Source organism: Idiotropiscis lumnitzeri, chromosome 4 (genome assembly GCF_059441095.1).
Source record: "Idiotropiscis lumnitzeri isolate Australia: NSW breed Sydney's pygmy pipehorse chromosome 4, RoL_Ilum_1.0, whole genome shotgun sequence".
Taxonomy (NCBI): domain Eukaryota; kingdom Metazoa; phylum Chordata; class Actinopteri; order Syngnathiformes; family Syngnathidae; genus Idiotropiscis; species Idiotropiscis lumnitzeri.
The window spans coordinates 9,193,949-9,315,844 of NC_142394.1; the positions used below are offsets into that span (position 1 = coordinate 9,193,949).

The 121,896-nt window shown below is 39.8% G+C and overlaps 8 protein-coding genes across 9 annotated transcripts; 2 read left to right on the top strand and 6 right to left on the bottom strand.

Moving 5' to 3' along the window:
• The first annotated feature begins 18,663 nt into the window (after positions 1–18,663).
• elovl6 (ELOVL fatty acid elongase 6) lies at positions 18,664–31,071 on the top strand. The gene is made up of 4 exons (XM_088295049.1): positions 18,664–19,014; positions 28,565–28,696; positions 29,250–29,401; positions 30,367–31,071. Exons 1-4 carry the CDS (start codon positions 18,932–18,934, stop codon positions 30,801–30,803), a joined length of 804 nt encoding a protein of 267 aa, XP_088151175.1. The 5' UTR covers positions 18,664–18,931; the 3' UTR covers positions 30,804–31,071.
• Positions 31,072–34,656: 3,585 nt separating this feature from the next.
• Positions 34,657–48,578, bottom strand: egf (epidermal growth factor). Its single transcript, XM_088294159.1, has 21 exons — positions 48,301–48,578; positions 45,125–45,324; positions 44,744–44,925; positions 43,870–44,097; positions 43,584–43,786; positions 43,386–43,499; positions 43,058–43,180; positions 42,270–42,392; positions 40,861–40,986; positions 40,627–40,763; positions 40,265–40,413; positions 39,621–39,725; positions 39,292–39,509; positions 39,026–39,193; positions 38,789–38,929; positions 38,587–38,706; positions 38,003–38,135; positions 37,435–37,599; positions 35,596–35,698; positions 35,272–35,368; positions 34,657–35,196 (listed from the first exon to the last, which is right to left on the bottom strand). Exons 1-21 carry the CDS (start codon positions 48,425–48,427, stop codon positions 35,006–35,008), a joined length of 3,153 nt encoding a protein of 1,050 aa, XP_088150285.1. The 5' UTR covers positions 48,428–48,578; the 3' UTR covers positions 34,657–35,005.
• A 2,372-nt stretch (positions 48,579–50,950) lies between these two features.
• On the bottom strand, positions 50,951–57,107 carry lrit3a (info leucine-rich repeat, immunoglobulin-like and transmembrane domains 3a). The gene is made up of 4 exons (XM_088295143.1): positions 56,817–57,107; positions 55,523–55,989; positions 54,077–54,382; positions 50,951–53,010 (listed from the first exon to the last, which is right to left on the bottom strand). The coding sequence occupies exons 1-4, from the start codon at positions 56,930–56,932 to the stop codon at positions 51,986–51,988; spliced, it is 1,914 nt and encodes a 637-aa protein (XP_088151269.1). The 5' UTR covers positions 56,933–57,107; the 3' UTR covers positions 50,951–51,985.
• A 2,780-nt stretch (positions 57,108–59,887) lies between these two features.
• Positions 59,888–81,447, bottom strand: gpm6aa (glycoprotein M6Aa). Its single transcript, XM_088293651.1, has 7 exons — positions 81,032–81,447; positions 69,359–69,551; positions 67,928–68,084; positions 65,133–65,286; positions 64,767–64,843; positions 64,439–64,504; positions 59,888–62,590 (listed from the first exon to the last, which is right to left on the bottom strand). The coding sequence occupies exons 1-7, from the start codon at positions 81,066–81,068 to the stop codon at positions 62,438–62,440; spliced, it is 837 nt and encodes a 278-aa protein (XP_088149777.1). The 5' UTR covers positions 81,069–81,447; the 3' UTR covers positions 59,888–62,437.
• A 4,381-nt stretch (positions 81,448–85,828) lies between these two features.
• Positions 85,829–91,273, bottom strand: spata4 (spermatogenesis associated 4). The gene is made up of 6 exons (XM_088294294.1): positions 90,996–91,273; positions 89,857–89,986; positions 89,530–89,648; positions 87,441–87,664; positions 87,293–87,370; positions 85,829–86,490 (listed from the first exon to the last, which is right to left on the bottom strand). Exons 1-6 carry the CDS (start codon positions 91,070–91,072, stop codon positions 86,396–86,398), a joined length of 723 nt encoding a protein of 240 aa, XP_088150420.1. The 5' UTR covers positions 91,073–91,273; the 3' UTR covers positions 85,829–86,395.
• Positions 91,274–92,828: 1,555 nt separating this feature from the next.
• asb5a (ankyrin repeat and SOCS box containing 5a) lies at positions 92,829–98,799 on the bottom strand. 2 transcript variants are annotated; one of them, XM_088294338.1, is made up of 7 exons: positions 98,518–98,799; positions 96,946–97,025; positions 95,853–95,960; positions 95,627–95,777; positions 94,651–94,785; positions 93,237–93,428; positions 92,829–93,146 (listed from the first exon to the last, which is right to left on the bottom strand). In XM_088294338.1, the coding sequence occupies exons 1-7, from the start codon at positions 98,741–98,743 to the stop codon at positions 93,019–93,021; spliced, it is 1,020 nt and encodes a 339-aa protein (XP_088150464.1). In that variant the 5' UTR covers positions 98,744–98,799; the 3' UTR covers positions 92,829–93,018. The 2 variants fall into 2 exon arrangements, with proteins under 2 accessions (XP_088150464.1, XP_088150463.1); XM_088294337.1 differs by having other exon boundaries at positions 95,627–95,960.
• A 1,950-nt stretch (positions 98,800–100,749) lies between these two features.
• Positions 100,750–111,597, top strand: ctso (cathepsin O). Its single transcript, XM_088292547.1, has 8 exons — positions 100,750–100,959; positions 101,949–102,054; positions 102,248–102,372; positions 103,718–103,885; positions 106,675–106,796; positions 107,916–108,079; positions 111,291–111,383; positions 111,529–111,597. Exons 1-8 carry the CDS (start codon positions 100,759–100,761, stop codon positions 111,561–111,563), a joined length of 1,014 nt encoding a protein of 337 aa, XP_088148673.1. The 5' UTR covers positions 100,750–100,758; the 3' UTR covers positions 111,564–111,597.
• Positions 111,595–120,229, bottom strand: tdo2a (tryptophan 2,3-dioxygenase a). The gene is made up of 12 exons (XM_088292546.1): positions 120,146–120,229; positions 119,963–120,068; positions 119,786–119,876; positions 118,457–118,527; positions 117,624–117,751; positions 117,346–117,532; positions 115,790–115,897; positions 115,598–115,709; positions 115,436–115,493; positions 114,557–114,636; positions 114,245–114,335; positions 111,595–112,458 (listed from the first exon to the last, which is right to left on the bottom strand). Exons 1-12 carry the CDS (start codon positions 120,178–120,180, stop codon positions 112,305–112,307), a joined length of 1,221 nt encoding a protein of 406 aa, XP_088148672.1. The 5' UTR covers positions 120,181–120,229; the 3' UTR covers positions 111,595–112,304.
• Positions 120,230–121,896: the final 1,667 nt, after the last annotated feature.

Sequence of the window (121,896 nt, forward strand, 5' to 3'; positions counted from 1 at the left end):
GGAGGACACACCTTCTCTCGTGTACAAGCTGCTGCAAGCTGCGGTGAGGGAGCACCGCTCGGAAGAAAAGCTACTGAAGGATACTGACTATTGTCGCCCTCCCCCACTTAACTGTCGACTTCATTGTCTATTTTGTTCTAATAAAAAAATAATTATTATAATTTTGCTTTTTAAAAAAAGCACAAATGTTCGGCTAGGAAAGGGGAAAGTTAAGAATCAAATGAGTGATCACGTCTATACTGCATTATAAGACACAAATTGAACTAAAACGCATTTGCATTGTTGCATAAACAAGAAAAAAAACAAAAAAAAAACAACAAACGGAGTACCTATCAGACAAGCCAAAGAAAAGACGCATTCGCTCGTCTACAAGCGACCGCATGCACGGCTAAAAAAGATGAGTGACCTTATTCTTTACCTCTCTCTGTCTACTTTTAAGATTCAACAGTCCTTGTTTCACTACATTTTAACTAAAATAACCACAAATATTCATCATAGCAGGAGAGAAATGTTGAGTTGGCACCGAGTATTGACGCATATTGATAACGTAAAAATATACACATTTGCAAAATCGCAGAACTTAAAAAAATGATAATTCACAAATAAGTCGACATTTGATGGTTTAGGTGCAATTCACCGCAGTTGAGCAAGCCGGGGACGAGACGCCGTCTCACGCGGCTTCAGGCGACCGCAAGTCCCGGTTAAGGCGGCACCACGCGGACGGTGAATTATTGATACATGTCTAAATATGATAAAGGCACCCAATACGGTATTTTGATTAAAATAAGCACAGATTCTGCATAGAAATGAGATAAGGTTGCATATCCGGTGAGTAATCATGCACATATTTATGTAAAGGTATTTTAAGGGATGGAAGAAGTGGAACTTTGCTTGCAAAACGCAAACATTAATGATTCACCAAAGCTTCCAGACGTTTCTTTGCGGTGCACAGGGTTGAGTAAATCGGGGAGGAGATGCATGCACCCGGTTGGAGTCTGCTGGACGACTCCGAGAGGAAGCTCGGCGCGGAGGATGAGCCGCTGACCTTATGTTTACTCTATTGTTTAACTACAATATATCATGTGGTATTTAATTAAAATAAGCACACATGCATGCACATTCTGCACGAAAAGGAAGGGGCCAAAGTAGAGCTGGTGTCATGTTGGAAGAAGCCTCGGAGGTCGCCTCTCAAGAGAGGGATTTCATGGAGTGTGTGCGTGTGTGTGTGTGTTGGGGGGGCAGAGGGGGGGGGCTTGGGAGGTAAATCACAGTTAGGCCAGATGCTGTTTAATTAAAAGGCACGTCTAAAAATAATAAGGAGCAGTCCAACAATGCGCCGAAAGCTGCTTTAAGTTGTGTATTGCGCTGATGGGGGAATTAATCAGCCGAGGGGAGGATAAGCCTCGTCTGCTGTCGCAATACACATCTGCACAATCAACATGTGCACCGGAGACGAGGAGGAGGAGGAAAAGGATGAGGAGGGGGAAGGTGCATGCAGTCTTGCTATAGGACTTTTAATTCCCCCTCATTATATTTTTAAGGTAGTAAAGTCGTTGCTTGTGGCACCTGATTGATTGCAATCACGTTTAATGGTGGAATTGGAAATTCTCCACACCCGTCCCCCCCCTAAAAAACGACGTATGAGCTCCACGTAGACCACAACTGGAATATGTAAAACGTTTCTGTACATGTAATGAGAAATTTGTTCTGCCATGGATGCTTAACTGAAAATGTGCATATGAAATTTCTATAATTATCACACACATGGATAAATATAGAGAATAGAAGTTAAAGTATCTGATGACAAAGTACAACTACTGAGGGGAAAATAGCCTCAAATACATTGAACATTTATTTGATGAATCTTATTTGTGGGACAAAGAGAAACTAAATCATACCATAAGTCGAATGAAAAGCTTAATTGTTGGAGGAGCAAATTGAATAAACTGTACTTAAGAAAAACTTGTAGTAATTAGCCGAGTGGTGCAGTGGACAAAGTGATTGCATATATCAAATATATGGGATCGACTAAAATGTTCAAGTTAAATGAACAAGAACAAATTCTATGGGAAAAAAGAAAAAAAATCAAGAGAGAAAACAAGTTTAAATGTATGAAAAATTCAGTGAAAAAACAATTTTTGGAGAAATAATATCCTACAAATATAACATACTGAAAATTCAAAGAAAAGTATCATTTTTACGGGTGAATAGACCAAAACCTACGACAAAGTTGATGGAGAAGTATACCGTGGCTTTTTACACTCTTACATGTTTCTTGGAATTATATCAAAACCAAACGCATACCAGATGAAAGACCATAATATAGGGATTATATGCAACGTTCCCTCACCACTTCATGGGTCTTCAATGCTTTGCGGGTTTTTCAAAAATATTCATGAAAATAAATCAATAAATAAATAAATTAAATACAGTCATATTAACAACTAAAATGCAAAAAGCCCGTTGTTCCCATTAACCGTGATAAATGAGGGATTACTGGATTTTGTATTCACATCATTTTTATATGTTGAATCAACTAGTGTAAACGTGACATGTTGTCTCCTTATGGGTGAGCTGTGACTGGATTTTGCAATTAATAAAATAAATACAATTATTCTTGTTCTTTTTTTATTTACGAGTGAAAATGTTGAACATAGCCAATGAGCAAATGTTAACATTCAATATGAAGAAACATGTTCTGGGTTGAAGTCCTTGAAAATTGCGACCAAGGCCATGGCTCTCAGCCCCTAAACCAGGTTTTAGCTTTTGTTTACAGAAAAATTCAAGAATAAATTGAATTACAAAAAATAGGATCAGTTCATCAAACTTAAACCGATCAACAACTATTGACGGTATAAACACTCAAACAAAACCAGCCGAACAAATTTGCTCACTATTCAGACTCATTATTTGAATGGCAATTCGGGCATACGTAAACCGATTTTTGCATTTTTCATTGACCCAATGAGTTATTTTGGCCAAAAACACTGTGTTTGTAAATGCTAACTCTAGTTTAAAGTTATCTTGAAACACAACAATGACTCAGGCATGACAAGATTTCTCAATCTCTACGCTATATATTTTTTTTTAATCAAGAATGCACCTGTTTTAAAATATATGAAGTTAAAAAAACTTTACATTGTGTTGTGCAAAACGGCTAATTAGCACTCACCACAGCTCACAAAGTGCGGTTCTCTTCTCAGACAGGACCCAACACTTGTTGCTAGCTTGCTATGGAGTGAAAGTGGTGATTGTGGGTAACATTAGAAATAAGATTATAATGTTCGTCACTGAAGGCAGATCAATTGATCATACTCTTTAAGGGGCATATTCTCCTGGGTGCTTGAGTCAGAAAAGGCACGCTGCCACGGACTTTTGGAGCTTAGCAGATTCTCCCATCGACTGCATCAGTTTTCTTCAACTGTACGCGCTCTGGGTGGACATCAAGGCGTGACGCTGACAAATCTGTTAGTGTGTGGAGGTAAGAGACTTTTGGGCTCCACACTCCGGAGTCTGTAGATCTTGCGCCTCTCAAAGACAAAAAATCATATTGCACGTGTTGAGTCATTTTCCAACCATTGGCTGTCACCTAACCTTGCCTGAATTCTTCGACATGAGTATACGAGTAAACCCCCAAAATATATCTTGTCCCAAGCTTATTTGCTCTGAGCTGCACAATCAAAAAGCAACAGTATGGGATATGTGGCCGTCACTCAACGCCACGATGCCATCTGAGCCAGTCATGGAGATAGGGTGCATGCCGCTGACGTCATTTTCATCCATCGCCGTGATTGGTCAAAACTAAAGTTGGCAAGGCGTGCACAAGTTGCCTAATCAGCGCAAGGTATTGCACTAAATGTCCCGCCTTTCCCGAGCACATCACATTGGAGCAGTCCCAGATTGATGCTGTGGAGAAGGCCTTTGAGTGATTAACGTATCAACCTGGCTCTTGCCAGGTTGACTGTCACCGGCCGTGCGGACGGGGTGGGGGCGCACATCTGGCCCACATATGCTCACCAACTGCTCAATGATCGACATTATATAATATTGTGGTGAAAAAAAGGATCATCACCAGTGCACTTTATTGTGCACCTGTGAGGAACATTTCCACATGGTGATGCACAACCCGTTTAATTCTTTACATTCTGTTAAAAATACGTACTGTATGTTTTTATCATTTAAAAAAAATGTGGGGTGATATGTGCCTTCCCAAAAACACATTGCGAACATTTTTGTTGGTGTTTTACGGGAGGTTAGAACGGATTCATTCGCATTTCTATTCATTTCAATGGGGAAAGTTGATTTCAGATACAAACATTTTGAGTTATGAGTGCAGTGATGGAACAAATAAAATTTGTAAATCAAGGCAATTCTGTAGACGGAAAATGAAAAGAAAATGTAACATTTCTTCGGGAAACAGACCTGAAATTGCACCCAATAGCAGAAATTGGGGCATAGTTTTTAGTGTTTACTATTCACAACAGCTGCTATTTCACACTTCATTTCCACCACAATTTGTTATGCTAAGATACTGGTAAATTCAATAAAAGTAGATGTGGCCCCTGAAATGGACTATTTCTAGTTGAATTTTTCTGATGGGGAAATCAATACAAAACCAATCAGAGTTCACCAAATGCCGGCGCTGTACAAATCCCTACAAGGGTGCTTAGAGGGGGGTTCAGTTGGGGTGCATTCGAAGAGCGTGTGAAACAGACAAGAAGCGGGTGGGATTTTGTGACGCACACATTTCCTGCACTGTGAAGTTTCTATTAAAAGGAGGGGATGAAAACAAAAACACCATTTGAGATGTTTTCTCTGCAAATCAATTTGGACACATTTGGCACCGATTCTCACGGACCCTTGAAATCCGTGCATCCAGGTGAGACGCTCGCATTACATGGGACGAATGGAGGGTCGAGGGGTAACATACTGCTAATCTTGAAGGCATCTCTTTGTAAAACGCTTGTTTTAATAAATGAGTGAGTGCATCATAAACATCATCTTGCTATTTGAATTTTGGGATATGTGTCACAGAAAAATGCTAAATTGAGGTTCAAAAGTCAACAAAGAATCCAAAACCTAAAAGAAAAGCTCAAGAACCTCAACATTCCTCCCAAATTTCACAATATTTTTAGGCACTTTTTTTTGTCTGTCCTTCTATTAAGGTACCAAGAAAAAAATGGTAATGATTTTGTTCAATAAAATTATTAAAGGAACGGTGTCACATATTGCCCATTTGTAGGGACATTACAATAGGTCCTATCTAGTAAGGGAATAGACTATTATTTTAGTTACGTTACCTTCTGTTGGCGAATGTAGAAGTGCAGTTGAAGTACACACAATATTTCATGTTCCGTGTGTATAATGTTAAATGATGCATAACTAATCCCAAACTTTCAATATTTTTTTTCCTTTTACGAACTTTTTTCTCCTGGAAATTGACGCACTGTATGGAAAAAGAATAGCTGTACAGCAGAAATAACATTGAGAGAAAATATTTTTGCTCCAAAAAAAAATCTGAGGTTACATTTGACACTAATTTTCACTGACCCCTGAAAGTCATGTTTCCAGGAGAGACGCATGCATCACATAGAAGGGAAAACTTACTGTATATTTAGACAAGCATGTCGGGGCAGCTATTTCTTTGTCAAGGCTTTAAAAACTTAAAAGGCGTCTTCCAAGCAAAAAGCTTCTCTGAAAACAAATTTAAAAACACATTCAGCATTGAGTCAGGGCAACAAAAACGGAATCTCGCTTTCCCGTACGCTCAAATTCCTCTGGATTGAAATGTCACTCAAGCAGCATGAGTTAGCATTAACGCTAATCATTGCTGAACCTGTGCAGCTGGATGAGACCACATCAAAGCAGGCCACATCCACTGCTGAATGTACTCTCTCTCTCTCTCTCTCTCTCTCTCTCTCTCTCTCTCTCTCTCTCTCTCTCTCTCTCTCTCTCTCTCTCTCTCTCTCTCTCTCTCTCTCTCTCTCTCTCTATATATATATATATATATATATATATATATATATATATATATATATATATATATAAAGACTGTGTGCCTGCAGGCTCGGCAGCTACCTAAAATCTCACGTGCCTTCTCATGTCTAAAGCCGCGAACATGTTTCATGTTTAGACATCATCACCACACACAAAGATGGCGTCCTGTCATCTGACACTGACGTCTAAATTGGCGTTTACCTCGACAGTTTCCCAGGCTGCAAATCCGCATTGAAAAAAAAAGGACACAAGAGTCCGTAAATTTTAATGTGACACTTTGCCTGCTTCACCCTTGTTGTTGCTGTCGCCATGGCAACCTAAACCACTTTATATGTTGTCCAAATTCTAATTACGAGTTTGCACAGTGGGTCAGAAACACCCATCATGAATCACAGGTCAAAATATTAGGAAGCGTACCCACACAGGTTGCAAACGTTTTTTTAAAAATTGATTTATATGTAAGGGCGGCACGGAGGACAACTAGTTAGCACAATGGCCTCACAGTTCAGAGGTGCAGGGTTCAATTCCGGGTCCAGCCTTCCTTGTGTGGAGTTTGAATGTTCTCCCCATGCTCGTGTGGGTTTCCTCAGATTACTCCAGTTCCTCCCATGCACATTCCAAAAACATGCATGGTAGGTTGATAGGATACCATACCTTGAATTGAAAAAGTGTTTGTGAGCGCCAGTGGTTGTTTGTCTTTGTGTGTCCTGCTGGCAACCAGTCCAAGGTGTACCACACCTACCAGCAAGCCCGCGACGGCCCTCGTGTGTGTATATATATATATATATATATGAAGAAAATATGGAGTTCATTCCACTCTTCTAGGAATACTTCACACAACTCTACTTCATCCCAAATGTGGTCCTTCATGCACATCAAAACTTATCCAAGCCTGCTTTCTGTACTGAGGCAAAGTAAATAACCTTATTCCTTAATTCTGTTGCCACAATTGGAAGCAAAATATTAAGTATTTAGACTGTGGGAAAAGATGCAACAAACTAACAATAAAAAAAAGAGAATAAGTTTTATCTTTCATCTTTTTTGTAATGATACTTGTGTTAAAAGAGTGAGAGCAGAAGGCGTGCAGCGAACAGCAGAGTAAATTCTCAGCAATGTATACGCTCCACCTATATGTCACAGATGGCGGGATTTCTGCTCGGTTGATATAGGAAAGCCACCGAGGCGCCGTATTGATTCGGCCGAGTGCTGCTCTTCGCGGCTGAGCTCCGCGGGATTGCCAAAGGTCCACATGCAGAGACGTGGAGGGGGAAGTGCCATTATGGCATTCTAGCTTTTCAACCCCACCATTTAAAGAGTTCTCAGGTGCTTTAGGAACATGTTTGTGGCATGTATTCACCAAAATACCTTAAGGAGACACAATCAAATCCAATTTAAAAGCTAAAGTGGTTAATTTGAGGGGGCAGGTCTGTGTGTCTTTTGCCAGATGACCAGGAGTGGCGCTAGGAATAGAAAAAAAAGCGAGTGCCCACAAAGATAATAAAAGCAAGAATTGTATTCTCACTTGCCGAAGCAGCATGCTATCACTGAGCCGCTGAATTACACCTGTAAACAATCAGAGTTGTATCATAATACATTTTTTGGGTTACTTTTCATTGAAGAACACTTTTCAGGAGTTTTTACAGTACACACACACGCACACACACACACAATACTATATCAATTCAATTTACTGTATTTGGTTGCCCAATTTCATACTTGATTAGCAGGTAGGCAGGCACTCCACAGACCTATTTGCACACAATACATTTAAAAAAGTTACTTTACATATTGTGTAGGAATAGGTGGGTGACTGAAGACTGGGAAAAAAAAACAAAGACTCATTATGCAATCAGTGCACGTCTTTGTGTTTCTCTTACAAGTCAACATAAAACCTTCCTGTCAACCTTGGCGACGCTTCATTACTGCGCACTGTGGGGGGGGGGGGGGGGGGGGCAGTGTGGTAATCTCTGCTGGGGGGCATCACCCTACACTCTTGAATCGGAAGTCATGTATACAAGCGTGTGCGCGCACACACACACACACGCGCGCACACACGCACACGCACGCACACGCACGCACACACACTTAACCATGTTCAAGATGAGCTACTAGGTAAAAACCACAATCCTTTGTGCGTACTCACTTGCATTGGGCACGTTCATGGAGAAGAAGAAAGAAGAAGGAGACTAATAAGTAGAAGGAGATGAATAAGACCATAATAAGGTAAGCGGATTTGAATAGTAAATTAGCCAGCTAATGATGTTTAAATAAACCTCTGCCGTTAGTATCTTTCCCGCGTTGGCGTCATGCACGGACGCTTTTTTTTTGGGGGGGTGGGGATGTGTACATGTAAATGCGGCGAAGACTTTCCGTAACTTCCCATGCTAAACCGAGCTCCTCACTGACATACAAAGCTTGTCTCTCAAGGGAAGATGCATCACTTCACCATATAGTGGCCTTGAGTGAGATACAAATTTAAATGTGACCAGGTTCAGGGTTCTTTATTGGCACCCAGTGGTAGATTTGTTTTCCACCAAGGGCTATAAATGTAACACATAATTAGAAAACAACCGCATTAGAATAAAAACCTAACAAGTATCAAATGGCAAAAGAAAACAACAAAAACAACAAATGTTGTCGTGCATTTTTCAGGAAAATATTGCACTCTCTCATATTACACAGTACTTTAAAATATAAAATATAAAGCATTCATATTTCTTCACAGAGGATAATTAATATAGTAGTGGTACACTCGCCTGACTTGCGTGTGGCAGCATTGGATCAGCCGATGTTGACGATGACATGAAATGACAACAACGCTACATGGATGCGAATTGTTAGCCCATGTGCCGATGGAGCTTCACATTGTATATTAGGATTCAGGTCGCGGATGCTATGTGGTTGATGTAAAAATACAAATATAGTGCCATGAATATTTATTTTCCTCCTCCGCAAATTCTTATTTATTTATTTTATTTTTGCAAAGTGTCCTGACTTTAACGTTTAAGATTTTCAAACAAATTCAAACAGTCGAATATAACCCAAGTAATCATAAAATGCTGTTTTAATGGGGATTTTATGTCTTAAGGAATAAAGGCTCATGTAACAATCCAGTGTAGCTAAATTAAAGCAATTCTGCAAGTAGTGTGGGCCAAAATTTCTCCACCGAGGTGTGAAAGACTGTCTATATAAAAAAACGCATGATTACAGTTGTTGCTGCTGAGGTTGGCCCAACCTGCTATTAAGTTTAGGAGGCAACTGCTTTTTCACACAAGCCAGGTTGCTTTGAATAATTTTTTTTCCTCTAAATAAATGTCACCATTTATAAACGGCATGTTATGTTTACTTTGGGGATATTTACATTTATCTAAACATGTTTTTAATTGTAAAGTGTATTGGGACCATGAACCACGTTGATTGTGCACTTTAAATAAACTGATTGAACATCTTCAAAGTGGGGAAACTATGCACAAGAAAAAGAAGAATTTGATAAAGGAGGCAAATATATTTTCACAGCCGAGGACAGCGTGTACTTGTCCATGTTTTGCTTGATAGTAACCTTCGGCTGAGAGTGGCAAGAAATAGCTTGATGGCTTTTTTAAAATGTATTCATTTATTTATTTATTTAAAGAATATTTGCTAATTATAGCGGCCAAACTGAAACTGTTTGTAGTGAAGTGAGTTGAGTCACCTACGTCTTGGGCCGAATGATTTTAGGTAAAGATTGTATAGCGATTTTTCTGAAAGATAAGCGAGCATAAAAAAAACAACATTTTTTTTTAAACCCCAAAATGTGGCCTCAAGCAAGCTTCATTTGCACTCTGGACTCATCGAGTGAACAGAGTCTCCAAAAACACTTTTGGCTTAGTGGGTCTGAATAATTGGTGAACATGGCAACTAAATAACTAAGATTGTAACACTAATTATAGCCTTAAAAAGATCAACATGTGTCGGAAGGATCGGCCTACTATAGTATTGTTTATTTAGACATTAACCAGCAGATGGTGCCAAATATAATTACATTTGAGTTTGGGCTTGTGTAGAAATGTCCCTAGATCCAAATACATCAAAATCATTGTGATCTTTATTAAAATGGATGTACATTAAAAAAATATACTCACACTGTGTTCCAAAGATATGTTATGAAGTTTTTGTGCTCTTCCATAAAATTTGGGTCAAATGCTAGAAAAAAAATCTTTTGGCAGCATTCAACATTAATAAGTAACAAAGTACAATTACTTTCATGTATTTGTACTTTACGTTTGCTGATTTTTCTGAAAACATTTTACTTTTACTCCCCATATTTGAAAACAGATATAAGTGCTTTCTACTATTTCCTTTCTCTAAAATCGGCATGAAATTTGTTTTTGTTCAGCTTTCATGATTAGCGTTTTTTTTCCCTGTTAGTCAGCAAAGCTATCACAACGCATGTTGATGGCATATAAATCCAAACGCAATCTTTTTTATTTTTTCATTAGTACAAGTGCTGTACAAGTTTACAAGGGGGCTGCAGGGGCTGATCTATGTGTGCAGATTCACACATTAGCAAACAAATATGCACCATAGCACTAGTTTAGTCCTTCCGTACCTGTAGGCATTTGCACACAATAATAGATGTTAGGGGGAAAAGCCAATTGCAACACCAAAGTAGACTACAGGAAGACATCCAGCCATCCTTATCCGAGCCCCACGTCGTCACTTAATTAAACCAAACCACACCATGATAGCACAAGATGGCGCCAAAGTAAAACCGCAAATTGTTCTGTCCTGAACTCAAAACAGCAAACAGCTGAGATTTCCGGCAAATAACAAAACAAAAACAAAATAGCAAATTTGCAAATCTACAAATGCTGAACTGCGAATTTGGGTGGGGAGTGTGTGTGTGTGTGTTTGGGGGCTCTTCATGATGCAGGGCAATTGTACACCACTGCTAGCTACAAAGTACAACCACAATAATGAACACTGTTAAAATGGCACTGGTGTCTACGGCGTGTACCTAATATTATGACCAGTGAGTGTCGTAGGCCTGCAGTAGAACTGTCGTGTGTGACTCTCATATCCGAGCAATAAAAGAATAGAAGGGGTGGGGGGGTCGGAAAGGGATGGAGGAGGAAAGGCTGTCCAACGCTGTAACGGGCAAGGCGGGAGCATTCTCCTCACTTTTATGAGGCGACGCGAAAGGTAATGAAGCGGAAAAGGTCACGGCCATGTGGTGTTTTTCATCATCTCTAAAGCAATAGGTCAGATTGGCACTTTCCACGCCAACACTCTGTGACAGCAGCTGCTGCCCTTTTGCTTAAAACAATATCGTCACCTGGGCCTTATTGGCACATATAACACACAAGCTCAGACATGGCACATATGCTATAAGCTGTGTTGTAATGTAAACCATACATTATGAATCCAATTTGTTTGGGGGTTGGGGAGTCAAAGGGTATTCTGGAGCTATGTCAATGGGGCTGCAGAACGTATTATGGACACTAGATGGCAGCATGTTGGTACTCAATATAAAACACTTAAGGAGCTGGAACAAGGCACACGTGTTTTCATTTGGGCACAACACTAAACAAAAAATGACCAAAAAGGAAGTAGCCTAGTTAAACAATGATGATTATGTTATTTCACTTTACTCACAAATTGACCTACTCGATGGGATTTTTTTGTATTAAGCTATTATTTTGTTGTATGAATGGGAACAAGTGGATGCACAACTTAATTGTACCTTGTGCTAGCAAGTGGAAAAGCATTTAGTTATTCTGCCTGTTACTATACAATGACACATCGACTTGCCAAGTGACAAGATTTACCCAAACGTACAGTCTGCCAAAATGCTTCACTTCAACCTGAATACAACATACAAAAGGGGAAAAAAAGGGCCTTTTTTGCAGAATGTTTTTATGCGAGATTGCCTCTGGCAGGGGTGCCCAATTATGGTCCGATCCAACTTGTTTTTCTGTCTCTCTCCCCCAACACACCAGATCCAAATGATAAGGGTTGTTATTGTGCCTCTGCAAAGCTTGCTGGTGAGCTGATCATTTGTCTCAGGTGTGTTGGAAGAGGGAGATATCTAAACAGGCTGGATTGGGCTCCTTAGGGCTTAGGTACCCCTGGCCTATGGAAAATCGGATTTAAAAAAACAACAACTTCAAAGTAGGGTTGGAGGATTACGTAAAAATCACAATTATTTTGATTGAGATTGAGATTACAATTATGATTATAAAAATGATTATTTCAAAACTTACTATTAATTCAACGACTAAAACGCAACTACTCAAAACTAATGTCGTAGCTTCATGTCAATTCATCCCTGCACGTAGAACACTTTATGAGTGAACATTCTACTCTTTTTATCAAGTAAAAAATGACTTTGTAAATGTCATTTGAAATTCTAGCCTCTTTCATTTTCATTCTGCTACATCCAATGTCTTGCATCATTAGACACATTGAAGTCTTTGAATCAGAATTACTCGTATCGCTTTAGTCATATTAATTTTACCTTATGTTATTCTCGCGAGACTTGAGGCTTACTGGGCTAACCTGAGAACTTGGGGATTGTATTTCATGCCATGTCATGTGAATATGTGTTGGCTGGTACCACAAAATAAAGTCCTTGAAACTTTGTATCCTTGATTTTTGAGGAAAGTAAAAATCCTTCAAGCCATGAACACGCAAAATATAACTTGAAAGGAGGAAAAAAGATTTGGAAACTGAAGGGTGGATGTGTCAAATCCAGGTTCATAAGTAAAAACCGTGCCACAGTTTGGCTTTAGCAACCAGTGCTTCTTCTCAACCAGCAGGTATTGTGACGGACTGAGTACTGGTACTGGTACTGACTCAGTTAGTGACGATTCTGGTCTGGTTGAAATACGTTACAATGTTTCCCATCATTCCCTAGTAAACTGGGCATCCGTCAGTGACGAACTGACAGACCTTTTGTCAGTAATGAGGGAATGCTCACATCTGTGAATAAGAGGCACTAAAGGTGCAATAAAAACAAACTTTTGTTAAATATTTACACGATTAACATTTTGGTGTAAATATGACTATCTCCCTAACAGGGTGGAAATCTCAGAATTCATGACTCGAAAATGTATACATAATTAAAATTACTTGAATGCTTGAGCTCAAGGGGAAAGAAAACTCAACATACCTGTACTGGCGACATTACTTGTACTTCTGCTGTTGCCAATTCGCTTTTGTACCCGCAAAACATGCTGCTTGTCAGTTAATCTGACATCCTCCATCGCAAGATGGAAACCAGGATCAATTGGAATGGGCACCGCATATTCCACGTGATCATACATTTGGCGAGCTGCAGCGTGTGCTTGCATAAAACCAAATTTACTTCCGTAAACATTGCCGCGTGCGCGATGTTGTCTTCAATGAGTCACTTGACGTGCTTCGTGCGCATGTGTTGCAATTCAGGGACGCGTTCCGATCATATTAGAAGTTGCATTTGTTTTTGTCACGTGAATATAAAAAGATCAGACTGAACAAAAATTCTTCCATTTTAATAAAGGTTTTACTCCCATCCCTTTACTGGATCATTAAACGACATGAGAATGCACACGGATTCCAGACTCTCATCCTCATACGATACGGCTTGCTGCAGCCAGCTGGCCCTGAGAACTAGATTAGATAGCTAGATGGAGATCTGTGAGATAGACGGATGGACAAAGAGACTGGTTTGTGTGTAACTTTCTTATTGGTACGGCTACTTAAGATGGAAACGAGTTTAACGTTTTAACGTGATAAGTTAAAGTTTTACTTCCACATTCTGCAAACCTTTAGAAAGAGGTCTCATGTCATGATTTATTTTACATTTAGATTTGTTTCTTGCTATAGCGTGGTTTCTTGAGTCCTGTCCCACCTGTGCTTGTCAACCCGGTCCCTTGTGTTTTCCAATCAGCTCCCTCAGCCGCTTGTGGTTTGCTTGCCCAGGTGTTCCTCATTGTCCGTATTTAGTGTCCTGGTTTCTTTCAGTCTTTGTTGGACCATTGTTGTTGACTTATTACTGTTGTTTTTTTTCTGGTCTTCTGTCATTACTTTGCGTTTTGGTCTTTTCAGAACTTTCTCGATTATTATTATTTTTTTTAACTTCCGAAGTACCCTTCCATGTGTTTTATGTTACTATATAATTTTGTTTAGTACACCTTCCATTCCTGCCTTGCTTCTCCTACATGTGGGTCCTCTGATTGCAACCACGTGAACATGTGCCTGATACGGCTCCGTATTACCAGGTTGTCGCAACGCTGAGGTGCCAATCTGCATTTATATTAAGGAAAAAAAATCAATCATGTTTTTTCAAAGACCTTATTTGTGACCAACTAAATTTTCTTGTTGGTTGCTGTTCCTCTAAAGTTTCCACTTGATTTATCATTATTCAAAACCATTTCAAAGTAACTCTAATTTAAATTATTTTACTTTGTGATGGTTAAATGTCACATTTGTTTGACTGAATTGTTCGACATGAATAAAAGTGTTTTCCTCAATGTTGGCGGGGCCTTATTTGCAGATCGAAACGTTGGATAATAGACAATAAAGTTTGTCGTGTTTATTGTATAGAAACAAGTCCAGACATTTTACACTTTTCTCATCGTCAAGATATTATAAATGAATACATGATGTTTTTTTTTTTCTTTTATTTGGCCATTTCATTAGTGAACATCAAAATTCCAGGAAACATGTGTTTGACCTGGTAGTTCTGAATTTCATTATGAACCATCATTTATTTAGCCAAAATGCATTGCAGGTTAAGTGAACACTCTGAATGGTCCCTAGGTGTGATTGTGAATGTGAATGGTTATTTGTCAATGTGTATCCAGGACGAATTCAGTAATTATTACTCTTTCTTTAAATGTGTCCTTTGCTCCCTCAAAGGGTTTAGGTAGCACATTTTGGGAGAAATGTAAGCGGCTTGGATGGATGGTGCCCCGCTTGGTAGTATGTAATAGGGCTCAAGCACAGTAATCGTATGCTTAAGGCCCTCATTCTCATTTGTGTAGCTTTAGGAAGAGGGTGTGTTACAGTATGTGTGACTTTTTGTCCGGTGACATTCCCATGCCAAGACAACACAGAATTCCTCACAGAAGTTGGGCGGGCCACGAGGGTTCAAACACAGTTAGTGACAGAAACAAGTCCTTTTTGTTTTGCTTTAGTCTCAGAAAAGGACACACGCCAACTCTATGTTTGTGTAGTTTTGGTTTCAAGGAAACACAATACAGATCCATCTATTTTCTATTATGCTATACAGATATACCCACAGCATATAGTGTGGTTCATACACTTTAACCTAAAGTCGAACTGCAAGATAGTGGTGTACTTCTAGAGTTTGGATGAGAAGTGTGGTAGGTTTCCGTAAAACCGCGGAAGACAAAATCTGGACTGTGGCATGCATCCGTGCAATACTGTCACCCAGCCTGGCATAAAGTCATTAAATAAATCAATTTTACTTAACAGACAAAAGACACCATAAAATAGCATAAAATTGACAAACAAAGAATAGGCCATTCAAATACAACCCATACAATTGTTCTCTCCAGTGCCTCCAGAGCCCAGAAGTATACCTTACACTTCTCCGCTCACATTTTTTTTTCATAAAGCTCTTTTATTTTGTGAGACTATAAGTCTCATGAAAATGTATATACACAAAGTTTCTTATGAGAGCATTCAATGAGCTCCTCCCTCAACAGGAGCCTCTGCGCATCATTGTATGCTCTTTGCAACTTCTTGAATTTAGATTTTATGTAGCGACACCACAGGAGGGCAGTATAGAGTAGCATGCAGGAGGTTTTGAACAGCGCTGTTTTCACTTTCTTTGTACATGTTCCAAATGTTCAAATTAGCATATTAGCTTGTGCATACAGTTTGCGGCACTGCCTTTGAATGTAAACATCAACAGAGAGCTCACTCCTGATGATGTGACCATGTGATGATGTACTTCACTTTTTCCACCACCGAAAAGTTCCCTTCCAGATAGGTTGTTACTGTTGTCTTACGGTGTTCACTTGGCCTCGCAACCGTCACTGCACACTTTTTAGAAATAAATTTGATATCATAATGCTCTACATATTCAGGAGAAACTTTGAGCCTTTTCTGAAGTACTCGATAGGGCGACATGATGACCAGATCATATGCAAAAAGTATGTGGTTGATCTTTGTATGTGGTTTAAGGAACATCGTGGTCTTCTGCCCTCTGTACTTACTCATTGCCTCCAGAACATAAAATACAAGATATCAGTTTCTGTTTCCTTTTGAAGTCAAAGTGCTTATCAGTAGTGACAACATAATGCTGAAATATCTCGTGCATGATTATCTCCAAAACCATTGCCAACTCCTTCAATAGGTCAATACTGGAGGGTAAAAGAAGATTCACCTTCATAACCTCAACTTCTTTCCGAAAGTTTTGCTTATCACATTTCAGCAGTTTTTGGGCTAATGAGCTCTCAGATGGTTTTCATTACTTCATATGTATCACGCTGCACATTTCCTTTCGGTCCTATACAGGGCCAGATGTTGGCTTTCCCGCTGCAATCGAGCTTCTCAAGGCCTCTCGTGCCTGTTGAAGATGCACATCACATGCATATTCCTTTCAGGATGCAAATATGACTGCTTAACCCTTTGTTCAAAGAATCCAAGTCTTTTAGCCCAGTCACATCTAGATCATACATACAGTTTTCATAGAGCTTTGTTAAGACTTTGATAGTACTGTAGATCACACTCTGTGAGCTTAGACGATCTACTTTTGCAACATCAGCATGATTGCTATGTGTTAAAGTAGGTTGATTCTCTACATTTCATGTAACAGAGACGGACATTCGATCTGTTGTTGCCATTCCATTGAAGATGTCAACATCTTCTATACTTTAATGAGCATCTGCAGAGCATGAACAGTGATCTAACCATGACGTTGTACTCCAGAAATATCTTCATACCAGAGAATATCTGAATTAAAATCACCCATGACATAAATACTGCTACATTCACATTCATCAATAAAATAGCCAATAAAAGCAAGATTTTGTAAAAATGCAGCTCCATTGTCATGACATTTAAATTGTGTGTATTGGTGTTGACATTCAAATGGCGTAAATATTCAAATAATGAGGGAGAGGTCACCACAGATGTGCTAACCAGTCGCCCACCGTGCCGACATAACATTACTATTAAAATATATATATACAGTAATACCCCGGTTATCGCGGTTAATGGGGACCGAGACCACCCGCGAAAACTGAAAATCCGCGAAGTAACGGCGCACCTTCAAAAAAAAAAAAAAATACTTATATATACTTCGCACCTATATATATATATATATATATATATATATAGGAAATGTCGCCCCGCTAGTGCCCGGGCGGAAGTTGTTCCTCTTCGGCTTAACTGCCACGCACGTCGGCCGGTCTCCTCCGGAGCTCTCGCACGGAGCGAAATGTCGCCCCGCTAGTGCCCGGGCGGAAGTTGTTCCTCTTCGGCTTCGCACCTATATATATATATATATATATATATATATATATATATATATATATATATATATATATATATATATATATATATATCGGTGCGAAGTAGTGGCGCACCTTCAAAAATGCTTAAAAAAAAAAAAAATATATATATATATATATATATATATATATACGGGTAGAGAGAGAGAGAGTGAAATTCATGTTATAACAAAAAAAAAAATTATTATTAAAACTTATTATTTTTTTATTCCCCAGCCATTATTTTTGTATTTATTCAATTACCTCTTTTTGTACTTATTTATTTACTTCGACTTTTACCTGCTGGTACGCCGTCCGGTGTGCCCTGTGAAATGAAAGATGGCATTTTTCATTTATTTATTTATTCATTCATAACTGACAGCCTCGCGCTCCCCTCATGCCCGGGCGGAAGGTGTTCCTCTTCGGCTTAACTGCCACGCACGCCGGCCGGTCTCCTCCGGAGCTCTCGCACGAAACGAAATGTCGCCCCGCTAGTGCCCGGGCGGAAGTTGTTCCTCTTCGGCTTAACTGCCACGCACGCCGGCCTCCTCCGGAGCTCTGGTACGGTCCGAACCGCGCGAAACGTCGCCCCAAATCGTGTCCGGGGGAACCTGCTCTTCTTCGTCCACTCTCTTCTTCGTCCACTCTCCTCTTCGGCGCACGCCGGCCGTCTAACCGCTCCAGCGCCCCCTCGTGCCGCTCGGCGAAACTACAATGCCCCCGAATATTTTTTAGACCTGCGAAGCACTGAAGCCGCGAAAGGTGAACCGCGAAGTAGCGGGGTATTACTGTATATATATATATATATTTTTTAAATGCCCTACTGGTTTATAAAAAAGTATATTGAGTGAATCATTTGATTTCTTGCCAATTCTATTTGTTAAAATTAAAGAAATGCATGAATAAGCGTGCTGATCTGTTTATCAAGGTGAAAATATGCTGACGCATATCAGTTAGGGTTGGGTCAATCCCGGGGCCTGTGAGTAGGTAAAGGCGGCCCTGGCTACGCGCATCTCAAGACGCCACTGTACTGAAATAAATGCATAACTAACTACAATGACAATCTAATAGTACATTACTTTAAATCCACTAAGACACTGCTTATGTTTATCATGCTATGGGGGAAAATGCATCCGTTGAAATGTTGTGGAATCGGCTTTAGGACCCGCAGGATTCCATCATAGTCAACGAGCGGTGGGCGTGGCTATGATGAGGAAGGCCGGCCGGCGAGCTTGCGAGGAAGACAAGCTGAGTTCCTTTCCAGCCAGCGCATCACGATTCTCAACTTCTGCTCTCGCTCAACCGCGACGTCCCGACGGCGGCGAGGGCGATGTGAGTGGCGGGCTGCAACTAAACCAGACCTCCCCCATCTACTACTTTACTTCCACCACTACCAGCTCTCTCCACCGCCAAGCTTAACCTGAGCCTGAGCTCGCCTCCCCGCCGCCAGCATGTCGGTGTTAGCCCTCCAAGAGTACGAGTTCGAAAGGCAGTTCAACGAGGAGGAGGCCATTCGATGGATGCAGGAGAACTGGTAAGTCCACGTTATAGCGTTACACCCTTCGAATCCAGCACCGCAACGCCCCACACAGATCAAATATAACGCGATGGCGCTCACGTCCGAAACCGCCTTGTGGTGCACTTGATTCTGATTCTTGATTTACACACACGCACACATCTTCCGCTCTTCTCCACCTCCAGGCATCAGGCACCATGATGATGCTGTTAAGGTCATCGTGTCCCCGGCTACACCAAGCTTAGCTTAATATGGAGCGAATGAATGAGTCCCAACTGGTCCGAATGTGAACGTTTTGCGGCCTGGTAGTGCTGTGAAGCCCAATCGAAATACCTCTGCCTGATTTTAATCATAGCATCTATTCAATATGTGTCCTAATGTTTTATTTTTATGCCTCAAATGTCAATCTTTATGTATCATTTGTGTATTCCTTCTCCCAAAATGCGTTGTAAAGGCTCCCGGCCATTTGCCGTGACTGTTGTTGACTTACTCAAGGTTCACTGCGTGAACTTTCCATCAACATGCATCACATATCACCATTTTCATTTCAAGTGTATGTATGAGGCCGCATGGGCCAGCGGCATAGGAGCCTGCCATCCCCTGGCACTAAGGATGCACCAATCAGGTGCCTCTACTGATGTCTGCTGACAGAACAGCGGCCAATCAGAGCACATATCTGATATGCAAACTCAGTCTCGTCGTAGAAGTCACACACATGGTTGTTCAAGGCCAAATGTGAGGATGGGACTCAAATTTGAAGGAAAAGGAGGCAGGGTAGTAATGTAACATATTCATCAGCGTGAACAACAAAAGCCCTGAAACCTTATCGCCACAGCCAAACCGGCACAACCAGTCACAAATGCTTATCAAAGAGGATTGTGGAAGTGCTTTGGTTTAAAAAAGGAGAGGACATTACAAGATAGCGGAAACATATCAAGAAAACTTAATTTAGCAAACCAGAGACGCTATTTCAGTTCGTTGTCCGCATATATATGACCTCATCTTGATAAGAAAAGTCCACGCATGTACTTTACATAGCCTATAGATTAAAGGGCGGTCTCACAGACGTCATTTGCTGTGCCTTATCTTAGATGTTAGTTTACATAAGTGCCAATAAGTTTGTCAAGGGCATCAAAGGACAGGAATCAAGTAATCATTCAGAGCAATTTGTTTTACTTAAAATTGTCCAAATCCTCTGATTTTAGCCTCTCGGCAGTAATTGTACTCTGATTTCAGTAGTTCTTCATGAAAGAAGACAGATTATTTTTTTGTGTTTAATCATATATATTTGCAAATATCTGTTTTTATGTTGGAAAATGAACCCGTTTCCTAATAGTTGGCGAATATCACATTAATCCCTCTTGTGTGATATATATTTTTTTTAAATAACCAAGTGATACTAAATATAAACAATATTTGGTTAACAAACAGAATATGGGGAAAATGTTTTTTTAATACCCATAAATGTAAAATAAAATTTGATTAAAAAAAAGTTCAATTAATCAATGGAATAATAGGATTAAAAAATATTCTCAGAATCAGAAATCCCTTTATTGTCATTGTACTCAAGTGTGCAACGAGATTAGAGAGCTCCACTCTCCAGTGCAATACAACAATAATTCAGATAAATATATAAATTAGATAAGAGAATAGTTATTGCAATGGAAAATAATTCTGAATAGGATATATAAAAACACATCACGTTGCTGTTCTGCAGCTCGAGTTACAGTCCTAAAAAAACTGTCTCAAAGTGGACCCTTTTGACATTTTTGACAATTGCGCTCTTACCTTTTCAATTTATAGCCAGAGGTTTAAAAAAAAAAAAAAATCCTTTCACTTTTGATCTCTCAGTTGAATTGCTTGTTCTGTGTCATTGTGAGATTACATTAGATAATAAATACATTAGATTAAATATTTTATTGTAATTTTATATATATATATATATATATATATATAATATATATATATATATATTATTTATATATATATATATATATTATTTATTTATTTATTTATTTATTTCAGCACCGCGAACAAACATACGAGACAAGTGGGCAGCAAAACGGCCGTGATGTCAGTTATGAGCTGAGAAGTCCAACGGTACTTTACCCGGTTTGTGACAATTACACTGACGGATGAAAACGGAAAAAATATTATATTTGAGAGCATATTATACTTGATGATTATGGAGAAAAAATATTTTTTTCATATGAAGCTGACTTTTGTATAGTCATGTTGTAGGCTAACACTAGCAATGAATGCAAAGACTGAAAGTTGTCAACCAAATTTTAATCTAACATTGACAATGGGGGACAAGAAAACCTTCTGCTAATGTAATTCCAGGGGGTTCTAACCGTTAAAGGACGTGTGCTGCTGCTGGAGCCATTAAAATGACGTTGATCTCTCTCGACGGCTTCAGCCTCGATGACCGGAGGCTGGGCTGCCAGCCGTCTTGGTCAGCGGGTTAGAAGTGGGGCAGCTCTTTAGGAATGATGCCTGGAGTGCTGATCCCGTTTTGTCTTTCACATCGCATCAATCCTTCAGGGGGTAGAGCAGGGGCAGCCAATTATTTGACTGTGTGGTAGACTTTTTGGGCTTTGTTTAGGGCAGTCGGAAACAAATCTTTTTAGAATCGATTATCCTATCAATTTTTACCGCGAATTACTCGAGTAATAACCCCTGCAAGAACTTTTTAAAAGTTTGCCAAAGCTTATGGATATTAAAACTATACTTGCTTAAAAGTAAGCAGGGTCAGTAAACCAGGGTCTGTTATCATGCTCTCTTGCCGAGTGAAGTGCTCTCGCAGTCGGTTAGGCTGCCCTAATGGCCTGCTTGCTGGCCGTGGACGTGCTAACTTTTTTTTTTTTCTGTACACATTTCGCACAATAAGCGCTGTGCTAAGTTAGCTTTAACTTGCGCAGAGACAAGTATAACCGGCCACAACGATTTAGTGGAAGACACTTTGCAACCTTAAAATAGTGATGGCAAGTACCTTGACAAGCTCGTTCACTCCTAGTGCTATTAGTGTTACTACTACTACTATTAGTGTTACTTGAAAAACAGCGAAGCTGAGATGCACTTTTCAAAGGAAATGGGCACTCACTCAAGCATCATTTGAAAATGATGACATTGCAGTGAGTTGTCTTCAAACACCATGGAATGCGTTCTAACCCGGCCAGTCATCGTCACATGGACGCGTTACTCTGTTCCTGGCTCCACTTTGAGTTGAACTTTATAGTTGCCCTTTTCCTCGTCAGATATTTGGTGATGACGGACCGTTCATCGTAAACAAATGTCCATGTGGTGAACGCTGATGTCGCAGATATGGTTTTAAGAGTATTAATTATGATTTTAAGGCAGAAATTATTGCTGACAATTTTTGTGGCTCATTTAACCAAGTTAGATGGGTTTTTTTTTCGTTTTGTTTTTTTTTGTTTCTTCCTCCCTACACTAGCTTCATGAGCTATTTTTTTTACCCGTTATTTGTAATGATTCACTCAAGCATGTGGCAAATTATGGAAATTTCCAATGGCGATGTCTTTGCTGCATGCCCCACTTGCACAGATCCAATGCATTAATGTGACTTTGGTGCCTTGGTGAAGTTCTGCCACCAAAAGTCAAATAATGACGAATGAGGCGTTGACTTCACTTAAACTCTTTATGTAGCTAAGTAGCCTGCAACTTCAGTATATATGAAAAGTCTACACACCCCTAAATATGAGCCAGCTAGCACGTAGCTGCCAGGCTGCCACCATTTAGTGCCTCTGATTGGACTGGAATGGCAATCAAATCCCACAAATATGAAATACAATTCTCACAAGGAGCTACTGTGAATTGGACTGCTTTAGTGACAATTCAATGCATTCCAATGGAGACCGGAGTAAATTCAATTCCAAGCTTGGTCACCGGATGAATTACAATTCCAAGTCAAGGTACTAATGCAATGCTAAAAATAATTGATTGTCAAGAATTCAGTGTAATGTGTGAAATTGTTTGACCTTCACTATGGCATCTACTTTGTCCTTCTGAATATGACATCGGCATATAAGCAAGAATTCAGAACATTCAGAGTGGGAGTTAATTGACTGTAATTCTCCTGTCATTGATGGAAAAAAAATATCCTAAAATGCACATCTCTGCTACTGACGCAATTGGAGAGGGACGCCGTTGCGACACATTATGACTTGGTGTCAAACTATTTGTTCACTTGAATTGTTGCTCGGCTATGATAATTGACAGATAATTTTTCTGTCAGCTGTTTGCCCACTTTCAGCCTGACCCTGGACTTGATACAGTATGTGACATCGTCAATGGACTCATGGAGAGATTTCACAAAGCTGACCATGGTGGTATCTGCCTCTTTTTCAAGGACGACCTTGTAGGAAATACACTATAATGCACTACGTAACAAAAGTGCATTGCAGAAGAACACATTCCCCTCTTGGAGTATTGTAAAATCCTTTATTTTTTGTGCTAACTGAGTACTTGTGAGGACTGCAGTCCTCCCCCGCTATTAGACAGAGCTTTGGCCGGCCCGTAAATAGTGAAAATCCGCGTAGAAATGACAGCCATTGTAACGCAGTGGATTGAGGTCCAACGGAAGAAAATTAATAAAACAAGAATATATATATTTTATAAAATATTGTGGAAAAAATGCAAATCTGTGAGTGCCGAACTGTGTTATGCGTGAGTCGATTGGACAACTATCCTACTTGGGTGTAGCCAATGAGAAGAAATTCAACCCATTGTGGAAAAAAATAGACCTTTGAAGAAACAAAACACTCGTGCTCTATCATGTTGAACAGAAAAATCAGAGCTGTAAAGAAATAACCAGTGACATCTGCAACAACTGCTAAAGAAGATGCCACCAACCTTTATATTGTTGAGAGCTAATCCTTTGGCAGTGATTCAGACAAAAGGCTACCAGTTTATCAACTTCTCAAATTACTAATTTTCTCAGATTGCATTTTGGGTAAAATAATCTAATCAGCCTTGTTAGATCATTTACGTAACTCCACAAATGTTATCTTTTGGGCTTTCACACAATAATGACTAGTTTTTGAAATATTGTTTTTATTTCCTTTTTAACATCACCAGTTCCAGTTGGACACTGAAAGTGTGATTTCAATAAAGATGAGCAGCCCCCAAAATAAAAAGTTAGATGCAGTTCATTGGTAAATGGCACCATTAATATGATTATTTTTTTATTTTTAAAGATTAGCAATACAAAAACATTTGAAGTATCTCACTGGTGAGCTATTTGTAGAACAATCCTGCAGGCGAAGCATGTGGTCGGACCTGTTGCCCACGGGGTGACCGCTTCTCTAAAGAAATTGTTCTTTTGACAGCTCAGAAATACTTGGCTTGACAAGTATCGCCACAGTGAACATTGTATTTAGTGTTCATATCATCAAAGTGTTCACCAAAAATAAGGCAAAGATTTTAGTAATGAAGACTATTCAGCATAGTTAGTATATTAACACTGTGCTTAAATGTCAGCAAATACAACACCACTTTATTTGGGTAACGCATTACACAACAGCTGCAGCTGGAACAAAGCCCTTTACAGAGAGTATAACATAAAATAGCAGTAATTCAATAGTTAGTGGATAGTTTTAACATTTAATTCAGTGATTCTTTTGTGTACCACTAGAGTAGGGGTCCCCTGACATTTTCATTTACCTGTTCAAGTAGACAAAAATAGGAGGCAAGGGCCACTTTGAAATTTTTTGTCTTAAATTTATTAAACACAGTGAACGCAATCAAACAAGCAATTATCTATTGTTTACATTTTCTCTGTTTATTTAACTGCTACAGAAAAAAATTCTGTTTGAGGTGAAAAGACGAATGTAGGAATTTCAAGAATTTGGGGTGGTCTCTGCCTTGTATCCCACTCGACAAGATCCACCCCTGCACGGAACAGCGACCAAATCCATCTCCACATTCAGAACCAAAACAAGAGCAAAGCATAATAAGATGATACTTTTTAAAACATTGTCGCGCAAAGCTAGTGAGATTTAACAGGGATAATGTCTGCAAGTATAGAAATATTTTTGATATTTCTATTAATATTTTTATGAAAAGCAGATATGGTGTGCAACAGCAACTTCCAATGTGTGCAAATTGACAATTTTGCGGGGCTGGAAGGACAGCAGAGCTGCGTGTAATGACAAAAATATGTCCCCCTGAAGTGTTTGCTCTCTGACATGTTCAAGTCGTTTGATATCATCGGCTCAAATGATATTGCTCACCTACTACCTTCTTCCTTTTTCTAATGGCTGAGGTTATTTTGCTCTTTTAATTGTGTGATGTAATGAAGGCCATTGGTGCTTTGCTAATTGGATTACACGCACATGCTTCCTGCTCTCATGCCTGCCACCTCTTGGTCTCTTCATCATCCCACTGCATCACTGTCACTGTGCTTCCTCTGCTGAATACCGCTTGACAAATTGTCTCGTTTGTGTCTACATTAACGTGTATATCGTAAACACCCAGTGTCCGGCGAAAACACTGTAGACTCATTGCCAGACAGCAAATTCTGCATTGTATCACCACTGTAATCTCCTGCTCCGGCTAATACGGATCCATGTTTCACAGAAGGTTAGCCAGCGACTCCGTGCAACACTGAGGGAGGGGGTTGAGAGTTCCACCTCAGGGGTTCCTGAGTTTGGCCCAATACCCCCCTTTTGTACATCACCATGTACTTGCTCAAAGTGGACGATTCGTTATCCCTCTTGTTGATGATGCTGCTCATTACATTGCAAACGCTGCAAGTCTATATATATGATGACTAGAATTAACAAGGATGTGTCAAACATTGCACAAATAACTTGACCCATTGTGAGAGGGGGGGAGGGGGCGCTGTTATTTAGCAAGGCATTAGAGTGCATGGTGTTCCTGTGTGAAGTAATCCACAACACCTCCCACTAGTCGTGTCCATTTCCTTAGTCTGCAGTTGACCTCCTCAATAAGAGGAAATGCTTTATTAGTTAAACAAAGCTAATGACTGTACTTATGACGTCTTCACAAACTGCTTTAAAGGTCTGACTAGGCTAAAAGGCAAAAAAAAAAATCTGCACACTAAAAGGCCTTCTGCATGGAAGAATAACATCACTCAAATGTATTCAGCCTACGTTCACTCGTTTTTCCCCCGTGAGGCGTTCTTGTTAAAACTTTTGATCTTGAGGTGATAAGAGAGAATCCCTTTAATGACAATAAAGGGATTTCTAATTTCTAATTCTAATTCTAATTCTAATAAAATGTCACAGAACTCCTGTAGCATGAGGAAGAGGCGGTATAACCGGAGTCCTCAAACGGTTGAAGTGTCGATTGATTGGTAGAGATAGAGTTCGGATGTGTTCCTCTCAAGATATTTTAACACTTTAGATAGATTGATAATGTTTAAAAAAAATAACAGTCCATTTGGCGAGTGACCAATACTGTCAATTTTTGACGAAATGTGAAATTTACCTGAAGTTGGACTTAGATTCTGCACTTAAACACTGTCAGCCGATTTGCACAGACTCGTCCCCTGAAATATGTAATAGATTTTTGCAGTTTTCTATGGACAAGGCTGCTACAGCTAGGGCTCTTGTTTCGGATGCTACATTTGACCCCTCTGTCCACGTTCCTTGTTCCGCAGAGTTGGATTCCTTTGAGGCAATCGCCTTGTCGTCTTTGGAGGATGTGGTTTGCCATATTCTCTGCCCTTTACATCTTCTCCATATCTGCCTTGTGTTCCTTTCATACCATTCGGTTCTTCCTTTGAACATTCCTTCCAGCCTCTTATCTTTTTTCGTTTCCCTCCTTGCTTCCTTCCTATTTTCTATATTTCCTTCCTTCCTCCCTTGCTTCCAGCCCATCCCACTGTGTACATTAAACAGTTCATTTCACAGACTTGTACTTGTTGGAATGCATGACAGAATAAAAAAAATGACTCAAGGGATACTATGTCAACAATATGAGCATAATCTTGGCGCCCGATGCAGTCTAACATGCTGGGGTGACTGTGTGTCAACTTTGAAAGGAGAGTACAATGTCGCTGAAGCCCCACCCGGCTCGACTCTTCTGAGGAGCATTGAGAAGTGATGATGTAATCCTGCAGTCCGGCATTGGTCTTGCTGCCGTGTGACTGCTGCTATGTTCTTGCATTATCTGATTGACACTAATTGACAGTTCACATCTCTACCACGCCTACATGTACAAGAATTTGTTCAGTTTTTTTTTTTTTGTTTGCTCTTTAGTCCTCGTTTTCAGCAGGTTACCGTTCATCAGCGTTTAGTGACGCGGTCCCACAACCTGCTTATCTTGAACACAGAAGGCTAAAGCTGCGAGGCGTTTGAGCCAAAATGGCACCATTGATAAGGATCTGGAGACAGTTGCAACGATGTGCTTAAAACACCTTAGCTGCAAGTGTGTTCATCATCATCACGCCAGCTTTGTTTGATAAACAATGCGGTGATGATGCAATCATTTTCATTTGGTCATTGCCTTTTTGTCGTTTGTTTAAACCATAAATAACAAAACGTGAACCCAAAACATTTTAATACCCTTTCAAATGCTAAAAAACAACTTTAAACCTTAAAAATACAGTAAATGACTTAGAGCTACACATGTAGAATGCAGATAAACAATGTACACTACCTGTACATAAATTCAGATGACAATGATAAAGAATTACGATAGCGCTGCGGTCTAGTGTGACACAATAAACAATGCCTGCACAGCAAAGCGCAGGAGTTAAAATGATGGCACAGACGCTCCTGGGGTGTCCTGTAAAGGTATGGAATTCCGCTCCTTCGTTGGTTCCGAGGGATGTAGCAGTTAAGGTGCTATTCCATTTCAGTTTCAAGCACTCCCTGGCCCCGCTTTGGCCAGGCATGGCTTGGCTGGCGTGTCTTGGCCTTTCGTTGCCTTTCTGTTGCAACAGGCACCAATCAATTGGGGTGTTTCTTTTAAGACCATAAAGATACAATATACAGGCGGTCCTCGGTTTACATGCGAGTTCCGTTCCAATGCTGTGAACCTAAAATGGCGGACGAAACTCTGTAGTCATAAAATCGAAACGGTCAAGTACCGCGTAACCCGAGGGCTGCCTGTATAAAGTACATATAAATTGTTTTGCAGTAATTCTTAAACATATTTAATATTGCATATGCATCTTGAGATGGAAAAGCGAAATTTGTGTTAAAAATGTACGCAAGCGGTGTGCAGCCCGTCGAGTCTCTTGAGGTGAACGAGAGTGAGTCCCATCTTTCAGTACATCCCCATTTTTGTCTGACTTTTACCATATTTTCTGGCTGCCTGCGTGTTCCTTTACTGACCCTCATCTTTTTATGCATTTGTTCAGTGTACAGCGGCCGTGAATAGGAAAGTGTGGCCTTCTGAAAAGGGATTTCCTATGCGTTGTTTGAATCTGTATATGACTTTCAGGTTTTGAATTGAACTACTCAACTAAATGAACCTTTGTATGATATTCTTGTTTGAGATTAAGTATTGTGCCTTATTTTGTATATGTACTGTATGTTGTTGACTATTGCTGTAATAGGCATTTGTTTTTCTCGTGCAGGAAGAAGTCCTTCCTTTTCTCCGCCCTCTATGCCGCCTGCATTCTCGGCGGCCGACATGTCATGAAGCAAAGGGAGAAGTTTGAGCTGAGGAAGCCTCTGGTGCTCTGGTCCCTCACACTTGCCGTTTTCAGGTGGGGTAAAAAACAAAAAGAGTGACATTTGTGTAAACTATTTTGAAATGGTTCAGGTCTCCAGGAATTTACAAGATGCTCTTGCCACCGCATGTTTCTCATTTATCACAATTACAGCGGGCTATGATTTAATTTTGATTCGTGAAAAGCTTTTCAGCGTTTTCTAAATCGTTATGATTAAATTAGTGCGACAAATACCTCTTTTATATTTTATTCAAACAAAATGGAAGAGATAAATATGAAAATGCAATATACATTCCTTAGCATTGCAAAAAAACTGGACCAGAACACGAAAGAAATCTGGAGAGTACTAAGTAGCAGAAATGGATGTTCCGTCCCAGGGACCGAGCAGTCCATCTGTCCGTAATGCAAGTTTTTTTTTTTTTTTTTTTAACTTGGCCTACTCATCAAAACAGCAAACCGTTCCAGTGTTATGTATTATGTAATGCCATGCAGCACTGAATGTCTTTAAGCAAACACAAACGCTTTGTATTATTGGGCATGGTTCAATGAATGCTCAGTTTTTTGTTTTTTTGTTTTGTTATCCTCACAGTATATTTGGTGCCGTCCGCACTGGAAGTTACATGACATACATCCTCATGACCAAAGGGCTCAAACAGTCGGTTTGCGACCAGAGCTTTTACAATGGGCCCGTCAGCAAATTTTGGGCGTATGCATTTGTGCTCAGTAAAGCACCTGAACTTGGTGAGTGAAGTCTTTTCTCCTATTTCTATACAATGGAACTCCAAGTTACGTACTTAATTGGTTCTCTTTTATTACCTAATAACATCAATGAATTGAGGTCATGTTTCCCATTGAAATTGGGGATCCGTGCTTTTTTTTTTTTTAAGGCACATACCACATTTTGAAAGTGTAGATTGTATTATGCATACTTGAGAAGCAAAACAAAACGTTTTGTATAGGGTAAATAAAAGCAAAATTAAAAAAACAAGGGTATATTTCTAATTCTGTTTCGCACAGTACCATCCATCCATCCTCACTAGGGTCGCGAGATATGCTGGAGCCTATCTCAGCTATCTTTGGGCAGTAGGCGGGGTACACCCTGAACTGGTTGCCAGCCAATCGCAGGGCACACATAGACACGCTCACACTCCTACCTAGGGGTTGTTTTTGGAATGTGGGAGGAAACCGGAGTACCCGGAGAAAACCCACGCAGGCACGGGCAGAACATGCAAACTCCACACAGGATGCCCGGAGCCGGGATCGCTCCCATGACCTTTGTACTGTGAGGCCATCGTGCTGCCTTAGCACATTTCCCTAAATTTATTCATACGATTTCAGTCCCGTCCACATTAAAAAAATGGATTGGTGACCAAGTAAAGTGAAATATATTTTCAAGTATTTCTTTCAGTATTTATTAGTAGTTCCATAGAATTAGTGTAACTCAGCATATAATTTTTACGCATGTGTGCTAAACATCAATGGAAATTGCGTTTGTTGATTGCCGCAGCACCACACAAGCGCACGGAAACAATCATGGCGGCAATTAAAAAAAAAAATAGAAATACGCATGTGCGCGTGTGTATATATGAATGACAAAGAAAAAGGTTAAGGTGCTCAGTGGACTGTATTAAAGCACGTACGTGGTTCGCGGGCCCTTCTTTGGACCGGATGCCAGTAACAAACTTAACGTCTTTGTCTGTATGCAGGTGACACACTGTTCATTGTGCTGAGGAAGCAGAAGCTGATCTTCTTGCACTGGTACCACCACATCACCGTGCTGCTGTATTCCTGGTATTCATACAAGGACATGGTAGCCGGCGGGGGCTGGTTCATGACAATGAACTACCTGGTGCACGCCGTCATGTACTCTTACTACGCATTGCGGGCAGCCGGCTTCAAGGTGTCGCGCAACTTCGCCATGTTCATCACGCTGACGCAGATCACCCAGATGCTTATGGGCTGCGTGGTCAACTACCTGGTGTACTCGTGGTTGCAGCAGGGCCACGAGTGCCCGTCGCACATGCATAACATCGTGTGGTCGTCGCTCATGTACCTCAGCTACTTTGTGCTCTTTGTTCAGTTCTTTTGGGGGGCCTACATGGGCAAGACCAAAACACCCGCTGCTGTGAAAAAGACTGACTAGAAAAGGCGACTAAGAAAATGAGAACTGATGGCGGGATGATAGGTGGACCACCGTGATGAAGCCATTGCAAGCTGATGTAAAAAAAAAAAAAACAAACAACAAAAGTTCCTCTTTTGGTAGTCTTAAATCACATGAACAAAAAAATGCCACAAACATGTGTTTACTTGACTTTTTAAACAGTACTACATATGAAGAATTGTTTTTGTCTCGTCTCTGTGTGTGTTGTTTTGTTCTTATCTGTTAATACAAATAAAGTTGTTCATTTTCACCTTTTTTGCAAGCATTTTTTCCCATTTTGTCAACTCTTAGTTTAATAATCATTTGCTCATTGGAAAAATGGAGACATCAGGACTCAAAAATAGCTATCCCAGTATTTCCAAAATATCTATTTGTGTCGAAGTGGAAAAAAACAAAACAACAAAATTTCTGGGGCAACATGTTGCTTCTGTCTAACAATTCTGAGGGTCGGGGTTTCTATTATCCGACTGGTTTGTTGGGAAAGTATTTTTATTTAACAAAACTATTCATCAAGAGTGTTGCGTGTCCATTTAGAATTATTGACGGATTAAATTCATAATGACTACGGCTCCTCTAGTTCCAACGGTAAAATGCACTTTTAAGGGGAAGTGGACAAAAAAAAAAATTGCATTAAAATTTTCAATGGGCCGTCACTTGTTTAAAAGCCGCATTCTGATTAATATTTTCTTTGTGGAATATCAGTTAAGCAGCAAAAGCCACCGGTTGTTAGCCATTTTGTCACTGGTGTACAAATCACTTGAAGTGATCCAATCACTCAGCCTCATTGAGAAGATTCATTCTTTTTTATGCCGAAATGAGCAGGAATGCTCACCGATGGGTGTATGGGATACATCACTTTGGGAGTGTTTGTGGTGAGGAATTAGCATTTTACCATGGCTAAAAGCTATCAAAAGTAGATTCCGCATGGTCCAGACCCTTGGAAGATAGTGCAGTTGCACTGTCGCCATCCACTGCACAGTAGAAGCTTCTACAGCCAACGAATCATTTCTGCTCCCTTAATGGACATTGAAGAAAGATCCACTGGTGTAGATCAAGATAATGCTTTCAAACTCCTTAGCACCCCCCCAGGAGACAAAGGTTCCAGGACAGCTTCCAGGTTTGGATTCTGGCTCGTGTGTTTATGCATTAGGACCCCGCACTCCCACTTCTTCCACTATTGTGATTTTTAAATCAGCCTAAATCCTTGTAAAAAAGCAGTGTAACTTTGTCCCCGCAGCAGAGCCGCGGTGTGACCCGGAGGATCAGTGCTAAAGCCTTTGAGTGGCTCGCTAATTCCCCGCCAAAGACCTCATCAGCTGTCATCCCGGCTGGAATGGAGTCGGGAGCGAGGCGGGCAAAGCTCGTCCCATCTGGCAGGAAAAGAAAGTACCGAAACCTCCGCTGCAAATTTGCCCATTAAATTCGTGCAAAAAATGTTGCTCCCTCCTGGGGTTGCACTACCGTCATTCATAAAACAAACAAATGTTTTTTTTATTAGAAAAGAGATTCTATTTTTAGTAACGTGTGAAATCAAAAGTTTATAATAAAAAGTTTCTCTTCTTTGGGAAATGAACAGTAACAGTAGCAGCAGTAACTCTGGGTTCAGACTGGATTGAGAACGGGAACACCCATTTGTGGCTGCCAGCTGGACCATATTGGATTTTAGAGGCACAATACATAAGTTCTTAAATGGTTTCTTATTCGGAAAGTTCAAAATCAATGGGAAGGTTAAAGCACGAAATTTTGGGTTGTACACAAAGTCGACTTGCGAAGAAAATATTGAATCCACTCATTTTCACAGTAATACTGATAAATTGACTGAAGTGTGGAGTTGAAGTTTGTTGGCAACTACAAATAGCCTATTCAAGAATAGTAATTAAAAAAAAAACAGCAACGGTCGCACAGGCACGAATAAATGAAAAGTATTTGGACTGTCTCAAATTTGATATGGAGGACTGAAAGTACAAAAATTAGATAAATACAGCATGAAATGCTTCGTTAAAATTGTCCTTCATTAATTGTTTCATTCATTCATTAAATGTGTAATAAATAAATTAGATAGATAAATAAATGCTGTCATGAACCGTTTGTTGATTTTGGTTTAGTATTTCGTTTCAGGTTTTTCCCTTGTGTTCCTTTGACTTGTCAGCTGATTGTGTCGACCTGTGTCTGTGGACCCATTCCCTGGTGTTAACCAATCAGTTCCCACCAACCCTTTGCGTCCTGTCCAGGTGTTCCTCATTGTCTCGTTAATTTGTTTGTATTTAGTTCCCTCTTTGCTTTCAGTTCTTGTCGGTTCATATTTAGTTCCCTCTTTGCTTTCAGTTCTTGTCGGTTCATTGTCCACGTTAGATGTCCATGTCAAGCTCTTCTGGCTTTTATATGGTGATTGTAATTTTTGCTGCTTCTTTTGTTTGTTACTTTTTCCTTGTTGTTTTGTACTTTTGATATTTTATTTTTTCCAAGTACCCTTTTGAGTTACTCCTGTCTGGCTTCCCTGCATTTGGGTCCTCCGCCACATAAAACCGTGACAAATGCACCGTTAAATAATGAAAGGAAGTGTCTTTAGTGCTGTAAATCTTTTTTAACTAATTAATCGCAAGAATGTACACAATTGATTGCGATTAATCGTGTCTTTCAATTTTTTTTTTTTTACAAAACTTCAACTGATATTTTTACTTGAGAAAAACCTTGGATTTAATGTGGAAAAAATACAAAAGTATATTTAAACTCAGGCTGTTTTAATAGCGTTCTTTTCCTGTGAAATACAGGAAAAACAGTTGAACAATACCCCAAACACATACAGCTAATATGCTATTTGAATTTGGCTTCGCAAAGTATGCAAATTATTTTGGATTTCTTCAATGAGCCGTTGAGCAAATTTTTAGTAAGTATAACTCTAAAAGTCCGTTTTTGCGACAGTAACTCTCCTCTAAGTTTGACAGTGAGCGAGGTCAGCTGCTACAGGAAGTCAATACAATTGCGCCAATTATTTTGTGTGCAATAGAATTTAAATTAATCTCCATAGTTAATGCTTGAACTTTGACAGCCCTAATGTGTGTGTGTGTGTGTGTGTGTGTCTGTATATATATATATATAGATAGATAGATTCCATATAATCATTGATAATTTAATTAATTATTGACATTGATTTATTCAATTCCATATGTAATTAATAAATTAAACATTTAATTAATGACACTTTTATTTAATGGTGTATTTATTTATTTATCAGATTTATTTAATTCCATATTTTATGAATGAATTAAACGATTAACTAATTACATTTCTATGGTAATCTATGAAAACAATACTGCGTAAAGAGGACAATTGTTGATTAGCACTAGAAGTGGTATAAAATATATATATATTTCTTTTAATTTTTGCAATATATGGTCTAAACAAAAATTTGGGAAAATTCTATGCCGCGTTCCAACTCTGTGGCTACACTTTATGTCTTCTGTAGTTGGGAACTATGGGATGCCCCATTACTTAAGATCACTCAAGTGCCCCTTGACCGCCTTCTAACTCCCCGTGTCAGTGACTCCATTGCCCTCCCGTTGCCCAAACTGACGTGTAATTCAAGATAAATTGACTCTTGCTCTTTGGACTGAAGCCCTAGCCCTCTATCTGTTAGCACTAAAAGAGGCCAATATATAGAGATAAGTGTGCACTTTCCAGGAAAATCAATATCCATGTGAGCCTTGAGGTTTTTTTTCCTTTGAATATCCCCTAAGCCCCGCCACTCCCAAAAAACACATTATCAGTTCAAAAATATATTTCACAATAAAAAATATTCAAATAAAGAGATCAGATAAAATCTTGATTCAATAGTTCGAGTGTGTGAATACAGTTGTATTAATGGAAGTATAAACAAGTTTCATGTCACAGGTTTGTGTTACTGCTTATAGCTGCTAAATGTTTATTGCGTACATTGTTTCCTACTGTCTAATAGGGTGATAATAAATTATGGGTTTTACCCATTAGTCAAACAGGAGATATCAAAACTGGCCAGGCATTCCAAAAATATCATCATCGCTATCCATCAATTTTCTACAACACTCACTATTTACTGAAATGTTGGTTGTGTTATCATAATTATGGAAGTTACTCGCTTCTTAGAACACCACTGTAAACTCTAGTACGTTGTTGATCACTCGTGTAAAAAGCAGGTAATGCAAGATTTAAACTTCGCAGGAGGCAGCTGACTTTACACTAGGTGGCTGCGTCTGCGGGATGGAGTCGGGCGACTGACTCGTGCTGTGGATGGATTTCCGGTTGGTTTCCATGGCAACAGCAGACACCATGGAACACTCGTAAGCATGATTACGTTTGGCCCACGTCTCTGTTTCTTCTGACTGGTTCCGGTTTTCTCCTGACGGAAAGGCAACACAAATATATTCTGGGAGCCACCTCCGTCGGACACACACACAGTATTGCTTCTTAGTACCTGCCTCTGATGAGCAGGATGGACATACTTCCCTCCTGGGACAACCTGTTGCCGGGAGGGTTCTTCCTTTTGGGTCATTGTTCACTGCGGTGTAGACCTGCAGAGTCAGACAGTGATCAACTAAGAGAGCGCTGCACAAAAAACATGGACGCTTGCCATAGGTGACCTGGGTGCTACAATGATGACTAGAATGCCCATGTGGTACGCGATCTTGTCTCCAGAGTGGGGAGGCCTACAAAGACTGTCTTTGAAAATAATAGCACTCCATTTTGGAAGGACGCTGTATTAGCCCCCAGTGCTTCCATGGCCTGCTAATATGCTCACCTGATGCACGGCGTCCTTGCTGATCTCCAACACGTCCTCGTCTGACACGCTGGTCTCGCTTACGTTATCTGCCGAGGTCTGCTTGCGGAAGAGTCCTCGAGTTCTTCACATAAGAAGATGAAGGGCTGTTTTAAAAATTTGGGTACCCTCTTAAATCACATTAAGTAATAAATGAATGAGTACGGTCATGGAGCCAAGTGGCGACTGCACAGATCTCAACTGGCAGAGATTGCGTTTACAGTCAGGTTATACCTGAGGTGTGGGACTCGAGTCACATGACTTGACTTAAGACAGACTCACATTGTCACTTTTATGACATGCTTGCTTAAAAAAAAAAAACTCAAGTAGATGTCTTGGTATTCGCATACTTGACTTGAACTGCTTACATATTTACATTTCAAATCAAGTACACTTCCAGAGTGCAAAATGGCTCGTGTACGAGTATAAAGTATGTCGTAACTCAGCATGAATCTATGACTTGACATATGACATACTTCGCTCTAGTAAGACTGGAGACTCATGATTTGCACGTACAATATCTGATTTACTGCCATCTCTGGATTATACACTTTGTCATGAAAATCAACAACCTTGTGAATGTAATTCTATGTAAGAGCTGGATCGAAAAGTGTTCCTTTACAGATGAATAGAGAAACCGAATTTGTCTTAGCACAGTTTTTAATACCAAACATGTACTGGTGTAGCTTTACATAGATTTCGATAGTAAATCCATTGCTTGTGTATTCTCTCTGAATTTGACGGTGCGTTTAGGTAAGTCAGTTTTAAAACCACGGTGTTTCTTCAGTGGCTCATATGCAGCAAGGGGATTCTTTCGCACCCCCTCCATAGCAAAGACACTGAAGCACCAAACTCAAAAAGAGTACACTTGCAGTCAAGTGCAGAATGCAATTTGAGGCCGAGCTACTGGCGGCCACGCAGGGTCATACCTCAGCAGCTCCATTTTGTCGCAGCGAAATGGTCTATTTTGATGCGTAATTGCTGTCGAACAAGCTAAACCAAGCATGTAATTGAAAGCGTGCCACTTCCACAGACGGGTACTGGGGGCATTGTGACCAAGGCAAAGGCAAGGACGGAAGTGTGAGGTGGGGGCGAGTCGAGAGTGTATGGCGAGCGCAGACAGCCTCGTTGGTAAGCCGGCAAAACAACAGCAAAGCAAATCAGCTACTTAGTAACAGCTCGGGCGGAAATAAAAGGGAGTGGATGTTCCAGCTGTGTCGTCACTCAGCTATGCGATGCTGCTACATGCTGCCACATGATGCCTCCTTGCTCCCATCACGGGGCTCATTTCAGCCCAATTTTTATAGATAGATTTCATGCGTTTTCTTTCATCATTGGAGAAGTCTCACATGAATGATAACAAAGCACTGCTTATACAGTAATGGTAAATACTATGTTTCCTCAATATATTTAGTTTTGTTAAATGAAACCTCTAAAGTTGAACGCTGCTGAAATCGGTTAGTTATAAAGTTGCTCCAATTCCATCCAATTGCATTGTCCACAATCATACCATTTTTTGGTAAGTTGTGTAAATTGTGAAAGAAATAAAGATCTATTAACTCCAATAACCATCATCAAAATGAATCATGTACAAGTTTACCTTGCCATGCAGCTGGGCGCATGAATCCACAGGTTCTTCATTTTAATCATTTTGAAAAGGTTCCAACTAAAGTATTGACTGTAGTTCTAATTTTTGCCCTCCTTAATTTATTTTTTGGGTTCCTTTTTTTTCCCTCCTTAGAGAATGGTAAAGATTGTTAAACAAAGGCAAAACAGCTAATAATGATAATTTTAAATAAAATCTAGACGCAACACACACACCTGCAGCAGTAGGTGACACAGGCGGCGATGGAAAGCAGGCAAAGCAGGAGTACCATGCAGGAAGCGACTGCTATGTTCCTGCGCTTCTCCTCCTCGGCCTGCTGAAGCTCCCACCATTCCAAGTCACTGAACTGACAGCGCTCGCCCATGTAGCCCGCCATACAGCTGCAACAAGTGAACATTGAACAGCCAATTACCATAAACACCATCTTTTGCTGAGATAATTATTCCTGGCAGACTAATACCGTCAAAAAGTATGGATGAATAAAGGTTTTATTATTGTGCTTGCACTTTGCACAGGTATAGGATACTTGTGCATTATCTTTTTAAAATCAAATGACTATGCTTGTGTCTGTATATATTTAAGTGTAACGATACACAGTCTAACCATATTTTCCGACATGATTTTCAATGGCTTTATAATTTAGCTGTATGTTTCATGGAACAATACTGACCTCTAGTGGTTAAGATTATCCATTACAAAAAGGAGCCTTTCTTTAAGGGAGGTTTTGGATCAGTTCCAGTAGATGTCAAGATAAGATAAAAAAAAAAAAAAAAGGTGAATTACTTGCAAGCATAGGACTCCACCTCAGGGAAGTAGAAGCAAATGCCCTGGTACAAGCAGTATGATTCATGGGTGGAGGGGCAACTCTCCACAGAGGGGTGGCTAGTCGACATCAATGGCGGCGTTTTGCGTATATCTGTAATCAAAAAAAAAAAAAAAAGAAAAACATGATGACATGGAATGATACCTTCATTGGCTGCAAACACACCTTCACATGTCAGTCTGTTGCCGTGGTAACCAGCCAAGCACTAGCAGAATAAAGTTTGTATTTAAGCAGTCAGCATTTCTATCACAGTTGTAGCCATCCAGTTTATTTTCAATATCTAGAATTGAGCATCAATATCAAAGTAAAATGTAGTATAATGTACTATTACACGCGATGGACAAAAGTATTGGGACATTACAATTTCAGCATTTGTGAAATCTGTGTTGGCACACCCTTTCATTTCATGGCAAAATGGTTAAAAAAAAATAGGGGGCAGGGGCGTTTCGGTTGGTGATTGTTCAACTCCCACATTTTTCCTGGTGAAGAGGTACAACTCCAAACTGTTGCGCTTGCTGATGCAATATTGGTGTAAAATACCCACCCACACATAAATGTCCATCACCGGCGAAACCTTCTAGACAAGAGCAGGCCGGGTTGCCAGCATTCATATGACACTTGGCGTTGGGCCCGCATGGTCCTGCCGAATAACACTGGTGCTTATCTGTGGGACACATAATTACATAAATCGGTGTCACAATTGAAAGGAACAGCTTTCAATATTTTTTCATCTATGCTGTTTTTACCGGACACCATCTTGTCTGTGAATGTCCTCGCGTCAACTTCAAATGTGGTTCTGTTAGAGGGTGTGTAGGGTGTTCTTTCATCTTTCAGTGTTTTGTCTGGGAGGGATGTCACACCCGTGGGCTTGTGGTCTAACCCTAACCCTGTAAAAACTGAGAGTGAAACATTCACACTTACAGTACAGACCTTGTCCCAAACTCAATACATTCTTAAAATAAATATTTGTTTACATGCTGTACCTGGTTTAGCAAGTGGATGCACCACCACGACGGACGCAGGTTGGATCAGGTCACCAAGGTGACGTTGCATTTCTCTCCCTGTCCGCTTGTGCACACTCATCAGCTGCCGCTGCTCCCTGTCCACTAACCATAACCGGTCCTCAAACACGGCCAGGTCAAACGGCCGGCCTGGCCCAGTTGAAAGAGCAAATACGGAAAGTCAGTGATACGGGTGAGCGTCAGTCATTGGGCACAGCTTAAAAAAAAAAAAAAAAAAAAGACCTCACCTACTTGGTTCTCTAACAGGATTTGTCGTTTAGAACCATCTAGCGCGCAGGTCTCTACCCTGCTCCCGTCGCACCAAAACAGACGATCCTCTGTAAAGTCGAGTGTCAGACCACCAGGTGACACCAGGTTTGTGTTTGCGATCACGGTGCGCTCCATCCCGTATAAAGAGCAGCTTTCCACTGCAGGTTGCTGTCCGATATCCGCCCAGAACAACTTCCTCAAAAAAAAAAAAGAAAGAAACCAAGTGTAGAATAGATGACATTTCAAATCAGTACATATAAATATTTTTTTTCAAGAATTTAGCAATAGGGTTTGTTGTCAAACTCACTTTTCCAGAGGATGAACTGTGATGGATGTTGGCTTGTCGAGTCCATTGCTCACTACAGCTGTCACGTTGAGGCCATCCAACGTACTGCTGACCACTCTTGACTGTCTGGCAGTGTGACATTCAAATCCTTGACTTTAAGAGTTCCTCATCCTTTACAAGTGCAAAAACTGGGGACCACTCAAAAATGACATACAAATGTGTAGAATTGCATACATTAATACAGGAGTTGAAAATATACTACAAACTGTGATCCCAAAACAGTTCCATATCCTTTCCAACTCACCTTCTATTTCCCTTATAAATAAATTGTTTACAGATTATTTGATTTGAAGAATATTACCAGAAGTGTGCATAGACATGCACACTGGCGAAATGCTCCAACTTCCACTTCCACTAAAAATAGAGGCTTTTTATTTTTAGCCAATCAAGATTTTAGATTCAACACTCTATTTGTGAAGGCAAAGAGTGACGTCAGCAGTTTTACAATTGATTCATCTGAGCTGCTCAAAATGCAATCCATAAATACACGTAGTTGGCAGTGCAAGAGACGACAGATGTCGGACATTATTTAAAGTTAGAAATGAGAAATGAAAATGTCTTTTTTAACTTGCTTAATGTAATTTTAAAATTGTCCATCTATGTACCTCGTAACAGTCCAGTAAATTATGCGATGGATCCAATCGACAGCCAGCCCGTTATTCGAGTCTGGACCGTTGGCGATGATTCGTCGTCTGGTCCCGCCGTTCATATCGACCCGTTCGATGTTTTTCTGGGATGTGCTGACAAAGTACACCTTAATGACGTGATGAAAGAGCAAATTGAGTACACATTTACTGCGACCAAAATATCAAACACATTAAAAAAAACTGCTTGTACGCAGTTACAAGATCTATCCACGAGATGTCACTGTATGCCCACGATGAAACTGGACCCTTGTGAGTTGTGCCATTCAATTACAATATCTGTACAGTTTTCCTTAACTGTTATTTTAAGTGTTTTTTCTTACATGGTTTGACACTGGGTCATAATCCAAAGAGACAATGGCTCCTCTGGGTTCATTCACAAGTATTTGGCCTTCAGTCCCATCACTGTTTATTCTCTGCACGGCCACCAGACTGCCAACAAGCAGATATGGTGGTGGTCCTAAAACAAAAAACAAATGACCATATGTGCAAGCTTAAATGAGCACACGTAGATAAGAAGTGTTAATCATCTGCTTCACAATAATAGTGTGACTCACCAGAGGCAATGCATCTCTGGCCGTCTTGCTGGAGCTGGTAACCGGGCAGACAATCACATCTCCACCTAGTGGGGGAGATCGCGACGCACAGCTGACTGCAGCCCCCTTTGTCTGCAGAGGAGCATCCTGCAACAATAAAAATAGCAATACTGTAGTCCTGCCTGTCATTATTACCGTTACAGGTAAGTTGTAGCCTTTGAATGCTTATTTTCCTCAAGTGACATTGATTCATCTAAACATCCGTCCATCCAATCTCGACTGCTCATCCGGGGTTGGGTCATGGGGGCAGCAGCTTTAACATGGAAGCTCAGACTTCCCTCCCCTAGCCACTAATTTCACCTCTTTCCGCGGGATCTCAAAGCGTTCCCAGGCCAGCTGGGAGACATAGTCTCTCCAGCAGCGTGACTTAGATTGTGCTCGCGGCCTCCTGCCGGTGGGACATGCCCGGAACTACCTCACCAGGGAGGCGTCCGGGAGGCATCCAAACCAGATGCCCAAGTCACCTCATCTGGCTCCTCTCGACGTGGAGGAGCAGCAGATCAACTCTGAGTCCCTCCCGGATGACCGTACTTCTTACCCTATCACTAAGGGAGAGGACGGACACCCTGCGGAGGAAACCCATTTCGGCCACTTCTATCTGGTAATCCATATATACAACTATAGTAAAACAGGGCAGCCGTGGCCAAGTGGTTAAGGTATTGCTATCTATGTAAAGCGCTTTGTCACAGCTGCAGCTGTTGTGAAATGCGCTATACAAATAAAGTTGTATTATATTGTGGTGTCCTTGCGCATGACACAGATATCCTGAACTGCTCTCCGCACTTAAGTAGCTCTAGTGTGTGCCACTGACGGTGTGTCTTTGCTGTGTCCACTATTGTGATGGGAAAAACTCAGAGGTCAAGTTTTATTTATGTGTGTATACATGACAAATAAAGGTTATTCTTCTCTTCTACTTATTTTTCTTCAAAGAAATCACAAATTGTGTTTTGGAAAAAAAAAAAAACCAAGAGACTGAAACATTCACACTGATGACTGAACCAAACCCTAACGCATAGGTGTCAAACTCAAGACCTGGAGGCCCGCTTTCCTGCATGCTTTCAACCTCTCCTGGCTGCAACACACCTGATTCAAATGATCAGCTCATCAGCAAGCTCTGAAGAAGTATCCTGCTCATTCGGATCAGGTGTGTTGCATCCGGGAGAGATGGAAAACATGCAGAAAAGCGGCCCTCGACGACAGGAGTTTGTCACCTGTGCACTAATGGAACCCAAGGCCTAATCTTAACCACCTTAACACAAACCCAACCACTCATCATCAACCTACCCAAGACCTAACAAGTGTACTGTTATATTTAACCATTCCTTTTATTTCATTTACTTTGTACTGATTCATTACCCAGACATTGGTACCTGTACAAGCCTGTCCGTCTTGGTTTAATATGGAACCCTTTGGACAAACACATGCAGGCCCCTCGTCCGTTGCTAGGCAACCATGACCACACTCTGTGGCGTTGCCTTCGCAGGTTATTATCTCTGATGAGAGGAAATGAACACGTTAAAAAATACAGAAACGTTACATTCGATAAAGGGTGCTAAAGGATGCAGCATGCATGGGATTTGATATGTTTGGGGGGTTTTTTCACAGCCAGGTATTGCTAAGTTGTGGAGTCTAACGAGCAACAAGCTCCTTATGTAAAAATCTCTTTATGAAGTCATCTTGTAATCCAATAGAAATAGGTGAAAGTGTGGTGGCAAGCAGCCTACGATGTAATCTTACCTCACACAGGACGTGGAAATCAAGTACACAATAGTAATTCAATCATTGGTTTTACATTCTATATCCACAGGGGTCTTTTGGCTCGTTAACATGGCGAAGGTCATCTGCTAAACAGTTTAGACCACTGGTCAAATACGGTCCCTATCACGGGTGTCGCTTAAAATTTCTAATCCCTTTCATCATTTAAGATTAGGGGGAAAGGAACAGCTCTTTATGCTACGTAGTAAATGACTCCCAAGTTCCAAATGAGCTCAGTATCACATTTTATTTTTATGTGCGTAAATCAATGTTTTGTCTCGAACGAGCAATGGGTTGCTCCCATACAATGTCAAATCAATCGTGACACAGCGTTTTTATTGATGCTGAGGTGTTAAAGTTGTCTGCACTGTACATCAAACAAACAAGTGTCCCAACACTATACCTCTGCATGTTTTTTTATCGGGTAGAAGGGCATATCCGTTGGGGCAGGTACAGAAATAAGAGCCTGGGATGTTCTCACAGCCAAGAGAACAGCCATGGTTCCACTGGGCACATTCGTTGATATCTAAGGAAAACAGTATTTAAATGTTGAGTGTAAGAAAGAATTCCACTGGGCTCACTCACAAACACATTTTGGGAAATAGGCAGCTCACAGAAAATGTACTTGGTAAGGTAGGTAGGCCCTCCAGAGACCCAACTATTTGTAAGCAACGTTATAACAAGCCCATTTTGAATAACCTTTAGTGTGGCGTCTTAAATAAAAATCTTACCTTCGCAGTAGACGCCTTGCTTACTGAGAGCAAAGCCTTGGCTGCACTTACAAACTCCCTGCTCAGCTGTACTTGAGCACACATTGACGCAGTTGCCGCTCTGTTCATCGCATCCTGATTGATACGAGTTAGCGTTAATATTGTATCAAGGTTTACAGCATTACAAGAAATAATACAGCTTGATTATATGTTGAAAACCTGGAAGCGGCGATGGTGAGTCCGCCATTGGCTGCTTGTCTGGATGAACCACTTTGATATCAATCGGGACCTTTGCCATTTGTTTTAGGTTGACATCCAAAACCTCGCCGCCTGTGTACTTGTTTACTCGTTTTATTGCTCGGGATGTGGCATCGGTGTAATATAAGCGTTTGTGGAAAAGTGCTATTCCCAATGAATCAGACCTGAGCAAATAAGAGAGAAGACGTGAGAAGCACACAAGTGAAAAAAAGTGAAGTTATTGAATAGAACTGAAAAGTGTGTTTACTGAAGGGACTGATCTATGATGTGTAGGGCTTTGCCGTTATAGTCTGAGGAGGCAATGGCGCTTTCTCCTTCCTGACCAAACTGTACCCAGAACAGTCTTCTGTCTTTGTGGTCGACGGACAGTGCCTTCAACTGCTGTGAGCTTTTGATCAGCGTCATTTTCGCTTGTCCTGTAAGGTCACACCGATGGATGCTTGGGGTCATTGCACCCGACAGCCAAAACAAAAACCTGTAAAGCAGTATTTGTTTGCTGATTTGTTCGTTTAGGAAAGTTACGCATGTAGAAACAACTTTGCAATTGTCATATATTTCTAAAACACTGTCTTCAGCGATTATCCAAAGGTGTGCTCTGTGTGTTTTGATCATTTATTTATCTATTTATCCCCAATATGCGAGGTAAATGGCCAAAGCCGACAACTGTAAATTTTTAGCCTGTTGAATATTTATGATGGCAAATCTTTACGCACCACAGACTGCAAGATTTTGTCAGAAAACGGAACCATCACCAATAAGTGACCTGAACAAATCTTGAGTGCACATATCAATAATCGGGACAAATTTTAAAATGTACCCTCCCTTTTAATCAAACTGTGTAGACAACATTATTATGTCTGTGCTTTGGTGTGAATTTCCCCTCCTTGATCTGCTCAGAAAACTGCGTTAAACCGGTTCAATATTTTCAATGGCAAATCCTTACATCTTGTGGGGAGGCACAGACTCTGTGATTATGACGTGAAACAAAATGATAGCCAATAAGGAGGCTTGCAATAGCAAGCGCTGTTGCCAGACAAAAAAAAGAGGAGCAACTGGCTGTGTTTAGTCTTTATAACGTCTCTCACAAGTCAGTTTGTGTCATAAAAGTTGACTGGTGTTACCGTTTAATGGGTTCAATCACAATCGAGTTTGGCTGAGTCAAGTGCCTCACGAGAGTCCTTTCATTTTTCCCGTTCGTATCCATCCTTTTGATTCTGCCCTTTTCCCTGCTCGTCCAGTACACCGCATTCAAAATCCAGTCCACAGCGAGGCCTGAGACGTGTTTGTCAGATGAGTACAGTTTCTGAAGAAGAAAACGAACGAGCAGTTTGTGTCATTCCAAGGACAAACCAAACGAGCTTCTTACCACGGTGTTGCTCATCATTGAACAAAACAAATGGGGGGGAAAAAAATCAGCCCCATTGTTCGTATGAGTGTACCTCATTTAATTGGAATGACTGGATTGTTACAAGACACTCCCCCAATCATAGCTCCAATGTCACCTGTCTGTGCAAGCCTCTCATGGATGACTTGTAGATAATTCCAGCGTGCTTGTCCGCCCAGTAGATTTGTTCCTCGCTGAAATGGAAGTCAAGCAGAATGGAAGATGCCACCCCAGCAATCAGCCGTCTCTGATTCTTCCCATCCAGGTCCATTCGGTGTATGGCTTTACCATGGCCGAAGATCAGGAAGGGCTGCAAAGCTTAACACAAGACATTGTTTTCAACTGTCTGTCTAATAGCAGCTTCAAATTCAAGACTGCAATGTGTCCACGTACTAGCTGGTTTGTGAATGAAGCCTTGGTCTTTACAAACAAATGATAGTCGACTGCATTCATTTAGTATGTCGGGAGAACTGTGGCAACAAAAATTTCATATATATTCCAGCAGTGTTGGAAAAAGAATTATTGAGGTCGCCTCACTAGTGGCAGACCTTGACATATGCTGTGTTTGCTCTGTTGTTCTATCATGGTAATATCACTCCGTGCAACCATGGATACTGCCTAGACTCTGTGGAATGAAAAATAAACGATGAGCAAACAACATAATTAAATTGAGGTTCATGAGACGGTCAACATTATTCTTGAATTTGTAGGTTGCATACATCCACAACTATGAGAGGGCATGTAAAATTTTTGGGGGGCGAATGTTGGCAGTCTACTTGCCTAAAAACCAAAGACCAACTTGTCTGTGTTGTGCAGGCATCTTCAGTGAGGTGATTGATTTCCCGTCCTACAATAGCGACCTAAGTCAAATTTGTATGAAAAAGTGGAATGCTCTTCTAGGTCATGAATACAGCATTTACTCAATCAATTAAAAAACTGAAAATATGTCATGAAATATTCCCAACGGCGAAACGTTGTATGTCAGTATCGTCGTGAATTAGAGGATCCCCGTATTGCCTTGGCGATGTCTACTTGTATATCTTGTGACTGATTACGTTCCATATTCACTGAAACACTACAACAATAGCAAAACAGTTACCGCAGCATTTCAGTAGTGAAGCACCTTTGCGGAAAACAGCTGCATGCTTTGAATGGGGGGAAAAAAGAAAACACAATCTGGTGGTCAAACTTGAAAGTAATTACAAGGAATCCTGAGCCTATGCTATAAATATGAAACAATCAAATGGAAAACAGTATGGCGGTTATTAAACATTCTAATATTGTCGGAAATCAAGGACCCCTGTATTGGCAGTTAAGGTTGAGCAATATATTAACAATGCCGGTGTAATTGTACATGTATTTGTACTTGCTTTGTTGTTATGGTTCATAGGGAAACATATTAGTTCACACTTTGGTCACTCATCTACTGAGTAAACAAACACAGCGGAGCTCAGGCCAGTGGACATTAAGGTTAACAGTGTACAGTATAATACAGTGCCGTGTGGAACTTTAGATATTCAGCAAATGTATAGATATATTTTTTTAGGGGAGAAAATAACTTGTAATATTTAAAAGAACAGAGTAATATTTTTCCAAGTTATAGTTGTTATGTTATGATATATATTCAGGTTGGGGGAGGAACGGAATACATGTACTTGGATTATGTCATCAGGATACAAAAAAAATGTATTCCGTTGCGGGAAAAAACCCCAATTAGATCACGAGTACATTATTAAAAATAGGGATTATTTTTTTTTAGGATTATATTTTTTATTTGCACCATGTCCTGCTTTCAAACTTGCAGTTCAAGTGACTTTTTCCGGGATTGACCAGCGTAACAAGTAGAATAAGTGGTCCCAGTATAGCTCAGGACCATTGCTCAAAGGTTTTCCCCAGAGCCGGCCAAATTTGTTATGTCATCATAATTAATTGCAATTCGAACTCTCTCCAAAATATGCCATAATTTGTAGACACACATTTTCTGAGATATTGCCATTTCAATTTAGATTTTCTTCAAAATATACTGTGATATTGACAAACATGGCAGAAAATGCCATTATACCATTAAAAACAATAAAAGCAAGGATAGGAAAGATGTTATGTGAGGGAGGCAGGCTATTTTCAAGTCGTTTAAATGGTTCAAGTAAGTCAAGACCGACTGAACGACTTGCCATCAAGTGTCATTTTGTATTTGTGTAATTATGTATGTGAAAATGCATTTTCTGAACCCCAAACGGTTTTATATTCTTTCCTAATGTACATTTTCTTTGTACATTTTGTATCAATAAAAAGCATACTATTTAGCAAATCTAAATTGATTAAAAATATAATTTTGAGCCCTATTATTGTGCAGATCTCAAAACTTAATAATTAGTGGTACAAAATTGAGCAAATAACATTGGTGCGAATATAAATATTTAATACATGTTTGAGATTAAGCTCTTCATCATGATGACGTCAGCTGTTCCGTCATCTTATTTTATGCATGGATACGTATTGATTGCAATTCAACATTTCTGTTCATAGCTGTTGGCAATCCAGCCAACGCGGTTCTAAGCAAACTTTTTTCAAAAATCAAGTGACCATCAAAGCACTTATTTCTCGAGAGAAAGAGAGAGTGAGAGAGAGAGAGAGAGAGAGAGAGAATCGTATATTTGGTATTGAATTTAAGTGAGTGAAAAGTATTTTGGTGCTTGGATTATTTTAGTGGGTACATTTTAAAACAAGTAACTACCTGGTAAATGTATCAGAATACATTTTTGAAGTAACCCTGGCAACCGTGATACATAACATTAAACAAGTGAATAATGTCGTATCTTCAAAAGTGAATTTCCAAAGTACATCTTTATTCTTCTTCATTCTTTGTACTAGTACACATTTTATTCTTAAAAATATGCCTGTATTCTCAATTAAATAGGACATAATTTTCAAAAATATATCTATTTTCCCCTTCATTCATATATGTGCGATATAACACAATCATATAAAATCTCTTAATTGGTCAGAAGCTAAGGTAGTGTAGAGTGAGTGGTTTATTACGTTTGTTTAACTGGCACAACGTGGGTAATTTTTTTTTTTTTAAATATTACAACATAATTTATTGCAAATTATTTTTGTGGTCCCCAAGCTTGTGGGGTCCCTGGACCTCAGTTTGAGAGCCATTGCATTTGATAATACGGTGCTCATGAAATGTCCAAAGAGTGGACATTTAACCCAAAACGAACACTTACCATAGCATGCCAAGAAGATGCAATACAATTATTAGTTTTTAATTTAATTGTGAAACTAACTCACCCCAACAGCTGCCGTTTCTGCCCGCCCGTGTCAACCTCTCGTCCCAGCATGCCGTGCTCAGGGCCAAGGTGCCGCTATTTTGCACCGTGAGACAGATCAACGCCGCCGTGAGTGTCGCAGAAAACATAATCCTGTTCACTTTGCCTCAGGCATTCCCGCAAATAACACCAGCGTCAAAGAATTTCCCTGAGCGAAGCGACATTTGCGCCCGGGCCGTTTGCATGTCACCCGGTGATGAGCGATAGGTGGGGGAGACAGCACGGCCTCACAAATGAGGAGGTGTCTCAAAGTGAAGATGCTACAAAATAGTGTTAGTATCCTGCGTCGGCCTCCATGCTGCCAGTCTGTTTTGGAAGCAAAGATTGAAATTCCTGACACCCGCTTGGTAAATTTTGCACATACAACCCCAGCGCTTGAGCGAAACCTCCTTTAAGTCAGTGTTCCGGGCAGAATGTGGAAAATGCCAGCAATGAGGTTGGGCCCTGGAGAAAGGTCCCACACAATAACAATTTGGCCTCACACCTCCCCCCTGGGAGACATGCCCCTTCTCCGTGTAGATTCCTGATTGTCTGGGAGAGTTAAATGACGAGTCAGTTTGGTTTTTAGGGTCAAATTCCATCCATGCATCCATCTTCGAAAGGCTTTGTCCTCAGAAATGCCACAAAAGGTACTGTATAGGTACGGAAATAATGAAGATCATATCATAACCTCACAGAACATATTTGTTCTGTATATCACGGTATGTTGCTGGCATAGATGAACACGGATACATATGCAGTTGATAGATAAATGATTTCCAACCAATTGAGTTTAATTGGATAATAGGTTGGGAATCAGTGGTGTACTGCATTTCCTGTTCAGGGCCATTTGTGACCTTGAGCCTATCCCAGTGTACTTGGAGCTTGAGGGGGAACACACACTGGACTGGTTGCCAGCCAATTGCAGGGCACATATTAATTAACCAATTAACCATTCACATCCACTTTTGACAGTAATGTTGATGTTTAGTGAACACGATGTATCTCCATTCTAGCATCCGTTTTCTAATAGTGTTTGCTCTCAGTAGGGTCACGGGTTAGCTGGAGCCTAACCTAGCTCATTCTTTTGCAGAGAGAAGCGATATACACAATGGACTGATCGTGAATCAATAACCTCTCCACCGAGACACCATCCAGCCATGTTCCACTCACAAATTTAGTTCATTTGAAATCTGGACAGGTTTGTTGCAATTTTTGCCATTTATTGGAAGGGCATTTAAAATGTTCTGCCTGTCACTATAAATAGATGAACGCAGATACATGTTCATAATATAATGATTTGGGCTTGTTAAGTGAAATTGGATAATTGGTTGGGAGGTGAAAAACTCAGTCATACAGAGGGGCTCGGACAAGAGCTGGAGATGAGGTGGCTTGCTCATCTGTTTAGGATACCTCCCTTGTGTTCTAGCCACAAACAAGTGGGAGGCGGCCCTGGAAAACATCCTGGTCATATCGGAGAGACTGTCTTCCGGCTGCCTTGGGAACAACTCGGAGAACACCTGGAAGTGCTGCAAGAAGTGGCTGAAGAGAGGGAAGTCTGGGCTTCTCTGCTTTGGTGACCCTGCGACCCAGCCCCACATAAGTGGATAAGAATGGATGGATCACGATTCTAGGTTCCAGGATAAGATGGACGGAGTCAATCCTAGCTGACTCTTTGGTGAGAGAAGGTTACACCTTGGCCTGATCACCAGACGATAACCATCCGTTTTATCCTCAATAGGGGGTTACAGGTGTGCTGGAATCTATTCCAGCTGACTTTGGGCGTGAACAGTGCCCCAGAACCCGGGGGTGGTCAACAGCCAATAGCATACAGATGAATAACCATTCACGCTCACATTCACACCTATGGACAATTTTGAGTCCTCAATGAGAATAGCTTGTTTGCGGAATGTGGGAGCAAGCCGGAGTACCCACAGAAAAGCCATGCAAGCATGGGATGAGCATGCAAATTCCACACAGCAGGCTCGGAGCTTGAGATCTAAACCCTGGACGTCAGAACTGTGAGATAGACGTGTGAACCACCAGGGTCAAATTCAACTTTGGTCAACTCCGATTCCTAAATGACATGCACTTACTAATACCACAAACAATAGACTGGTTTTGTGACACCAGAGTGTCAAATAGTCCCCGAGGTTCCCGGAATGAGTAATTTCTAGAGAACGGCATGGGCTCAGCGCATTATCCTTAATTGTTTAGAGAACAAGCAGCAAATGTCAGGGAGCAAACCCTCTATTCATAGCTGTTGTGACTGCGAGTCATTGTCAGCTCCCGAGTCACCAGTAACTTCGTAGAGCAGCACTGGAAGATTTACGCAGCTCAATTAGTCTCTTAGTTCAGCAGTGGCCCAAGCGATGACCTTTTCTCACAATTCTTTGTCCTCCTCCCACGATAAATGATGAACAATGAATGCGGTAATATGTTGGCTCTGTCTCACTTTTAGGCTGTTTGAGGCATCACTGCAGTCACATTTCTTCTTCATCATTCAGGAAAAGGCTCAATCCAAACTCTTTAGGTCGAATAACACTTTTTATTGTTCTAGAATCCCAAACTTTATGCTCCCTAGCATGGCATTTTTTTTAAAACTTTTGGGTCCAGGGAGATCATCATGGAAATTTTCAAGGAAAAAGTTTTTATTTTATTAAAACAAATGTACAACATAGTCTTGAAAACAATAATGTGTATATATGTGTACATAAAGACAAAAAGTGGCAAATTTGCAGTTGTGTCATATTCTATAAACATTTGTCAGGTAAGGCATACTTGGATGGTGTGGGTGGTTACGAATAAATGACTTGACTAGTCTAGCATATGATATTCATAGCTAAATTTTACATTTTGGCATTGAATATCACAAGAAAAAAAAACACTGCTTGGTAATATGCACAAGTCCAACAAAAATGTTGGCTTGTTGTGACACTGAAAAGATTTCCACAAATGTAAGGCTACAAGATGGATAAGGGCATGCATAACAATCACAAAACAGTTGTTTCTAAATTGTAATAGTGGATTGTTTTCTCTGCATTTCGCAGTGTTACTCTTGGTTGCACTGCTTCCGGTATTACATTTTTTTTGTCTATTTTCTGCCTCTATGTGTTGTCATGTGAGTTTAATCTTCAGAAGAAAGAACTTCAGAGTCATGTTGGTCCATGTAAAAAACTAATATTAGTAATGAGACTGTTTCTTTAACCAATCAGATTTCAAATTCACCTTAAAGGGGAAGTTTGCTTTCCCACAATAAAGTTAGCATTTTGCCATCACCTGCCTATTTATCTGAGCAAGGCTGACTAGCAAGACCTGACTGTAGCAATCTGCCCACATAAATGTGTTCAATCTCTGGTGAGTGATGTATTTGATTGTCATGTTATTAAATATATTTTATTTCTTCATTGTTTCAGATTATGTCTGTGGCACAGGTGCATTTTTATGCGGTATTGATGGTTTCTATAATTATGATGTTATAGGGCTGCTATTGTAGGGTGGATGAAGTTGGATAGAACCCCACTAATGGCCCAGGTACCAAATGAATGGCTCACCACATTTTAATCCTTTTGAAATATGTTTTAACCTCTCGATCTGATTTTTTTTTTTTGCTGGTTTATAAAAGGCAATTAAGTACTTAAAATCTTTCTGTGCATTGCGTTCTGGTATCAGCAGAGATACTCGGACCGGGAACTATCACTCTTGTAGGTCATCTGGGAGTCGATACTCGAGCGAGAGCATAGGAGAAGCCTTTCCGACTCGTGTGTGGGCCTCCTTGCCCAAAGCTCAGTAGGGTGAGGGTTCATGGTCCTTTGCTTCATGGTGATGGTCTCGAACTTGACATAGCTCTCCTTCTCCAGCTCCTCTTCGTCTGGTGGCGCCTCGCTCGCCTTGCAGTAGAGGGCGAGGATCTTGTAGAGGAGCAGGCCAATGAGCGGTAACGCCAAAGCACAGGCAATGCCGCTGATGATGATGAAAAATTGGTTCTGGCCTCCCTCCTCCATGTTGTCCAGCGTGTAGAAGTCAATGCAAGGGTCCTTTACGGCAGCACTGCCCTTGGCCACGAGGCAAACCGAGTATCTAATACCAGGTGAGAGTTCCTCCAGCAGAATTTTGCCACTGCCTGCAGTAGTCTCCACTGTTCTTTTGTAGTCATCCTCGCCATCTTCGCCGTAAGGTGAATAAACAACGGTGAGGGGAGAGTTCTTGGGCAGCCCTTCTGCCGTCCAGACCAAAACCGCACTCTCAGATGTTTCCTCCACAATCTCTAAGTCTTTGACCAACTTTGACGCATCGCTTTTCCTACTTTTTTCATCCGACACAAACCTTCGCCCACCACCGCCTTGCTGGATCTTTGCAGGCTTAAGCAAACCCTTTTGGACACCAGAAGTCGTTTTTGGCTTGGCCGAGAGCACAACTGCAGTTGTCTGGACCATGGGCACGGTTGAGGAGGAGATGGTCACATCTCTTCCCGGATTGTACGTCCAATCTGGGGCTGTCGGTCCTGTCCCGGCATTGGGCATCGATTGAGAGATGGTGGTGCTCATGACGCCGGCCACTGAAAGGGAAATGGTGGCTTTTGCTGCACCGGCGTCATTCTTGGCTTTGCAGCTGTAGTCCCCAGCGTCCTTGTGTAGGATCCCATGTACGCTCATGATGGACCATCGAATGCCGTCCCCTGGTGACTCCTGTACTGTAGAGCAAAGAAAGAACGTCAACATGAAGACTCGGAAGCCATCTGTTGATTTGTTTTCAAAATGTAAAAGGATTAAACCACTACAACATCCGTACAGCCATCCATTTCCTATACCGCTTGTCCTGTTCAGCTGAAAGCTGAAGCCTATAGCCCCTTTCCCATTGTACCGGTTCGACCCTAAATCAGCTATCCACTAACTTTAACTACCCGTTAAACTGAATGGGCGTGGTGTCGACCATGACCATTTTTACGACAAACTTCAGCATCTCATCCACATGTAAATATGAAATTGTAAATATGGTTATGTGTTGTTGTGAAACACAATATATGTATATTGAATACTCGCTTAAACCTGCAAATTGATTTTTTGAACGTGTTAAAGCCTCAGTGCATTTGATGGGGTATAATTTGCGTGGTCGCCACTTTGTGCATCTGCGATACATATTTTGAATTGCCACAAAACGAGTGGCTGAGTCTCGGGTAATCGTGAAATCTTGTGGCAGACCTCCACACAGTTCCACACAGCAAACAGTGGCGACTCGCACAGTTCAGTTGATCCCGCTCCAATTGATTGTTGCCTGTTGTAATGAGGAAGCAACGGAGGCCAGGCCAAGCAAGGTCAGGCCAGGCCATTACGGAAGCTGTTATCGAAAAGTGCCTTACCCCAGGCGACTTTGGTCCAAAAGAAGACTACACCCTAGACTGGTCACAATTCAAACAGTCACCATTCAATACACTAGTCCCAAAAAGTTATGGATATTCGCTTTAGCATGAAATTTTTCAGCATGAATCTATAGAGTACAATGCACTATAATTGAACTTAATGTGACTTTCTCTAAACTTTGGAAAGCGCATGTCCAACTGTTCAATATTTCAGAACTTTTTGCACGACTTGCTGTTCTTGAACAAGGAGCAAAAATGGATAACAGGTGATTGAGACACCTAAAATATGCTGGATATGAGTTGGACACCCCTGGCCTTTCTCAAAGTCAGATGAGTATACCACTACAGAAATAGTGACGCACTACTTGAACCGCTACAAAGACTAAATGTAGCTTCATACCTGTGTTATTGACTCGTGATCCATCAGACCGAGCCCAATAGAGGCTTGGTGTCGGGTAGCCCGTTGCGTCACATCGCAGGAGAACATTACTACCCAACGGAGATGTGATCTTGGTCGCAGACGTCATGACTGAGGGCTTGACACAATTGTCGAGCTCGGCGCGCTGAAAAAGGACGCCAGATAGGTTCTCGGGTGCGCTGCAGGTCAGGAACAGGTCCATTAAAACCACGGGTGTGACTGCCATTTTGGATATCTCGATCATCTTGGAGATCTTGCAATCACAAAACCAGGGGTTGTCTTGGAGGCCTGGAAGTATGAATCAGGAGAGTTCAGATAGAAACGCCAGGTTAATTGTCATGACAAATGATTGGGAAGGTTGAATGTTTGTCTTTTTTTGACATTTCTTATGGGTTATTTCCCAATTTAAAAATCTCAAGGAACACAACCAAACAAATATTTCTTCGCTAGAGGAAGAAAGGTGATTTTAAGTAAATAACCAATTATCTGAGCAGAAAACGTCAAATTGACTCATAGCCCGTGCCACATCGTATGATCTGTGGTTTACTATCACCGTTCTAGCCTCATAAAATTTGAGCTAGTATTGTATTGTGTATTCGTAGCAAGCTACTGTGCAAGCACCTGTTGCACACAATAAGAAAACATGTACCTGGTGTTTATCAAATCCCTTTAACCAGATTAGCTTTCCTAACAGTGTCAACCAGGGCATCTAATCTAGCTTTGGCCTTTATTCAGTGTGCGGCCACTCACCAGCCACGTCAATAGATTACAGCATTTCCCTGTTAAAATGAAGTGAAAAGTGGTTGTATGATGTATCAGCATTAATAATGCTGCTGTTAGAGAACATTTCCCGAAGTAACAATAAAGGAGACACTTGTACCTGTTACAAAGATGATCTTTTGTGCATATGCTATGAAACAAATACATTGTATTTGAATGGAGTGTATTACAGCAAACAGTATGTTACAAGGTGCCATTTCATGCTTTGGAATCAATCACCATGGGGAGGCATAAAATGATGGCTTCAGTTACTTAGTTTGGCATCTCCTGAACAAAATGCATAAGTAGAGAATCAAGGCTTGGGAAAACTATGGTTCATTTAGTTCATGCTTTCTTGAAACCCAGATTCATAAATATCCTTTGAGGTTTTTCATTCAAAAGGATGAATCTGAGGTGGATTACCAAGAAATGACGCATACCATGTTGGAAATATTCTCCACTTAATTAGGGTGAAAAATTACTCGCGGCCAATGAGCTTGAACTGAGCAGCCACTTAATTAGAATTTGCTAAATTGATCGTGCCTTGGCGCTTGTAGGTTTGGTTAATTAGTACCAATTTGGCTGTCTTAGGAGCAGGCTGATGGAACCAACTGGCGGATGTAATTAAGGCTGACCTGTCCTAGTCGTGACACGATCCTTGGTACTCACCCAGCACCACCTTTTGGGAGGCGTTTGATGTGACCGGCTCGCCATTAAACGGTGGCCAGATATCCATGAGGTCAGAGGGCAGGGTGGCTAATTTGTTGCTGGATAGATCCAAGTATGTAATCTTCACCAAGTATGGAATGGCCTCAGCGGGAATGCTGGTCAGTCTGTTGTTGTGCAGGTCCAAGGTCCTCAACAAGGGCATCTCCTTGAGGGACTCCCACGGAAACACAGAAATCACATTGCCGTCCAGCCTCAGCTCATGCAGCACTTTGAGATTGTAGAAACTCCCGGTGTCCACCGAGGTGATCGAGTTGTACGTGATCCACAGGTAACGGAGCTCCGTCAGGTAGTAAAACGCTTCTGTCGGCACTCTGCGGACAGCGGTCTTCTCCACCCGGAGCTTGACGGTGTCCACCGGGACGTTGACAGGGATGTCGGACATGTCGGGGTCGTTGCAGAGCACAGACCTGTGAATAGAAAAGTAAATGCGTAATGTCGTACAGAGGTTGGTCTAAAGATGACAAAAAAAGTATAAGTTCTTAATTAACTCCCGTTTTTAAAGGAAATGTAAAATAAAGTTCAGACTCTGAAATGCGCTCATGTAAAAATTAATTTTGCTGTCCATGTACTATAGCACAGGTTTTGATAACTCGGACCAATGAAGAAAAAAAATTAATATGAGCCAATGATATCAAGCAAAAAAAAAGACTAAATTTTATCCCATTTTTCACTTTACATGCAGAACACCAGAAGTTGTGGCTTTCAAGATGACACTCGACATAATGGTGCTCTTTCCACTTTAGAAGACCCTGAGATCTCAATCAATTTATATCTTACCATGGGTTGACTTTATTATTATAGTCCTGTTTACATAATGTCGCGAGCCGCAGAGTTTAAAAAAAGTAGAGAATACAGAATTTCGTTTTTTCATCAGAAATATCAATACTCCATTTTAAGTCTTGCTGCCTGAACTTATTTTTACTTCTGTGCACTAGCATAGTGTTTGTAATTGGTTACTTCCTAACAGCGTTGAAATACCATATCTAGATCAACGATGACACGCAAGTGTCGTTTTACAATCTGGAGGACATTTGCCCGTGGAAATGTGATCATCATGAATAGCAAGAAAGTTGCCCTCCAGTCACCTATGTTTCATATAACATGCATGGATTGGGAATTTGTGAAAATCCAAGACTTCAGGTAAAGAATTCAACCAGATCAGACCATGTTTTTTAGGATATTCCTTCTTTTGTTAACAAATCCGTAAAAACAGGATCATTTGAAGAGAAGTTACCTGGTTCCCGTTCCATCGCTACGTCCATGGAAAACACAAGTGCATTGGGCTGGACAAAAAGGACGAGCCGTGTTAAAGCAGAATATCAACACCAACGTCCGGAGGATTTGATGCATGATTACACCAAGAGGACCTCAAACAGTCACTTTTAGGAGGGATCGGGAAAAAAGACATCAGGATTCATTATGAGTTCCAATAATTCCTTCCAAAAAAATAAACGGACAATCAAGAAAAGCGCTTTCAAAGTCCATAAGCGTCGGCAGGCTGGCGATGGACTTACTGTGAGATGCTAATCGCACTCCCCTCAGCCTTGCCAAGATTAACAGAGGATTTCTTTGAGTTGTAAGGGTCACGCAAGCTCGGCAACAGGCCCTGTAATCGGTAATCAGCCACTTCCAGAAAGGGTTCCCCTTATATGATTCCCACCAGGCCTCTGCAGATCCCTACTCTAGCCCTTGCGTGATCTTAACATTCTTTTTAGTTCCCTTGTCGTACGGGTCCAAAAAGACCCACCCTATAAAAGACCCCAAATTAAGCAGCTTCATTGAATTTTAAATCTCAAATCTATTTTGCAGTATAAAACAACCTGTTATATACCAATTCAACTCAATTGACTATTTATTTACTTCTGAAATTATTATATTCAGTGGGCAAAAAACTGTCAATAATTAACAATCAAACTAAGGTTAGTCTTTTATATTTTTTTAGGAAGTGAATGATAACAATACTTCTCCCATAATACAAGAAATGAACAAAATGTGTCTTGCTTAAACTATTTAGCTAGTTATGTGAGAATGGGCTTTGCCGATGTATTTGTCAGCGCACACCTTTTATCTTGCACTCGTACTTCCATGGTCAAAACTGGCAGCTTTTGCTTTTGAATGCCCCAGCTGAGGCCTCAGGTCAAACAGTGAAAGATTCAGCTCCCTGAACAGTTTCCACACTGACTGCATAGGATTTTGATTTTTTTCCGATGTGTGGCGCGAGGAAGTGGAGAAACCTAGCTGAAATTTCCTGGACAAGGGCAACTGAACATCTGGTTGGCACTGAAGTCATCCTTGTGAGATTTGATTGGGTTGTCCTTCCATAGTTGCTGTCTGAAATTGATGAAGACAATGCAAGCCTGCACTTGTTTGATGAAAATGTCTCCGTCACCTTGCGGGATTTCCTCCTGTGTCATCCTTTTGGTTACATTTCTTCTCATCTTCCTCTTCAGAACCATCTTCATCCTCTTGCTCCACCTGAGCCCCTGAAAATATCTCTTCCAGGACCTTTTGGACAGTGAATTGTCTCCTCATGGCTTCAGCAAGGAGCCGACTAGGGGTCCTCTGATTCAGGGCAAATATATATCCTGCACAAACTGAGTTGTTGTGTGTGTGTGTGTGTGTCTGTCTATGTGTGGCAGGGTTCAACCGCTGTACTTGTACTTAATCATAGAGGGTGAATTTGCCACCCCCAGATTCATTTGATAAAAATACAAGTTTAAAACAGGCATGGGCAAGTTTAGGTTCAAGAAGTAATGCTCTACCTCAAAATGTTGCTCTGGCATGGGCACTGATTAAAATAATAATAATAATATCCATCCATCCATTATCTGTCCCGCTTCTCCTCACTAGGTTGTCTTCGGGCAGTAGGTGGGGGAGACCCTGAACTGGTTGCCAGCCAATTGCAGGGCATAGACGAACAACCATCCACGCTCACTCTCATACCTAGGGGCAATTTAGAGTGTTCACTCGACCTGCCATGCATGTTTTTGAAATGTGAGAGGAAACCGGAGTACCCGGAGGAAACCCACACACGAACGAGGAGAACATGCGAACTCTACACAGGAAGGCCCGAGCCGGGATCGAACCCACGACCACTGTTGTCTCTCAATGTGAGGCCATTGAGCTAACCAGTCGTGCCACTCCATAATAATCTTAATACATTTAAAAAAATAATAATAATAATAATAAAAAGTGAGGTTAGTTTAGGGAAGTCAGGGTAAGGAGTAGTGTCGTAGTTTAGAGTTAGGGGTTTTGGGCTGAGGTTAGGGCAGGTCTTAGGGAAAGGCTCAGGTCAGGGTTGCCTAAACCTGGTTCTTGATGGCCCCCATCCAGTTCGTTTTAGATGTCTCTCTTCTCCAACACACCAGATTCCAATGATCAGGATCATTGTCAGGCTTTTCAGAGCTTGCTGATGAGCAGATCATTTGTGTGCATGGTGCTATAAGGACTGGGTTATGTTATTTTATTTTATTTTTTTTGTGTTATGGGTTTTGGGTTTGGCTTGGCGTTTATTTAATAGGTGATAAAACGCCGGGTTAGTCAAAATCCATCATTCTAAGAATTTGAAAAGAAAAAGGCTTCTCGTTTTCTACAAATACACCTGCTAAAATCGGACACTACTCGATAAACAACCAAATTGTAAATGTAATATCTCGTCCATGTGCCACGTGCGTGCAAACTTTCTGTCTGGCAACAGAGTGCAAAGTGTAATTTTGGATGTGATTTATGACCTGACTGGCCTCATCCCTCACAAGAAGCCAAAGTCGAGCTGCGTCTTGATAAATAATCATTGGAATGGACACTTGTTTGACATCATACTTATCAATTCATACATTAATATCAGGTTTCGAGCGCCAAGCAGTGAAAATGTATTTTAGGTCTCACGAACATGACCTCTGCAAAACTCACACTGTATCGTCCAATGGAAAGATCTCAACGGTGTCACCGTTCGGCACAAAATTGGGTAGATGTCTATTGAAACTGGATGCATAAAAAAAATTGTCAAGGACTGAAAACTGTTGAAAAAAGTTGGACATTTTACTTTTCCAGGGCTTGTACTTTGACAAACTCTGTTTAGGGAATTTGCCCAAATGGAAGCAGGTGTCCAAGACAGATGGACGACCCAAATTGGAGACTTTCTTTCACAAAGTAAAAAAAAAAAAAATGCAATTCTTCAAGATTAATTTTTGATGGTGTTCACCTCAATTCTTGTGCATTTGCAATGTAACATGGGCAACGGTGACATTTAATGCTTCACAATGTAATTACTCATTTCAAAATGGGCCATCTACCAACACCATCATCTCAAGTACACAAGTGAATTTTATTTACGCGAGCAAATTTGATCATACAGGTCAAATAAGCCACTTCAAGCTGATGGCACATGATTGTATACAAAACAAATCCAACTTCCCCTCACCCTTCTTTTTTTTATTTAAAGCCTGCTACGAAGCATCAGTAGTGAAAGTACAAAAAGACAAATACAAGGAGAAAGCCGATAAGAGAAAGAGAGAGGGAGAGAGCGGGGATCATTACAGAGTAAGCAATGTCAGTACACGTATTAAGCTTTAGGATGTTTTCTCATCACAAACTAAATCACAACTCAAACGACTATGTGTCTATTATCAGTAGCATGAAGCATCATTACTGTATATGGAAGGTTTTAGTACTGCACATTGAAACAAAAGGGCTGGTCCAGCAAGACAGGCAAAAAGTGTCAAAATTAATCAGAAAAAGAACAGATTTTGGAGTCAATCCGACTACTGTATATGAATGCATGTCCATGCCACAAATAACATCTAAAGTCACAGTCCTTACTAACAGTACAGAGTTCCAACTCGGAGCACAGAAAATAGTCAAATAAGGAAATGAAACGCTGACAATAGTTTTTTTTTTTTTTTATCAACAACCAATCAGCTGTCAGACCTCACTGTTTACTGCCAAGAACACTTAAAAAAGAAATATTGTGGATAACTGACTTTTCAATTCTGTGTGTCATTTTGTTTGGTTTGCAGAGTGCTCGCTCACCTATCAAGTGTAACATTTATCTATCGTTAAATTTTGTTTGCAGTGAAAATTTGTCTGCAAGTGAGCCCTTCGGATTTTTGCCCGACTCTGACGTAACAGCAAGGCTAATTTACATAATTTTGCCCCCACAAAGAGTTGCACTGCCATTGAGTTGACAACAAGGGTGGCTGCCATATTTAAGCAACAGCCAGAATGCCCCCGCTGGGCCATAGGTATAAGGTAAGCAGAGCTGCAGTCTTAGCATAGATACGCAGTACCTAATTGGATTCTGCGAACCTGCATGCTTCCAAATACGCAACTCAGAGTCAGCGTCTAAATTTGGCTAATTTACATAATTCCGCCCTCACAATTTTTTTTCTCGCGAGATGCAAATGTAAATTTTGCAGTAATGCTGTGAGGATTTCAACCCAAGAATGTCAGAAAGCTTTCAAAGACACCTGGGAACTGTTTTGAATTGTGACAAAACTACACAATATGTCTCCTTTAAGTGGACAAACATTCTTATTTTCCCATAATTCAATTTGAAGTGTTTTACCACACATTGGAATGCTTTGTTTTATCACTATATACAGTGCAGAGTATGCAGAAAAAAACCCTACATTTATTCAAACAACAACATTATCAGTTATAATCATAACAGTGGCTTATGAGAGCATGTGCTTTAGTGACAATGGAATCATTCACAGTTCAGAGATAAGTCTATGATCCCTTTCTCGCAAATTTAATCCCATTAATATATATCAGTCCAAAAATAATTTCCCTGTTCAACAGGCTTGGCACACCTAGCAAGTCAGTGATAGATTTTGGTATTCATTGTTGTGTCGCTATTTTTTTTCTTAAAATATAAAGTAGCTACTGTATTGTGATTAGTGGTTTTAATCCCTGGCAAACATTTTACTGTATGTTTTTTTTTTCTTCATAATACATACTCGCTCACATACAGTACATCGATATCACACATGAGATGAGGAATGTGCTTGAGAACCTTTTTTGAAGCCCCTGTTGACCTCCTCGTGAAGCAAAAGTAGTGTCACGCTAAAACTCAACCAGAAATATCTTAAACCTCCTGTTATATTGCAGGTCAAATTGACTCATTTTCAACATTTCAAAATATGTGAAAATATCGATGTAAACAAAAAAATGTATTCTGATTTTTAGTTAATATTCAAACAAGCAATGGGTCACATTGACATCAACATGCATATAGTTTCAAAAATTTAAAAAAATAAAAAAAATAAATCCCCCCTTTTTAAAAATATTTTTCAATTTAATACTTTTGATTGCGGGTTTAATATGCATGCGGGTCACATGGACCTGTTTAAAGTAAAAATAAATAATCTAGAAAATATTTTGAAAATGTAGATAAAACGATTAAAGCTTCCTTTAGGTGTAACAAGCTTTTCTATTTTATTAAACTCCTATTTAACATTTTTAATGCTTCAATATGTAGCGGGTCTCATTGACCTGTGAACAAACAACAGGAGGGTTAAGAAGGGGGAAAAACAGGTTCAGCAAAATAATTCTTTCATAAGCAAATTCCTAAAACATTAAAAAAAAAATCTACGACTAGTGATACTCGTGATTCTACAAACTACACTACAGCTACTACTCGACACTAAACGACTGTTCTCATATGTGAACAACTGCCAGAATGATAACAAACATCCACGAGAGAGGTAAAGGGGCTTCTTTTTGTTAGCTGAAATGCTGTTTGCGGCTAAGGCGGACCCTCGCCCAAACCACATTGTCATATGACGCACCACTGACATTGGCGGTGGTGAGGAAGCCCCGCCCCCCGCCCAACCTGGGACTGGCCAAATTAGCTTTCTATGTATAAGCGTTGAGCCGTTCCTTGGAGCGAGTGGAGTGGATGTCATGAAGCTCCTGCTCCTCCTTGGACTTGATGTCCTCGTACTTTTGCATCCGGCACGCGTCCTTCACGTAGGCCCAGTTGGCCGACAGCACCATCAAGTAGTGGATCTGAGGGAAATGGCGGAAAGAAAACAGCCATGATTTCAGGAAGGGAAAACAACCCAATGTCTTTTTTTCTTCCATTTTAGTGGTAGTCAAACATAGGTACACAATCAATTATCGGCTGTCCTTAAAAGATTATCCTGAGAGATGGTATTGGTGTGTTTACAGTCATTTTTCTTCCCCATTCAGAATAACGGATGAGGCTCAAAATCGTAAAGGCGTGTATAGGCATACAGTTAAGGCAAAATAACGAAAAAAAAATAAAATTGACAAAAAAAAGAAAAAAATCATTACAGAAATTAAAATTTTAGAAAATAAAAACTGATACAACATTTTTGTTGATATAACTAACGACTAAAATTATAGCAAAAATGGCCTACATTTTCAATGTTGTCAATTTATTTTATACATGAGCTTCCGGGGTTTATTTTAAATGCATTTATTTCAGGATTACTGAAGCAAGATCAAACAGACATTTGAAAATTTTAGTTTATTTCATTATGCCATACAAAGTGGCTAAAACTAAATTGAGGTATTTAAAAATAATAATAAAAAAGAATAAAAATTATCAAGCCCACTCTAAAAACGAATGAAAACTAACTGAATTCAAAATACAAAAGTCAAAATGAAATAAAAACTAAGTGCCTAAAAACTAAGTGGTCTAGAAAGTCTAACTGTTCGCGTGGGTGGAATTTTCTTCCTTTCCTTTTGATTTCCTTGACCAGCCTTGACATTCACAAAGCAGAAATTGACTCACTGGGGTCAGTTTTTCTACTACCCGCAATTTCCCCCTCAGTAATCAGATAAAAATTATTTTGAATTATTAGATAATGATGCTAACACATAATAAAAACCATAAAAATGTGAAAACAAAATGTTGTTGACTCATTTTATAAGCTCAACAAAGCGAAACCTACTCAAGAATGAACTTAAAATGCACTGATTATGCTTGTTGAAACTTTGATAGCGAGCTTCCACGACAATCCAGTAGGTGGCAGCACGATTGTGTGGCTGTATCCTTTGGACTCGTTTCCATAACAACGTAGCACAGAGTGAATTATTGAACTGCAGTGACTTTCATTTAACAGCCAGTCGATTTACATAAACACGTTTTATATATTTGGGGAATTGCTTTTGTTTGGTAACTGAGCCACTGCACTCAAAATTAGTTTAAGTAAATGGGTTTGACTTCAGATATCTCGATCATACATTATTACATGGATGATGTTTTTCAGCAGGTTTAATCCCTAATTAAGTAATTTCCTCCCTGGGAAATTAGATTCCTAAAATTTTAATCATCAAAATTTTCTGCTTCCGATGAAATAGCTCCGTGGAAATGATTGTGTATAGGAGGCGCGTTTGAGACCATCACGTCTCCTTTCTTCTCACTGTTTCCATGACGACGCCGTGACATGCCAGGCCCCCGCCGAAAGAAGGGAAGGGAGGAGACAAACGGCGCCGTTTCACTGCGCAAAAATGCCTTCTCGTCTGCTGTCTGAGCATCATAGCGCTAACATAATGCCCACGTCTGCCTTGCAGTCAAGAGATTCTTGGTTTGAATCTCCTACGGGGAGTTGGCGCGTTATCGCACTGTTTGTGTGGGTTTTCTTCGGCTGCTCTGGCTTCCTCCCACATTGCAAAAACGCGCATGTTAGATTTACTGGAGATTCTAAAGTTTAGACTTGTTATTTGTCAATATGTACACTGCTTGTCTCGACAGAAATCAGCAGTGACCGTGCAATTTGCCAGCTGGAATAGGCTCCAGGTCAACCTCGCTCTGAATGTGGGCGAGCGCTATACAGTTTATGATGGAAGCTCGAATGGTTGGATGATTGTGCTTAAGTGGCGTCTCACCATGGCGATGACGGCGGCTCCTGCTCCGGCAAGGGCGCAGATGAACAGGTGGAATGTCATGTCCAGCTGGAGCAAAAAAACAATAAAAAAAAATACACACATCACAGGTGTCATTGATTCTTTTTGTCAACACACTTTGCTCTACTTTGTGATCTTTTTGTTAAAAATGTGAAAATGAAATCATGTTCGTCTATGTTCATGTTTGAATGAGAAAATCTTCCTTTGAAACGACATGACATAATCACCACGCCGTTTCTCTTCTTGGATGTGTTAGTGGCAAAAGACAGAACTAAAGCCTTCTAATTATGTGACAACCTTCCAAGCTCACCTCATTGGATTCGCACATCTTGTAAAACTTCTCAGATCCGGCACACACCGTCTTTGCTTCGCTGATAGCCACGATACCTGCAATGCAATCGATCTACATTATTGTACTACAAACGAGGCTGCAATTAGATAACGGCAAGTTAACCACGTTGCTGCTGATGGGATGCGAGAATGCTGCCAGGATGGCCGAGTGGTCTAAGGCGCCGCGTTCAGGACCCAGTCTCCCCAGGAGGCCTGGGTTCGAATCTCGAATTTCCCCATTGTGGGACTAATAAAGGCATTATTATTATTAGAATCATGCTACTCATGCCCGAGGACTTTAGCCAAATGAGCCATTTAACGTTTTGACGGGATTGGCCATCCCTACCGTATTGGCGAGGGTCCAGGCAGAGCGTGGTGCCCTCCAGCACGGTGGCATTTTGGCAAATGCTCCAGATGTTGAAGTAGATGAAGACGGGCAGGGAGGTAAACGCCGTCACGCCCAGCCAGGCCAGCATGAAGATGTACGTCAGCATGATGAACTGAAAATACACAACAGCTTTTATGCCAACCATCTCAACATTCTATTTATTTGCATTAAAAAACTTTCACTTTAGCCAATAACACCTCCTAATACGGTAAATGCTCAGAACAATCAAGATCTATCACTAGAACACAATTTGTACTTCCTTGATACCAATTACTATTTAGCTATTAGACCAAGGGTCGATTCAGAAATGCCCCACTCCCCAAAAATAAAGTGCTTTTCCATAGCAACTGAGGATATGTTCCAAAGGGCAACATAATAAATCACCGCATACAAACGATACCCCAAATTAGCGCCCTCGTGGCCGAAGGAAGAATGCTACACTGTGACATCATCACCAAACTGTTGCTTTTCTTTGACGTTGAGGAAAAAGTCTGATATTTTGGAACGGCCAAGAACTTAGCGACTGAGTTGAAAGAATTCTGTTTACAATACATTTTAATGAAGAACTTCCTGCCTGGGATAATGAAGTATTTACTGGAGCTATCTAAATAGCATTTGCTCAATAGCATTTCTAAGCATTAGTGCAACAAGATAAAGTTGACGTAAACTCTAACTTAGACACATTAAAAGAAACAAGAAAAAAAAACATCTGATTGGCCAATGAGCACAAGTCCCGATGACTTCCTCCGCCTCCATGCAGAATCTAATTTCACAGTTAACATAATCTTGTTACATGCCGGCTCCTCAATACGACATTTTTCATTATTGTCACATCCTGGTAATTGAATGATTTGGGCCGCAATGTAATTATTGAGCCTGAACGCATTTAATACCCACGTGGCGTAACTTTATTCATTTTTGCTAATTTTCTTGTGGATCCGACATAAGATGCAAACTTTATCCAATTAGAACGTTATGAGAGCAGATTTCTACATTTTATATTAAAAGCAACATTCTGTCGAATAAGTGGCCACATGAGGTTGAGCAAAGTATGACCCGTTGAGAATTGTGGGACGGTGCCAGCACCACGTCCCGCCATAAGATCCTGCAGGACATGGTGAGAGTAGGTGAAAAGATCATCAGTGTCTCTCTTCCCTCCCTAGATGGACATTTATTGCACGCGCCTCACCCGCAAAGCCACCAGCATCGCAGGTGGACCCACTCACCAGTCCCATTACTTCTTCAGATTGCTGCCATCAGGGAGGAGATTTATATATAATTGGTTGATTAAATTGTATTTATTTGTGTTTTATTTCTATTTATATCATTAAGTCATTGGTTCATTGACTTATTGTACATAACATTTTATTCATTAATTAATCTCATCAAACAGATGTTTAATTGTATTTTTTATTTATTTCAATCATCAATTTATTTCTTTAAAAACAGACTAAATGATTGATTGTAAAATGCATACAGTATAGCGAATCAAATTTTTTTTCATTTTATTTAATGTAAATACGTTTATTAAATGAATTCATCTAATGTGGTTATTATTTTTCCAATGGTTATTTATAATAAATAATTAAAAATATATTTAAGTTGATCTACATTGTTTTCTGCGTAACGTAGGTCAAAATGTGACATGGTTTAAGTTTGACATCTAAAAAAATATGACATGATTTGACAAGGGGAAGCCAAGTCAAATTTTTTCTTCACAATCATATGATCTTTGCAGGCCCACGAGTCTAAACACGGCATACTGATGAATATTGCATTTGTGGAATATGAATTATGCAGAAAATTCCGCCCATTTTTATCCATTCGAGCGAGTGGCCATTTTGCCACTCGCTGTCCACTGAAAATGACATCACAGTTGCTCAGGCTTCAACTCACGTGCAATCACAGCTTCGTCGTTTTCTGAGTTTGTTCACATAACGCTGTTTTCCAAATGAAATGTTGTGAGCCAATTAGAGCAAAAGCATATTTACATATCAAATATTCATAAGAACCTCAACTGTCTTTTATTCTTTAGCTTTCGACTCAACATGAGATTGTCTCTGTTCTCCTCTTATTCCGGTATCTATTGTAAATGTGTTTATGTGTTTTAATTACCTGCTAATTTACATGACGGCATATGGAAAGCACTTTGTTACAGCTCCAGCTATTGTGAAATGCGCTATATAAATAAAATTGTATTGTACTGCATTGTATTGTAATTGATTTAATGTACGTAATTAATGTTTATTTGGATTTATTAATCTCATAAAATGATTGTTTTGTTATTAATTCATTTTTATTATATTCATTCCTCATTAAATAACTGGATGATGTATTTGTTGTAAAACAAAAAGACATTAGAAAACATTTACATTTTACATTAAATTTATTTTATTAATTCATTTGGTCATTAATTATAATTAAATTTAATGAAATATATATTTTTAAATGATTATCAAAGTGAATTCATCGTTGTTAATTGATTTGTTAGAAATAATTGGTGAATCTCATTGGTGAATTGATGTTGAAAAATTAAAATAAACTGTAAAATTAACAATTTGACATATACATCATAAAAACTATGAATTAGTTTTTTAATAAATGTATTATTATACAATGTGTTTTTCAATGTTTTTAAATCATTTGTTAATTAGCCATAATTAAATGAATTATAATAGAAATTTAGAGAGATTTTTTTATTTCATTTATTCATTTTTTATGATTAAAATAACCAATATTAGATTGTAACCCACCCAAGCGCTGACGCAGCGGCCGCAGGTTGTGATCTTGAAATCTCCATAGAGGTCTTTGATGGCCCCGCTGGTGAAGAAACCCTCCACCATTAACAGGATTCCATAGACGAAGAAGGCTGAGGCCACTCCGTAGATCACATACTTGATGATGTCAATCCTGAAAAGAAATACAAAAAAAAAACATGTACAAAAACTTTAAAAAACACATCAGGCACAACCAAGTCAGACAGACGTATACTTACTTATCAGGAATCATACACTATCCCTTATGATTTGTTAATGTTCTAAATTGCACATATACTTGGAAAGAATTACACTATGTAAAAAAAATATGAAAAGAAAGATGCTTGGAACTTAAAGTTGCCCCAGACAACCGTTTCACCGACTGCCAAAGCCATTAGGATGTTTTGAGTGAGTAAAGAGCAGATGGGACGGTTTCAAATTTGGAATTGGATCAAGGACTTCCACCTCTTAAATTGTCTCCTATTTAAAAAAAAGTGTAATGCCAATAATTTGTCCTTTATTTACAAAAGTGCAAAAACAAGTCTTTTGGGAAAACTGACAGATCAATAGTTTGTCTTCTCTTGAGGAAAGTGCAACTTTAATCATTTGTCCTCTTTTTAGGAACGTTTACCTTGTTTTTAAGCAAGTGTAACATTAACCGTTGGTCTTCCTTTTAGTGAATCAAGAATAGTTTGTCTTCTTTGTAGGGAAAGTTTGAGGTCAATAGTTCTCTTGTGTTTAGGAAAATTGTAACAAGACTGTCACTGTCAAATACTTTTCGGGTCAAATATTGTATCGATTATTCAAATAATCAACACCAATGCGTTTTGCGTTAAAGTTAAACATTAAACTTTTTTTTTCCCAGATTGCTGTTTATAACCCAAATATTTGCTATTATTTCATAAGAAAAAACTAAACAACAATTTTGCAATATTACATAAGTGTGAGTGAGATGTCTTCCTTGCATTAAACACTAAAGCTAATCTTTCTGCTTTCAATAAGGACCCCAAAAATCTGAGAATATTTAATGTTTCGAGGTAGAATCAGAAGAACAAAATTTTAAGTTACACAGTGGCTCAAAACGATTACTCAATTATTAAAAAGTGCTGATTATTAAATTAATTTTGACACCTGTAGTGAAACGTCAATAGAGTGTCTATTTTTTGGGGGGGGGGGGAAAGGATGCAGACAAATTCAAACTAACGGTGCAATTTATTATGCTACAGTCCCTTCTGAAGAACTCGGGGGGCCGTTTTAAATGCCACTAGTTGTGTGATGTCATTTCAAACCAGTCAGTAAGGTTGATGTGCCTCTGAAAGTATATGACGTCCGTGAGCCAGAGGCAGAGCTGCACTGTGTTTATAATTAACGAGTCCCCCCCCGGTCCTTTACCTACAATGTTTTGAATGTGATGCTTTTTGCACTCACATGGTGAAGACGTCCAGCGCGTCCACGGGGCTGCGCACCACCTCAAAGTAATTCTGCAGGATGGTGACGGTTCCGGAAAGAGCCTCGTGGCCACATCCGCAAAACAGAGCCACGCCGGCGTACAGCAAGATGGTGGCGATGAGCGACGGGTAGGGGATCCCGCCCAGGCATTTGATGCAGCACTCCAGGCACCCTAAACCGAAAAAAAAAAAGAAGAAGAGGGTCAGTCCACAGCGACTAAAAGAACAGTTGATGCTGCAGCTTCCCTCTGACAGTAAAACACCATTTGTCCATTTACAATCTCCTAAATTTAAAGCCCTGTCGGCAGGCGCCCATGCACAACCGAAAAAAATCCATCAAGTGGATGGGGAAAGTAGGCCACAGTTCATTTTGAGGCTGATATATGAGTGCTGACAAGTGTATTCTCCTACTATCAAGAACATTTAAAGCCACACACCATTCACCAGCCAGCCTCACTTATTCTCCCGTATACTGGCTTTGTGCCTTCAATTTGTTTTGCTTTTCTTTCGCCCTCGCAGACCGGCCTGACATTTTAGACCAATGCTTGAGATTTACATTGCGACCCCAGACCTTTAACCCCACGTTTCTTCTCTGCCAAGAATTTCGTGGAGCATGAGGGGGGGTTGTGGTTGTAAGCGTGGCGAAGCACTGCTTTGCCCCAAATTCAATCTGCTTTCTGATAGCACCTGGGGGAAGGTTGCTAATATTTGTTAGTCTGGAGCGGGGGTCCTCAATCCTGTTCCTCAAGGGTTGCTGTCAGACATGTTTTCCATCTCTCCCTGCTGCCACACACCTGACAGGGAGAGATGGAAAACAGGCCGGACACCGACCTTTGAGGAACAGGATTGAAAACCCCTGGTCTTGAGGGTACGGTTACGCGGATATTTGAATTCTTACAGCCCAAGCCCCCAAAATTAACTCAGTAGTAGCCCCTGAAAGGTTTGAAAATTAAACTCGCTTCCGACATAAAAAAAAAACCCAAAAAAAACACGTCTATTGGAACATGATGCACAAAACAAAACACAATCTCACGTCTCTAGGATCCATGCCCAAAATTGAAAAGGAAATTGGCCACTACTTTTTTCAAGTAACATTTTATAGCATCATAATATTTTAAATGTTGCCCACTCGGCATCAATTGCAGTCTGATCATCCTGGAAGTGGGATCCCTTATCTGTGGTCCCTTCTCAAGGTTTTTCATTTTCCCCTGATGGTTTTATTTAGTTCTTCTTGCCCTTCTGCTGGTTAAGTCCAGGAGACTCATTAATTTATGTCAATTGTGGGCATGTGAAGCCCTTAGAGCACAGGTGTCAATTCCAGTCCTGGAGGACCACTTTCCTGCATGTTGTGGATCCCTCCCCGCTGCATCACACCTGATTCAAATGAGGAGGACACTTATCAAGCACCAAAAACCTAAAACCTCCAACTCAGAAAAAACATTGCTCCAAACTGAGACTCGGAACATATTGAAATACCCCGGCGTCATCTAATGTTACGAGTTAGAAGATAAAACTATACACATAATCAATATACATTTATTGGAGAGTCTCAATTTAACATTTCCTCACAACATATTGCTATATGCCGTTATTGTTTCTGTCGTAAATATCTTCTTCAATGGTCTGCTAATGATAAAAATAGCTTTAAGGTCGTCAGTCATGTTTTTTAGTTATTTGGAGGTCTTTGATGTGTCACATTATCAACTTCCAAGCAGTCTGGAGACCGTCTTTTGATTAACATGTTACGTAATTCCTTTGGTAGAGAAACATTGCACTGGGAAACAATTTGAAAAAAAAAATCTGTTGAATTTGATTTTTATGCTGTTTAACGTGTGAAAACTGGCATTGTGATTCCAAAATTGCAGTTAGTTTTTTTTCTCCGCAGTTTACCCTCCAGTTAAGCAAAATTCCACTCGAGTAAGACTGCAGTGAGAAGTACTGTTTGCGATTGGACTTCACAGCTCATTTGTGCGCTCACAATTAAGGCGGTGTGCGCAGCTGCAAATAGGTCAGTGCAATCAATACGTCCAAACAGAAAGCGTGCGTAGTAGGAATTAAGATGAATTAGTGCTGGGATGCTTGAGGCAATCGTGTCGGTCAGATATAGGCCGACTTGGGTAACGCATCTCGAAGATCAATTCAAACCAGGGCCTGGTAACTTTCCCATTCACTCGACCCAAAGAAGAAGAGACCAACGGAAAAGAAGACAGTCACAAAAGTGGCTTAACTTTGTTCAACTAAATGAAGAATCGGCACGGAGCAAACCTTCCAATATGAGATGTGCTAAAGTTAATTGAAAAAAAAAATAGTTCTCTGAAGTTAACATAGGTTTAAATTGATTTATTATTGACCATCAAATTTTCAACAAAGGCCGATGCCGATAATTGACCCGGGTGATAAGCAGTCTATCTCTATTTGTAACTTTTCATCTTTGTGTTTTATTTACACACGGTACTTACACACTCATTTATTTTTTTGGAAAATGGGGATCTGTCGCTCAAAAAACTGTGACGTGAAAAAAAAAAAAAAAAAGATTCCACACCCAAAAGTCTGTTAGGAACAGCTGTTAGACCGAACTCCACAATAATTGTGCCCCTCAGTGTTATAAATGCAACACTGCAACAGCCCTGTGGCCGCCATTGCTGTTTTCAATCTGTCAAATACACAGTCTACCTTTGGTTTATTTATTTAGTTTTTTTCCGTATATGTTTCCAATGCTGGGAAGAAAATAAGCAAGTGATTACATTTTGGCAGTAAGAAGGAAGTATTGACAGACAGACGTCGCTGTTTGCCAGTCTAATGCATTGGTGGGGTTAATTTCCTGTGCAAGACGTTATCAGCTCTCGGGGTCTATTATCAGTGCGCTGCAATGAATGAACAAACGCGTCTCAATGACTTCGGACGCTTCCCTCGCGGGATCAATACGCAGAATACAAATGTTGTCCCTGATTCTCGCTGTTTGGAAGATTCCTGCATTGACAGTCAAGCATTCGTGCTCTCAGAGTCTCTTTTTAGAAAGTCGTCTTTGTCCTTATCCCCACTCCTCTTCTTTTCTCTCAACCCGCCGCTCCTAATTCTGACGTGAGTATGAGCAGAATATCAAGTAGCCGCTGTTGGCGCAGCTCCAGGTTGGACCGGATAATCTCCATGCATGCCTACTGTACTGGTAGCGCCTCTGTTGTTAGGCCACACTGTGTGTTGGATGCGCCTTTTTTTGCTTACATTATTTTTAGACTTTTCTCCAGGAAAAATGTTCTGCTTTGTATAACTTGAAAAAAAAAACAGCTTCTATTATAATTTACAGACAGAGAGCATTACCATATCTGTCAGACAAGCATGTGTTCTAAACATCGAGTCAGTTTAATGTAATACTGATCAATAATACTTACTCTCATTAATGACAGGAAATGACCAGAGTTGATGTTGACTTGTGTCACATTGTGGCCTGAATCATCAATGCTCATCACAGAATAAAAACAAATGCCTTCTGCATATGATGGCAATGATCATGTGCTGGGGGGGAAAAAATCACGTATCAAAATGAAACAGCAATAGTCAACCCTATAGAAAGCTAATTAACCTATCTGTTGTAGTCCTTTAGTCTGTTGCTTAGGTAGGTAGTTAGTCAATTACTATATTTAATTCATTTAATAGTTGGTTAGTTGGTTGGTTAGTGAGTTGGTTAGCTTGTCGATTAGTTTGATTAGTTAGTAAATGAGTTTGTAAGTTAGGAAGTTATTCATTTATTCATTTAGTCAATTAGTCAGTTAGTTAGTCGATAAGTGTGTTAGATGTTCAGTTAGTCTTCAGTTTAATCAGTTTGGAGATTAGCAAAACAATTAGTCAATTATTAGCAGTTGGATAGGCAGTTAGTCAGTCAAGTTTAGCATATGGGCGGCACGGCGGATGACTGGTTAGCACGATGGTCTCACAGTGCAGAGGTCGTGAGATTGATTCCGGCTCCGGCCTTCATTTTGTGGTGTTTGCATTCCCCCGTGCCTGTGAGGGTTTCATCTGGATACTCCGGTTTCCTCCCACATTCCAAAAACATGCATGGCAGGATGATTGGACACTCTAAATTGGTATGAGTGTGAGCGCGGATGATTATTTGTCTTCGTGTGCCCTGTGATTGGCTGGCAACCACTTCAGGGTGTACCCTGTCGATTTCCCAAAGATAGTTGGGAAAGGCTCCAACACCCCCTGCGACCCTTGTGAGGAAAAGCAGAACAGATAATGGATGGAAGGATAGCATATAAATTTTGATTTTAATTTAATTAAATATAAATTACCAGTAATTTATAAAAAAAATATATAAAAAAACCCCAACAATTATTTAACTAAGTACATGAATAGAAAATGCATTTAAAAATGACTAAATACATTTCATTTAAAAAAAGACTATGACTGTTTTAGTGCAACAAATATTACAGGTCCTGTGCTCGTTTAAATGCACGGCAACCAAATAAAATAATGGAACGACTGTGTGATACTAAGACCACCCATAAAATGAAGTATGATTGCAGTAAAACCTTGTCACGAGAAGACATAAGGTATAACACCGGGCCATTGAAGCTTTCAGGCGCAGCAATACTGTCACCATTGCGATTTACCACCAGGTCGATGACTGACCTTTTAGCATGGGCCAGAACAAGCCCAATAAGACTTTATGTCGGACTGTCATGAGTTTATGACCTCACCGAGAGTTTAAAGCTTCTCGTTGCACGACGGCATTGTCAAAAATCGATGGCTCACGTCGTCAACGATCTACTGATGTTCTACAGCTGTGGCAATGCAGCTGCATAAAATGGCGAGCAGATGGGCCGCCGCTGGATGCGGAATCTATCATTTTAGACAGCGCTGCCGAGCACACAAACACCCCGCATTTATCTATTGATGCGGAGAATGACGTTACCTGAAGGAGCGGAGTAGAAGCTCAGCTGCTTAAGGAGGAGTCTGAGAAGGAGAAATTTCATTCAGGGGGGAGGGTTAGCACAATTTATGACAGACTGACTTCTGTCTAAAGGCTATAAGGAGTGAAAAAGCCCCCTGAATTGTTTGTGTGAATTTCGTCACCATTCAGACCACATTCAACCTCCACAATGGGGGACGCACGGAAGAAAAAGATGGTGGAAAAAAAGCATCTTGGAGTGGAAGTAAAGAAAAAAGGGCGGAAGCAAAGGAGGGAGGATGAGAAAATGAAGGAAGGAAGGTACAGAGGAAGGAAAAAACAGGTGTGAGGTAGAAGGGAAGAGGCAAGGGAGGAAGGCAGACAAGCCGTCTTAAGAAACGTAAATAAGGATGAAATGATGCATAAAAGCAGGTGTGACAGAGGACGGCAGGAAGGAAGGAGAGAATAAAGTAGGTAATGAAGGAAGGTTGAAAAGTAGCTTTAAGCAAAGCAAAGAAGAAACAGAAACAGAATGCTATTAGATGAGGTGGAATGCTGTGAAATGATCTTGGTGAAAAACATGGAAAGGTATTAAATGATGTGGATTGTGGGATGGTTCAAAATGTGAAATCCGATTGAATGATATGGAATGATACTTCATGAGATGGGATTAGTTGGTATTATATTAGTAAAAACCGCAGTATCCATCCATCCATTTTCTGAAGTGCTTCTCTTTCGTGTCACAGACATGCTGGAACCTATTCCAGCTGTCTTCTGGTGAGAGGTGGGGTACACCCTGAACTGGTCACCAGCCAACAAACACAAGAAAATTGTTCAATATGATGGTGAGAAATTTGGAATTTCTGGCATGGGGGAGTTGCGGAAATGTTTAGAATTGTTGTCAAGATTTATTTACTGAGCTGAACATTTTGAAGGGGAGCAAATTAATTGAAAATGAAAGGGAAATTTTGGGGTGAAAAATATACAATTGTGTGATTTAATTATTGTGCAGGTGAAAAATGTCAGATTAAATGGCAAGGCAACCTGAATGAGCTGAACAATTTGAACTTCAAATGGGGGCAATGTAAAACCAACCGTGACCCTTGCCCTTGGAAATGAATGATGAGGTTTTGGGTGAAAAATTAGGAATTATGGGAAAACTGCGAATGTATATAGAATGAAGAGTAGAAGTACAGTAATTAAATGCGGAAAAACAGCAGAGTTTTATATATATATATAAAAAAAGTTAATATAATAACACATTGCTGGCATTGGGCCGAAACCTTGTACCTCAGAGTTCACTTTTCCGGAGACCCCCAAAATGGCTCAATTTGCTCGACCATTAGCAATGCGTCATGAAAGAGAGCAAGCCAATTTTAACACTAGATTGGTCATTAATGTGTAAAAGTAACACCCACGAGTGTGGACTGATCAATAGTTTTGATTTTTGGAAGAATATGAAATTGACCAAAATGTGACTTATGAGGTTTTGGTCTGATGCTAGCAATATGTGAATGCTGAAAGCATTCACACAATGAAATAAAAAATTTATTCTACCGTATAAACTGTATTACGCAAACGGAACCATGAAATTAAAAGCAAGGGACTTGCCTAACCGTGACTTTTAGTGTACGATAACCCCAAACATAACACAGCGCAACTCTCCAGTGAAACAGACGGCTTTGCGCTAATACAGAGAGGATGACCCCCTCCCAAGACCCCTCCCACCTCCCCACTTCTCCTCCATCTGTCAGTGTCGTATCCGACAGGCAAAAGGGACACACACGTACACACTCACACACACTGATCCAATCAGCGTTATTGTGAGTGTTAACGTTATCCGCAGATAAAGCTGCGTGGTAAACTGCAACCGAAAGAAACGAGACAACTGAGGTTAATCAATGAATCGTGTCAACATTAATGGAAATAGACATATACGCAATTGTTCACAGAGAAACTTTTTTTGTTTTGTTTTGTATCTGACGTCAAGCAATAACATCATTAGCATTAAGGTATTGTTTCTATCAAGGTAGCTAGCTAGGTAGCTAGCTAGCAAGCTAGCAATCCATCTAACAAGCCATCATTCCCTCCAAGACAGTGAGTGGTGAACTAATTTTTGAAAGACACCATATCTGCTCGAGATATTCTTCCGACAATAAGGTTTTCTAAATGAGTCCAAGTAGAATAACCCCCACCCCTCCCAAATCCTGCTATAGTAATAAACTGCAATGACATATGCTAGCACATCGTTATCGATCGCTCCAGTCATGTTTTCAATTGCTCAAAGGGGGAAGTGGGGGCACGACCACGCCCCGATTAAGTGTCATTCAGTCCCATTGATTGTGATGCACTGAATTGAACTCATATTTGTCACATTTAGCCTTAGCAGTAGATCCTGGAGTCAACTCAAACAAAATATATTAATAAATAAACTCCTCAGCAGTCACGCTGAGATTCCTCCATCGCTCCGAGGAAGACGAGAGAGAAGAGAAAGGAAAAGAAAAAGCAAAAGCAACGATGGCTGTGCGAAGCTTTTATGCCCCGAGGGGGGGCGTGCTATGCGGCTAATGCGTCTCACTCACTTTATTGTCCCACTGAATTTGTTGACGTACACTAAGTGGGTCACGGCTCTCAAGGCCCCGGCGCAGATTTGGCGCTGCTGTCGTCATGGCGACCATAGTGGTTGATTAAACATGCGAGGAGGAAGAGAAAGAGGAGGTGGTAGCTGAAAAACACGGTTGCCTCAGGGGGAGGGGGGCTGCACGTTAACTATAGGAAAACGAAGGGAAAACGCCCCACTTCTTTCTAGTTTGACAGCATCGCCACTATCGCAACTGCAGCGACTAAAAGCTGATTGTTAGTGGAGATAATATGCATTAAAGCAAGTCAATTAAATCTCTTTACTTTTAATTATTTCTTGGCTTTTAGTTCATTATTTGACCATTTTGCTTGGCAACCAAAGCCCTGAAAAAAAAGTCCCAATTTAAAAGATCCAAGAGTTGACTTATGAATGATATCCAAGACATTTTTCACATTTTTGGTTGTTGCCCACCGTCACTCATTTGTTTGCTAATTAGTTTGTTCGTTCGTTTGGTCACACTCCCGCTTGTTTGATGTTGAACTTGTCGGACATACTGTAAACTGTGACTAATGGTGAGGATCATTCGGCCGTGGTGGAGGTGTGCTCTCTACAGGATTGCAAGTGTAATTAAATATGAATGATGAACAGAAGGCCAAGTGGCGTCTCACAGAGAAGATTCTTGGCTCGCCAGACACGAACAGGTGTTCAATTCTCCCTTTTTCCATTGGGCTGAATAATAATCCACGTCGCCTCAACCAAAGTGCCGTACCTCCCCCCTTGCTTATTTTCACATTATTCTCACCGTCATGTGATCAATGAATCTAAATCAGCTCGCTATGTGCTCGTGTGGAGTTGTGTGTGGGTTTTAGTGCAAAGTAGCGACACGTTTGCTTGGCAGCTTGGTTGGCAAAATGTCCACCTGCTGCATGTGACTCATCGACTTCGATTGGTAGCTCAAAGAGAGAAGAGTCTTGGAAATACCCAAACGCCCAATGCAATTTCAATTGAAATAGGTTCGCTCATTTGTTTGTAATTCTTAATTCTTTTTATACTTGCTCATTCTTTTGTAGTTAGTAAGTTAGTTAGTGCACTCCGTGGTTATGAAAGTCAAGGAAAACCAGCGAAATACCCAAAAAAAAACCTATTAAAAATGAGAGTCCTTTTCTAAAAAAATAAATCCATAACTGGAATTACATCTTGACTTTATAAAACAAAGTATACGTACTATGGTTACAGCAAAAAATGTCGTTCGTGTTCATCTTTGTCAATTAATGAATTAATCATACATGAGGTTCCAGGGAACATTTTAATCGCTTTTCTTCTTGTATAACGACGCGATCATAGAGAAGAAGGAAGGCCAAACAATCCTTTGACAAGTGCAGTTTACTTCTTTGCAGAATACTTCATGACATTTAGTTTTATATGTTGCGATCAACAAATACTCAATATGCTCCATTTCGGAAAAAAAACTCAATCGAAAATGAAGCATTAGCTTAAAAAAACTACAAGAATAAACAAACCGGTTCTAAAACAAAACTACTCCAAACTAACGGAATATAAAAACAGAAGTCAAAACGAAATCCAAACTATCAATAATGAAAAATCTAAAACTATGATAAATTGTTCGGTTCATTCCCTCACTCTTCTCTTCACTCATCTGTCTGTTTTCAAGTTGGTTGTGCTCACTCATTTTTCGTTAGTTAGTCCACTTTTTGATTTGATCATCTGTGCTTTAGTTTGTTGTGTCACATTTGCTGATTGGGTTACTAATTTGTTCGGTATTATTTTGCTGAGTTGTTTCACTTGTTCATTCTTTTTTTTTTCATTAATCTCTCTATAACTTGTAAATTTGTTCATTTGCTCTCAAACTTCTAATTTTGTTTATTTGTTAGTTAGGTTGCTCAATGATCATTTTGTTCACGGGGCGATCATTGATCACGATCTATAAAAAGCCTGATCTGCCGATCCTGATTCTTGCCAATCTTACTTTTTTTTTCATAACCAACAGCATACACCTTCAATGTTCCAATCTTGTTTTATTGTGAAACATTGAACAATAGCGATGAAATAATACAAATGGGTTGTTCTTTACTGCACATGAAGTCATTAGTCATCTCACCGCAGAAGAGGACGGTGGCCGACTTTTGTCAAACCTCTGCGGGGGGAAATGAGATTGACGGAGAAGATTGGTTTTATTTCAGGGGACTTGAAAAGAAGACAATAGCAGTCGTACTTACCATCTTTTCGTCATGTCATGTACTGAAGCCTGAAAAGCTGAAGAACAGTAACTATTTACCCTTCATTACTTCCCACCACTGCAGAACTACAGATCTAAGAAGACCCGCCCAAGGATGTTTTGCCACCCCCCCAAAAAAATAAAACAGTGGACATGACTTGTAGAAGTGCACGAGCAGCTTGCATGGATACTTCTTTTGGTCCAATGAGCATTTGTGTTCGAGGCAAAGGCTTTGCTGAATAGCAGCGCGAGGCCTCAGCGCGCACTTAAGAATCATGACAAGCAAGAGAGCTGAGGAGAGCTTTTCCTATCGCAGTGGATGAGAAAATCCAGAAGATGCCCGGTACATGGTGCTCATGTATGACTTTCTAGTTCTTGTTGTATTCTTTGTACTTTCATTTCCACTTTCAGGTGACATGTCGCGAGTGAGGAGGTGATGACGATGATGGTAATGATGACTGTTGGCCAGCTCCATGGCAACAGTTCCTATTTTCCATCTCAGAGCTGAATGGTGGTTCTGAAAATACCCAAAGAGTGCAGCTTTACGACAAGTAACTAAAAGAAATGGTTTAGTGACACGTGGACTCCATCATTGATAGGTTATTAAATGAGTCCAGCTCAGTGGATTTTTGTGAACATCTTTTGATGATCATTGAATTTCAAACTTCAGACATGCACAATTGCAGGCATGGGTCCTTGTGATTTTTTTAATTTCGACTGTTATCGGTAGCTACCAAGTTTTGTCTGAATTGGTCAAACTGGTGAGGCGGCTCATTTTTCTAACTTCGCAAATGCTGTTACTGAATGTTCCATGTGACGATGTGACACCCCCAAAGTTACTCAGTAGTTCTGTAGTTCTATTTGCCCTCAACAACAATTTCACTAATCAACACAAAATTGGGGGGACATATCGCTCAAACACTTTGGGCAAATTTCAGTTCTTGGACGAATTCCTGAAAGTGATCCCCCCCCCATTGAAAACAGATATCACAGATAAATGAAAGACTCAAAATATTAACCCAAAAATGTAAACAGGAGGAATCATGTCTTGAATCACACACATAGCAGTTTGCACTTAATATTTATTAATAGCCCCAACTTTTCCATTATTCCAGCCGTCCATTTTTAATATTTGCATTTCTTTTTTTTTTTTTTTTTGCGAGGCAAAATTGTAAAGTACAAGCAAACTTTAGATACACTGCCGCTCGAGTGAAGTGAGGGAAAAAGGGAGCCCAAAAGGTTCTGTAATGCCCTCGAATGTGGGCAAGGAGAGCCACAACTCACGCCTAGATGCTTATTTGCACACGAACCTCGCCAACACTGTCACTCACTAGTCCACTCCTCTTAAAGGCACACAATTACTTCAGCGTGAACAGTAATGAAACCTTATAAAACCAGTGTATTCATTTGACATATGTATTGTGTTTTTTATATATATGATACATAAAGTGCTTTTTTTAAATCGTGTTTTCCTCATGTTATATGTTGTGTTTTTTCTGAGGTGTTTGAAACAACTCAGAGGCATTTTAATTCCTTTCAATGGGGAAAATTGATTTGATATATGAGTAAAATGAGTTAAAAACTTGTTCATGGTACAAATTAAACTCAAGGTACCCCTCCATATATTTCAAACAGGGTAAGCATTATTTGCACGATGGAGAAATTAAAATGTGGAGGCTTGGCCGTACATACATTGAAGACTCATCAAGCAAACAAAGGCAGTTCCGTGCAGCTCCCTCAACCCATCCCCACCCCCTTGGCTCACACCCCTCCGATGACCCAAACACAACATACGCAGACGTGCGCACTCCAGTTGAGTGCTCCCCCTCACCGCACAAAAGAAATGAGCAAACAGCTGCTCCCCCTTTGACCGCTTGTTAAAAAAAAAAAACAAAAAAAAAAAAACTGAAAAAAAAGACGACATTTTTAACATTGAGTCACGACTCACCCTTCTGGGTCTGCCCCTCATCCATGTCTTCTTCCATCGTGTTTGTTGTGTTTTAAAAGCAACAAATAAGAAGCCTCTTTGTGTTTCAGCGTCTTCGAGTTGTTTACGCCAAATGGTTTAGTCCACGCGATGCTGTCCTAGTCGTGGTTGCGGTTCCAGGGAATTCTGTCAGCTCTCTGTCAAGCATCCGTCTTTGTGGTGCTGTCCATCGCACGCTGCCGAGACAAGTGCTGAAAAGCCTTCCTTGGTCCCTAGTGGAGGAGGAGGTGAGGAGGGAGTTAGTGAGGAGGGGTGGCGGGTAGGGGGGCGGCGTGGAGCAAAGTGTGGTCTCCAAAGCGCATGTGTGGTGGGGGAAGGGGTGGGCGAGCTCTCGGCAAGGCAGGTGAAATCCGCGATGGGAAGACTGCGACGAGCGTCTAGACCAGACCCATGGATGAAAAGAAGCCCCCCTGACCCCCCAACACACACACACACGCACACACAAAAACACACAAAATGGTTCAACTCTGGCACCCCTAAGCAAACTTGCTCCACTGCATTAATGCGACAACCCCCTTACAAAAAAAGGGAGGGTTGAGGGGGAACATCTGATTTCCAAATGGGATTCGGCCTAATCGTATTAGTCGTACACGTTCTATAGTACACGCGGTGACGACGCGTCACCACATTGTGATCTTGTCCATGCAGACGTCCTCCCATAATTTCCATTCCTAATTCTCTGAAAAATGACAGGTTACAGTCTGTCATCACTACCAGAAAAATTCAATTAGATTTTACATTTGATTTTTATTATTAGGGAAATTCTTAGATGCTGCATTTAATTAAATGGTGAAAGATAAAAAACTAGGCAAGCATGGTGAAGTAGTGGCTTGGGTTTGAATTTTTGGACTTCTGGTGTGGAGTTGTGTGGGTCTTTCTAGGTATTCCGGCTTCCGCTCACATTCCAGCAACATGTATGTTAGGTTCATGTTATGTGCCCTATAATTGGCTGGTGACCAGTTCAGCTTCTTTGGCCAAAACTCAACTGAGATAGGCACCAGTGAACAAGCACCATATAAGACAAGCACTGTAGAAAATTGAAGATAAATGGTGTTCTAGACTACTATAACAGTAGTCGAGATGAGAGCGCAAATGTTTATTTGTCTATATGTGCCCTGCGATAGGGTGGCGACCAATCCAGGGTGTACACCTCTCGCGCAAAATCAAAAGGGATAGGCTCCAGCTCACCTGGCAACCAAATGAGGACAACTGCCTCAGAAAATGGATGGATGGATGATTTTAAAGTTATTGTTTGATTCATGTAGTGCTGAAGACAATCATTTGCTTTCGGCTTGTTAATGGTCACCACAGCGCGTCATCCTTTTCCATCTAAGCATCCTCCTCTCTAACACTGACTGCCTGTCACTATCGCTAATCATGCCAACCTGCTTCACATCTTTTCTATCGCTCGTTAATTGTCATTTCATGGCACACTTGTCAGAATGTAATGTAATGTGTACTATTGACTTCTAATATTTTTCAATTTATGTTTCCACATGAAAATGATCAGTGTCACGAAAATGTTCTTCAACCAGGGCTCGCGACTGCGACAGATATTTGGTGTATGGATGTTATAAATTGCATAAACAATTCATATTTCACACCCTTATCATCTTTAGTATGGTCTTTCTTTTTTACTTTGTTGCCAAGTGTGCCATTCAGAAATGATTTTCATTCCTTATTAATGTGCAGAAGTAATGCTGAATCAATATTTAAATAGTCAATGTAACACACTGCAAGTTGAATAAATAATTAATTCCTTGAGGACCTCTGATGGATTTCTTTAATTACACAGCTGGAGTGGACTCGCTTTAAATTTGTGTCACAGTTGACAAAGATATTATTTTATAATTTTATTCACAGGATGACGCAAATGCTGACATTTCCACTTTCAAATATTAGTGTGGATTGCGGATTTTTTCTCTTTAGGAGAGTGTTTCAATTTCCAGTCTGGACAATCATTTGCAGTTTTGCTATCTTTGATGCACGATTATATTTTCTAGTTTTACTTCTTCAATGATAGCCAGTTATGTAATATGGATGCCCTGCCCCCAAGGTCACTGCCCCCGTTGGCCCTGCCCTCTGCATGTTGTACTTTCTTCCTCATTTGACCACCATTATCATAAAGAGACATCTTCACTTTAATGCAATTTTTTTTCAGTGATGCTTTTGATGGTGTACTGTTGTTTGAACTCAAATGAGGAATGTTATCGCTCACTTTACCTTTATGGTCTGAAATTTTAATGGGAAATAACAATTCTCAAACATCACATACCATCCATTCATTTTTCTGCTCAGGAATAACTCAATGTTTTTGTGTTGTGGAGTTTGTAATTGCTGTGACCTTTGCTCGCCCACCGTACTTCTACCCATTGAATTAAAATGCAATGATTTAATTCAAATAAATAAATTATAATAAATATATGTATGTGTATATATGTATGTGTGTATATAAATATATATATAAATTATAATTAATAAATAAATAATCCATGTGCCTTTGATATTGAATCCCAAATAGTTATGGCCAAAAATGGCATTCATGCATGCTTTCCACCCTCGGCCTGCATAACACGGTTTTGGTAATCAGAGTGGGAGATCTGTGTATAGTGGGAGTGGGAGGAGTGGTCTTTACGCTTACATAGACCCCCACCAACTGAGCATCCGCCCTCCCTCAGTGCAGCAAGGAAAACTCAGCAGATGGTGAAATACTTTCTAAGGGCATTTCAGGCCCGTTTTTGTTGTTCCATTTACTGGCATACACACAGCTTGTTAGCACGTCAACATGCTTGAGTGAATATTACGTGATGGGCATCGGCTTGGAAGAGGCTCACAGTAAGCTAATTACCGTCTTCAGTGTGGGTTTTGCTGCGTCGTCGCCATGGCAACTCAGCCTGAGCTAGTCGAGATGGGCGGATGTAAATATAGGTATCAACTTTTCAACCCAATTGTTTTTTTTGTTGTTTTTTTTTTTGTTTTACAGGATTGGGTGCTTAGGGTCTTTTATTGTCTTACCAAACAAGGACGATAAAAGATTGATGTAGGCTTTACGCTGTCATGGAAACAAGACAAATCGATACAGACATGCTGGTGAAACACTTCAGTTTACTTTGAGTCTACAGTCCAGATTATCACGTCGGCAATAGTTCCTTGACACCAATTACTATTTTCTTATTAGCCAGGCTTTGGCGCCATCTTGTGGAATTTAAAGGGTCTTAGAGAAAGAGCAAAACAAAATCGATCACAAATAGATTCCCTGGAAAATACCTGAGGCTAGATTCCACACCCCAAAAAAAGGAATTGGCAAATTTGTGAACAATGTGCCCATAACGGGAATAGATATAGTCATGTTTTATGAGGCATGTAAGCATTCGCAACTGTTGTACATACTTGAAAATAAGATGTTAACATAAGAAATGATTCTGTTCCTGGATAAAGGTTTTATACTTATGTTTGTAGTTTTACTGCAACGTTTTACTGAGTATTTTAACAAGGATTTGAACAAGAAATGATTTGTTCCTCGCTGTTGCTTTTATCGTTTTCAATTGTCCAGGCAATGTTTTGAACAGCTTTTGAACATTTTAACAGTTGTGCATAACTGTAACTGTAACTGAATCCCTGCTAACATTAGTACACGAAAACTACCCCGCCCCCCCAAAAAAAAACATCAGTTCCAGGATCATTCTGTCAACATCCTTAAATCACATTTAAATACAGTGCTTAACATAGCATGTTAATATTTTGAAGTCATTAAAGTTTACAAATAAGCTGTAGAACTCACTTTTTGTGCGACACATTGCGAAGGCCCCCAAGCACAGGTGTTTTACTGTTGATGTCGACTTGTCGTTGAAACAGCCATACTTTACTGAGCAGCCAGCACAGACCCATTCCTTGAAGGTATAGGCAGTATTTTCCGTAGCATTGTCAACACTCATAAAAGTGGGGGGAAAAGTAAACTAGCGTTATTACAATAACATCAAATAACACTATCTTAAATAACTCACATGAGCGGTCTTACCTGCTATTGATAACCTTTAATTTTGGGTGAAAAACTATCATTGTGATGTGTGCTGAGCTAAGGTCTTGTGAGCTTTAATTCACACGTGAGAGTATCTGAAACACGGGTGCAGTGAACAATACAAAAATGAACCGGGTGAATGTTTTATTTACTGGCTGCCGTGATTGACTTCAGTCATGCCAGCAATGTTGCCATCTAGTGGTGATTTGAAATAAAGCATAATGACGTCGTATTTTACAGCGCGTTATACAGGTTAGTTGTATATATTCATGTAATGTGTGTGGTAATGATGCTTGGCGAGTGAGACAACAAAAAGGGATTTTTAAATGTCTAGTGTACAAGTAGTTGCGATCCACCCAACAAGTTGGCTATTACCCAAAATGTTGTCTCGACTAGTTAGCCAATCTCAATTGTGCCTGATTGGTGCCCACACATGACTTGACTTGACTTGAGCTTCTATTTTCAAGTGACTACACGATCTGAAACTCTAGCAAGCAGAATAACACATGCCTTATGGTGGGACACGCCTGCTATCATGTCAAAGGCCAGAGTTAATTGCGATGACTTTTGCAGATTCATGTGAGCCAATTAGCTTGTGATAAGTGATATTTACTTGACTGCAAGTTGGTGGTGACACAACGGTGTTTGGTAATGCATCTACGCACCACATATGTATGAGGTGATGCTGTACAATGATGTCCTCAAATACGATACAATACAATTTATTTGTATAGCGCATTTCACAACTACAGCTGTAACAAAAAGCTTTACAGAAATGAGTTTAATTTGTTCCTTGATCACACATGTAACTCAAACACTCATCTCAAGTCATCTTTCCACATTGAAATGCCACTAATCCATTTCACCTCCACCCAAAAAAACATTTTGCAATTTCTTTTGTCGTTTTTACAAATTGACATTAAAATACTACTCTATTATATTTTATAAAAACATAGTCATGACATAATATAATTACAATTTTTCTCATTTGATTCATCACACCTTGGCCACTTGGGGGCAGTGTAAAATTCAATACTGTGCACTTACTTTCCTGCCTGGATGCAGCAGCCAATCATTCTGTAGCAGGATACTTCCTGCCTAACTCAAGTGGGATTCATAATAGAATGTCATTCTGCAGAGGATAAATAATATAATATTGTATAGTTCTGCGGGTAGTACTCTATGATATTGTCTGTCTACATGTGTTACTGCACTGTTTATGTTCAAATATCGATTGCTCAAGATGTTGAACACAGCCACAGTAGATAGTAATCAATGGCTGTTAAACAAAGCAAAATATGTTTGCTTTAACAGCTTTTTGGAAGTCTTCTGGCAGGCTGGTGCACTTTGATGGTCTTGTATGAGGCAACAGCACCATTCAGTGGTGACTGGAGGCACAGCTCTAGAAAACACAGGGACAAGTAGTGGTTAAGCAGAGTAGCTCAACACTTGGAAAGTGAGCACAAATATTTTAGTTATCATTAAAACATAATTCATTTCTTTCAACTGCTGTTCAAAGGTCTTATAAATGCAATATTGTTGATCCAGCCACCAAGAATGTTAATCAACTACAAGTCCGAAGTAAAAGTAGATTTAGGTAGATTTTTTTAGACCCACAAATAAACTTGTTAAAAAAAATATCAACATTGTTCAAACAGTTGATGATCTTTCTTTCTTTGCCAGCTGTTTTTCTTTTGATCATTTTTGTAGGCCTTAGCAATAATCAATTTCCAGGAAGTAGCTCTCAGCCTCAAAACCTTTGGTCACCCATGCAATACTATTATTTGTTAACTCAAAAAATATGCTCCTTTGTTTTTTCAATTTTCATGATGCTTTTGGAGATGTGAGGATGCCACCAGAAAATTGATTATATAATAAAATAACTTGTATGCACTTAAAATAAAATACCTTTTGGCATTTTTTTTATCCTTTTATTTTTTTCCGACAAATAATTTTTCAAATCCGGAAGAATTGGAAGACGTGACTGGGGAGAGGGAAGTTCGGGCTTCCCTGTTGAAGCCGCTGCCTCCGCAACACGACCGCAGGTAATGGATGATTTATAATTTGTTTTATTTTATGTATTTAATATTACCACACTATAGTACTTTATAATACTGTACTTTAATCAATATATATTATTATGATTTGAATTGTTTTGTAATTTTTTTTTTTAACGTTACAGAAGTGCACTAAATCAGCCTCACCAGGAGAGTGCTTTTCATCTCGACTCAGATTTTTCCCATTTGTCTGTTTGAGTCTTGACTTGTCCAGGTTTGAACGCCCTGTTGATGAAGAAAATGTTCATTCATTAAAGCCTTCACTCAGTACAAAATGGCCTCCGGGTGGTCTTACCGCAGTCAGTTAACGTCCTCCCCACAATTTTGTCCTGCAGGTGCTTGCCGATGATGGCCTCGGCCCTCCTCCCGTTGGTGAGGATGTCAGGCAGGGCCATGACCTCAGTCTTTCTCAGGTTGCTCTTCACTGCCGAGGTGGCGGTGGAGCGAGCCACCGGAGGGAGGAGCTGTTGGTACTTCTGGTCAGAGAAATCCAACTCTGGGCTTTGAGCTGTTCGAGGCCTGAAATGAGGTTTTGATAATCAAGTGAACAGATTATGGAAAATCTACTTTTATACAAATATATTTGGAAAGCCTGCTGCCCACCAAGTGTGAAATTTAACAACCAAGTCCAAGTTGTGAGCAAGATTAGTATGGTTTGGGATTTTTAATTACAATTCGTTTTTATTTGGCGACAAGGTGGTTGGCTGGTCAGCACGATGGCCTCACAGTGAGAGACAGCATCGGCCGTGGGTTCAATCCCGGCTCCGGCCATCCTGTGTGGAGTTTACATGTTCTCCCCGTGCTTGCGTGGGTTTCCTCCGGGTACTCTGGTTTCCTCCCACATTCCAAAAAACATGCATGGCAGGCCGATTGAACACTCTAAATTGCCCCTAGGTATGAGTGTGAGCGTGCATGGTTGTTTGTCTATGTGTGCCCTGCAATTGGCTGGCAACCAGTTCAGGGTGTCCCCCGCCTACTGCCCGAAGATAGCTGGGATAGGCTCCAGCACCCCCCGCGACCCCAGTGAGGAGAAGCGGGACAGAAGATGGATGGATGGATGGAGTTTGGATAAGAGGCAGGATAGTTTTTCTCATTTCCATAACCTCAACCACTCACCCATGACTTAAAAGTTATGACGGGTGAAGACCAGTGAAATTGGCTGATTTTTAGGGTCAGTCTGTCTCATGCTCTGTTTGGCTTGCACCGCCGATGGATAATTTAACAATATGTCATGGTCAGACGTAGAAAGAGTGCGTCATGATCGTGACATAATGTGACAGTTCATGGAGTGTATAATGAACAGCATGTAGAAAAAGCCACTGATGTTCAACTCAAGCCATGCAGTGAGTCAGCACCGCTCATGCATGTTTCAACAGATGTACTGTAAATCTGTGACTAAATTCTTACTTTGCCATCAAAACTCTTGATGTGTTTCATTTTTGTGTCTATGTTCATAGAGCGGATGTAGCTTGATTTAAAAAAACAAAAACAAAAAAAAAGTTCCAGATTGGTCTCATTTGTCCAGAAGCTTTGTGGCTTGTCAACATGCAGTATGGAAAACTGTCGTCTCATTATTTTGTCATTCATTTTCAACAATGGCGTCCTCTTTGGTCATCTCCCATCAAGTACTGTCTGGTTCAAACAACAACGGGTGGTGTGATCTGACACTTGTGTACCTTGACCTTAGAGTTGACCTTTAAGTCTTTGGAGGTTGTTCTTGGCTCTCGTATTATCTGTCTCTTCGATTTGTCAATTTGGGTTGGCTACAGTCTCATGGACCTTAAATTTCTGGATACTATGTGCAACTTTAGTCACAGGAATAACCAGCTGCTTGGAGATGGTCTTGTATCCTCTACCTTTAACATTTGGTGTGGTGCAAACCATGTCGCCAAACCTCCAAGTGACTACCTTGTCATCCTTTAAATAGGCTGACTGATTGATTTCAAGTTTGAAGACCTGCGATGTTCACTACACACCTTAGTTAAACATGTCCCAATGTGAAATTATTCATCTGCTGTTCTTCTGGTATCTAGTGTGTATCTGTTAATGTGTTTTAATTTGTGTTCTAATTGACTGCTAATTTATATTACATCATATGTAAAGTGCTTTGTTACAGCTCCAGATGTTGTGAAATATGCCATATAAGTTGTATAGTACTGTATTATCTTGAACAGTTTGTGTACGTTCAGTGGTAGATGTCTTCATGACACTCTGGGATACTTGAAGATGATTAGTAGTACTAGATTAGCCTGCTGTGTGTGGCTGCTCACACCCATATGGTGATAACACTCAAGGCCGCCAACTACAGGACTGGCATAGCCTATTTTCTTGGCATCAGTTTAGGATCGTTTGGCCTCTGCCTGGTCCCTGCAGTTAAGTGTCACCTGTGCTTGGTCAGGACAGAGTACACCTGCTGCACCAGCAACTCAGCTGCTCCAGGTTTACAGTGTATGGTCCCATAGACCAGCTTCTCATTCAGGTGCAGACGCAACTTCTGCAGTGTCTGTCAGTACAAACAAAGATCTCTGATTGGGCCATTCAAAATTAGAGCAATGATATCACACATACATCTAGAGGACCTTAATGGCATTTTTCTCCCTTCATAAAGGGACCACAGCCAACTGAAAGCAAAATTAAGCACATTATAAAAATAACTGGAGTTATAACAAAGCCAGAATATGGTTATTTCAAACTATTTTCCTTGCTCTTACACGCCGTATCTTGTTCCAGTTGTCCTGCTTGGTAGAGAACGACGCTCCCTTGCTGTAGGAATGCATTTCAAAATCCCGGGGATAATAACGGCAAAACATCTCAGCCACATGGTAGCCACTGGAAAAATCTCTGGGGAGAAGAAAGACCACACACAAGTGTGTTTCAACATCTTGACAACGGTAGGGCAATTAATTGAATTAACAGCTAATTAAAATGTATCTAGGAAGAAGTGGAAAACACTTTCTCATACAGCGAACAGAAAGGAGACAGTTTAAAAAAGCACAGTCAGTGTTGCGGAATTTGCATTTTGGTCCACCCCTTTTGTAACTATTTTCCATAAACAAATTGCGAGCAATTTTAATTCTGAAAACAAAAAAAGAGATACCTTTCATATTGTTTTGCGTATAATAGACAGAAGCCCTCAGGAGGGCAATCAATCAATCAGTGAATTGAGCTGTCATTTATGCTTGGAAAAGGCAGCGATTGACAATATGGGAAGCTTTAAACCCAAGGTATGTGCCTCCAAGCTATATTTGGCCAGGTTGTGTGACATAGCTAGCAAGAGACTTATGCACCAGCCAAGCCAAGTTAAATTGTTGAACATGTTAAAGGTTAACTCATGTTTAGTTTACGAGCATGTTTTGACAAAAGCAACCCCTATTTTAAATAATTAACTCAAATTTATTTGAATTATCAATTAATGATTTTGTTCATTAATCTGATTTTTATAACTAAATACATAAATAAATACATAAATAAATATAAACGTTTTAATTTCCATCCCTTTATTCGAAAATACGTCATTATTTCAGACTGACCTTGCAGGAAATGCTCAGTTACTGGTTTGGTCCGCATGTCAACAAATTGATAAAAAAAACATTGATCATTGTACTCCGGAGTATATTTTAGAAAAAGAAACAAAAGGGCAGTTTTCCTTTTAATAGTACTAAATATAATATTACACAACAATACGAATAAATTTTATTTTCTTCACCTTTCTGAATGGAGTTTGCCTGTGTACCGGTAATATATACTGTACAACACGTAAAAGTGATAAATTATAAAACTCCCGTTACGACTAATAATGATATTTGTATTATTTACATTTATTTCAAAATGCCATTTAACGACTCGTTACCTGCGTACGGTCATTGGCTGAACTGTGAGTTCAAGGCTTTGCAGCCATTTTGTGACATCCCTCGGCAGCCCTGTCATACTTTTCTTTCTTTATGTTACTTTTTTCCTTCCCGCACCCCCCCCTTTTTTCTCTTTCCCGGCCTGGCTTCAAGCCAAACACCGCTCAAAATTGGAACGGAGCTCTCCCTGTTTGCAACTCGTCGTCTTTGTCCCTCTTTGTCACACGGTGGAGGCTAAAGCTAGCCAGTGTGACGTCGTATTGCTTTTATCTCCATGGCAACGCTTCTTCTTTCTCGTTGTTTCTTTGTGGAAAAACAATAAAGACAGTGGTGGCGCTTTCCTGCCCCGTGGTGGTCGAAGTTGGAACTACTACATTATAACGCCATTGAAATTTGGAGAATATTTCATGAAAAAATAAATCAAGGTAACGAAAATAAAAACAATGTTTTCTCAATAAAATTAATTAGAAATGATTATCAGGGCTTAATTAGAGGGATGGGAAAAAAGATAAGTTTTAAATGTCATTGTCATGTCATTATCCATACCCCTTAGCCTGCACAGGGTCGCAGGAGAGTGCTGGAACACATCCCAGCTGACGGGCAAAAGGCGCACCACACCCTGAACAGGTCGCCAGCCAGTCACAGGGCAGACATAGACACCGTCACCGACTGGGAACCAATCCCACCCTGCCAGCACACAAGTCAGGCGGATAAACCATGACTACACCATCAGTGAGAAGTTTTAAATATGAATTTTAAATAATTTACACTTAGGGCTGATTAACATCTGTTTGCGTCTTATTCCCTTTGTGTGCGGCATAACAACTAAATCTGGCTTCACCATGTTTACTTTGAACTCTGTGCTCCACTACATGACCCAGTCTTCAGATCTCAGAGAACTGCTGCGCTTATTATATTCAATCAGCATATCTTTGATGTTTTCAGGACCCCAACCATTCAGTGATTCATAGAACTTGAGCACAAGTCTATTCTACAACTAATTGGGAGCCAGGGTTAATCTTTTAGGACTGGAGTAATATGCTCTGATCTCTTTGTTTTGATCAGAACATCTGCTGCAACGTTCTAAGCTCTTGCTATTTGATGCTTTCCAACATGACTGTGAAAAAAAAATCTAGGCTACCGGAGATAAAAAGCATAAATAAGTATCTCCGGGCCTGCTTGGAGCATGCAAACGTTCAGTTTGAAAGATTTTCAACTGTTAAAAGGCTGTTTTAGTGATTGATTTGATGATTGCTGAATGTCTGGTCTGAGTCTTACAGCACCCTTAGATTTCGGACTTGGTCTTTGGTTGATAAAGACTCCAAGTGTTTCTTCACAGTAATCCTCATTACTTTCTTGCCCAAAACAATTATAGTTTCAGCTTTGTGTTGGTTTTGCTGAAGGAAATTTTGATTCATCCATTTGTTAATTTGCTCTAGACCAGGGGTGTCAAGATCCAGTCCCGGAGGACCGCTTTCCTGCATGCTTTCAAACTCTCCTGGCTGCAACACACCTGATTCAAATGAGCAGCTCATCAGCAAGCTCGAAAGATAAGTATCCGGCTCATCATTGAATCAGGTGTGTTGCAGCCGGCAGAGATGGAAAACATGCAGGAAAGCGACCCTCCATGACCGGAGTTTGACACCTGTGCCCTAGACAGTGGCAAAGCACGGTCATTGAACTGTCAGAGATTTACAAAGCTCATATTTAGGAAATTAGGGTATTTTCCCATCTCAATAGAAATAAATAAAGCATTTTATTGTGTTTTAACAGAAATCGACAATGATGTGCAATAACATATTTTCAAAGTGCATTTTTGCACAAATCTTTACAAAAGCTATGCATTTATCCACCAGTCATCCATGTGAATGCTCATAATGTGGGAAGATTATGCTACTGGCTCGCTCACACACGTTTTGAGAAACAGGCAGCTCAGCAAAGACTAACTTGAAGGAGCAGGCAGTCCAGAGACTCAATAATTTGTATCCAAGCTATTAAAAAGTCACTTTTGCCAGGTGGGCTTTGTCACTGGTACTGCAAGAAGTTCTTGATCCGACCCGGGAGGGGGAGATGACAAAGGAGGTGCAGTCGGTCCCTGCCGACGCACGTCCTGATGCACTGGCGGCACAGCTGACTCAGCAGTCTCGGCATAGCTATGAGAGGTATAAAATGGTATAAAAAGCTATTTTAAAAAGTCATTACGAAAGGTGTTTTATTAATCCAAGAGACAAGTAAAACTTTACCTTCGTAAAGGAGCAAGAAACCTTCCGTCAAGCTGCTTGGCGGGGCCACATCCACTGGTCGCCGGCACTCACCGTCCCGGGCGTTGATGTCAGCGCCAAAGTCAAGCAGCAGCTTCACCATCGCCGTACAGTCTTTCTCTGCCGCTGCATGCAAAGGCGAATGCAGGGATTTGCCTTTCTGAACGTTCGCGCCTGAAAAGCAAACACAAGTTTTCTTTCATTAACCCCAAAATAAATGGTTTACACATTATTTTATTTAGAAGAAAGGGTGTTGCATATGGGGAAGACTCTATAACTTCTACTAACAACCCAGACTAAATTTAGCTCCTTCATTATGTAGAAAGATATTAGAACAGTGCCAAGGAACTATGCTTAAAATGGGGAAAAGCTTCATGTAATTAGGACATTGCCAAACGTAGAACTTTACTGCCATCTTGTGTCACATATAGGAAAATATTAACCTTTTAGTGAGAGGCTGGCGCCAATAATTTATAGATTCTTGCTTTTCGCATATATATACCACGGAACATGCGTGACACCAACTATTTTCTAATAATCAAAGCTTTGGCACCGTCTTGTGGTATCATTAGGGTATTACAGAAACAGTCCAATAATGTCCAGTTTCACACGTTCAACGTGTTTTTTCAACACATAGCTGAGGATAAATTGCAGACCAAACAACAAAACACAAATTAGTGAATTTGTGAATAGCAAACCACAGACAGGCAGCCGCTCGCCGGATTCCAGATTTTTCCACCTTTAATAATATTTCAGAAGCCATTTTGTGTCAGCCTCAAGACAATTGCGGTGGTAAATATCACCAATGGATGACATTTAAACACCTCCAATGTTCACATTTACCAGAGGTGACTGGTAAATGCTAAGCGTTAACATTCCAAAACACTTATTGGTTGCAACCTTTTTGACAAGAAGAAAGGCGAAATTGTAGATTTAAAAAGAATAATGTCATGGCATTGTTGTAAAAACACAATGAAATATTCAAGAATACTGGGATACAAGTGTTTGTAAATGGATGAGTCGATTCACTTAGTGAATACATCATTTTGCAGCTTTTATTGACAAAAGATGGCTGAAAGAAAGATGAAACAAAGGATGGAAATGCAAAAACGAAGTAATGTCAGGCCTTGATAAATTCATGAATACTGGGAAATTGGGAAATCCAATCAGTGATTGTTTTATGATTGTTTTCAGAGAGTTACCAAACTGACCATCCAAAATTATGGACCTTTTATGCAAGAACGGTAAAGAGGAAATTGCTTAGAAGAAATCGTGGACAGAAAATGACGTCATGGCAACATTAAGCCCCCCCCCCCTAAAAAAAAAACAAAAAAACAAAAACAATGCTGCATTTGAATGTACTGGGAAATCTTTATTCTCCACTTGACGGGCATACCTTCCCTGAGGAGCTTCCTGGCACATTCCAGCTCCTGGCAGACACAGGCGGTGTAGAGTGGTGTGCCCAAGTGAGGGATGTCCATGTCTACATCCGCACCCCACGTCAGCAGAACCTCTACGCAACCACAATGACCTTGACAGGGGGCAAGTGGGGAATTTTTTTGAAACTTTTTTTCCCTCCAAAGTATATCAGTTTTATAATGAGAGTATCCCATTTTTTGTCATATACGAGTTATTTTCAACCAATTATTATGATTTTTTTCTAGAAAATATGAAAGAGTTTCTCAATCATTTATTAACATTCCTTGAAAATGTTAGAATTTTCTTCTTAAAAATATAGAATTTTTTTGTCTCAAAAATAGCCTTGTTTTTCTCTTGTAATCCAAGATACAAAACTTTGAAAATCCAAATATCAGACTGTTCCCCCCTTGAAAACATATAATTACATTGAGATTTGTTTTCATTTTTTTCTCATGAGAATTAACGTTAAATTTCTTGATTTCAGAAATATTTTGTTCTTTTAATCCAAAGGATTTTTTTCATTTTAATAACAGCCTATTTTTCCTCGTTTAAAACAAACATTTGTTTTTTCCAGAAAGTTTAGGAATAATTTCTAGAAAATTTATATTTGTTCAATTTACAACCTTTTCTTGAAATTATCAAATGATCAAAAATATCCAATTGTCTTTCTCTGTGTTTCTATCCAAAATCTCCCACTTCTGTCCTTGAAAATATCTGACTCCTAAATTTCTCATTTCTCATAAAATATTCCTATTTTTTCACCAGGAAAAACAATACTTTTTTCCCCCTCTTCAAAATTATACTACCTTATAAAAATTAAAAAAAAAAAAACTTTTTTCTTGAAACTATAACACATTTTTCTGGAACATATGCAACACTTTCTTGAAATGTACACGTTATTTTTGGCACTTTCAGAGCCTCTTCCTCAGAAATACTGAGCAAAGTATACTGACCCCTGCTGGTGGCCTCGTGTATAGGTGATGGCTGGTGCGCGAGGCTCTGAGCTCGGGCGCCGTTTTCCAGCAGGACTTCGGTGCACGCCGCGCTGCCCACCGCGCAGGCGTTCAAAAGCGGCGTAGCGCCGTCCACCGTCGAGGCGTTCACCTGTGAACAACCCCTGTTGGTGCCACTGTTGGGAAAGTAGTTGACGTCACCATTTTTTAAAAAAAAGTCACCGACGTCAGCGCCAGCGTCGACGAGGGCTCTCGCGCATGGTGCGTGGTCTCCAAGGCACGCTTCATGGAGAGGAGTCACCTGGTCGAGGGTCACGCTGTTCACGTTGTGACCCTGAACACAGACACAGGCTTAGATCATTTTTTTTTTTTTTTTACATTTTTAGAGCCTATCTCTGCTGTCTTCGGGCAGTTGGCGGGCTACACCCTGAGCTGGTTGCTTGCTAATCGCAGGGCACACAAAGACGAACATCCATCTGTACTCATATACACACCTCGGGACAATTCAGAGTGTTCAATCAACCTGTCGTGTATGTCTTTGGTATGTGAGAGGAAAAAAACGGACTACCCGGAGGAAACCCACACAGGCACAGGGAGAAAATGCAAACTCCACACCGGAAGGCCGGATCCGGAATCGATCCGTGCACCTCTGTTCTGTGAGGCAGACGTGCTAACTGACACTAACAGAGGGGTAACTCAATTTTTGTCATTTTGTAAGATTGACGTTTTATGGCTGCAATAAGATGTAGGGGATTTTTATCTCAGTGATTTATATGGCAATGAATACTTCTGGATGAAATTGTAATTTTCCTCAGGTGTTGGCGGCTTCCCCAAATATAATGATTTGGGACTTGGATCATACTGAGTGACATTTAGCCACAACTGAGGTACTGTCACCATCTTCAGTTTCAAACATTGCCTCCTGGTCCGTATCATGTTGGTTCTGAATCTTCTAGAATCTGCTTCACCTCATTTTTTGGTATTTGTTTATTTTTTGGTGGGGGGGGGGATGAAGCCTGCCTTCACAGGCCTGGCCATGTTGGAAATGAAAATTGGCACAGTGCTGCACTGATGAATCAGGGAAAGTGCGTATATATATATATATATATATATATATATATATAGTGCAAAAAAGGACTATCCACTAATTTCAGACCCAAGACCAAAGACCTGGAACTAAACGGCAATTTCGAAAAAATTACACTAGTGGAGTTAGCCCACTTTAGTTCTCAGTTGCTCAATTGAAACGGTGTATCCTTGGTCTGTGGCATCGAAAAAAATGTAATCAAACATGAGACACCAATGAAATCTTCCTTCACCTGCACAATGAGTGTCCTGAGCGCCAGGAGGCGACCCTGACTGGCGGCGTCGTGGAGCGGCGAGCGGTCCGTCCATGATCCTGTGGGTGGCAAGGTGTGTTTGTTCATCAGATTATTGGTCCGCTCATTCAGTGATTCATCCGTCTCAACCGTGAAAGCTCCCGGTGAGAATCCTTTCCAACATACGAGCTGTTTACTACAGTTGCTAATCTCGCTACGGTAGATCGCACAGGTAATAGAGCTAAGAACAAGGTTAATCGCTAAGGTGAGTCAGCTGGAACACTCAATATGCAATTACGCTTCATCTATTTAGGAAAACTAATCAAGCATAAGTGATACAAATGTCAACATGCCCGTTTACACTGAGCGGACACTTTATTAGGCACACCTGATATGTTACCAGTGACATAAAACCTTTAGAAAGGCATGATTATTCAGACAAGTTTTCAAATGGACCTGATTGAGCTGCCTGTTTCTGTTTGTCTGTCATCTTTTTTTCCTTAAGTTTTTTATGAATTACAACTTTTTTTTTCGAAATGTACAGCGTTTTGAATAATTAAGACTTTTTTTTTTTTTAAATATTTTTTCACTTTAGTTGTTTCCTTGAACATAGAAGACATTTTCTCTTTAAAATTGAAAACATTCTCTCTCTGTGTCAGTTATAGGGCGTCTAACCTCATTATTTTTACTTCCAGGTCTAAGATATTTCCTTTTTTCCAAATACAGTTTATAGGTCACAGTAATTGGGGAAAAAGTATTTGTTGTATCACAAAAATCTGGCATTACAACAGGGGTGTGTAGACTTTTTATATACACTGTTCAACTTTCTTTCTAACTCTAAAATAATTTTTAAATTATCTCAACATAAAAATGTATTTTATTGATGAACATATGTTTACATTATACTCTTTTTTATGAAAATGGGACATTTTCCATGCAAAATATATAACTTGTTTTCTTGAGACTATACCACTTTTTGCTCTTCAAAATACACAACTGGTTTTCTTGAGAACATACCATCTTTTATGAAAAATATATCACTTTTTAGTTAAAAAAATAATTGACTTTCCTTTTTTTTGACAATAAAGAACCTGTTAAATGAAAAACTTAAACTATTTTATAACTTTTCTTCTTGACAATATATAACATCTTAATTGTAAATGAGCTCATGTCTCTCTAAGAATGTTGTTGTGGTGTTGCCTTCGAGTGGGAGGGGGGCTTCACCGCCATGGCTGGGAATGGAAACTAGGCCAGTGTGTGTGTGTGCGGGGTGGGCGTGTGTGTGTGTGTGTGTCTGCTAGCTGACTGTGTTCTATTAATACATGAGAGAAAAGGAGCTGCCAGCCTTTTAGTGTCTTGCCACAACAATGAATGTGCAGTTGACATTAAGATGATTAGAGCACAGTTTGGGCTCACCCATCATCTCTTAATGCGAATATAATGAAATGACTTTAATGTCAAATTAAATCAAATTAGTCCGGTTAGCACAGCGGCTTAGTGGTCGCGTTACCAAGACACGTCGACACCTTGCGCAGAGGTTCTCGAATTTAAAGGTGTCTGGTGTTCACTCACCACGTTGCTGGGCATAGTCGTAAAACTCAGCGGATATCCTTGCCGCCTCCTTGCGGTTGCCGCGGACGATGTAGAAATAGGTGAGCAGGTTCAGGGAGATCTTAACAAAGAGCTTGAAGCAGAACAGTGCCAAGATGCTGAGGTATACTTTGGACAACTGGGCCGCGAAGGGCTTGTTGTCACCCGTGCCGGTGCTGCCGGCCAGCTGCTGCACTGCGTCTGACATTTCCTCGGCTTCTGTGACGGTGGAAGCAGGACAAGCTCAGAGAAGGGGGGGTAAAAAAAAAAAACAGAATGGAAAAAATTCCCTGCAGCTGTTGCCGTGTCTGAGTATGACTAAAGCGGTGTTATTGTAGGGAGGGCATGAAGGCAGGGGATTGGCAATACCACTTTGTGTGCTATTAATACAATACAATACAATACAACTTTATTTATATAGCACATTTCACAACAGCTGGAGCCTATGATGTGTATAATAAAATACAACACACCCTTTAAACTGTTCAAGGGTCAATTTTGTAATTCAACTGGTGGGTTGACACTATTGGGTCAGAGGTTGGGTCAGTTTTACTGAACATTGGGTTTAGTGACACCATCAGTTGGGTAAGCAATGGACCGCCAACAACATTAAACAAAATCCATTGATTTCATAACCCAATTATTGCTTTATAGACTGTTGGATTAGAACTTGATCAACAATTTGGGGTTGCAGGTACACCACTATTGGGTCAGAAAAGACCTGCCCTCTCGAATTTGCCAATTTAGTTTCTGATTCCAGCCTTTTCATTCATCTAGGGCTGGGCACTGCTTTGAAATGGCAGCTTTTTGAACGACAAAGTGGAACTGCGGTCTAGTAACAACGCCTTTTACATTATAAGTTAATGCATTTTCTGTTTTATACCCTTCCCATTGTTCACTTCAATAACCACCAAATAGAAGCTCATCAACTTTGGCTAACTTTCGTAACCAAGGCCACCATATTTGTTAGCTGTCAAACTAATCCTAACGTATTCTTTAGCAGGTTATTATAAAAGAAAACGTTCTGTCAATAAATGTATCGATGTGGAAGAATGACTTATTTGCTGCATATAACTTGAACCTGCAATATATGACTATATAATTAGACAAACATTAGCCTGTGAAGATTTAGATTTTACTATATATATGTCCATTTTTTAAGTGAGTGACAAACATTCCATCGTGATTCCGACTGTAATGTGCAGCGCCTCCGCAATGTCCAGAAAAGGTGGCTCAGTTGAGGTTCTCAAATATACGGGTATTTTGCTAAAACAAGCCACAAATGAATACACAAAAAAACATCAGACATTTTTTTTAACTTGAACTTTTTCCCCGCAGCTATATAAAATGTTTGATGAGCTTTTTTCCCATAATTCAAATAATTCATGCACCCATTTTCTCAAAAACGATAAAAAATAAAATATTTCTTGAAACTAAACAACGCTTAAATACAACAGTACAACTTTTGAAAAAATATATTCTTACTGTTACAGTTTCCCTTTTTTTCCTAAAAAATATATGAGGATATTCTCTAAAAAAATATTAGTTTATATCTTTTCAAACATAATTAACTAATTTCCTAAAAATTTATAACATTTTTCTATTAAAAACTGAGATTTCTTTAAAAAATACATCTCTTCTCGACAATATGCATTTTTTTGTTGACATTGTGCACCATTTTCTCAACAAGATGACTTTTTCTCCACAAAATTACATTTTTTATAATGAAAACGCTTTTCTTTTTGACATACACCTTGCTTTCTTGAAAATGTAAAACTTTTGTTCGTGAAAAATTTAACTTGTTGGGGATAAAATGTTTTATGTGTGAAACATCTACTATATTTTCTCAAAAATACTGAATCCAAAAATACCCCAGAAACTTTGTTTAATCTAATATATGGAGGAAGAATTTTAGATAAATCTCGATAGGTAGATCAGGTGTTGCTAATATAATGACTTCTGAGTGGATGTATATTTTTCAAACTATCAACGAATTACTTTTTTGGAGTCAAAAATCGGCACCCCTTATTTAAAAAATAATTTCACCTAAATAAATTGTAATACTGGATAAATAAAATGTACAGCTATAGCTTTCATCTCCTCAAAGGCCGTAATTTTAGTAATGTCTCCCCCTGATGTCCGTTAGAAGGAATCGTAACGTTGCCACTTCCGCTTGTTTCCAAAGTTTCTCGTCATCGTCATAAGAAATTTTCTGGAAACAAAATGAAAGTGCCCTACCTGTACACTGTTGCCATGGCGACAGTTTTCGCCGTCGTCAACCCCTTGTTTTGCCAAAACGTGAGTTGGGACGAGGAATTGAAGCATTTGAACTACGTGGCGGGTGATTTGACTCCATTTAGGGGTAGTTGTCACCTCATGTACGAAGGGAAAGGCGAGTTTGAGAGCTTCCATCGCTGTTTTCAGGTAAGAAATGACAAGAAATGAGCGCTGTACGTCATTACAGACCACGCCCAACACGCAAAACCCAAAATAGACAACGTAGCATTTTTAATTTTTTTATACGTGTATGAGTGTGATCAGAGTAATAACGGTATGTAAAGTGCCCCTTTTAGTGTTTGTATGTATAAAAATAAATCATTGTATTAACTTGGATTTTTTTTCATAGACTAATGGCCTAAAATTTACTGCAAATTTTTCACAAATTGACATACATTGCACAATGAATCACTAGAAACACTTTAATGAATCTAAAATATGGATACAATAAAATAAAATATGTTTTTTTTTTTTTTTTGTTTGATTAGTTTTTTGGATTTGTTTTTTTTTCAATAAGTTCAAGTTATGAAATTGTAATAGGTTATGCCAACACTCATTTTTGTTGAGGCGGTGAGTTAAAGTGAGTTACAAAAAATCTCTCGCCCACTTTTTTTTTCATGAAAAAAGATTTATCCCCAAAAACGAAAATTTCTGCCTTCAAAATATCACTTATTTGGGGGTGGGTGGACATGAGCACCTCTTCTACGCCTTTGCTTTGAATAATATACTTAATGTATGTAGGATTGATTGATTGAATGATTGATTGATTAATTTAATTTACTGATTGATGCAGTGGAGACGGCACAATAAAACATATTGTATTGGTTTAACATAGTTGGGTCAAAATAAACCCAATATGGGTAAAAAAAAAAGGGTCTGACCACCTACTTGGGTCAGTATGACCCGAATTTCTGAATTGTTTTTGGAAAACAACTCTAATTGGATTATTTTGGACCACACTGTTTTTGGAGTGAATGGTTGGATTCTGGTAGACAAATATAAACATCCATGGCATTAAATGAGTCAACAACTTTGACTTTCATAAACTACAATGCTCAATGCAAGTTGACAAAAATAAACATACAATGCCTTTAATGTTTTAAGTATTTTTTTTTTCTGTTTTTGCGTCAACCCAGCATGCAGCGGATCGTCACGCATACCTCAACTCATTTTCTGCACAACCTCAGTCAGCCAAGTATGGAATCAATCAATTCTCCTCCTTCTCACCTGAGGAATTCCGTGGTAGGATGAACTTGGAATACTGTTCCGTTGCTGTGATGCACCAAGCATGTCAGTCCACACTTTGTGTGTCTCTACCAGGGTAGCATCATCTCCTGGCGTTCAAGTGCAATTTGACAGGGAAATGACTTGATTTCTGGCTGCTTTACATGTTTTCTATCTGGGCAGCACGTTGAATTCTTTTTGTTCTTGGCAGAATTGTACCTGCGAGCAATCTCCGTCCGCGCTCCGCCGTTCCTTGGAACCAAGACAAAGAAGCTGCCGGCCAAATTCGACTGGAGGGACCAAGCCGTGGTGGCGCCGGTGCAAAACCAGCACGCAGTAAGATGGAACACAGAGAGGTGTATTTTTAGTCCAAAAAAAAATTCTGTTCTTGCTTTTGGGGTGGAAAAAAACGATGCAATTTTGGAGATACAGCCTTATTTATATTTTGACAGTAAAGATACAATGATATTGTGCACTTGCTAGACACTTGAATACACCAACACATTCAATCCAGAGTCCAAGAACTTCCCCAGTGTCAGAAATAAATCACAGTAAATGAACTGTGCACTGCGTTACAGTGGCTTTAACGTATTTAAAATCCTGCACTGTATTTTTTTTTACTACAATTCTGTTGTAGTTAACTTTTATATAATATTTATTATATAGTATATTTTTAAACCATACAGTTTTTATTTTTTTTAGATATATTATTAGTTTACATTTTTATTAGGTACATCCTTATAGAGTTATATTTACCTTAATAAAAAAGCATGAGAGACATTTGGAAACCACTGATATAATTTATTATGTACTGTACATTCATCTTCAAAATATTTGGAGGTTTAATATATTTTCATGTTATTTATTTGATTTATTTTATGTTATTTATTTTCAATTCAATGTAATTTCAATTTGATTACATTTGAATATTGGTTTGACTAAAATTGACTAAAAAAGTATTTTATTATCCTTGATTTTTTTTGTAATTTTTTTTTTTTAAATGTAATTTAAAGCAATGGGCCCCAAGCACCGATCCGCGGGCCACATTGGATCAAGCCATAGCGGTCCGCACAAAAAACAAAACAAAACTTAGGTGCATCTATCTATAATGGATGATCTTTGACCTGTGACCTGTGACCTGAGAGTCGGTGGGAAGGTTGACTTCTATTTCGATTGTTGTGACTTTGGATGTTGGAGGTGTGTGTGACCTGATGCTCAGCCTGTTGAGTGAATATTAGTGAAATCCATAGAAACACACGAGTTATCAATAACTACAATTAGACACTTACAGTCAGCAGATGGCACCATAAAACCACCCCTGCTGGGTCAGATGTAAACCAATCTTCTGTAAAACGAAATTTCTAGATGGTGCTTGAGTTCTTTCAAGATGTGTGTATCTAATAAGAACAGCATTGTCTGATAATAGACTGCTTTTTAAGGATAAATTAGGGAAATTATTAGATCAGCAGGGTGGCGCCTGGATAGACAGCCTCATGAATTCAAATGAACTCTTTCTGTCCCGGTCTCCTTTACAAAGTCACAAAGAAGCTAATTTTGGCAAGGCCGTGGGATGAGAAAAATGTATTTGTGCTGGCGGGTATGGTCATTTAGGAGAGGATTTGGAGTAATACCTCCCTCGGGGTTTGAACCTTAGCTTTTCTTGATCATTCATCTTTTGCAGTGCGGGAGCTGCTGGGCATTTAGCGTGGTGGGCGCCATGCAAGCAGCCAACGCCATCGCAGCCGCACCGCTGGAGGAGCTCAGCGTGCAGCAAGTCATCGACTGCTGCTTTCAAAATGGAGGCTGCAACGGAGGTTCTCCAACCAAAGCTCTCCTCTGGTTACAGACGGTACTTTGAACTTAAAAAAAGCAACCAAAAAAATAATCAGCACCATTACAGTTTTAATTGGCAACTGACGTTTGGTAAGCCAGCACATGCTTACCAAATCTTAAATAGACCCATGAAAAGGATTCCAAGAAACCACACAGTAAAACAGGAAATCATCCATTTTGCTTTAAAGTGCCCATTTTCTGGTCATTTTGACTACTCACACAAAATCTCAAATGTATCCCTCAAAGCCTGTGCCATTTGACAAAATGAAATACGTTAGTGTCTGTCACAGTGTTGGGAACATAATTTTATAACAATAATTAGTTTTAGTTCCTCATTAATTGTTAATTTAATTTTTATTTCATTTTGACTTTTTATTTCTAATTCAGTTAGTTTTAATTAGTTTTCAAAACAGATTTGTTAGTTTTTTGGTTTAGTTTTGTTTTAGTTTTTTGTCATATGGTGATTTTTTTTAAAGGTAACAAGTATTGCTTATTAAAAACTCAAAAAAGATAACATTTGAAAAATGTTATTAACTTACTAAGAATAATGCTGAGTAACCATTAACAACAGTTCACTTAAACTTAGATGCAAGAAGTTCAAGATAAGTGTTGTGCATTAATGTTGCTTCTATAGTCAAAATGCAGATGAAACACACAACATACTGTAAATGTTGCTAAACTTAGTGCATATTCTACACACACCTTTTTGCAATGCTATTTTTCATGACATTAAAAATGACACAAATCGTTTCAAAAGTTATTCCACGATTAACGTGACATAATCCGTACAACTCAATGGAAAAAAAGGAAAACTTTTTGATATAATTTACGATAACCTTGATTCTGTCGCATGTTTAAAATGGAACTTTTCAGTTCTTTTAAATAAGACATCTTTCACCTTCTTCAGAGGGACTCTGAAGGAGCTTTTTTTAGGCTGTTATTTACGTGACATATTTCGGTGGCAGACTTTTCACTTGTCTGAGATAAAGAAACCAATGAGTTTGAGTCCGTCACTTATATACTTTTTAATTTTTGAAATAAACCGGTTATCAGAAAAAATAATTTTTACTCCTCTAAAAATGCTTCATATCAAATAAAATTCATTTGAAATGAGTAAAATAAGCAGGTTATCGGACATAAAGTTAACTATTTATTGCACTTTAACTAACAATGGGTGGTTTATCCTGCACTTCAAATCGTATCTTTTTCAAACAAGAGTAAACATTTCAACGACATAAATGCATTTACAAAAATAAATCGAACTCTCAATATTACATAACATGTCAAGTCAACAACCTGTACCTCTACGCACTGTACTTTGGTCACATAACAAGTGAACATAAATACAAAATAGTATTTTAACTATGTAGTCTACAGCCAGCTGTAGCAGGCTAGTGACACCTCAACTCCAACTAGCCACTTTGGTGGCTGCAATGAATTAATTGTCTTTGATCAGTAATCTGTTTCCGTAATCTTCCATGTCCGGTATTTGTGAAATCAAAACATTGTGCATGTTCACACAAAGGCAGCATGTTTACTCCAGGGACGGCTATTACATGCTGGGACAGTCATTACCCCTCAAATCAAATTGGCGGAACTCTTTATCCTTCAAAATGGAGGCATAAAGCCTGCTGTGTGCCATCTGTCGATCTACTGTCTGCAGTGAGACTGTAAAAACGGTCACTCAGTCATTTATTGTTTAAGGACATGTTAAGCTTTATCATTTGTGTGCCTTAATCATTCATTAATTTCGTATGCATTTATGTAACGTTGTAGGAGTCAAATTTACACAAGTTAGCTTGTGCAGTGGCACATTTAGCTGGAGCAGCGTTATGATAAGTAGTGGCATCAAAATACACATGCATGCTAACGCATTCTTATGATTAGCCATCATCCGTTTTAGCAAAATGGTTTGAGTGTTTATGTGACATTCATGAGTGAACCTGTGGCGATGGTCAAGGTTTTGTCAGTCCATCACAGGAAGTGATGCATTTTTGTGTTTCAAAATAAGGCGGTCAAGCGGAAGTGCTCTATGCTATGACTGACAGCTGAATTTCCTCCCGCATTTAGATGGATAGCTAGCCAGATGGCCACACACACATTCAACATTAAGCATTCTAAAATAGGCATTCCACGACCTGTATTGAGTAAATCAAATACACGGGTGAGCCTTAGCAAAGTTGAAGCGGCATACTGGCCATTTTTCTAGATGTGACAGCAACTGTGACTGTGCTGCTTTTTATTTAGCAGGGCACTTATGGTCTAAAAGCATATTTCTTACTGAGCAGCATGAATTCTCAAATATTGCTGTGGAGGTGCCAAACACTAGCCCAAGTTTGTACTCAAATGTCAGCGCGCTGATGATCAGATGCATGGACATTGCTTTGCCATGAAATGACATATCTGCACGCAAATTATCGACAGATTTCCCTGTTTTCATTTTGTTTTGATTCTTTCTTATCTTTATCTCTGACCAGTCTTACCATATGCAGAAGTTGGTTGTGCATAGCCCCTAATATCCAACAACAAAATTGCAGCAAATGAAAATTCTGAGTCGCGAGTAGTAACATGAACTTTAATGGACATGAGTAGACTGAGAAAAAAGTCTCAAGAACCCAGGCCTGGAACCGCATGAGAAATCGGCCATTTTGGTTTGAAACTGCGATTTGGTAGTTGTCAGAAAACACGAGAACCGAATAACTCAACTCTCTAATAGACAAAGGAGGCTGTCTATTGGCAAATCATGTTACTATTAACACAAAAGTGTATCATTAATATTCATTTAACATTATCTCATCCGTGCAGACCAGAGTGAACCTGGTGCTACAGTCTGACTACCCCTACAAGGCCAAGAATGGAATGTGTCACTTCTTCTCCCGTCTTAAATCGGGCGTCGCCTTGAGGAACTTCACCACTTACGACTTCAGGTAATTTTTTTCTTCTGCAGCGCGTGGGCAATAAAAGCTTAAAGATTAACACCCCCTTATTGAAAAAGAAAATCATGTGACGTTCAAGGACAGAGGAGGGTTCAGGACATGTCATGTTTGCCGCGTCAACACAGATATTGATTATTCAGTAGTACACTGGTCTTAACAAGTCACAAGTTCACAACACTTCACGTTTTGTTGTTGGAGTATAATTTCTTGTTGAAGTAATACCAAGTATATGGTGGGGTGAAAAATATGATTAGATCAATGTATACATTCATTTTAGATGTTAGAAAATGTAATTTTGTAGCTAAAATAATGAAATAATTCCCATATATATATAAATATATATATATATATATATATATATATATAAATGGGAATTATATAATAATATATAATAATATAATAATATAACTATATATATAACTATATATATATATATATATATATATATATATATATATATATATATATATATATATATATATATATATAGTCCCTGGGACGGAACGGTCAAGGACGAGAGGTTTTTTTTTTTAAAAAAAGGACGGATTAACCGCATGCATAGAATTCAAATATTTGCACTCAGTGCAGAATGAAATCTTGTAATGTACTAATGTACTGGCTCTCCCCCTCTCATGCTCTCTCTCTCTCTCTCTCTGTCTCTCTCCCGCACGTGCGGGCCTCCAGAGAGTGAGCGAGCAGGAGAGGAGGTGTGTGAAGAAGTGACAAAATATGTTTTATTTGAGCAAAAAGATCAAGTTCAATAAATGCAGCCATCTCACCGGTGTGACCTCAGTCCAAGATCATCTGTGAATTTGCCTCATCTGACAACAAGGGTCTCGGAAGGTGTAATGCACTCCCAATATGCTTTGGCATTGTTTTGCTTACATTTTGGAGTCATTAATTGCGAACATTTCTTTGAATGTCTGTGCGTTTTCCCCGAAATATTACCAGTAGCCCTAATACAATCCAAGATGTATCCCCAAAGTATTTGATACTAGTAAAACGTACATTAAAAGTTGCTGTAAGTGAAAATTAAACAATAATCTTTCGCTGTTAGGGTAGTCCTTTACGCAGGACTGACGTTGTTTCTGCTCTTCTGCCCGCCCCTAGCGGTCAGGAGGAGGCAATGAAAGCAGAGCTGCTGGAGAGAGGTCCTCTGTCCGCCGTCGTGGATGCTGTCAGCTGGCAAGACTACTTGGGAGGAATCATCCAGCACCACTGCTCCAGTCGCTGGCCGAATCACGCCGTGCTGGTGGTGGGATATGACGCCACAGGTACGCCAATTAACACCCGACAAAGGTTTTTCTGTGCACAAAATGGTTACGTTGGTTTTATTTCAGCATCAACAACAACAGATTTGTTAATCTTTTTATTTTCTATTATTTTCTCTGAGCCATCATCTTATATTAAAGGGTGGGTTAGTGTGTTCCACTGATCCTCTGAGCTAAGTAGCCTGGGGCTGGTTGGGTCACACATGGCAAACAGCTCCGGTGATGGACCAGAAAAAAATACAGCTCATCTCCTCTGATGTATAAAATATGTTGACATTGTTTTCTGTCACCTCGACGTGAGTCACCGGGGCCCCCATTCGGAGCCAGGCATGGGGGTGTGGTTCGAAAAAGTCATGGCGGCGTCTGCACCCATGTTCATGACCGGGCATCGACCAAATACAATCGGCAAAGTAAATCCCTCTTCCCATGGGGTCACCACCAAGGAGGTTGAGTTTGTACAAAGCTGGGTGGCAGCTCGAAGGCAGGCAGCTTGGCGGTCCAGTCCCCGGCTACAGAAGCTAGCTCGAGGAACATGCAATGTCGCCTCTCTGGCAGGGAGGTTAAGAAACTTTGACTATAATCATAGTCAGGCTCATCTCAACACATGGGTTGGACTCTGGTCCAAGTCCTCTGTAGAGGGGCTGGACTGTATTCCACACTGGAGTTACTTCTTCCTCATTCTGATGCTTTAATGCTTACATTGGCAATGGCACTGAGACCTGGAAGGGTATGATGGGGAGAAACAGCCCAACCGACCAGAAAGTGAGATGTGACCCTAACTCCCAGACCCAAAATGCTGTGTTATCAGTGGCTAGTGTGAAGCGCTCTGAGTACCCAAGGTAGAAAAGCACTATACATGTGACAGCCCATGTATTTTTAGCATTTTTGTTCATTTATTAACCATCATGTTTCAATGGTATTTTGCAGAGTATGTTAATTTGATATTTTTCCTTGTTTCATTTTCTCTATAGCTCACCTTGAGTTCAAATGTACTCGCCCCGTGGTTGTACCGCCGCCTAAAAACAAACAAACTGAAAAAAAAAATATTTAAAGCTCTTGAAGTGAACAACCAAGAAAGCCTAAAATTAGCCCAGTCCTGCCGGAGAACTGTTATGAATCCATTACTCTCTCATGGCCATTATGCACAAAAGAACTCTCGGAAAATGCATAAACACAATCGACTTGCCTTCTGGGCTTCCCTTATGTTGTATCCACTATTAATGGAAGAAACATAATCATCTCTGCAGCTATGCAGGGCCATTATTATTATTCTGTTGTTATTATTCAGTCGTTAGGCTCTTGGAGGGGTATTGTGACTTTGTGTGACAAAGTTTAGGAAAGGCTCATCTGAAAGAAACCAAAATGCTTTTTTTATGTCATTTTTGAGGGTTTGTGTCAATGAGAGGGGGGTGTGCTACATCTTATGGGATTTCAAATGAGTGTGTATGGCTTTGAGGCTGATCTTAAAGTATCCCCAAAACATCGTTTGAGTTTACCTGAGGGGGTGTTTCACCAGTTTTTGACACCATGCTCTTACTTTGAAATTGAGAGATGGCATGCACCCTCTCCGATGCACCCCCCACATAAAATAAACAAAATAAAACATTTTGGATACTTGGGTGCACCACCTCTGTCATGATAAGATAAGATAAGATGTCCTTTATTAGTCCCACAATGGGGAAATTTGAGGTGTTACAGCAGCAAAGATATAGATCACACAGAGTCGGCGGCGTAATGTAGCCGTTAATGTATAACATTAGCAGCAGACATTCAGAAAAAGCATGCAAATATACACAGTATAAACGTATCAAGTGTAAGGAAACACTCCTAATGTTTGTCCATTATACGGAGGGGGAAACGCTGTAATGATAAAAACTACTGAATGATTGAAAATACTGCAATCATAAAAATATTGCAATGATAAAAGTACTGTAATGGTAAGAGTACTGAAATGACAGAAAAGTACTGCATGATAGAAAATACTGCAATGGTAAAAGTACTGCAATAGTAAAAGTACTGCAACGATAGAAAAATACTGCAATGATGAAAGTACTGCAATGGTAAAAGTACTGCAATGGTAAAAGTACTGTAATAGTAAAAGTACCGCAATGATAGAAAAATACTGCAATGATAAAAGTACTGCAATGATAAAAGTACTGTAATAGTGAACATCCTGCAGTGGTAGAAATACTACAGTGATAGAAGTATTGTAATAAGAATACTGTAATGGTAGACAAAATACATCATTGGTCAATATTTAAGTACACCCTTGGCTGAAAGTACAGTAGTAGTTAATATTGCATCCTAGGACTGCACAATTGCACTAATGCCCTCCCGTTTGTAGGCCTGACCCAATGTTCTTGTTAAAAAGTCTGACAGCAGTTGGCAGGAAGGAGCGGCGAAATCTCTCTTTGGTACAGCGAGGGTGTAAAAGTCTGTCACTGAAGGAGCTGTAAAGTGTTCTCAGAGTGTCATTGAATGGGTGGGCTGGTTTGTCCAGCATTGATGACAGTTTTGCCGTCATCCTTCTGCCCCCCACTGAGTCCACAGAGTCCAGGGAGCAGCCCAGGACAGAGCTGGCCCTCCTCACCAGTTTGTCCAGTCTCTTTTTGTCTCGGCCCGAGATGCCTCCTGCCCAGGAGACCACTCCATAGAAGATGGACATCTTTTATGATGTTGAATAAAGTGCATGGCTAGTATACACAAAGTGAGCTGAATAATGAACATAGTGATTTTATGTCATGGTACACGCTAGTGTTAAAAAATATGTGATAGGTATACATAGGTGCTATATATTTATTGAAATTGCATGGGTCAATATATGACGATTGCTTTCGCTGTGATTTTAAAACATAATTAGGGTTCCTTGTGAGGGTTTCACTTTGAGAATTATTCAACCCAGATGGTACAGATGACCCCCGTATTGGGACTCCTAGACACTGACCGCAATGGTGCACCCCTCAACTCAACAGCAACTAAGCATGAACCCAAACTTTAAAAGCCATACACACAGATGGAGCACCTCCTCACCAACAGACACAAATAGGTTAAAATGCAGCAGTGTATGAGTGCGTACTTTTTGTGTTTAACAATTCTTTTCACTTTTGTGACTTATTTGCATGAAGCGTTTTTACAGCTTTTTACGCTTTCACATGCATTTATGATGTTTCTTTTGTAAATTCAGTTTTCATGCTTATTTTAATTTTTTTTTTAGGGGAAATTCCGTTCTGGATTGTGCAAAACTCCTGGGGCACAGAGTGGGGAAACGAGGGTTACGTTTATGTTAAAATTGGCAGCAACCTTTGCGGTGAGTGTCAACCATTCTTGTTTAGTTTTTTTTTTTGTGTTGATTTTTGCCTTCACATCCGCTTTTAAGATGGAGGGTCTGTTGCGCATATTGTCAAGCCCTGTGGGATTGACATTAATATTCTCTTTTCCTCATGTGTTGCCAGGCATCGCAGAGTCTGTGGCGGCTGTGTTGGTTTGACACGATGCAAATAAATAAATTCACGAGGCCGTCAGTGCTGGGCTTTATTTCGGCATGCACAGGCACATATAATACAAACAAATACTATGTACAACACATATGTATTACCAAATTGCACAACTCCATATGCATAGATGATATCAATCGCTGCAAAAAGAAATAATATATTAAGCATATATTCAAATGTAGGACTTACTCTCACCGGGAACAACATTAGGTACACCTGTGTACTAACGTTCCAGTTGTGCCTTATTCCAAAGGCTGTTCCTAAAACTTTCACCCTTATGTCACTGCTAAAGCAACTGAAATATTAGAAAGTATGTTACAGGCAGTATAAGAATATGAAACCTTTTGTTCAATTGAAAAGTGAGTTATGTTGAATTCTTCATTTGAATTCTTGGATCTTATTGGTGCAGGTGCACCTAATGTTATGTCTGGTGAGTGTGTGTCATATTGACAATATATACACGTGTTTTATTGATTTCCATATTGTGCAAATTGTTTTAGATGCTGAGCATCATTATTCTCTTGAATATTAATTGTATTTACATCCTCGTGGGATAGCCACATCGACCTTAGCGAACGTTTAAGTCGAGACAATGAGGCTTGTCATCAGTGCGTACCTCGCCGTGGAAAACAATGTTTTATGGAAACAGTGGCGGTGTGGAATGAAACACAAGTTTAGGCGCTATAGCCTTTTTTTTTGTATGTGTGTGTTTGGTTGTCTTGTAGTTTTCTGTACTAGTCCGAGTCCTCGCTGCTGAAGTAGGAGCTGTCGCAAAACTCGGCCGTGTAGAGGAAGGTGTGAACATTGGGGTTCAACTTGGGCACCCAGTGGCGAGGTACCAGAAACGTGGCCAGGTTGAACAAATCCACAAAAACCTTGTAGCGGTCACTGTAAGGAAAACAAAGTAGGAGATTAGGAGCAGGAATCATTTTGGACAAAGCAGACCTTCCGAATCTGGCAGAAGAGTGCCGCCGTGTACTCTGATGTTTTTAGCATCCGCTAAATAGTTCAACTGAGAATTATTTAGTTCGTATAACGAGCATTAACTAGCTACAGTGAAGAAAGATATGGAGGCAATTACACGATTTTAACGCTGCAGCTCAAGTCAGATTTTTATTTGTCTAAATGTGACACGTATCGGATTTTTTTTCATGCAGTGTGAATGCTACAATTCAGATTTTTTTTTTCCAGATCCAAAATGGGACTCTTTTGTATGTGCATATAAATTGGATATGTATTGGATTTGTCAGCAGTCTGAGCCATACACATCCAACCTTCGTATATGTCATCAAAAGCCCAATATGCGCTCAGCGCGGCGGGCAAAGTACTCGTCAGACTACTGACACAAGTTTTTGTCTTGATAATTGACTTTCATTTGATCCGACTTGAAACGTGAAATTTAAAACACTTTGCCGTGATGGTAATTCAGCCATTTGTTACGCATGGCAATGACAACGTCATCTTTAGTAGACGTCTCCATTAAATCAAGGACAGTTAACTCATATACCCAAAATATTTCTATATCCTCACACCTTGCAACTCTAGAAATATGAGAAGAATAAAAGGATCCCTACACACAGGGCCACACTTCTGTAAAAACCGCACTATGTGACTTTTTTTTTTGGTGGATGCCGTGCACGGTGTGCATGCATGTCACACCACAGACGCTTTGTTCACATTAGAAGTCGCATTTCTCTTTAAGATGTGAATGAGTGCATAAAAAGATCAGATTTAACCAAAAATCCTTCACGTCCTGCAGTATGTACTTAGCTTGTTCGTGTTTTGTATGAAATGTACTGGCATGGAATGGGTGAATGATAACGACCTGCTACACTGGGGTGATAGGCGATGTGAAAGGGAACAGTGGTGATGTACATTTACAGCCACGTTTCAGGTCAGCATGTACCACACGTGATGATGGCGGGAGGGATCTGGATGGCCAAACATGGCAGGGCGGGATTGCCGTGGATGCGCCATGTGGCCAACGCAAATAAACGTGATAGGGCATTTATGGGGGAGCTTCATTTGACTTTAACGCAGGCTCACGCCAGGAGTTTTTCTCTCCTGGGGATTATGGTGGGCTTGACCGATAAATGGGCAGGCGAAGAAAATAATTAATTTTCATCGGTTCACTTTCTTTGTTCAGGGGTTCTGTTTTTTTTTTTTTTTCATTTAAAAGTATGATAAACAGCAAAAGTATGCTCGATTTGAAATTACTTTCAACAGAATAGTTAAGCACTGGGCAATTACAATTTTTTAACCCAAAGCGCAAGTAGTTGTAAGTCCTGCCCCGCCCTCGCCTTCTTTCCTCTCACAAACGCATAAGCAGCACAAACATGGAAACAGGGATTTGATTAGAAACAAATCATGTCAACTTGTGAACTTCTAAATGTTTTTAAACTTCATTAAATGACTTTTTTAAGACGACTGCTACAACAACAACAACAATAACTACGACTACTAGTACTACTAAAGCTGCTCCTGCTGCTACATGCGAAATGAGGCTAAAAACAATCCCTGGGTCTGTCATGGGTACACAGTCGATGTTCCAATATGTAGGTTGACAGATATATGGGCTCAAGTATTGGGGTAAACTATACCGAGAGGAATAGAATTAAGTAGTGCATTTCTCTTTCTCTACAATGCAACCTTGAAATGCACACATTGACAATACCTGACAGTGGATCTCAAGTAGTGGTACCCGGACGAGCCCCCAGTGCCTGCCTTGCTGCCAATCATCCGGTGCACCATGCATACGTGATTGTCTACAACAACAACAGAAAAAGAAAAAAAATGTGAGATGTCAATAATTGATCCACAAGTGCCAGGCCAGGGGTGAGTCAAAATGTATTGAGTGGGAGTGGAGCCGCTTCCCAAAGGCTTCTGACTAACTTTTGAGCTGGCCAAACTTCCCCGTTAGTGCTCCGAGGCCTAAGGCCAAACACTCCATCGTGGCAGTGTACTGGTGTGGCATCCACATACTCACATCTCCATTTTGTCATGAGCATGTCAATGTCCATGAGAGAGTTGAGCAGCTGGAATGGAACCTGGAACCTGGGTTCCTCCCTAAATTGAACACACAACAACAGGCAGTGTTATGGACGGACTGAATGCCCGCGAGGACTAATTGTCAGCACACATACATACAAATTATACTCATGTACTACTCCCACCATCACTAGTCACAATTACCACTATTACCTTGGCCACCACTGCCAACACATCTACTCCTGCTCCCTTTGCTACTGCTACAAAAAAACTCTAAATCTTGGACACATCCATCAAAAGCTGAGTACAAGATTCTGGATTAAATCGAACACTTTTTATTATTGAAAACGTGAACGTGAAATGTGATGCCAGTACCACTAATGGAATGTAAAAATTCTGAAAATGAGAGCAGTACTTTAAAGAGAAGCATAATGAGTAGAGAAGTGATGTTTGGTCTCAAGCTTTTAGATGAGACGATCGTTATTATTATTATTCATTGATAACATTTTTGCTTGAGAGTATGTATGTGTGTGGTGATCGATACATGTGGCGTGTGCGTGTCTTTCTATGGGATAAGTGTAAATATGGAATGTTAGAGTCATTAAGGACTGATTTATACTGTAAGCCATTGCAATATTCATGGTGAATCATTAGGTGGTGATAATGTACTGCTTGAGTTTGCAAACCACGTTAAACTCGAAATGAAGAAGAATAAGACTGCACATGTTGCTCTCAGACATGGGCTGTAGCCGAATGTCCAACCCGATTCACGATATAGTCCTGCACTATACTGCCTACTTCTATACTACTGCTACCACTGCGAGCAACACCTACGACAATATTACTCCCACTACGGCAGTCTGTATGTGGCCCCTACCTGTAGAAGTAGATCATGAGAGCGCCTTGCAGAGCTTTGTAAGACAGCCGCCTCTCACCTTGTTGGGAAAAAGTACCAGCAGTGAGCCACACAGTGCAAATACTTCAAACTGTGAGATGTTCAAATGTACGAGTTGTACAGTAATTCAGCGAGGGCGCTGACCTTTACTGAGCAGATGCTCATGACGCTTGACGTCAAACAAGGATGTGAACACTTCCTTCTGCTTCACATACTCAGCCATCATCTCCTCTTTGTCCTCACAGTCAGGCATTTGCTACAAACCCAACAACACCACAACATGACTTCACATCAACTTGAAATGGGAATTAAGACTTACGATTATGATCATGTTACCTCAATGTTTTGCTCTTCCTTATTAAGGCCGTTGAATATGTTGTTCTCCAGCCTTTCCCAGAAGTTGAAGCCATCTGTTTCCAGGCCAGGGGTTCTCTCCAGCCACTCCTTTAAAGACAGTGCGCCACTTTTAGCGAGTTACTTCCGGAATGTAATATATTTTAGATTATTAGTTCCTGTTGTTTGAAAGTACCACTACAACCACCGCCACCACTACTACTACTCTACGACAAGCATAGCAACCACCACTGAAGCTACTGCTTCTACAACCACCATAACTTCGAATACTCCTACCGGCACCACCACCAACTACTTCCACTACTACCAATACGAGTAGAAAGTCATTGATGGGCCACCGTCAGTCATTAAAAATTACACTCCTGTTTTTGCTTGAAACCCTCTTTTAAAAAAGTGCATTCAAGCAGCCAGTTGCCATTGTGGACTGAATGGTTGGCAAAAATTGGGAAAATGCCAATATTTTGAGCAGCAACATATTTATTAAAAAAAAAAAAAAGGAAAAAGAAGTATGAGCTCGTTCATTTTCATAATGGTGTTAACTTTAGTTGCAAATATTTTAATTTTGAACCCAAATATTAATTTTAAAACTTTTGAACGAAACTTTGAACTAGTTTGTGTAGAAGATGAACATTCCCAACACTAACTATCACCTACTACTACTTTTGCCACCACCAATACGACCACCATGATTACGATCACTACTATTACCACTGCCAGACCTACTAATACTTCTGTTGCTATTACTGCCAGTAATACAAGTACCCCTGTTGCCACTACTAGTACTGCTAATTCTACTATCACTACTCCCACTTTATCACTACTAGTACTACTATTACACTGTAAAAGAACGATTTTGGAGAGTGGTCAATATAACATGAAAATCATGAACAATTGACTTCATTATTGTAGGCTGTAAAGGAATTATAAAATAAAGGGTAACTTAAATTATACAATATACAATACCTATTGTATATCAGTAACAAATGTGACCTAGAAAAAAAATAGTAAAATATACCTACGCTTTCATATAGAATCTACCCAATAAATGTAGGGTAACAATTTGCAGCCACTTTAATTGGGTAAATGTAAATCGTATATTTTGGGTAGTTTCATTAAAAAGCTTTTAAATCCGCACATAAATTGAGTAAAGTTTAGCTCAACTTTCTGGTTGCATTTATATATCGACTGCAATATAATCACGCAATGCATCAGCCCATCAGCGGTGGTCGAGTGGTTGACTCTCAACCCGAAGAGTGTGGCTTCAGTCCTCAGCCCGAGCTTGTGACCATGTCATCGTATTCTTAAGCACGATACTGATGCGTGTCATCAGTATGTGAATGAGAAAACTGTTAAAGGGCTTGCAATACCTCAATCGTAGAAAATAACTTGATGAGTAAAAGCTATCTGGACTGTGTATCTGGACTAATGACGCATGTCCATTCTAGTAAATGAATAGCCAACCAAAGTCAGTACAGTCAGGTTAATAATATACTTTGTAACGTGTTGTGTTGCGTGTGACAAACAGACTTTTTGTTTACCTCGACCAGTTTCAAGAGTGTGGGCTCTTGCTCGGTGGCGAGCAGCAACTCGCCCTCATGACCTTTGAAGATGTCACGGTAATGCTGCCTGTTGTACGGCACCCTCAGGTTGTCGGGGACCCCGATCTTGTTCTCCAAGAGTCGGAACTGAAGGCTTTGGAAGCCAGAAGCTGGAGACAGATATTCCCTACACACAAAATCAACAACAACAAGTAAGCACACAGCGAGGAAATCTCAAGGAAAAATAAACAAACAAAAAAACATGTCAACTGTCAAACCTGAAATCAAAAAAGTCCAAGGATGTCATTGTCTCCAGGACTGCAAACTGTTCCACCAGCAGCTTGAAGATGATCACGATCCTGTGAATGCGAGTGTTGACTTTGAGCATGTTGCGTTCATCTCGCACCTGCAAAGACAAGACATGTTTTCCAATTCAAATTGTTTACCGCAATACTTCAAACTTCAACACACTGACTCTCTGACATGTCTGGCATGTACTGAATAATCAGCTCCCAAGGCCAGTATGACTGAGCTACGTGAGATTCAGTAGGCATGACTAATATGAATCGCTCAACTAAAAAAAAGATCAAAAAGCCATGACTTAAATGGCACAGGAGGTGGGCCATTTTGGTTTGAAGCATTCATTTAAAGGTAATGTCTGGCTTTTCCAGGTCAGTAGCACCTCACAATTCTTTTGACAATTCAGCTATCGAGGCCACTTTCACTGAGCAACATATACACTATTTTGGTAGACATGTTTATCATGAGTAGACCTGCAAAAAAGTCATTCAAGGGATTAATCAAGTAACAGTTCTCCTCATCAATTCCTCCGCTTAGATTTTTTTACACTTTTGATTGAAAGCTAAATTGTCTGCAAACACTAACTGACATTTGGGATCATTTTCCCTACATGAAAGCGCCAACTCCCAATTGACTCACGAAGAAAACAATCCACGGATCAATTGACGACAAACAAGGTTAATTGTTTGCTGCGGCTCCGATTGGATTTCAAGCAGTTGACTTTCACACAACAGCAGCAAGAAGCTGACTGATATTAATAATCACGTATAATGTGATGAATGATCATCCACAGGTAAAAAATGTGACTCACGTGTCCGTTTATGAAGATCTGGCGGACTGAATCCAGCTCGAACAAAATCTGTTTGAACCACAGCTCATAAGCTGTAATGAAAGACACAACAAACTTTGAGACATTTTACTTGGTTACTTTATAATAAATTGCGGCAAATCCAAATATGGCTATAAGGCAATTCTACAACAGCACTTTCAACTTTGCATATCAATCTGCCTCACAGTTGGTCGAATCAGTAAAATGATCTGAAATATTGTGAGTTATTAAAAACTAAGCGTTGCAAAGATGGATGTAACTTGAGGCGCGAGTGACCAGACATACTCTCTTCCCCCCCCCCTCCCCCACATATGAGCCATCAATCCCCAAAATGTCATTTTTGTTCAATCATTAACATTATTGTCAAAGAGCACAAGCCATTTCCAACACTTAACATTGGGCAGTCATTTGTGAAAAACAACACAAGTGTGGACTGACCAATAGTCGAGATTTGTGAAAAAATATGAAATTTGCAACATTGTGACATAGGTGGTGGTTTCGGCTTACTCTTATAGAAGCTATTGATATATATCATGACCTTTCTTACATTTTTAATGGCATTTTTAAAATAACAGGAATTGCATTTTTTTGCTGATATTTTGATTTTAATAACATTTTAATTCAATGAAATGAATTAACGTTAATTTAGAGTCACATTTTTAAATTTCTTTATCAATTATTTATAAAATAATAATTGTATTTTATTATTTTATTTATTTTACATTTTTATGTATTTAATGGTATTTGTGTTTCTTCATTCACATTTTTGGTTATCATTTATCAATGATCATTTACTGAATTATATTTTTGTATTATTATATGTGTTTTATTTTCAGTTTTTATTGATGTAGTTGCATTTGTACTATTATTTAAAATCTTTATGTAACGATATGATATTTTCAATATTTAATAACAGTATTTTTACGCAGTTATTTAATGCCATTTTTTATTCAAAACTGTCTTTTTTTGAATGGCAACGTAATTTAAAAAAATGGTCAATTTAATGAATTATTAATATTTTAATGACAAGTGTATATTGTACGTATGTATTTATTTATTTTTTTATTTATTTTTTTACCTGGCTTTATATTTAATTGATTTTTAAAACAAATAAGCCTCCCTGTATGGCTCTGGCTTTCAAGCTACTTAAAATTTAGCCAGTAAGTCACGTTGGAAATTGGGGAAAGTCCATGGAACTTAAAAGTGTTTATAACCTCGCTATTAAAGGCAAACTTCAAACCCTTTCTCAGGCTAGCCTTCCGACAAAGTGCTGCGGACATTTAGCTCCCTCAAAGTTACCGCGCAGTTCACCTTGATGCGTGACGATGAAGAGGTGCTCGTCATGAATCTTGTTGCCCTTCAGCTCGCTCTGCAGCACTTGGGCCGTCACGATTTTATCCAGCTTGAGGGCGAAACAACACAAACCAAATAGTTTGGACATTTTCACACGTGACAAACAGCGCAACGTGACGTGTTGCGTTTTGGTACCTTGAGGTAGTCTCCATAGATGATACCTCCTTTACTGGCCTTGTTGACGCCTTCCTGAGAGGCATCTTGCTCTTCTTTATGCTTCAGAGATTGGTTTCGAAACAACCTGGGAACAAACCGAATCAAATAAATGATCAAATATTTGCATGCAAATCTACAGTATAATAAAATGAATAAACTTACAAATGGCTCCTCTCAAAATATGGACATCCGCTCATGACTTGTACAAATCAGTCGCAACAAATAACACACTCTCGGAAAACGTCCACATATACTAAAATTGTCTTGCGTATGTTGCATGTTTTTAAAGCTCGTCGTCATCCAATCAGAGGCGAGGCCATTCGTCATCATCCGGTACGCCTCCGCTCTGTTTACCTTGAACTCCGTCATGAATTTGTGGACTTTGATTGACTGGTTTTAAGGTGCAGTCACCATCACAGCAGTAATAATGAGGAGGGGGGACATGAGTGGAACTGGTCACCGTTCCTTGGAAAGTGAAAGCCTATTAAAGTGCTTCAAGTTGGTTTCTTGATGAGAGTTAGCCTCATAAATGAAAGGCTCACATTTCAAAACAACTTGTTTTATATTGTATTATGTTTTTGAACTGGTGTCTGTTTCGACATTGATTTCAAACTTTCACCTCTCATGTGGATTCAAAAAAAAAAGAAGTTTGGTACCTGACTTGGAAACCTTAACCTTTCTTTGAAACCCGAAAGGATCAAGGAAACACATTTCCAGCAGATTTTAATGTCAACAATTGCACAAAGGAATTCAATCAGTTTAACAGTCTTGGTATTGACACCTTCTATTAGGACTTGAAATATTCATGTGTTCATATGACAAGATTGAACACATTTGAACACATCTGTTACTGCCGAAACTGCTCGAGAGCTAAAGTTACCTCCCTCTTTAAAACGAAAAACTCCCTCATTTCAGCAGTGGTGGACGGTCAAGGCCTTCTCTGGTGGCCTAACATAACCAAAAATCAAGAAATAATATAAATTAATTGCTTTATATATATATATATATATATATATATATATATATATATATATATATATATATATATATATACCATTAAAGTTTTTAATCACGATCAATCGGATGAGGTCTTTGTGGTTAATTAATCACGTCGTTATAGACAAAATCCCCCAAATTTTGAAGTAATGAATAGCAAACATTTAATTTAAATGCATTACCATATAAATCAAAGGTCCATAACATTTGTCGGGCTAACACTTTTGACAAATTTTGACAAAGGTTCCTACCAGAATTTTTTTCTCCAAGTAAATTTATCTAGGAAAAAAGGCATTATGCTCAAATTTGTTACAGTTCATCAAAATGATCCCAGGAATATGCAGAGAAAGTCATTTGAAGGTGGTTGGTGTCCATCGTTCTGCGATTTGGGTGAGGTACAAACTTTGACAAGTGCCTGCCAGAATCTGTATCCCCAAGTAGCCTTACCTAGGAAAAATGGATCTTGCTTATATTTGCTCCAGTTCCTAAAAATAATCTCAGGAATACACAGAGTAAGTCACTTGATGGTTTGGGTTCACCAGTTTGGTTCACCAATGAGGCTTATTACTGGCTGCCTGAACATTGTTTACTCTCCGTGTTCCTGGAAAGGAGGAAACCTGCTGAAATTCACAACATTTCACATTTACTACGTTATCAATGCATTCATTGCAAAACATTTTTTATACATCAAGTGCAAATGTGCATAACTAACATTAAATTGTATTGACTAATTTGCTGATTGAAATACAGTACTGGCAAGTGCAAGCATCTTTTTTGCCAAACTTTGTTCATGAAAATGCAAATCAATCGCAAACATGTGTATTCTTTGTTTCTTTGGATGAAACAACCACTATGAGTAACAGCGCACTGTGTTAGAAAGCCCGCATTGTTTAACGATGAGTTGTTTATAGCTGTTT

Excerpts from the sequence above, each read along its gene's own strand:
- elovl6 (XM_088295049.1), top strand. The coding sequence starts at position 18,932 with ATGTCGGTGTTAGCCCTCCAAGAGTACGAGTTCGAAAGGCAGTTCAAC. Across the intron at positions 19,015-28,564 it reads CGATGGATGCAGGAGAACTG|GAAGAAGTCCTTCCTTTTCT; the intron begins GTAAGTCCACGT and ends TTTCTCGTGCAG. Across the intron at positions 29,402-30,366 it reads CAGTAAAGCACCTGAACTTG|GTGACACACTGTTCATTGTG; the intron begins GTGAGTGAAGTC and ends GTCTGTATGCAG.
- egf (XM_088294159.1), bottom strand. The coding sequence starts at position 48,427 with ATGTTTTCTGCGACACTCACGGCGGCGTTGATCTGTCTCACGGTGCAA. Across the intron at positions 43,787-43,869 it reads ATCATAGATCAGTCCCTTCA|GTCTGATTCATTGGGAATAG; the intron begins GTAAACACACTT and ends TTATTTGCTCAG. Across the intron at positions 38,930-39,025 it reads GCATCCACTTGCTAAACCAG|GGTTAGGGTTAGACCACAAG; the intron begins GTACAGCATGTA and ends CAGTTTTTACAG.
- lrit3a (XM_088295143.1), bottom strand. The coding sequence starts at position 56,932 with ATGCATCAAATCCTCCGGACGTTGGTGTTGATATTCTGCTTTAACACG. Across the intron at positions 55,990-56,816 it reads AGCGATGGAACGGGAACCAG|GTCTGTGCTCTGCAACGACC; the intron begins GTAACTTCTCTT and ends TTCTATTCACAG. Across the intron at positions 54,383-55,522 it reads CTCCCAAAAGGTGGTGCTGG|GCCTCCAAGACAACCCCTGG; the intron begins GTGAGTACCAAG and ends TCATACTTCCAG.
- gpm6aa (XM_088293651.1), bottom strand. The coding sequence starts at position 81,068 with ATGGAAGAAGACATGGATGAGGGGCAGACCCAGAAGG. Across the intron at positions 64,844-65,132 it reads CCTGGACCCTCGCCAATACG|GTATCGTGGCTATCAGCGAA; the intron begins GTAGGGATGGCC and ends ATTGCATTGCAG. Across the intron at positions 62,591-64,438 it reads GAGCCGCCGTCATCGCCATG|ATCCACTACTTGATGGTGCT; the intron begins GTGAGACGCCAC and ends CATTTCCCTCAG.
- spata4 (XM_088294294.1), bottom strand. The coding sequence starts at position 91,072 with ATGACAGGGCTGCCGAGGGATGTCACAAAATGGCTGCAAAGCCTTGAA. Across the intron at positions 89,649-89,856 it reads ACTGGAACAAGATACGGCGT|ACACTGCAGAAGTTGCGTCT; the intron begins GTAAGAGCAAGG and ends TTGTACTGACAG. Across the intron at positions 86,491-87,292 it reads AGATGAAAAGCACTCTCCTG|AGCTGTGCCTCCAGTCACCA; the intron begins GTGAGGCTGATT and ends TGTGTTTTCTAG.
- asb5a (XM_088294337.1), bottom strand. The coding sequence starts at position 98,743 with ATGTCAGACGCAGTGCAGCAGCTGGCCGGCAGCACCGGCACGGGTGAC. Across the intron at positions 95,961-96,945 it reads TCAGGACACTCATTGTGCAG|GGTCACAACGTGAACAGCGT; the intron begins GTGAAGGAAGAT and ends GTCTGTGTTCAG. Across the intron at positions 93,429-94,650 it reads CAGGAAGCTCCTCAGGGAAG|GCGCGAACGTTCAGAAAGGC; the intron begins GTATGCCCGTCA and ends TTTGCTTTTCAG.
- ctso (XM_088292547.1), top strand. The coding sequence starts at position 100,759 with ATGAAAGTGCCCTACCTGTACACTGTTGCCATGGCGACAGTTTTCGCC. Across the intron at positions 100,960-101,948 it reads GCTTCCATCGCTGTTTTCAG|CATGCAGCGGATCGTCACGC; the intron begins GTAAGAAATGAC and ends GCGTCAACCCAG. Across the intron at positions 111,384-111,528 it reads AATTGGCAGCAACCTTTGCG|GCATCGCAGAGTCTGTGGCG; the intron begins GTGAGTGTCAAC and ends ATGTGTTGCCAG.
- tdo2a (XM_088292546.1), bottom strand. The coding sequence starts at position 120,180 with ATGAGCGGATGTCCATATTTTGAGAGGAGCCATTT. Across the intron at positions 117,752-118,456 it reads AGATCTTCATAAACGGACAC|GTGCGAGATGAACGCAACAT; the intron begins GTGAGTCACATT and ends TTGTCTTTGCAG. Across the intron at positions 115,710-115,789 it reads AGGAAGAGCAAAACATTGAG|CAAATGCCTGACTGTGAGGA; the intron begins GTAACATGATCA and ends TTGGGTTTGTAG.